This window comes from Trachurus trachurus (genome assembly GCF_905171665.1).
Source record: "Trachurus trachurus genome assembly, chromosome: 15".
NCBI lineage: Eukaryota > Metazoa > Chordata > Actinopteri > Carangiformes > Carangidae > Trachurus > Trachurus trachurus.
Genome location: NC_139906.1, coordinates 7,626,025 through 7,770,203, shown reverse-complemented (window position 1 = coordinate 7,770,203; position 144,179 = coordinate 7,626,025). Strand labels below are relative to the sequence as shown.

The following is a 144,179-nucleotide window of genomic DNA, read 5'->3' as shown; positions in this document are numbered from 1 at the left end:
CACAAAGCAGACTCACTCTGACTGTATATCAGCCAGTAATGCTTGTTTTGTATCTTTCTCTTTTTTCCTTCCGCCAAATAGTGAATACAACAAACTGCAAAATGCCCGACTGCCAGTGTCTCTTCTTTTTCCTCCTACATCCTCCTCTGAAAAGATCCTCATCTGAATTTCTTCCCTGTCAGCGTCTGTGCGATAATCAGGATGTGACCCGGGGTGATGAGAACACGCGTGAGACAGTGTTTCGTGTATCATAGGTTGCCTTCTCCTTGGCACATACTGTATATATCCGACTGTGGTTGGAGAGCAGGGGAAGAGGATCTGCTCTGGCTCCTCTAACCTTGCCTCAACACCTTTCAGCCGAACATGAAAGCAGATCTGCTGCTGTGTCTCTTTGTATTTAGCTTGAGGCAGCAGCCTTTGTGTTTATTCCATGATGTAGCTGTGTTTTTGTACACAAATATAAAAGCTAAAGAACATCTTAAAAAAAAAAAATAAAGGTTTTTGGGGACTTTTAGAAATGGTTTCTGTTCACAGTTTACGACAGACATGAATCAGATGTTTACTTTGTAGTCTCTTTAACAAGAGTTCAAACCTCAAACACATTTGTCCAGAACAAGCTTTGAGGCCACAACATTAATTAGTGTTATCAGTGTCTCAGCAGATGGATGAGCGTCTGACTGATGAGTGGGAAGTAATACACGCTGTTAAAACCCAAACTAACAAGGCCATAATAACCAACCAGACAAAGACAGGGTGCTGCCAAGGGAAGCAGTTGTGCCCAGTCAAGTCAAAAGACAATTTACAACAGAGTGGATTATTACTCTCACAACACGTTTTGGCTACAGTGTCAAAAGGAAATCTAGGACTGTGCTTAGTGTTTCCGATATTGTTACTGAAAAAAGGGGAACTATGCAAGTCTGGTCGCGTTTCCAATGTGTTGCTACTTGCTAACCCTCCCTTCGGCCATGTGCATTTGTTTACAACAAGCCAGTGAGAAATCAATCAATGGAGCGGTACATAACAGAGACGAGAGCTGGGACATCGGGGCGGCGGCGCTGATCTTACAAGGTTGTTTTTCAGTCAAGAGAGGCGGCAGAGAGCCTCCATTCTCCCTGCAACAGGTTGTATGTAATCTATTTAACCACAGCAATTACAGTAAGGTAAAATGTAGCATAGTTAAGCTAAAAATCCTGCATAGTTCCTCTATAACTTCATGTTTCATCTTTGAATGACCAGTTTCAGTGGTGAGAAGAGCAACGAACAAGCCAAAAAGTTGAAAAGTCACTTTGAATGTTACATCTTTCCAAACAAATGCTGGCATCTCAATCCTGCAGGTATTTCTTCATTAGACCATTGAAGGCAAATGTGCTCCTAGGAAACCATGGACAAACTTTGTTGTGTCACCATGTTACAGAGAAATGCGTCCTCTTAACATCACCTCATAACTTAATAGTTGGCTCAGTTGATTCTCATCGCCACAGCAAGATCTAAAACCTTAGAGGAAACCCCTGAGGGCTTGAAGTTGCCCTGCAGAGATGACAGCGTACTTTTTTTTTTTAGCTAAATAGCACTGGAACAACAGCTGACTTCCTGTTTCCTCCATCTCCTCTTCTTTCTATTCTTCAGCTCTACAGCAGTAGTACTACTAGTTTTAAAGACTGCCGTTAGTGTAGCAAAGGATCAGGGGGTCTTGATCCGAGGGCTGTGTGAGAGATAGACTTTGAATACGATAGCTGATTTTTTTTTCAATAACATAACATAATAGCGGCTGCATGGCAGAAGTATTGTTCACCTATGGTATATTTTGCCCTTGCTAGTCACTCAGAGGGGGTATAGTGAAGAATTTATGAATTACTATATCTAGTTAAATAGCTGACCACGGGCCTTTTCCGTGACCTTGCTGCCTTGCAGTGCACCCAAACATCCCTTGTTGAAAAATGAATATCTTCCTCAAGGATATCCTGATGATACCTGTTGATTAAGTTCAGCATTACTGATTCATTCTGATACATTCATGCAGCCTAGGAAGCTCAGCTTGGCCCTGAGCGTTGTAAACATGGTGCTATTCATCCCAATGAAAGCCGCCGCTCACCTACAGTTGTTGCATGTTTGTTATCGAAGTTTCCCCGGAGTCTTTCTTTGGCCTGAAACTGCTGTTCACATGAATGACAAAAATATCAAAATAAAAATCTTGTTGGACTCTTAATGGTGCCTAAAGGTCGCTGCAGATTTAGACAAGACACGAGATCCACGACATGGTTAGTTTAAAAGTTTAACAGCTAGCTTGGCTCCATGAATCTACTTAGCTCATAAAAACTGCATACCTTATTTATTTAAAGCAGAAGTAAGCGATCCGGTCGCTTTGGCTAACTTTTTGTCAGCCGATGGAGTTAGCAGCCCCCGCCCTTGTCATGGATCTATTGGTCCTCGTCCCTACATCACCACATTCACGCGCATCCCTTGGCTGCACACACAGCCCTTCATGCCGTTCTCTCTCCTCATTGGATAAAGGTTGTAGGATACAAGGAAGTATACAAGAAGTTTTCTCCTCGGCTTACAGCAGAGCAGAGTGACTGACAGACCCGTGTTTCGGACCAAACACTCTATGTAAGTGATTGCCGTTGGAAGATATAACTATATAAGACTTATATTAACACAAATATTCCGCTTACTTCTGCTTTAATTTGCAAAAAAAAGAGTTTTACAGTTGCTGGTAGCTTTGACAGAGAGATTAGTGGTTTCCCCTTGCAGCTCACTATAACCTGAAATGACATCCAGCATCCAAGTATCAATAATCTGATCAATCCAACTCTTGGCAAGAAGTCAAATAATAATATTTAAAAGTCAAACTTCAGATTCAAAGGAGCTACAGTATTTGTACATTTTCTACTGTTTCTCTCTTTCTAAGTAAGCAGCTATTCAGTTGTCAAAAGGAAACATTGTGCATTTAGTTTCAAACTTCAAACCTTTAAATTAGGATAATTTGGAGCTGCAGTTTTAAATGTTCACAAGTTCATTAATGCATTTTCCCCCCAACTCTCTGCCAACTTGCCAAATTGTGAAATTATCTCTACAAGTTTAAAAAAAATCCTTAGATCCCCCGTCACAACCGTCTCACTACCTGTTGTGTGATGTGTCTGTTCCTCTGAAAGTCATCCAGTCATCTGAAGCTGCCATGAATGAAGCAAATAAAACCTGAATGTCTGAGCTCTGTGAGGCGGCGAACAGACGTTTACTGGGCGCCAAACATTTCATAGGCTCATACGAATTCTCGCCGCACACGGAGCAAAGGTGCCAATTTTCTGTGACATTTTGGCTTGATGAGTGACGGGGGAATGGCATGTTCCTGAGTTTATGAGATTTATCCAGAAAGGCCAATCTTCTGATCAAAAAAGGCTTTTCTTCCACTTTTACACTGATTATTTGACGCACAAGCCAAAAAAAACTCTCCAACTTCACAACATTAAATCCATTATTGGATTGTGTTGTTAATTTCATTGCTACAATGAAAAGCCAGTTTCCTCTGCAGCAAACATGACAGGACGACAAGACAACGAGAAGAGATGCAGCCACGTGCGCATCCCGACACCTCGAGGGAACGCGACAAATGACAGAGACGACGACAACAGATGAAAGCAGGATAACTAATTAGAGAAGATGGGTGGGGTGGGAGGGTCTGACAGAAACGTCACAGTCAAAGAGGTTTGATGTTTCCTTTTGTTTTGTCATCACACAGCAAGTCTTGATTTCAGTGAAAAACTGAAACTTCTATTTTGAAATAGCTGGGTATGGATTAGTTGATTTTCAGGTTAAAGGGATAGTTCACCCAAAAAAAAAAAAATTAAATAAGTCTATATTTCAAGCTTGTTTTGTAGCGGAAGCTTCTTGAAGCTACTCTTCCCAGTTTGTCCAAATTTGACGAACCGGGAAGAGGAGCTTCCGCTACAAACAAGCTTGAAATATAGACTTATTTATTTTTTTTCGGGACAATTTCGCATTTCGGGGCTTCAATACAAGAAGGACATTACATACAAGCAGCAAGGAGGTATTTGGATGTTTTTTGGTGTGTTTTTTTGTTACGAAGACAGTTGGTATCCATTTGCAACCGTTATATGGACATGCACTGCTATGCCGAGACCCCCTGTAACTCAGAGAAGCCACGGATAATGAGTAGATAATGAGTGAAATTTCAATTTTGGGTGAACTATCCCTTTAACTGTCCACATTGCATTAAATGACAATTGAAATTGAAATGTGAACATTTATGACGTTACTTGTTATATAACCACAGTTTAAATGAGTGAATTTCAATATGGTGCAATATGGTCCTGATTACACATTTAACTGCAGCCAGGACAACAGTGATGTTCAGTCGCCTCGTTTGACATTTCTCATGTTAATTAGTGAATCTGTGTTCAGTGTGAGATTAAAACCTGACCTTCGACTCAGCGCCCGGCAAAGCTGAGTCACTGTCCACCGTCCAACAACCAACAACCCACTCATTAAAGGAGAGACGAGGTAACATGAACAGGAACATAAAACAACACACACACCACTCTGAATATTGCACAGTTGAAGCGCCGTCTGTGACACAACAAAGCAAACAAAGCTCTGCTGTTTTTTTTTTTCTTTTAAAAAAAAATTTAATTAGAAACATTAGTGTGGGCGTTTTTTTGGTCCTGATCTGACTCATCTCACCCTGATCACAGGCTGCTCTGATTCACTTGTTAATAACTATGCTGTTGTATTTACAGTATGTTCCCTGCGGCTACGACCACACTACTATGTTTTCTTTTTAAAATGTCCTCTGCTGCAGAATTTTTAGGTGCTGAAAACTGAGACTTTCGTAAACACGGCCGATCCTGATTGGTTTGAAAACTCTGATGTGTGGGGTTAGTCTGACGATGTGGAAACACAGAAAGTCGCTTCCTGATTGGGTCTTTATCATCATTAATTGGCAGAGGTGAAGGATAACGAGTTAACTAATATATGTGACACTAATTTTGCTTTTATTTTGTTTTTTATTGTGTGCTTTTCATACTTTGCTTTTAACTCTGTAGCACTTTATGATCTTTTTTGATGAAATTGGGCATGCATTAGGAATAAAATTATTATTATTATTATTATTAATACTGACCTTGCTAACATAGTTTCATCCCTAAAACTGCTCCTGGTTTGTCGTATTGTGTGCGATCAATCAACTGCAGATTGATTGCACAGCAGATACTTTGCCTACTGTTTACACTGGCTTGCACATGCTCAGTGCACATGAATGGAAATGTATGCATGTGTTTCCAGTTGTGTTACTCTGGATTGAGATCTGGACTAAGTGTAGCAAGTGTGTGGCGTCTTGTTTAAAGGTGTGTGTGTCCACAAGTGCAGCACAGAAGAACAACAGTGTGTGTTTGTAGAAGAGAGAGAGAGTTGATGTTTTATCTGTGTGTATGTGTGAGCTGTGTGTTTTCTGTAATCAGAATCAGTGTGTGTGTGTGTGTGTGTGTTTACACCCCCTGATGGCAGACAGTAATCCTCTCACTCTATAACCAACAAGCTTGAGGGTTCACTGGTCTCCACCAAGGACGAATGCTAATCAGATATTACAGCAGATTAGCATAAAGGCGTCAAGAAGCTGTTTTTACACCTTTTATTGTCTCCACACAAAAAAAGAAAAGCCGACATCGTGCGTGACACACTGAGAATCTGTGAGCTGAGTCAACAAGTGAAGTTTCAATGACTTTGTCCTCAAACACACACGGCAGCCAGTTTCCGACTGTGACAGTACAATTAAATGCAAATTCAGAATCAGTTCTGTATTAATTAGATCTGTAACGAATCCAATTAAACACATTGAATCGCATTCAACCAGTCAGCGAAGATGAATCTAATTATCCAACACTGAACGCCAGCGTAAACAAACAATAAACCAGCTGGACGGCATCAGAGCTGCGCTGGTGTTTTGGTGTCAAGTAACGTCATGACATAAACAAAATGCACAGCTCTGTATCGCTGGGAGTTTATTCATATTTCAACAATATTCATGAGCTCAACTAAATCTCTCTCTAAAGTGACAAACAGCAGATCTTTGTGGGATTAAAAATAAAGTTTTCTGTCAAAATGTGGTTACTTCTGTCAGTAATTATCAGCAGGAGTTTACGCCTTTCTGCAAAGTTTCATTAATTTTGGAAAGAAAATAAAGCAGGAAACAGGATCCTTTACAGAACAATCTGTTGCATGTGATTCATCTGGGTGATTTTTATTCAAATTTTGTTTGTTTTTTTGCTTTCCCAGCAATTAAAGTTGGGATTCATTAGAAAGTAAAAACCTGTTAATCCAACAACGTCTGGTGCTGAATTACTGCCACATATCTGCAAAGTCTGGTGCTGTGTGTGTATGTGTGAGTGTGTGTGTGTGTGTGTATGATTGTTCACCCTCACAGACGCTTGTTCACATGTCTGCACTCAGCTCTCACCAGGTGATGATTTCAACAGCAGACGTGTTTTCTGCATAATTGTCTGCATGATCACCCTCTCCCTCTCTCTATCTCTTTCTCAATTTCCCTTCTCGTGTGTGTGTCTCCAAGTGTGTGCTCATTTGTAGTGCGAATGTGTTGTGCACTGACTATGACCACATTAACAGACTCTGTGAAATGCACGTGTAGTTTGGTTCCCATAGGGATTTTTGAAACAGCACTTATTGATCATCAGGATGTTCGTTCGTAGAAAGAAACATGATACAGTGAGTATAAAAATGGAGGGGACGTGTACTCTCTCTGCTCGCCTTTTACTAAATCCACGTTTAATTGAGCTCGGGCCAACACAACACACCTCGACAATCTCAGCCAGCAGACTCCGTCGGTCTGAGGAATCACTGAGCAGTCGATCGGCAGCGCTGATCTCGGGGCTGGCCGAGTTTAATCAGGTTGGAAAAATCAATTCGCTCCACGTACGGCATGTTAACGGCGGCCGCGAGGACAGGCAGCGCTGCTAAAGTGAAGCTGTTTTAGATGGGATTAGTCTAGGATAGCTGGTTCTGCTTTACCACACTGCGGCTGCCAAGCAGAGAGCACCTGGCACCCGGTCACAGTCTGAATGTGTATTTTAGGTAAATCTCATTTCGGGTTTTTTTCCCCCTCCTGCAAAAGAGTCGAGAAATGTGATTTGAAATGATTAGTAATGGGAAAAATGTGGGTTAAAGTGAAGTTATAGAAACACAATTTACATGCATCCACACATACACTCTGAGAACTTGATTGGCAGTGTATTCATATGGTTTCTCTCCCATTCATCCCTGCATGTTTGTATTGTATTACTGGATGCATTTTGTTCTCATCATGAGATGAACTGAATCTTCAAACAGCAAGAAAAGCTACTGCATATTAAAACTACTTTTTTGATGCATGGGGACACAAGAGCCAATAAAATCCATACAAATGTGGAACTAATCTGCTCCTTTTGTGAACACACAAAGAAACAGGAAGAGAGGGAGTTTTGGGGGAGCGAGATAGTTATAGTGACATAAAACCTGCGATGCAAACAGTGTAAATTCTCAGATTATTAGACTCATTACACAGTGTGTCTTTGGTTGCTGTCTGCTGCTGATAACACCCAGGAGGGGAGGAGAAAAAAAAATCTGGAGTCTGTTTAAGCAGTCAAACAGAAAGAATCAACATAAAGACCTAGTATCTGCTGGTCGACTCTCTCTCTCCCTCTCTCTGCTGCCTGGCTTGGTTTCAGATGATCACAGGGAATGAGGCGCTGATGATAAATGCAAACACGAGATGAGCACAGTGAAGCAGCAAAGACGGGACGAGTCTAAAGACCAGAACACATTTTCAGACGTCATCTCTATTATTATTATCCTTATCCACAGTGTTACAGTGTTACATCCTCCTGACATATGATGAGCTCAGTCAATATGAAAAACAATATACAGTATGTCCCGACATCAAGAGTCATTTTGCCATTTGTTTTCCTGTCATAACATGTTGGTGCATCAACCTCTGAGCCTGAAAAATGAGCTGCGTCACAACACCTGCAGTTTTTTAAATGACCACTAGAGTCCGGAACAGTGAATCAATCCCCATAGACTCTCATGTTAAAATGTTCAACTTTACAGTGAAAACAAACATGTTTACAGTACAATTCAAGATATGTTTAGGGCTGCAAGTGCAACTAAAGACTATTTTGATAGTTGATCAATCAATTGATTACTGAAACGTCATCAACTAATTGGATTATGAAGCGTACGATTACTCAGTGGCTATTATCTGTATTTAAACAACTCAGAATATCGTCACCCCTCTGTCTATCAAACATGACAGCAGGCTGAAAATCACAGGACATGTCTGTTCTGATGATACAAGTCAGCTGTGAAATGTGTGTTTCTCCTCTATAATACACATTCTACATCTCGGAGGCGACTCTTTCCACATATGGACTTCCTTCTACTTACAAACAGGGCAGAGCTCCGTGGGAAACAGTAGGGGAGACACAGTCCGAGGGGGAACCGGCATCTGACACAACATCGGCGGGAGAAGTGGGTTGGTGGAGCTGTTTGCGCACCAAATGTGTGCTGCTACGTCGTCACATTGGGTTGTGAGTGCACATGATGCACATCTACTACATTGAAAGTTATGGGTTTGTGTGCGCAAAAGATGCTACATCTGAACCAACCCCCATTCAAAACACAGGCGATGGCGTTACCAACTAATTATCAACTACTGAATTTGTTGGCGACTAATTTTGTTATCGATTTTTGATGAGTATGTTGATTAATCATTGCTAGGGGTGTAACGATACACAAAAGTCACGGTTCGGTACGTACCTCGGTTTTGAGGTCTCGGTTCGGTTCATTTTCGGTACAGTAAGAGAACCAAATGCAAAACATAAATTTGCTTGTTGTTTATTAGGAATTTTTCTAAACCAAATTTACATGTTTTAGTCAAATGTAATTATTTTACTCACCTACTAATGTTATGTTATAGGTACATTCTGTCCCTGATACAAATAAACTTATTAAGCTAAACTAAACCATTATATAAAACATGAAAAAAATATAATACTGTTGTAAAGTGCTGCCTAATAAGTTCAACAAATTATTCTCAAATTAACAAAACGTATAAAATAAGCCTTACAATGAATAAAATATTCACAAATAAACAAAACATAAAATATGATTTAAAAAAAAACTTCTCAACACAACTTTTTTTTTTTTTTTTTTTACATGCAAGTGACGGACTGATCACAGGGCAATGTGGGCAAATGCCACAACGGCTGCCTGATGCAACCGCTCGGCCGCAAATAAATAAATGAATGAATAACGCGGCGGCACAGGGCGTAGTGTCAACGTCGCTGCCGCCTGCTCTGGGCGCAGATCCACAGGTGCTGGAGCTCGTGCGCAACACAGACACAGAGAGAGAGAGGGACAGGCAGACAGACAGAGAGGAGATAGGAGCCACAGCCCCCACCTCCACTCCTCCTACAAGCAGGAAGGGTCTTCAAGCCTCTGTTTTCTCGCTAGCGGTAGCATTAGCTGTAGCATTAGCGATAGCCACGACGTAAACGGGCTGCACGTGTAGCTGCAGGCGGACTGTAAACACACACAACTTCTGTACCGAAACGCACTCGTTCTCAGCGCTGTACTGAACCGAACGCCCCGTACCGAATCGGTTCAATACGAATACATGTACCGTTACACCCCTAATCATTGCACCCCCTAGATATGTTATTAGTCTAAAATGGCCAATTTCCTCTTTCATAACAATTGTACGGGGGTAAATCGTTACATATTTGAGGGCATGGCTGCTTTGAGTAACAGGTGGGTAAGCCTGACCTGCCTCACATGCATTATAATACTCCTCCACTTCACATATTTTTGGATTAGCCAAGAGTTGAGGGCGGAGTCAGACACTGCCAAGATGGCGGCAGTGGAGTAGCTCACTCCTCCGTCTTTATTTACAGACTATTCCAAGCATCCACCTGCCAGAGCAGCTTTTCTAATGACTAAAAGGGTGAAGTTGTAGAACCAAACATAGATTATTCAGTCCACACACTCAAGGCGACAACAGGTCTTGTCCTCAAAATCAAAGCAGGGTCTAAATGATATCCATCTGACCCGAGCAGGATTTATTCTTTAATTAAATTTCTGCTCTTATTTTATGAAGACACGAACAAACAATTGCTCCACACGTAACCACACAGAATCCCCTCCGAGTCTCTGGCGGACGCCTCCTCCTCTGCTCCTCTGAGCTTTAAATCCTTTTTTAATAAACTGCACCTTCATCGGTGGGATTTAAACAGAAACATCCTCTGCGTTGAATAACTTCCATTCAGATTGTTCAGGCTTAGTGTAGAGGGCAGAGCTGCTTCATGCCTTTGTGACTTTAAGCCGCTCAGAATAAAGAATTCATAATTACTGCTAAGGGCCCCGTGAAAGGTTTTCAATGACCCAAATCATAATAACCTTTTATAGAGTAAAACTGCTCAGGCTGAGGGCAAGATTATTAGAATTAGATAAAACCTGGCACTTCTGCGAAATGCATGCTGCAATAATGGGCGGCCCTGTTAAATCTGTAATTAGGGAAATTAATGGCAGCTAATGAAGCCACAGTAGTGCTTAAATGCTGAATATATACACACAGCATTTTCAAGCATTTGTGGAGTTTCAACAACAGCAAAGTCCTCCATTAAACTTCCTTGGCTTCAACAGACAGAAAAATCCAGCACAAGTTTTTTTATTTTTTTATTCAAGATTTAATGAAACTCCTCTGAAATTCAGGGGGATATGAATTATTTGAATGTTACGTTGCTATGTTGCAGTGTGAACTAGATAATATTGATTGTACACGCTGTGTTTTCCCGAGAGAGTCTAGTGGGGCGTCGTTTAGATTTAGATTCTGCTCATCGACTAATTTCTCATAAAAAAAACTCTGGTTCCAATTCTCAACTAATTATTTATGCAAAGAAGCCAAAGTTACTAACATCTCATCGCATGTTTTTTGCCTTCAGCATCTGTACCACCACCGACTGCAGCAGGTGAATGTAAAGATCTATATTCTCTGTCTGCACCAGTTCAAAGTTTCCTTGTGCTAGATTTTCTAGTCAAGTTAAGTTTAGTTCTGAGACTTTAAAACAAAGCTTTTATAGATGTCTCCAAAAAAAAACAACTTTGCGGTCACTTTCCTTTGATCAGAGCGACGTGACAGGCTGTCACCGAGCGAACACAAGATGAAATGTCAGCATATTTTGCCGGTAATTTATTTTTTGTTTAAAGTTGACGTGCTTTCACAGCGACTTAATGCAAGTTTTTTTATTTACAGTGACTGTAGCTGACAGCAGAGGATGGTGAGAGTGTGTTCATGCGGTACACAGCAGGCAGAGCGCTGTCATCCCCGTGTTTCTGTAAACAAACCCAGCGCTGCTCCATCCAGGTCGGCCTCCCCCTCTGTAACTTAATGCAACACGCTTACCTCCATTAATTATGAGATGATTTAGCAGGAATCAATTTTGCACTCACAACCTTAAACTGCTGTTGACAGAGCGTCACTATAATGAGGTAAGAGTGGATATTTACTTTGTTATATAGACGTCCTAATTCCCTCCTCAGCCTGAGAGAGAGGGTGACTCTCCTGTGGAAAAGTGTCTGAGCCGAGATACTTTGATCAAGTGGGGGTTTTGAAGCAGGACATCAAATTACTGTACTTCAACTTAATAACTGTGCTGCTTTTAAACACAAATATACACTATTTAGCATATTTGCTAATGGTTTGGACTTGCAGCTGCAGCTCTCTTGCTTCACTGTGCTGTACCGTAACTGTTTTTTATTAAGTGGTAGAACAAGACAAAGTGTAAAGAGTGGTTCTCAAACTTTTCCACCTCATGAAAATCTCACTTTGCGATCACACTTTTATTTTTAACTCTCTAAGAAACAGTCTCCATCCACACTTAAAGGGATAATTCAACATTTTGGCAAATTGGCCCATTGCCATAATCCCTATAGTTTTTGGAGTAGGTTCGTTACCTTTAATTGTCGGTGCAAGCTATTTTTAGAACGGCGGAGCAGAGCCGCGAGCTGCTCAGAGCTACGCTACGGAGGCTAATGGGATTTCTTGGTTTCCCTCATTAAACTCATCAAATACACAATCCAACAACTCCAAAACGCTCTGGTGGACAAGTTGTGACCTGCACATTCACCACACATACTGTACATAGATGTGCAAGGTTGGTGAAAACATGGCACACAAGGAGCAGCAAAGAGAGCTGAAGAAGTAAACCACATAAGACCAAATCCGGGAGCAACAGTGGATATCTCTCGTTATTTCAATGAGAAATATTTAAAGGAGCAATATGTAAGAAATGTATGGCAAGTAATCATAAAATCAACCTAAATGTCACCAGTGACTAAGGAATCAATATGAAATACTGATCTAACTGACAACAATAGTACAGCAAGAATATTCGCATTTAAAATAATTTTTATGTTTTGATTTTTGTGTTTTGATCTGTTTTGCCATCCACCACTCTCTCCCAATCACAAAGTCAGTGGCATTTCAGCATCCAGGTTGCCAATTACCACTGAGCTGCAAGCATTGTGGATTACGTTACCAACATTAAAAGATTTCGCTATGACTCTCTCCCTAGGAGACTGAAAGCAGAGAACAAGTTGAGTGGATCATTTTCTCCTGGACACACTGAGCTTTTTGCGCAATAATCTGTTTTCCCAGTACATGTACAGTACACAGCTTTATCCGGTTCATTTTGCTCTATTAGGTGAGGCGGTGAAACAACGCACTGCAGTATGTTGAATTTGACTGCAAAGTGCTGCAACAGTCTTACATACAGCTCCTTTAAAAAAACATGTCATATTTTTCATTTTTCTATAATAACATTTTGTTTCGCCAAAATTTGCATCCGACTTGTCTGCCCACTTTCAGCCTACAGCTTGGGAATCACTGGTGTTAAATCTCCTGATGTGTTCGTTGTGAAAAACATGGACCCATTTGCTTTCCTTGCCCCCACACTGGACGAGAAGACTAACACCACTCTCTTGTGTTTGGTAAATGTGCAGCCAAAGCATGGGACGTGTATAAAGACTGAAAACTGAGGGAATAGCAATATTATGGTCCAGTAAATTTCAGTCTTTTATTAATTTTATCATGATTCTTACCAATAATTTCTCATGATATTCTAAATGTACAATGTGCATATTTTAACAATGCTTCAGTGAGCTATTAGACAAAAAAAATGTGTGCGTGGGGGGAAAAAAGAAAAAAAGAACAAAAACAGTGGATGTTTTATTTCTGACAAAGAGCCGGGCCAAAGGACGAGCTCTCCTCCCAAACAGATGGCTGCTCTTCACACGCTGCCAGCCAGACACACAGGGCCAAACCGGGGCAGAGCAGAGACAGATCCAGGCCTAAAGTGTCCAGAACCCGGGCTGACACTTGTGAGATTAGGATGTTTATGGGTTTAGCTTTGTTTGTGCTCTGTAAGTGTGTGTATAAGAGTGGACCATATGTGTCGTCCATTTTAAATCCGTGGTGTCTTAAATATAAATTCAGCACCTGGCAACAGAAGAACCGGCCAGGAAACAGTCAGTGAGACGTTTCCCGTGCACGTAATCGAATAGAGTGTGAAATATTGAATATAATGAGGAAAGCATAGCCCAGAACTGAAAAGAGCAGCTCGGCTCTCGGGTTGGTTCGAAGATGCAAATGAGTTAAAAATTTACATGATGCAAATGCAGGAATTTTAACGACGTATCACCCTGACCTGAAGAATAATGTTTATCTTTTCCTCTTGATATTACTTTGCAGCTGGCAGCGCGGTGGCAGCGCACACCTGGCTGCTCATACGCACTCTGTTTGTTATGAATAATCGTTCTAGTGTTTAACTTCCTTTAAATCTGCTTCATACTGTCATGAAACTAAACTGACTTTTGTAATATAGAAGTGTAAGTAACTCATTCACCTCTTCTCAAGTTTATGGCCACGGGGGGTTGGAGCATCTCCCAGAATGTAGTAGCTGTTAGAGTTGCCACTCCAAACCTTTTGGAGCTATTTATTCTCTTTTATTGGAGGCTACGACCCCCCCAGTCCGCCCAGCAACCTCACACCAGACTGACATCAAGTCCCAGTAACACAACAAACAAGCCAAACACAAGTAAAGTAAAATTTAAAGTAACCTGCTGGGATTCGTAACTGTAATATAAATACTGCAGCTCCAGGCAGTGTAAACAGTTATAGACAGGTCAGTTTTGAAGATGTAGTTAACTACCATAATCCGTAAAACTGGGGTGGACAAAATAACTGAAACACCCATAGCACAGTGGAATACACAAAGTATGTCGTCCAAAATGATTTAGTATTAAAGCCCAATCTCATTTCTACTACTTCCGTAGCCCTCTCCCTTCGTTTAGGATTTTATTATACACAGCCCTTCATATAAACATCTTTCAGGACCTCATTACAAATGAAGGGGTATCACAAATTTCCCAGAATACACTGTGAGTTGGCTACACAAGAAACCAAAAGGGTACATTATTTAAAATTGCAGCAATAGTTTTTTATTCGCATCCATAACATAACATTCATCATAGAAAAGTTATAAAACAAACTCACAACTAGCTTGCTGTTTGTTATGTTTGCTAACATTACTTTTACTGATTTGTACGACAGTCCCATATTGGGTATGAATGAACAATAAGATTTGGCCCACGTGTTTAATCATAAACTAAAGTACTGGATGAACAGATTTTTAGCCCTGACGATGGTACCACAATTCATCCTGAGGGTCATACGGACATCTGCTCCAAAATTTAATTGCAATCCATTCAATAGTTACCATGAAGGTTGGTAGAAAATTTCACATCAATCTAATATAATAAATAGTAGTTGAGATATAAAATGGCAATACTGTGGAGTTCATCCCCTGGAAGTGTATTTATTATTGGATACACCAAGCAAACACACAAGATCCTGACTGAACCACCAACCAACTCTCAAATCATATAAGGATTAATATTTTCTGATGTAAAAATATTTCATCATCCTTCTCATCTCCAACTCTTCTTCAATGTTGTGTGTATAGACAGTTATCATGCTTGTAATCTGGGCTTCAAAGTTTTCCTGTTTAAAGAGTGAGAGGCTCAGTGTGAATGTGCCAACAATGCGTGACACTAATTCAACATGTGCGTCCTCAGACACTGAGTCAGACAGTTATTACCTCCAACAGCGGAGGCCTCTTTAACGCTCCACGCCTGCACACTGATAAGGTCCGATTCAGCCGCTCGGCCGCTAATCGTCTGTTCCTGTGACTGTGCAGAGCTGCTGCTGCTGCTGCTGCTGCTGCTTCGTCCAGCCCGACTCTCAGATAGCATCGCTGTTGTTGACACTGCCCTGATACAAGAGGAGACCACTGCTGCTTTTTAATGAGACGAAACAACACTCTCTTCTTCTCCACATATCCTCTTAGCTCCTACAGAAAAGAGCCTGCCGAGACCTTAACCAATCTCCCGCTGCTTGAGATGTGTGTGTGTGTGTGAGTGTGTGTCGGGCAAAGCGAGGGAGTGGGATGTACTGTATGCTGAGAGACAGATGGAAAACAGAGAGAGCAGGACAAAAGACAAGGAGTGACGGAGGCAGCGAGATGCGGAGCATATGGAAAAGCAGGTGGAGAGAAAAAGCCGCTCCGCTCCTCAACCCGTACACCGCTCCTACGCTCCTCTTAACACCTCAACACTTCTCAAATCATTAATTAAACGGCATCAGATGTGCGGGGCGCAGTCAAGGAGCAGGCATCGAAACACGATCAGCCAGCTGCTCCCCCACATCCTGATACGATAATTAGGAAATTGATATTTTCATAGTCATATTTATGATCGTAATTCTGTGAACAGTAGTTACCATTAACAGTTGAGCTGAGCTGCCAGTTGTTACAGGTCTCTGAGGGAGAAGAGAAAGCATGACAGGTGACAACAAGTGTGTGGCAAAGACTTCTTTAAGTTATATATAGTAAAGAAGTGTGAGAAGGAGGGTGAGCTAAAATATGCACATGAAGGGAACGTGTCAAAATCCAACATATATCACATCACTCTGTAACAGTGAGGCTCATTTCAATTAGAACACACAAACCGAAATAGAATAAGAGCTGGGTGATAAGATGTTATTGTTTAATTTAAATGTATGCTTTAGAAAGTTAAACGTGAATTTTAACTTTGCATTACAGAGCCGTAACCTTCCCGATTGTTCCTCCTTATCTGCAAGTGATTAGTTGTCCAGATTTGAACTGAATAACAACTTTTTGATAGTTGCTAATTCATCTGAATCAATGTGAAGCATCTACATGCATTAAGTATAGACGTTTGTAAAGACAGAAATGTACAGGTGTTTAAAGAACGGCATCCAAAGATCCAAAGACGATCATTGTGTGGTGGCGACGTCTGAATTGCGAATGCAGGGGTTTGTGAAAGAGGAGGAGGAGGTGGAGAAAAGTAGAACAGGATAGATTTTAACCTCTCAGCCCACATCCGACTCCATGACAGCATGGGGGCCAAAATAATGTGTTCCCAGAGTGTGTTTTAGTTTAATGAAAACAATCAAACACTGTGAGGAGTGAACTGAAAGCAGGGAAACATGTGGGAAGCTCCACAGTCGCTGACACAGGAGCTGTCCACACTGGAGGTGCTGAAGGAGCTGAAGGAGCTGGAGGAGCTGTTCACCAGCACCACACCACAACCACAAGTTAAAAAGGAGGCAGCAGTTTGTCAGCTCTCCATCTGTCTTTTCATTCTTCTGGTTGCTGATCAACTATGAGTCAGCCTTTAAATCACTGCTTAAAACCCACTTTTAGAGACTTACTTTGCTTTTATGTGATGTCATCCTATGATCTGTTTTATCTCACAGTTTTACTCAGATTCTCTTTGTTTTACTTTACACTTTCTTTGGTTTTAACCCTTTTATCCCATCTTTCACTTATTGCTGCAACTTATTGTATCTCATTTTATTTGTTTTTATCATGTATACCCCCCTTAACTGCATCCTGCACGCTAATTTGAGTCCCCCAGGTCTCAATTTGTTGTTGGGTTCTTGTGTTGCCTGTGTTTCTGTATCGCTTGGGTGGTACACCTCTTATGGTTTAATGGCGGTTTTTGTGACTTGTCTCTTCTACATTGTTTTGTGAAGCACTTTGTAAACTTGTGTTTTTAAATGTGCTATATAAATAAAGTTGTTATTATTATATATATAATGTGCTCCAGTTGGCAACAATGTAAAATTGTATTGTTTTGTTGGCTGACTGACTCAACTGCAGGGAGGAATAAAGAGAGAACATCTCCTTTACTCAACTGGGGAAACTAAATTAAATAAACTTCCATGGCACCCTGTGTCGTAATGCCTTCACTGAAATGTATTAAGCTACTGTAGTTACAGTAGATGCATGAGATCTGAAAAAATCAGTATCAATTTGTCGAGTCGTGTTATTGATACTGAGCAGTGACTGTTACATTTTGCTGAATATTAAATTAAAAACAGATCTAAGATGAATTATAAAGAGGTTTAATGAATCAAAGCCTGTTTTTAATTTCTTTAAAAACCTATTTTTTCCACGATGAAAGCAAATCCATTTTTGCGACTTCCACCACTCATACTCGACACGTACTGTAGCCAAACAGAAGGACGTTGATGTGATAATAAGGCAGGAGTCCCCCTGAAACCGACGCTTTATCTCATTTTATCTTCATTCTATACTCGACCCATGTGAAAGAGCTTTGAATATAGATCTAAAGGATGATGAAAGTTCTGCAACGTGCACTGGGGAACATCCAGTTATTAATTCAGCAGCAAGAAATCAAACCTTAAAGTCAACCAGAGTCAGCTGGAGCTCGGCAGAGGACAGAGGTTTCACTCTCTCACACACACACACACACACTGCTGAAGTGTCTTTGAGTACGATACCAGCAGCTCTTGCAGCTCTGGTGGTGCTGTTCTACTGCTGACCTTGACCTTTGAACTCCCAAGAGGAAAACGAGAAGTACATTACTATGATCAAAGCACTTTTATGCAACTCTTTGCCTTGAACATCTGAACACGTGAGTTCTGCTACACTTGACCTCAGCATCCGACATCCCTCCTGTCGATCACCGAACAGCCATCTGCCCTGAAACAGCAGCAGGCCTGAAGCTGGAGTGACGCACAACTGTAAAAACATCTGGGGCCAGATGTGTGTAGATTCATCATGACTACAACTATTTGCAGGTACGAAACCAGAAACATGCAAATATACAGTAGTCTTTATGGTGTATCTCAATAAATTATATCATGGAAAAGTCCATTTCCGTTCAAAACAAATAGCCCCAAACAAGTATTGAGTGCATATACTGTAGACATACTTTTCAAAAGCCCAATATTTCCATATTAAAAATGCTTTCTTAAAATTGGTCTTTTGTAATATTGAAATTTTATGAGATACTAAATTTTAGGTCTTCATTAAATGTAGCCATAATCATTACAGTTAAAAGAAATTAAATTAATAACAACATGAAATGTTTCATTCTGTGTGTAATGGATCTGTATAATGTATTAGTTTCACATTCTGAATTGAGTTACTGACATGAATAAACTCAGTTCTAACGAGCATGTGGCTCAGTGTGATGTCACCATTTGTATGTGCATACAAATGATTTGCAGTTGCTAAAACAAAACTGCCATGTTATTTGAAGTCTTAATGTAAAGCAGTTGCTCAGTTTTGTTGCTGCAGCTGCTTCACGATTCGCTGCTGTTCAATTACTCCAATTTTTTTTCCCCCCATTGCAGTTTGAAATATTTACATCAGGGACAAGCAAATCGGTGCAGATACAGAGCACAGATGGGAGCAAGTCAGATAAAGTTACACTGAGTGGTTGCAGCATTGTGCCTCATCACACACTGTAAAAAAAACAACCCAGAAACATTCAGAGCAAAAACGTTCGAAAAGTTCAGTGAGAATTTGAGTTTGTTTAACTTTAAAATGCTGTGAGTTTAGATTGTGTCAAACTTTTGAGACCTTATACTTCAAAAATCACTAATATTATAACTTCCAGTGTTTTAGAGAGAGAGAGACATTGTTTGAAGAGTCTGAATTACAAACGTATCTTCATAAAGTCATTGTTTCTTTTTCCACAGAGGGAGACACATGTATAAAAAGGCAAAAAGATGAAAAGAAAGTAATTTTTCAACTCAAAAAAGAGGAATTCCAGGTCAGTTTCAGATTAAATATATGTCAAGATGCAAACAACGTTCCTAAAAAAGTCCATCATTTTCATGATTATTACAGACTGTGATAATTAAACAGCAGTTAGCAGAACTGTGTCTGAATCACAGCTTCATCAGGCTCCCTCAAACTTTTATTTATGACAAAGAACATTAGATGTAGCTTTTACAGTGTAGCTCTATCATACTTGGCCTTTGCTGGTCATATTTCATGATATGAATCTGTTAACTTCCATTTCATAGTCCACTAATGGAGCAGTGCAGATGGCAGCTGCGGATACTGATTGGCTGGATGTGTGTGTGTGTATGTGTGTGTGTGTTTGTAAGTAGCTGATGACAGGTAAACTATCACAATCACAGACTCCTTTGAGTGAACAAAAGGAGCTAAATCTCGATTAGACGGGGCAGCTCCTCCGTCGGCCTGACGAGAACTGTAATTTTTGTTTTTAAAATGTAATCAAAGCTCTGGGATCGGCTTTGATTGTGCAGCTCAAATGACACAGTTTCTGTTTCCACAGTCATAAACAGAATACCAAATGGCAGCGTGAAGCAGCTGCACTCTGAAAGTGAAAAGGCTTTGAAGAACATTTAGAGGCTGTTTTTTTTTTCTGATTGCGAACCAGAGGCAGTCCCAGAAACGTCCTTTAGATGCTTCGCTCCTCTTTGACTGTTATCGTCTGATATGTAAGAGCTCTTAAAGGTTAACTCCAGGAATATTTGAGCTACTGAGATGAATAGCGTTTTTGTGGCGCCCTCTCCATAACCAGTTATAATGGTGTTCTGTTCTACATCACTGCTGCTCATTACCAACATAAACCTGCACTCAAAGCACGCAACCACACCACCTGTGCACCTGCCTATTCATGCGACGATCCAATCGCCGTGTAGCTGCAGATACAGGTCGGGGAGCTTCAGGTAATGTTTACATCAAACACCAGAATGTGGGTGGGGGGAATAAACTGTGATCCAAGTGATTTTGGGGGCATGGTGTGACTGTTGGTGCCAGACGGGCTTATTGTATTTCTGGGAGTGCTGATCTCCCTGGATTTACAGACACAAACAACTTGAGAGTTTTCGCCCTGAATGGTGCCAAAACAAAAGACCAGCGCAGCAGCAGTTCTGCAAAGAGACACAGACAAAACACGTTGTTGTTGGTGAAGGAGGTCAGATGAGGATGGTCAGACCGGTACAAGCTAGTGCGGTTGCATTTATTGAAGCAAAATGAAATGGGTAGCTACTCAAAAAAGAAAAAAAAACTGTTGTGTGGAGTGTGAGTCTGAGTGCGCGAGACCTTCCAAAACGAAGGACGAGGAGAGGGGGGGGAAATCGTTTTTTAAAAACTTGGAGAAGATCCAAGCCTCTCTTTTTAATTTCCCTTATCAGAGCTCGCAAGCGACAAACTGAAATGCAACAAATGACAAATTTTACAAAGGGACAGGAATACATTAGACTGGCTGCTCGCTGCATGGCCCGAGCTGAATGCGGTCCTTTCATCTGCCCGGGCTTTGTCACCCACTTCTTGATTATCATTAAATGGACATGAAGGACCCAATTTGAGGTTTGTTGATGATTTAATACTTTCATGTCGCCGCTGTTTGGAGCCAATTTTCAGTCATTTGTGTTCGTCTCCTCCTAAGTGTTTCAAGTACATGTTGGTTTTTTGGCAGAAATGTTAAGAGATGGAAAAAAAACACAAACTGCAATTAAACTGAAGGACATAATTGAGTGTACACACACACACACACAGGTTTATGAATGCAAACACATACATGCAAGCTCAGACGTATGCCTCTTTACTTTCCTTCTGAGAGTTGTCGACTCGACAGGGGACCTGGCTGGGCACAAACACAAACTTGGACACTTGTCCTGACTTAAAAATCCACCATGGACTGAACCCAAAGCCTCAATCTTCAGAACAGTTTCCTAACAGCCCAGGGCTCTTGGTCAGACACTTATGAGCTGGACTTCTTAGAAAAGTCTCCGAGTGGTGAACTTCTGACTTCAGTGAGTAATAAGGACTCAGCGTACACCCTCAAAACTTCCAAGGACTCCACTAACAACTTACACTGGTTGTCAAAACTTATATGTATACACTGTATGCATACATATCATGTTGGGAGGCACATTATACTAAGTTACAACACATTACACAAGGTTGCAGATTAGAAGTCACCTTGTTAATTGATTTAATTGACCAAAGTAACATAGCTTATTACATTTGATTACTTTTTGATGATGATTTAATACCATACAGTATATGCCCTTTAATTTTTATATAAAGATATATAGGCTACATACATAACACAATTCTGATTTAGTTAGTTGGTGTTATTAGATCTCACACACTGTCAACTATCAGATAAGACTGACTACTTTGAGATGAAAAGATGCATAACAACTAAATTAGTATTTACTACACTGTTATTTATTCCCAATGTTTTCATTGCAGTAAGTGTATATATAATAATTTAGTAATTTATTTACCTAATCAACCTGTTTTTATACCAAAGGTTTTTGCACTCCTCCCATTTTCCATTTTTGTTCTTTTAATTGAAGCAGTTGAAGTCCAGTGGAGTGTCAGTACCTGGTTCCTATGGGCTATAAATCTTTCAGCCCAACACCGTGTATAAAATGTTATTTGGTTTTGTGTGTGTGTGTCTGTGTGTGTGTGTGTTCGGTTGGCTGTGAGTGTGTGGCCATAGCTTTAATCAGTCAAATACACAACCTCCAACATGATTTATATTTCTATACAGAGGTTCTTGAAGGGCATATACTTTTTCTCTATATATACACACACACACACAAAGTTCTATAAAGACATATTGTTTCCAAGGTGGAAGAATAGCAGAGTTTTGTAGGTGAGAGCGAGCTGCTTGTGCTCTGACCTGAATGAAATAGGGAGTCGGTGAAGTGAGGACAGATCACAACCCGGCTCTGAGGTGCTTGACCACGCGTGCTTCTTGAAATATTCACTGAATTTATTTGAAAAAAACCATAATGTTTTTGAATTTATACATGTAATACAAATAAGGTTACATCTGTGAGCAGGTCAGTTATAATGAAGCAACGTGTGCGAGCGAATGGATGTGAAGTATACGAGGTGAGTCACTGCGGGACCTGCAGGACTGATTTATAGATTTGTGAGCACAGCCCATTCAGGTGCACTGAACCTGTGACAAGGTCTCAGCTCCACCCTACGACTTCCTGGAGAAAAGACAGGAAAAGTGCAGCCAACCAGAGGAGACAAGAGCCGGTCTATCCCGAGGCTGGTACACACAGTTCTGACGGTCTAACTCCTGTACGAGTTCTGGCAGCTGCACTTTGGACCAATAGGAGGTTTTTTTTTCATGCTGCATTGAAGAGGGAACTGTGCATTAGGTAGGTTATTAATGCATTAATAAATGAATCTGCAGGAGCAACACACTCAAAGGCTAAAATTGTGATGTGACTTACAGCATGAACAATGTGGGACCTCCAAAATGTCCTCTACACACACACACGCACAGGTAAAAGTAGTCATTAATAGTGCAAAAGCAACAGTGACAGATTAATCCACTTCAAAGAAATTGATTTCAAAGAGCCATTTCTACCTTTCCTATAGTGTAATGTTAACTTTAACATTAATAAATGAGTAAGCAGCTGATTATTAATGATTTATGGTCATTATTTCACAACAACTCGGATTCAGAGTTTATTTGGGAAGTGTCTGGACTCAGCCTGACTTTCTAAGGTTTAATCTGCTGATTCAAACTTCTCTCATATTAGTATTAGTGTCTGTGTTGGTAAATAAGATAATAATACTTCAAAACTTTGCAGGTGAATTGCAAACTGTCTGGGTTTGATTTAAAGATTATTTCCTTTCATTGGCTGATCCACTAGAGAAAAACAATGTTAGTGTTGTGTTCATTCAGTTTGTGGTTTTATTTCATTTATACAGATTTTCTCCAGACAACACTGCACTGACAGGTGCCTATGTGAAGACAGTGTGTCATTATTCATTAGAGGACTTTTTGTAGTTATCTTTATTTATTTTATTTACATTTTCCAGCATTGCAGCCATTTTGAACAATAAAAGTCATTAAACAGTAAAAATGTTTTGGATCTAATATGTCAGGGTATAGGTTGTTTGAACCATACAGTATGAAGAATCATTGCAAAAAACAAAACAAAGTATGTTTATGTACTGTATGCATGAAGAAAATCTGAATTTTTAGCACCATATCTGTATCAGGTCCAAAACTCCAACATCTAAGTTTTGACACTAAAAGCAGGCTCGTAACATTGAATCTAATTAACAAAAAACAATCCATCCTCAGAACGTCGGTGCAGAAGCCACATAAAATGACACTGCAATGTCTCATTCAGCAAAACTAAAGTTTTTTCCCCCCCCTCGCTTCATTTCTGCAGATCTTTTTCCCCTGGAGACAAAAGGAAAAGTTAACTTATCTGATTGATCGTCTCCTTCCTCCAAACAGAAAGAGAGAGACAGAGATAGAGTCAGACGGTTAAAATTAATTTCAGCACCGATGAAAAATTGCCGCCCTGCGTGACGACCTTCAGTGCAACCGTGAGTCAGAAACGCAATGTCAAGTACGGAACTGTCATATATGTGTTTGAGAACAAGAAAAAAACAACACACTTTTGGAGCCACTGATCTAATTAAAGTGAGGCTGAAGGTTTGAACCTCGTGGAGTTTTCTTTCCTGAAGGAAGAAATCAAATCTCATTAATTACAAGTGGCAGCGTTTGGATTCGTTCACACAAAGCTCTGCATGGACTGTTTTCTTCTTGGGTCTGAACAAAGGAAACAAACTGCAGGTGTGAAATTAATCCTTGTGTGTCTGGCCTGTGACTTTCAAGACGTATTATTCTGTCACTAAGTGACGCACGGCAGCTCTGAAAAACTTTGAAAACTTATCTCGCTTGAGGTCAAGATATGCCAGTCTAACAATATAACAGTGAAATCAAACTGTGGTTATATGATCCGACTTCGCCAAACTCCCAGTTAATCCAGTTTTCTGATTCACAAGAGATGTTTCACTTACAACATCTATTTGTCTGGATATGAAAGAGATTCTCAGATGCTGTACAATCTTCTGACCTGGTGCGTTCTTAAAAACATTCATGTTTACATTATGAATGGACCCAGAGCAGTTACATTAAATGCACTTTGTATTTAACATATGCAACCCAAAACTTTCAGGTTGAATCTCAAGAAATAAAAGACATAGTTTTGCAGCAGTTACAGTGTATATGAACAGGTACACACAGATTCTTCTTGCACATCTCACATAGATTTATACATATACTAGATATTAATCCAGATTTACAATTTTTTCAATTCACTTAAAGGGACAACGAGGAGTTTTGGAAAAGCAAAGCGTTTTCACACTACATTTATGAGCCTCCGCGCGCACCGTAAAATTCTTTGACCGGCGCAAGACAGACTCATGTTTTCATTCATCAAGAATTAAAGTCAGAGGTTCAAAGACGATCACATACCGTCGTAGTTCCGACCATAAACGGCGATTCTGCGTCGTTATTCTCATGACTCGCCGCAAAACCTGAAGTAAAAAACGCTGGTTGGCTCGCCCAGCATTTCCGCCACCACTAATAATAACAAAATAACGATAGAGACAAAATGATATATTTATCGAAAATGGGCCCATTAACAAGTGTGGGTAGCGTAGATTCATCCACATTAACGTGAGACTTTTTTATAACCAAATAGAAACTCCTTGTTGTCCCTTTAATAGATTTTAGATTCAAGATGCAACCACACATCCGTCTGTGTAGTGCTCTTTGTTTATGTACCATACGTGCCCTCACCGGCTAAACTTTACGTCCTCTTAACGGGAAGATGAAGCAGTGAAAATATTCTGAATAAAACAGCACATATGGATATTGGCATGTTCACCATGTAATGTGACCCCTGTGTGCAACAGTGGGAGGCTGTACAGTACAGTATGTCTCGCAAGTTTGTCCAGAAATAGAAAGCTCATTAAAACCATTGTAATTCAAATACTAATGCATTCACTTCCACCTGAATTACACTGTGGGTGAAAAAACAATGTAAACGGTGAGAAACATTTGAACTGGTCCATTAAAGCAATTATGTGAGTCTAAAGTGAGTGTTTTGTAATATAATGTATAAGAGCACAGAGAGAGAGAGAGAGAGATGGATGAGTAATGAAGAGAGTTATCAATGTCAGACTTTCTCCTCTCGTCTGTTCAGAGGTTTTTAGGTTTCAAGTGTCTCCTACTTTCACACCTCTCCTTCCCTTTCTCCCTCCCTCCTTTTCTCCTCATCCCTTTGACTCTTCTCTCCTGTGGCAGCTCACTTGCCATCACTGTAATACCTCATTAACCCCGTGAACCTGGAGCCACTGATGCACAAAGAGCTCCATTATACCAGCCTGTACCGTTGTTGGGCTCTCTATTAATTTGTCCCTTCCACACCCCGGCCTGTTTACCACAATAAAAACTGCCAGCGGAGTGGGCACATCAAACCGCCCCGCTGATTAAAGGTGCAAATCTGCAGATGGATCTCGTTTCAGAGGACCGATTCAGAGCCTCATAAGGCAGCAGCTTTTGGAGAATCAAAATGCTGCATTAACAAGGGAGAGTTTGTGGATTTTGTGGACTGGGAGGAAGAAATGTGAGGCGTTAGATTAAGTTTTGTGCAGGGGATTTACATTTTATATAGGACTTTAATGAGAGAAACTGAGCTGTTGCCCCCCTGTCAGCAGGGCTGAGCACAACAGATTGATGATTATCATTACAGAGGTTATTTCTGAGCAAGGCTGGGTATCGCTACTGATTTACTGATTCTGATTCTGATTTGATCTGATATTGATTCATTTAGAGATATTTCAGTTTTAATACCAATATTGCTTGGTTATGAAATAGATTTAAGGACACAGAACTAATGCTGCAAATTGTACAAAGATGGAACTATCCAACCTGGTGCATTATTTAAGCAATATCACACGAGAGGGAGTGCTGTTGTACTGTATATCAGCACGGCTGTGATTCGGTCGTAGGCACGAGGCCGCAGGCCGAGTGCCGCAGATAATCACACCGTGCTGATATACAGTACAACAGCACGACCTCGAATGTGATATTGCTTTTATACAACAGTGCTACGAGCGCATTTTAGAACAGTAATAAACTACAAGAGATTATGATTTGTTTGTTTATTCAATCATTTATTTAGCTCCGCCAACAGAAATAGTTCCGCAACTGGAAGGGAGACAAGGCTGTTGCCAGGCAACACATAAACATTAAACTAGCTTGCTAAGCTACAAGCTTCTCCACCGAGCTGCTTCCAGTGCTGGTTCTGGTTCTGAGCCCGTGTCTGATCAGCACCGGAGCAACAGGACCAGCGTGAAGATACAGAGACGTTATCGATACCGTATTACATTTGTTTATCATCTATGTAATCAATATAAACACAGTTGAAGCTAAGTAGCTGAGCTACGTGGCTAACAACAGCTAATGCTAATATCAAAACACATCACCTTTAAAACGTAGTTGCCCCGCGGCGATTTTTTTTCCAGCCGGGTTTAGTAGAGATTTATCGCCAATTAGACGGACCAGGTCAGGTCCAGGTTTTAATGTTCAGGTCCGTTTATAACTGTAGCAGCTGCAGCAGCAGCAGCAGAGAGATGGGGCAGCTCCTGTATGGGGAGCCTGGCTCTGACTTAGCTCCTGTCCAGCTGAACAGCGGAGTGATTATGTCTGTGAAAAGTCCCAGTGCTGTTATACTGTATATCAGCACTATGGAATGTCTCGTTGTCCAATCAAATTGCTCGGTTGGGACCGGTCGGAACTAACTGTTGTATAATAAATAATATTAATGCTTACACTAAAAATTGACCCGAAGTTGTGTACATTAAAAGATCAATCAAAGGATTTTATGATTCGATATCGGATCTTTCAAATGAACAACGATATGAATCGGAAAATCGATTTTTTAAACCCAACCCTGTTTCTGAGGTATTTGGTGTTTTTGCTGACATGTTTAGTTTCACTGTAAATGATGATTACTTTGCCAGCTTTCATTTTCTTTGATCTTTCGTGAGCTACGTCTTCATTTCAGTGGGTGACCATCTTTTATGACCAATTAGATTAAACCAACCAACAATATAATAACTCAACACGATTTACAGATATCATATAGGCTACAGTATGATATAAGATGAAGCTAAGAACCTCCTCTCTCCTGATTGGCTCACAAACCTGTTGTTACCAGAGCTGCAGAGAGAAGCCTGAGAGACAGGAGATGTAAAACTACACTGCGGTGGTGTTACATGGATCTTCTTATGGATCAACACCTCGACATGAGAAAGTGTAAATTATGGGATATTTAACATTTGAAGCCCGATGGGAAAAAAAAGTGTAGAAATATTCATTGTAAATTGACTTGAGTTGCAAGAATTATTGTTTTTCTTCCCACCACACACACACGAGAGCTAAATATCTCAACGTGGATAAAAAAAAGATTACTCCTGCATTTTAACTTTCAATAAAAATGGGGCATTTTCTTCAGATTGATGCTTTTTTCTTGACTGGTGTTGCCACTGCCAGAGACAGGGAAGATGGGCGTCGTGGAAGCAACCGAGAAAAAGGCGACATCAAAGGGACCGAGGCAGACAGAGAGAAAATCGTTAGCGTGGATATGGATGGAGGGAGGGCGGGAGAGCAGAGGTTATCGCTGCCTCCGTTATAAATCCCCCCCTGTTCCTGATCACGGCTGCAGAGATACGTACATGCTGTCTGGAGAAATCAGCAGAGCAGCCGCACAGAGATCTTTACTGCCTCCATAAATTTAGCGCAGTGCTCACAGAGAAATGGAATAACAGCCAGAGAGGTGTGGTATTTATAGTATACTGCTGTACCTGAGGACGAGGAAGGAAGAAGACAGAAATCCATGGGGTCGAACTCACAGAATGATTACACACAGAATAACCCCACTACAAGGGTCAGAGGTCCGCGCTGCAACTGATTTACTGACAGAGTGTAATGTTGTTAACAGAGATACTGGTCCGACCGAGAGGTATCAATCTTTAAAACTGTTTCGCTGGGGGACGATTCGATTCTGTGTTCGTGTTTGGGGGAAATAATCACATCTGTTTGACGTGTGTTTTATAAAAATGTAGCGCTGACACACCGCAGAGGAGTAAAGACCACTGAGTGTGTGAGGATATAGCTGGAATAGACACATCAAATCTGAGCAGGAAGTGCTGGAGCTGCTGAAGGTGTCCTGGGTTTCACCGGCTGAAGAAGCAGATCTCCTAACTGTTTTAAAATGCAAAGTAAATCAATCACTGTGTCCCAAAAAGCAGCAGATCAATCTCATGTGTATCAATCAGATTTTTTGAGACATTTTGTCTGCACACTCTCTCTGGGTTTTTAAAACGAATCAGGAAAAAGAAAAAAAAAGATATAAAAAACTATAAGTAAGAGCAGTCTTACATGCTTTAACATTTCATTCTGGTCTGAACTCAGAGTGGAGCATTTGAAAAACTAATGCATTAAATTATCAGTTTCCAGAATCTCATGCATAAATATACAAATGTAACTTTGTAACCCTGAATCCTGCTTTTGAGCATAAAATATTAAAAAGACATCACTGTGTTTTTGTAAACTCATCTTGTAGGTTTTTTTTCAGCACGATTATTTTTATACCTCTCTGTTGGCAGCCAGAGCCAGAGGCTTATTGTTTTCATGGGTTTCTGTCTCTGTGTCCCTTTTCTGGTGGACGTGATGTCTCGGTTATACTGTGACAAAACCTCTTCAGTTTTGTCCCAAATATTCTCGAGGATTCAAGGATGAACTAATTTGATTTTTTTGGGGGGGTCAAAGGTTGAAATCATGCTGAGCTCACAAAACCTACTTTGGGCCTTGTGAAGGTGATATTTCTGTAAGTACGTCTTTAAATTTGGTGAAAAAGTCCGTGTGATTAGATTTGGTTGGTCAAAGGTAAAGGATAGAGATGACCTCAAAAAGCTCAAAAAGTTATTTTACCTTGTTCTATTTCTTTTTATTACAAGACTCACTCTTTTGTATTTTCTATTCCTTTAGAGGATCTGGGAACATGGGGTGGTGAGGGAGGGAATGGGGGGATTTCTTATACATTTACTCAATTTGTGTGTGTGTTAAAAGAGGAACTATGCAGGATTTCACAATGCTACATTTTTACCTTAATTAAACAGGTTTAATAAACTTGTAACAGGGAGAATGGAGGCTCTCTGCCTTCCACCTACAGTAGCGTCTCTTGGCTGAAAACCAACCTTTCAAGATCAGAGCCGCCGCACCGGTGTCCCAGCTATTGTCTCTGAGGCACCGCCACACAAACGCGCCCAGTAAACCTGTAACCTCTTGTTTATGACGGATTAAACAACACAAATATACACGTCATAACAATCTATATGATATACAGCATAACGTTATTGATTGATTTCTCTCTGACTTTGTTGTAAACAAATGCACATGCCCAGGAGGAGGGTTAGTAAAACAGTGGAAAAGCGACCTGGACTAGTTCCTCTTTAACTAAAAAAAATGCCAATAAACAGATTTTTCAAAACAAACAAACAGACAAAAAACAAAAACAGGATTTGGCCTTATAGATTCTTCCAGTGAATCTCAGAGCAAACATTGACCTGAACACGAGGATGAACTGACTAGCCTTTGGGTGTCAAAGGTCACTGACCTCAGAAAACGCTCTTTTTCAGTCATTATTTTTAAGACTTCACGAAGCAATTATGATAAATATTGACACAAATATTTCTATTCCATATGACTCTAGATAAACAGTGACCTAACCTGAAACTATAGTCTCATTCAGTCTCACTTGTTTTATGTATTTTATCATATCTGGTTCATCGTCTGTCAGCTCAAACTGTTTTACAGATTCACCCATTCACACACACACATCAGTCTAGCACACACACTCAGACAGACACCTCAGGACACTTCGACCTGAAGTCTGGATGAGCTGGAATCAAACTGCTGACCCTCTGTTTAGTGGACGACCTGCTCCACCGCCCTTCACTTCACTAACATGTTTTTTCCGTTCCTTTAGGCAGGATGACTCGTCCCATTTCAGTGTTGAGCAATAAGGGACATGTAGTTCATACTCATCAAACCGCACAGAGCTGCATGTGTCTCGATCCTCTGAAGGCGGCTTTACCCTCCGACTCTCCTCCCGTTGTCCAACGAGTGGAAGTCGTAGCCCAGAGCAACGTTTTCTTCCAGCTGAGCGACTCCCGTCAGTCACTGCCGGCCGGTCAGCGATGCTTCGAGATCGTTAAGGCTCTGAGGCATCCTGGCGCGAAGACCTGCACCTAATATCACGCTCCACAACCCTGTCAATACCCTGCAGCACCACCAGAGAGAGAGAGAGAGAAAAAAAAAAGGAAAGCGGCGAGCGCTGCCTAAGTGCTCCCAGAACACCAAAGAACACACAATCATTCACCCCCGCTGCCCAGCCGGGTCAAAGCCACCAAGAAGAAAATCAGCTGTCATCTGTCTGGAGGGAAATGTAAAAGGCAGTGAGACACTCCGCCGGGCTGAGAGCCATTTAGCTAGTCATGCAGTCACTTTAGTTAAAGAGTCACGACTGAGTTAACAGTTTTCATGCATCCAGGCCGCAAACAACTGGTTATATCCTTAGTTGTTTACATCTCACAAGCTGCTGTGTCTGGTTCAAGTTCACCGCACAGTTTGAAAACAACTGCAACTAATCCACGGACACACACACTCACTCACTAAGGGACCACAATGGAAATAAGCCGATGGCTTTTTTGTGTTTTCATCCCTATGGCAGCAGCTGTGTTGACGTACTGTATGTTTTTTGTTTTTAAAACATTCTGTATGTTGCCAATAAAGATGTCTATCTATCTATCTATCTATCTATCTATCTATCTATCTATCTATCTATCTATCTATCTATCTATCTATCTATCTATCTATCTATCTATCTATCTATCTATCTATCTATCTATCTATCTATCTATCTATCTATCTATCTATCTATCTATCTATCTATCTATCTATGCTCCTGAGCAGATTCTGAAGGAAATAAAAACAAGAACTTTGGAGAGATTCACTTGAATACTTTTACCAAGGCTAATGAAAGAAAGCTTTCTATAACCATTCAACAATTAAAATAATTAGTTGCAGATCTACTAAATGTACTAATATTGGGAAATGAAAACATTTTCTAAAACATATGCTGTTATATGTTTTGATTGCACTTATCAACATTGAATGTGATAAACAAAACCATCCATTATTGATTCTAATCGGCAGAAAACAAACATGTCTCATATGTTTGTTATATGATATTATTTGTAGATAAGATTTCTGAGAAAAAGTTACAAGTTTACAGAGGAAGGGGTAAAAGCAACAGAATGTTGTTGGAGCCTTTTCAGATTATAATTGGTTTACAGTAATAGAATAAAACTGAACCTGAAATTGAACCTGAATACTTTATTTCCTCCATGGAGCTGATCAAACATTAGCCACAGAGGTAAAATCGCTACTGAGGAAGACAAATAGCATGATGTAGTCAAGACTTTCACACTGTTATTCTGATTAAATGCATCCCTACAAGTTATCTATAGATCGGGTAAACTCAAATAACAATCTATATAAACAGCTGAATCAATCATAATCAGATAAAACACACGGAAAAGGAACGTTTTCAGAAAAGTTTTGATATGTTTTGATGTTTTAAAGGAAGTTGGATGTTATTTAAAGAGAGCTGCACAGTTTGGGAGCTTTGACAGCAAAAGGGCGTAGTGACCACGCTGAGGCTGAGAAACAACCCCGCCGAGCCCCGTTTGTTGACGCGAGAGGCAAACACCAGAAATCTGTGATATTTTTTGAGCGCGGCCAATCCACGTTTGAAAGTCAGAGAGAGATACAGAGATAATAACTTCACTGGTAACAGCCAGAGATGACTTGAATGCGACACAGCCACAGCTCATATCTCCAGGGAACTGGTGTTGGCATGAAATCCATCCACAGCTTCTCTGGTTTCACTGTGTTTTTGATCAACTCCATCCAGTCCACAACACTGCTGCTGTCTGCACTGCTAACCTTAAAGTGTGAAATGCAACTTTTCAAGACAGATTGAGGAGAAAGTGAGCTCCAACTCTTCATTGCATACCAACTCTTGCTATGCAGGCACTGAAATTTCCAAATTGTTGCTCCAGTAATCATGTGCAGCGTTTTTCATTGATGGATTTTTTAAAAAGGCAGGGAGCAAGAGTCACAATCACTCCGTTTCATTGATGTTTCTCAACATTATTCATGTGGAGATTGTATTCGAGGTAATTGTGTGGAGGTTGGCTGTAGTACAAAGAAAACAAACATTTCTCGGGGTCAATAATAGAGGGGAAAAAAAAAAAAAAAACTGGCGTCGATAATGGAAACGAAGCCACTTCTGCGAAATGAGCAGCACAAGGCGAAGCTGCACATAAACCAGAAGTCTTTATGTAGAGCAGCTCTGTTGTTTGTCATATTCTTTAGGGTGCAGGCTGTGCAATTAATTGAAAAAGAAAAAAAAAAAGAAAAAAGTCCTGCTTCCAAACTGCATGAGGGTGCAGTTTTCTGGGAGGGTAATGCTTCAGGCGGCCCAATAAACAAAGCAAGCCTGCGCTGTGCAGAGACCTCTCGTAAACAAGTCAGTCTGCATGTTGCTGGATAATCTTTCATTCATATTCAAGGTGACCAAAGCCTGAACACTAGCATCTCATTTCCTCTTTCTTTTTAGCATTTTAAGAGGTGGAAGAAGTTTGAAAAAAAAAGTGTATCTATCGCCACTAAAAACAAAGAGGGGGGGAAAAAAGTCTTGAATAACAACTTTCATTTTTCACATACTAGCTAATCAAATTACTGAGACGCCCAAAAGTATTTTTTACCACCATTAATTCCCACTGCAGTCTTCTTGTAATGACATATGCGATGTTTCTCGACATAAAACTCAATTTAATGATGCTGTAGGTTTTTTTTGTCTGAGAAATCATATATTTGTGGCTCTAAGAAGCAAAAAAACATCTTGCAGTAGTTTTACATCTCCTTTCTCATACTTCTTTCTTTCTTGAATAGAATAGATTTTGAACAGTTTTGTGTAACTCGTTTCCTTCTGTGCAGATTTGTTTGTGTGTAGGCTGGTGTAGTGTGATAACTCCATACAGTAATGTTGTATTTACTACCGGCTGTGCAACACATTGTCCCTCGGGGATAATACAGGTTCCCCTGAACCTTGAACCCTCTCTCTGGAGCTTGAGCAACAACAACTGTTTTCTGGGTGATAAAATAAAAACACATCACATCTGAAGTGAAGACGGTGGGTCTCAGTTGGCGGGGCTTGAGGAAATGCCTGCTTCGTTATGACGAAGTTATCACAAAGTTACAGTCCTCACAGCTCGTTTTAAAGGGATTGTCGGTGCAAGCTATTTTTAGAGCTGTGGAGCAGAGCCGCGAGCTGCTCAGAGCTACACTACGGAGGCTCATTGGATTTCTTGGTTTCCCTCATCAAACTCATCAAATACACAATCCAACAACTCCAAAACACTCTGGTGGACAAGTTGTGACCTGCACATTCACCACGCTATGAGATAATAACGGAACGTTATGAGACAGAGTTGTTTTAGAGGTAAATTCATGCAAAACAGTTGATGCGCGTTCCTGTCGAGGGCAGTTTTTTCGGCAAGCAGTCTCTGCATTTGCCTCGAAAACAACTCATCGTCTCATAACGTTCTGTTATTATCTCATAGCGTGGTGAATGTGCAGGTCACAACTTGTCCACAAGAGCGTTTTGGAGTTGGATTAGGTAACGAACCTACTGCTATAACTTCAGGGATTATGGCAATGGGCCAATTTGCCAAAATGTTGAACTATCCCTTTAAAGCTGAGTTACTAAAATTCTTTAAGTAATAAGAATAGGACACTCAAAACAGAAGTGCATTTTTTACTCAAATTTTTCATTGTAAATATCTAAGATGTTGTTTCTCTTATCGTCCCTCCACCTGTCAGGTGTGGCACATCAAGATGCAGATTACATAGCATGATTACTGAGGCCAAAACTCCTGCAGCATTCAGAGGAACTTCAGTCATGTACAGGAATCATTTCAGTATTACACTGCAACACAAAAGTGAAAAGTGTTGCACAGCGTGGTTACGACATATAACCGGCATTTTAAAGTGGCCTGACCTGAACAGAACTCATGCTGCGTAATCAGCATCGTGCTGTATGTCTGAGATGTGTCTGAGAGAACATTTAAGAGTAAGTCTTAAACCTCCTATTGCAACAAAAGGTTGAAGACCTTGGGCAAAAACAAAAGGGTTGCACTTCTACTTTTGTTCAGTGTACTTATATGGAGATACCCATGAGCCTTAGCTGTTTTATCATGGAGAAGCAAACAGTCAGAGGGTACGAATCCTAGCTGACTTGACAGGGTTGATGAATTCTTCTAAAACTGACCCAGAATCTGACAGTGGACTCCTTTCTACTTATTAATATTTCACATGAAGCACAGACATTCAATACTCGGTGGAAGTTTCTTATGGAAATACTCCTCGAAGGTCGCAGCAGGTCTCTCACCTTCGGCTTTTCATGAAATAATCAGATATATTCCTCAAAAACAAGTACAACTGCTCATTTGTGGTACGGACGATTAAGCCAGAAGACCTTCGTCTTTGTTTGGAGGAGCTCCAACCGATCCTCTCCCAAAACAATGTGGATGCAGAAATTAATAATAGCTCAAACCCACTTTAAGCCTGTGCTATGGCGAGATTTAGCAAAAGGCATAAAAACTGTGGGTCAGGCTTCTGCACAGGATCAGATCTATAGACTCTAACTCCACAGACTTTGATTTACCTAGAATTACATGACGTGAAAAAATATTCTTTTTTTCAGGAAAATATTCATGCATGTCAATAACCATAAAACAAATATTAAAGTTTTATTCTCATCTTCACAGCTAAATGATGAATGAATGATAAATGATGATGCATGCTGACAGGTTTAACAGACGTTACTGTGCTGGTGTGAGAGAGGCAGGTATTCATAGTATTAATGACAACAGGAAACTCTGGCCTGAAGGAGTGACAGTGACATATTGCTCAGGTGTCTGAGGATCAACAACAGGATGACATTTTCTTACAATGAAGAATGGACTGACTCATGGTGGAGGAGACAGAACAAATTCTCCATATTTAGTTTTCCTCTTTTTCAACAAGTTGAAAACATTCACTCTAATCTCTTTGAAAGAGAAAAGAGTTTTCTTTTTTTGTTTCTTTTTTCTGTCGACCAGTTGGCTGGCCAAAGCTAAAGCCCTACACAGCCTCCAGCAGGTGTTGTGAATATAAAGTAGAGTGGGAGTGCATCAGTCATTGGCCGGTCTCATTTGGTATGCAAAATAAAAATGAGTTATACAAAACGAGGCCTGGCAGGAGGCTGCAGACGGGCTCAATACAGCTGCAGAGCAGAGTGACCAAGTCCAGAGTGGAAAAAAAGGGAAGGAAAAAAACACACAATGTCAAAGTAAAGTCAAGTTGTTTCAGTCAAATGACTTCGTCAGCTGTTCAGCTGTCAACAAGCTAATTGGATGCAAAATGGACAAAGTAAACCAAAGCCAGGTGTTTAAAATAAAAGTTAAATTATTCATAATAGTCAACCCAAAATCTATATTACATATGGACTGAGTCTCAGACTTGTGTGAAAGTCCTTTGACATCACAGCTGGATTTTCTGTGACTTTCCAAAACTTTTTGTTGAAACTTTTTATTGAAAAAATGTTTATGTTAAAAAGTTGCAAGAAAAGAATGTAGATGTGAGATTGTTCAAGGAACACTCTTGTATAAATGTTTTTCATGTACTGTAGACATTAATAGTGTTGAACAGGGCAACAGGGCAACAAGGTGACTTGTCCTACTGTACCCTACTTTCGTCTCATCCAGAAACATTATGCTCCATTCAGAAAGAGCATAAGTAAACTCCCAGGAAGAAATGGTCATCATGTGCAGTTAATGAGTTTAGCTGGTCAGAGATGCAATATATAATCTGATGCTTCTTCTCACAAAGAAATTGCAAATAATCTTTTTTTAAAACAGTAACTTATAATAATAACTTTATTTGGTAACACTTATTTCTATTAGTGTTGCACCGATACCGATACTAGTATCGGTAGGGGGCCCGATACCGCACTAAAATGCTGGCATCGGTATCGACGAGTAAAACAAATGACGCACCGATGCCATTTACTGATATGAACGCTGCGCTTTGTGTCTTCTCTGGCCCGACACTCACTGCTGTGTGATCACACGTGTTCAGTGCATGCCAAGCCAAGTAAGGATGTAAACAATTAAATTAATTGCAGTTAATCAATCCTTTTCAAGGAGTTTTTTGAGAAATGTAAACAAGCAAAGCCGACATAAAGTAGCGGGATCTCTATTTAAATGTGTGCGCACCGCACTGAGCAGCGCACTGAGCACACACAGGGGAGAGAGGAGGTGAGAAGAGACAACAACACTGTTACCTGCTGTATACTGGCCTCAGCCTGTACCATCGCTAACACACAGAGACCAGTGTGTAACGAGTCAAAAAGCCGCCGTCACTGAGCTGCCAAACCGACGCGGGTCCGGTGTGTTTATCAAAGCTTGTTCGCCGTGCGGAACCGTGCTGAGGAACCGGGTCGGTTTGAGCTGCGTTCAGGCTGCAGTGACGGCGGCTTTTTCACTCGTTACACACTGGTCTGTGGCCAGTATACAGCAGGTAACAGTGTTGTCTCTTTTCACCTCCTCTCTCCGTGTGCGGTGCGCACACATTTAAATAGAGATCCCGCTACGTTATGTCGGCGCGGTCGCTACCGGAGCTTAATTAAAAAAAAAAAAAAAAAGCGCTCGTTGCGGTGCAGCTGAGAGCAGCGGAGTTTCCTCTGCTGCAGCTGATCAGCTGACATGTGGTCAAGACAGAGTAGACCTGTCACTGTCACAGGTGTCTCTCATCTCATCTCATTATTATAGGACTTCAACCTCAGCGCTCTGTCTTCAGACTGTCCTGACCTGTCCCTGAACATCACACATGGACAACATGGAGTTGCCTGTGTGATTGGTTACTGAGTTTATTAATGTTTACATCAGGCTGCGTTCAACCAATCAGTTTTGCTACTGTTATTTATGTATATACAGTAATCATTAGTGTAGTGGCAGGAAAGACCATTTCATGTATCAAATCTATTGTGTTGGTCAAGTCAGAGGAAAAATGTTTGGGGTGTGTTTACTGTTCCTAAATGTAAAAATGCGTTACATTGGACCCTCAACATTATTTAAAGGTTAAATAACGTGTTACTTAAACATTTTTATCAGGTAGGCAATAAAAAAGTTCTACTGGATTATAGTATTAGAAGAAAAAAAGCTCTTATATATATTTTTTCCAAACTGTGTGGTATCGGAACGGTATCGGTATCGGCAGATACTGCACAGCCGGGAATCGGAATCGGTATCGGGGGCCAAAAAATGGTATCGGTGCAACACTAATTTCTATGGCACTAATGAAACATTCAAATTACAAAGTAATTTACATGTAACATACAGGACTATTAAGACTAAAAACAAGCAATGTTTGCTGTCACAAATGTTGCAGGGGGCAACGTATTTGTCTACAACAGACAAACTGGGAATCCAAGGATTCTCTTAATATACTGTATGTACAGTAGGCGTACTTAAAGGGATAGTTCAACATTTTGGCAAATTGGCCCATTGCCATAATCCCTATAGTCCTAGGAGTACGTTCGTTACCTTTAATTGTCACGAGCTGCTCAGAGTTACGCTACGGAGGCTCATGGGATTTCTTGGTTTCCCTCATCAAACTCATCAAATACACAATCCAACAACTCCAAAACACTCTGGTGGACAAGTTGTGACCTGCACATTAACCACGTTATGAGATAATAACGGAACGTTACAAGACAGAGTTGTTTTAGAGGTAAATACAGAGACTGCTTGATGAAAAACTGCCCCAGACAGGAACGCGCATCACTGGTTTTGCATGAACACCCACACCAAATACAACAGCCATACAAGCAGCTAACATGAATTATCATTGAACCCACATAAAAAGTACAACAACAACAGAGGCTGATGGAAATGCTGTTAGTGATATAGGTAAGTATTGGACTCATCACAACACTTGGTGAAAGGATTCATCCTCTCTGTATCATGAATGTTAACACTCAATTTGACAGCTGGGTCACTGACATTAACAGACTTCATGTAATAGCACAGCGATAAAGCAAAGAGGCCCATATTTATCAACCCCCTTAGGCAAAGATACAATAGCGAACAACACCACTGAGTTAACTGGCTGGTTTCAGCTCCACATCTCTATTTAGACAGTGAAGCGGTTGATGACACAGAATTATTTGCGAATGCCGAGTAAATGTTGTCCATGTAAATATTCACTGGCAGCACCGAGCGCTAATCTACTGTAGTATTGACAATCTTCTTATCACTTAGACAAAGGGTAAGCAAGAAGAAACCTTTTGGAAGTGTAAACAGTTCATTCAAACGTCGGCACTGACACGAGGAGCGTGCTGTAAGTCCAACAGCTCAGTGTTGTTGGGTCTTTTTTTGTCGTTGCTTCCTCTAAATCTTCCAAACAGATGAACAAAACACACACACTTTCCCCCAAAGCTCCTCTCACAGTTTCCAAAGTGTTTAAAACAAAAACTCTGGTGCCAGTGCGATGCAGGCAGGATTAGCTGGTATCTCTGCCCCCCCTTCCCTCCTCTCCGTCCCTCCACACACAAGGCTCCCTCATTCACATGCCGTCCACATCTCTGCCTCTGAAAAGCCTCTCTACCATCACCACCACGCCGCCGTACGGTATAAGTCATCGTGGCAGATGAAACAAGCACAGTCACGTGAACCGGGAACACACCGGTAATATTAGCTGTGATAATCCTGATAAAGGCTGCGGCACATTCTCTTTTCTTCGCTCACCAGAACGGAGACGCATTTGCCCAGCATTCAAATAAGAGTGTGAAAACCCAATTTAGACGGAGAAATTACTTCTCTCACCTTCACATTGTGTGGTGGGTTTCAAATGACAGACGACTGTGACTGTGTCAGATTTTCACACGCGCACAGATAATATGTTTCCTTGCCCTTTTAAACTGAGTCATCACAGCTGCACACCAAACCAGACAACCAACCCTAAACCTCCAAACAGCCATTTAAACTAGTGGAGAACAGCACATCAACCCATCGGACCCCACAGGTACAGTATAGCTACACAAATCCTGGTTTTTGGATGACACAACTCAAGTTAGGAAAGAGAAAAAAGTTATAGGCCTATTTCTCTGACAGATATTTTCTTATTCCCTTCCAGTTTCAATTCTAATTTGTTTGTTTCTTGGCTTTTAAATTGTATTCTAGTTTAGTTTAGTAGTCTGAATATCTTTTGTGCATTTTAAAAATACTGATCAAATGCATTTTTGGTTTGATTATACTCCCACATGTGATTACACTTAGAGCCAAGAAATATAATTGAATTCATTTGTATTTTTACTTACTTAAATGCCCAAATGTCGCAGAATGACGTCTACAGCTTGACACCAATGGGTCTTTTCCTGGTCTTGTCAATGATATCATAAATTTATGTCGTAATTACAAATGGCAAAATCATCAAAAATGTAAACAAACAAGAGTCTGTCTTCATCACAGAATTGAGGTAATAAAAACATATTTTTGTAAAAGTCAAGCGCCACGGCAGTTCCAAATAAAACAGAAAAATCCATGAGTCAGAGTCCTACAGTAATTGATAAAAAGATGCAATTAAACGAGTCAATAAAAGAAAGTTAATTGGCAAACGTATCTGAATTATTGTTTCAGGCGTTTCTTTGAGCTAAAACTTGCTGATATCACCCACTCACAGCTGCAGATTTGATTTCTCTCTCTGTCAAACACATGATATAAAACTGATGCTATTTGAGGACAGCACCTTGAAATGATGTAAATAACGACAGGCAAACCAAATGGATTGACTTGATCGACAGAGTAAAAGGCAGACTGATCAATAATGAAAAGATAAGACACTTGAATGGAACAGGATTGGTCATAATTGAGTGTGAAGAAGAGACATGAAGAGGAAGGCGGCGCTGCAGGAATCACAGATCAATAAAGAGACATTGTAACACCTCTCCAATACAGACATCCCATCTGTCTTCACAATGATATATTTATAGATCAGACCATAACTACTGAAAGAGATGTCTGCCGTCAAAAGGTTAGCTGAGGCGTGTTGGTGTCAGTTTGCAACACTAAATGCTTTGAATTCTCCTCTCGTATGGCAATAAAGCCTCCTGAATTTATAGTGGAGTTGTGCTAAAAAATATATATATATTTTTAAAAAACGGGGGTGAGACCGACGATTGATCCAGCTTCCTCTGGAGACACTGCTCCTCTGCTGCTGTGAAAGAGATTTCACTCCTAAATTTTAATTTATAACTTTCTGTGGGTGGAGAGTGGATCATGTCAGACTGCAGACTTTCACTGGCGGAGGTTTACGGATATTATTATCCACCATTTAATGAACCATTTTATAAATTAGATGTTAGATCAATTACCAATCAGTTATTTAGGAGATGTCAGTGGTTCATAAGATCATTTATAAAGTATACTGTAAGTAAATGATAAACAAGATAGATTTACTTAAATATTTAGAATAGTGATATAATACTTAAAATTCAATCATTAGATGATCTTATCAATCCAGAGTAGAACATTTATGTTTTGTGTGTGAATTAGTATCAGTGTAGGAAGAATGTTTTATAAATGATGAATTACTAATCCTTAATCCTTAACAGTGTGTAGTTATGATAAATTCTCCTCATCTTTTACATTTATAGCCTTGACAATGTTTTTAAAACCTGTTAAATACACATGAACTTTCTATTTAGATCATGGATGTTAAAACCATCTAGTAAATTCTAGTCAGGTGTAAAGCTCTTATTTAATAGCACTGAGTGATCGAGTTTGTTTCCAATTTATCTAAATTGTTTTGGAAAATCAGAATACTTGGATGTCCAACTTAAAGAGGAACTATGAAGGATTTGTAGTTTAACTATGCTATATATTTTTTTTACCTTAATTAAACAGTTTTGAAGTGACTGTGATAGTTTAATAAATGGCTTAACTTGTTATGAGGGAGAATGGAGGCGCTATGCCTTTGACGTGTGTGTCACTTTCTCTTGGCTGAAAAACAACTTGGCAAGATATCCCAACGCGCCCCGTAACCCATAATCTCTTGTCTTGTATATGACGGATTAAACAACAAAAATATACACGTCGTAATATCGTATATCATATGTAAGGTTATCTACCACTCTATTGATTGTTTTCTCGGCGGCTTTGTTGTAAACAAATGCACATGGCCAGGAGGAGGGTTAGAAAAACAGCGGAAAAGCGACCACACATGGTTTCTTAACTGCACATTGTCTTTGTACTTTAACAGTGTGTCTTAGCAGTGTCTGTGATTCACTGCCACTATAGGCTTTTATTCTTGAAAGAGATTTTAATCGCACTTTTACATGGTTGAATAAAGGAAGTTTAACCGGTTTCTTCTTCAATAGGATGAGATGGAAGTTTTATTTAATTTGTTCTAAACCTGTAAATTAATATATAAGATGAGATAAAGCTTCAGTACATGGGGCTAAATCTTTAATTATATTTGGGGTAGTCATTTTAATTCCTCTGTCCCTCTCTCTGTGGGCTACTTTCAATTGCTTTGCTATGACTAAGCCGGTGTGCGCTGGGGATCTTTTCCTTGACCACCGGACCTGAACTGCTGGATTACATGATGACAAACAGACTGTGAGCAGCAGCTCGGAGCCTAATGGGACCTGAGATGACTCTTTCTCAAACATTGTCGGGGCAGAAGAGTGTAGCCTGCAGTGGGTTTTCTGGAGGATCAAGACCTTTTAATGACTAAAGTACCTTTCACTCGAGCAGTGACAGAAGTGAAAGCCCCTCTCCTCGTGCCTCTCTCGCCCCCCCCCCCCTTCTCTCTCTCCTTCTCTCTCTCTCCTTCTCCCTCCTCTATCCCCTCACTCTGCAGAGTGCAGCCAAACAGAAAGCAGCCTCTTGCCTCTGCTGTCATCGCTGTGGACCAGGCGGATGCTGCTGAGTGCTGCGGACCCAGAAGTGCAAAAAAAAAAAAAAAATTCATCAGGGATCTGGAGAGTGTGAGAGTGTGGAGGAGGAGGTGGTGGTGGCGGCGGCGGTGGGGTGGGAGTAAAGAGGAGAGGAGAGGCACACCGTCTCCCTCCTGCACTTGGCGGGCTTTTTCTGCAGCATCCTTCCACTTCATCATGGATCTCTGGAGTAACAAAGTCCTGGGAATTATTACACAAGTCGCCCTGATAGTTTTCAGCTCGTGCGGGGAAACGAGAGGAGGTGAGTGTGGTCGGATTTTTTTTTTTTTTACTCTGTGTGACAGCGGGGATCTGATGTGGAGTTGTGGAGCCGCTGCTGCTCAGTTTATGTTGATTTGTAAATGTTTAAAAAGAAAGTGGAGCTCATGTGCAGCAGGAACAAGTGTGAAGTTCCTGAGCTCATGCAAAAAATCACTCAGTGTTTAGTTGAGCATGTTGTGAATTAACTAATGCAAATGAGCCTTTTGTTTTCCAAAAGCATCTGGATTGAGGAAACATGCTCAACAACATGTGTTCATTGATTTCTTTTCATACATTTATGCAGAGATTTCCCACACGCTGCACTTTAATGAAGCAGAGGGAGCCGGTGTAGAAGAGCATGTGTGTGGGGAAGCTGAATGAAAAACACTTCTCCCTCCTGAGCCTATTTAAAAGGTTGCCCTCAAGCAAGGCACTCAGAGCCCCACCTGCTCCAATGGAGCTGCACAGGCTGCAGAAGTCAGTGGTTGCAATATAAAGTGTTTGGAGGTGAAGGAGGGGAATCTGTACTGGAGAAGTTTGGAGTAGTTTCATGATTTTATTCTTATTTCATGTTGTATTTTTATTATTTTTTCTCTTTGATGCTGATGGTTGTTGTGCACAGAAAATGTCCAGTGGGTTAAGAAATCAAACTTTGGGCTAAAAAGGTGATTTTTAAAATAATTCATTATCAAAACAACTCCTCCTTTTTCCTCATATTCTTTCGTGGAGGGATGTTTCGTACTTTCAATATTATTTTTCTCTTCATATTTTTCCACTAATTTCCCTGCATAATGAACTTTACCGGGGATTTGAAAGAATGTGGAACATATAATTATGTATAAAAACTGTCATCACTTCAACTGCAATTGAAAATGAAGAAAAAATAGACAAAGACAAAAAAACTAGCCGCCCGAAAAGCTCATACATCATTGATGGCACATTTGGTATCCTGCATCGTACACTGTGTTGATGGAAATGTCAACAGAGGGATCATTTTACATTGGAGCCGTTTGCATGTGCCAAACACTGTCAAAACAGTGGAAATGCTGCTAACACAGCCTCATAAAGTGGCTGTCAGAGGATAAATGTTTATCCAGGATGAGACTGATGCTGTGCTCAATTGAATTTTGGAGTCAACATCTGTGGGCAAATAATATTCATTAAATAGTTGAGAAAATAAAACACCACTAAGTGAGTCGGGGTGAGGAGAGTGGGGGGACAGATAGATGGTAGGTATTACCTCATCAGGCTCATATTCCCCTCGACAGACAACAGCTGCTGGAGAGAGACACACACTGGCATTATGGGCTTTGAAGGGGTAAAATAAGAGAGATAAAGAGATTTCTTTGCCCTGAAGGAAATGGTTAGGACTCAGCAGAGTGCCTTTCACAAGCCATAACCAAAAAGAAAAGAAAACGCCGCTGTCTCTCTCAAATCAATAAGTATTGCTCGAAACCCTTTTTCCTCCTCTTAAGAGAGCAAACATACACTACATCATCCATTTAATAATCTCAGATGCCCAGACCTCTCCCCAGATTTTATTTGACTTTGTGCTAGTGCTGAGCCAGTGCTACAGGCAAGGTCTGACTCCAGCTATTTGTCAGAGTGAACAAAGGAGGTAAAAAAAAAAGAAAGAAAAAAGAAACGTCACAAGAGGGCAGATGTTTCTGTTGCTGCTTCTGCAGCCGGTCGCAGTGACCCCCGCTCGCTCACTGAGATGGCCGTGTGCTTATTTAGGGGAAGTGGTGGGTGGTGTGGTTGGAGGCCAGTGTTTGACAGGATGTTTGAGCCCACTGATTAACTGACAAATCTACCACGGACAGTATTGTTTCTCCAAGAAGAGTCCTCAGGGAAGAAGAAAGAAAGAGCGTTTCAGTTCATGTGGAGTTAGAGCTGCATATGACTCTTTAGACATTAGTCAAATAAAGGTAAATGTCAACAAAAAAAAAAGATGTATGATTATGTAACTTGCATTATATTATGCATGGGTGGCAGCAATGTTTTTGTAAATTACATAAATCCTTTGTGGATTTACACGTATTGAGCACTTTATCAGGAACAGCTGTTTACCTGCTGAAGATACAGGTCAGATGCGTCAGATCAAAAACAAAATGTAGGAAAAAGGGGTGTTCTCTGGTTGAAAGTGTCATGTGTTTGTTGAAACTAAATAAATGGTCTGAGCCTTCGCTGCTGGCTTGATTATGAACAGGGGTATCACACTAGAGATACCTGCATTGGATACTCAACAGACACATCTATATCATGATGGAAAGTCATATAATACTGTTGCTGCAGGTGAGAGCCAGAACTTCCAGCACTTGGCAAAAGCCATTGTGGAGTCATTAGAGAGGATCAACAAACTCTGTCTTTTCTGTGCTGCAGATAAAATATGCAGAACGTTGCATATATTCTACCTTTTAAAGGAGCGCTGATGTCCCTGCAATAGATACTGTACAGATGTGCAGAGTGGTTGAGTCAGCAAGCTGCGGAGCTAATTAAATGTGGATGGTAATGAAGGAACAGTTAGTGCAACTCACAGGTTCATTATCTATTGATACCTTTTCCTGCAGACACTGTATCACCTGCCTCCCATCACATGACTCAACTTAATTACTTATTCATCAATCTAAAAGTGATGAGTTAACCAGTAAATACACTATATTGTATATTTAAATGCGAACACAGCAACAAATAGAGCTAATTTGTGCTGCTCGGTTCACTTTGTGTCATTTTGTCCTGATACACTGAAGCAGTGGCTCAGTCGGCACCTGTGACTGCCTTCAGGTGATTGCGTGTGTGACAGAGATCGGCTGCAGTTTAGCGGTGGGATTTGTCCACGATCGCTGAGCTCACAGAGGGAATGATATGCTGCATAGAAATGCGGTTTAATGAAGTTACGGCTGTGGAGCATCAGAGCAGAGAGAGCTGAGCAGGACTGAGCATGTAAAGCCAGCAGCAGCAGCAGCAGCAGCAGCAGCAGCAGCAGCAGCAGCAGCAGCAGCAGCAGAGCGGAGCAGGTGGAGGGAGGAGATGGTGGCGATATGGTTGATGTCTCATTAGAAGACCGAGGTAGATGCAGCATCACTTATTGAAAGATTGCACTGATTTGCCAACAGCGATTTTGGGAAATCTACGGCAGGTTCAATAAGGGAAAAACCACAAGTTCTGATTTGGTCTTATAGTGGATAAAAAAGTTATTTTTCATCCATTATGTAAATGTCTGCTACACCTATGTAGATGTTCCCACTTATTCTGGCTGATTAAGCCTCAGCTCAGGCTGCAGTTGGACGGGGTCATACTCAAAGTTGCATGAGGTCAGCAAACTGATATATACTTGGTTTAAACAGGGAGTCACAATGATCTCATTTACAATGATAATCAGAATTTTCTTGCACACAAGAGGCTCAGACGAATCTGCATTTTAAAAGGCAAAATTTCAGGGTGAAATCTCAATAATCACCATTAACAGTTTTCAAATTAATTATAATGCATTAATCTCTAATATGCACTGCACTGCATTATGGGATTGTTAGTAAAAAAAAAGTAGTGACATTTTGTTTGCTTGTGGAAATGTCTGAATGTGGCCAATACATCTGGACACATTGTACAACATAGTGAGTGGAGGGTGGTTTTGGAGACGGTGCTGTATGTATTTTTAGTTCTTACCAGACTGTTCTTTTGATACAACCATGAGGGGGCAGTAAAGTCAGACAGGGGCTCTTAATTAATGATTTTTATGATGGGTGTAAAAGTTTCCCTCGTTCTTCTTCCACAGACTTCCTACTTAACATATGCACTCTGTTTGCATTTACTCTACAAAGGCGTACAATTTTGAATGCATAATTGGCCCTCACATACAGTGTGGATCTATTAAGTCCAGTGCACAAGAACTTGTCATATCTCCTCTAATTACCTGCACACTGCAAAAACATCTCTATGCAAATGCAGAAGCATCTACTTGTGAGCCAATGCCACTGTCAAACAACAATCCTCTGCCTCTGGATTTAACGGATTTGTCCGTCTCCCAAGTTTGGTGAAAATCAGTCCAGTACTTTCTGTGCAATCCTGCTGACAAATAAACAGACACAGCGAAAAAACATTACCTCCTTGGAGGAGGTAATAGGCAGGAGCGCTCGTCACGGCTAACATACAGAGAGTGCTTGTGATGAGGTAAAGTGTGGTTCCAGGACGCTGTGTCTGTCTGATAAAAAAAGAAAGGAAAAAAAAACACACACACACACACACACACACAGCTGGAGACACACAGGAGGCGCATGATGTTAAATTGTCTCTCTGTCTCTCCAGTGTGCTTACATAAGACCCCCGAGGGATTGTTATCTCTTCTCTCAGCTGATTTGGAGTCAGTGGAGTGTTTGTTCTAATCACAGCCTAATGACTGATAGTGCTGCCGCTCCCCTAACCTGTGCGGCTGTGCATGTGTCCCTGAGTGTGTGCAGACGCATGTGCTTGTGTGTGTGTGTGCATCTTGAGATAGGAAGCAAGTAGCCACAAGTGAGTGTGATGCGAGGGAATGCCAGGCAGCACGGTGGTGGTGGTTGTTTGTGCGTGCACAAAATGCCTATAAGTGTGGATAATGTGCTCGTGCGCACATGTTCTGTTTAGATAACGAATGACTCACCACTCACCGTCTCACAGTCTTCGAGTAGAGAGGTTCTCGAGTTGAAAACTGAATGTGTCATGAGGTGCTGCGCCTGGAGAGACGAGGCAGAGGAGGTGGGGGTTCTGTCAGTGAGCTGGTTGGAGAAGTGGGCATCGTTGGCTAATAATGACGGCTGGGCTGTCGAATCTGGTGCATTAGGTTATATACAGCAAAGGGGTACAGTACAGTAAATGTAAGACACACTTTTACTATTTTAGTATACGGTTTTAATGGTACAGTAGGGTTGGAGATCCTGGAAAAACAGTACTAGCAGGCCACATTTTGAGTCCAAGCCCCTTTCCTCAGACATCTCTCTGAAGCCTCCAGAGCGCAGGAACACGCAACACTCGTTCAGCACTGGGTTCACATCGAGGTGAAGCTGCAAAACCCTGATGTGAGTGGCGCTGCTTTCCGCGATACTGACGCGTGTCACTGTGCAGCATCGCTAACGTTCTGCCAGCTTTTTCTCATGGCTCAGTCACGTTAAAGAAAACACCTGACATCATAATAAACCATCCAACATCCAGCTTAGAGCTACATCGCCACCAACTGTAACAGACTTCACTGTGGAACATTAATTGTATCGCTGCCGTTGTCTTTTCCGCATTGTAACTCATTGAAGACTCTGATTGTGCATACGATTAGCACACCAAGAGCGGTATGCGTAGAGGAGGGAGGGAGGGACAGAGATGGCAGTTTGATTGACACATCATGATCCAATTAACTTGAACAGATCAAGATGATTGGATGATTGGATTTTAGAGGATTGTCGGTAGCACAGGTGACTGACCTTTTTTCATTTTTGTGAAAAAGTATCAATTAATTGGTTGCAATTGGAGTGTGAATAGGATTTTAAACAATTTTGTAAAAAAAAATGCTCCAGAATAGGCTCTCCAACCCTGCCTTTAAGTGGCATGACCTCTTTGTTAGATCCATACAGCAGCTGAAAGCTGTCCTGTATCAACATGTGGTAATAACAATGAGGGAAAAACCTTTGAGTTTGTGTATTATTCAACTATAATTACAAAAGCACAGTGGCTCCCAAGCTCTCATCACATTATTTGACATCACATTTTATATTATGGTGGAAAAAATTGCATTTAAAAAATGTGAAATTAATAAATAAATGACAATGGTGATGGAAAAAAAATCGACTGTGCTGCTGATTTCAGGGACAATGACAATGTGCTATTTTTCAATGAACTTGATGTCTTGCGAGGAGGAAGATAAACATGTGAATATAATCTAATTAGTCTGGATGAGTCACGCATTTCCCTGCAAAAATCCCACTGTCATTTATGATTCATGAGACAGTGGAGTTTGTGACAGCGGAGATGAGGAAAGTGAGAGGAAGCTGAGGGGGGAAGCCCCTCTCATATTTCTTCTTTAGTGTCATTTATGAAAATGTGTGTTCAGAGACGGAGAGCCATAAATGCGATCCAATGAAGTCAAGGCTACGTTACGGCGGCGGCGGCCATCGGGGTAAACTTGGAGCCATCAGTCAGGAATCTAGATTTATTAACCCAGGGACAAGTAGTTAAGTGATAAAACTGACAGAGGCCTGCAGTCCATCCATCTGAGTTTGTGATGCATTGATATGAGCTCAAGGCCAGTCCCACTGGAGCTCCGGCTCACTACACACACACTCGTTTATCACATGGTCCTGTCATAACCTTAGATGACTTGTAGTCGGTTCAAGAATCTGTCAATCCGCGCTAAGGTCAGAGGACGCCGTCACTCATTGTGGGTCCAGGTTTGGACTGACAGGAGACACAGGAATCACTGCAGACGCACTGAGCACCTCGTGAAGGATCACAGAGAAACCACCGACACCGATGATGAAGATACAGGAGAATCATCATTACTGTGAATACGCTCCTATCTAATGTAATGTAGTCAGAGGAGAGACGGTTGAGATGATGTAGAGGAAAAAGAAGAGGGTGAAGAACAGGAGGAGGAAGATGAAGGAGATGAAAAAGAGGATGAGGTTGATGGAAAGGAGGATGCAGAAGAAGATGTTGAAGAAGATTGTGAAAAAGAGGAAGAGGATGATGAAGAAGAAGAGGAAGAGGAGTGTAGTCATAGGAGCGATGGCTGAGATGATGAGGAGAATGGTGAAGAGGAAAATGAAGAGGCTGAGAACAGGAGGAGGAAGATGAAGGAGATGAAAAAGAGGATGAGGTTGATGGAAAGTAGGATGCAGAAGAAGATGAAGAAGAGGAGGAAGAAGAAGAAGAGGAGGAAAATGACAGAGATGAAGAGGAAGAAGAAGATCAAGAGGTTGAAGAGAAGGAAGAAGAAGAGCATGGACAGTAGAAGAAGGGGGAAAAGAACAGGAAGAGGAAGATAATGGAGTAGGAGATGAAAAAGAGAAGGAGGATGACGAAGAAGATGTTGAAGAGGAGGAAGAAGAAGATGAAGAAAAATGAAGGGGAAAACAAAGAGGGTGAAGAACAGGAGAAGGAAGATGGAGGAGATGAAAAAGAGGATGAGGTTGATGGAAAGGAGGATGTAGAAGAATATGAAGAAGGGGAGGAAGAAGAAGAGTATGAGATGAAAAAGAGGATGAGGTTGATGAAGAAGAAAATGAAGAGGAAGAGGAGTGTAGTCAGAGGAGAGATGGTTGTGATGATGAGGAGAAGGGTAAAGAACAGGAGGAGGAGGAAGATGACGGAGATGAAGAGGAAGAAGAAGATCAAGAGGTTGACGTGAAGGAAGGAGAAGAGGATCAACAGGAAGAAGAAGAGGGAAAAGAACAGGAAGAGGAAGATAATGGAGTAGGAGATGAAAAAGAGAAGGAGGATGAAGAAGATGAAGATATTGAAGAGGAGGAAGAAGATGTAGGGGAAGAGAAAATGCTTGAAAAGGAGAAAAAACAGGATGAAGAAGAGGAAGAAGAAGGTGAAGAAGAGGGCGATGAAGAAGCAAGTGTAACAGATGAAAAGAATAAGAAGATAATTGTGATTCTGAACATGATAATGATGATGAAGATGTTACGACTGAAGATGTAGTACAGGATGGATATGATGAAGATAAAGGTGGAGAAGAGGATGATGACTAAAAACAAAATGATGAAGAAAGTGATGAGAAAGAAAGAGCAAACACAGAGGAGGACGATGATGATCAATGTGGTGAAGAAAAAAAACGTAGGTAATGATGATGAGGATAAGAACATGTGGAAGAATAAGATTATGATAATGTTAATGATCATGATGATGATGATGACGATTAGGAAAAAAAAGGAGAAAGATGAGGACGATGATGAAGCTGAAGAGGAGGAAATAAACTGTGATGAAGAGAAGGACTCTCCATACCTCTCATGCTACAGCTGTTTCTGACTGATGGACGTTTTCCCTCTGTGCTCGATGCTGTTTACATTTATCCTGCAACACATTGTGCCACAGTGAATGACTTGTTATTCATTGCCACTGTCTTGGGTGTAATACATTAACTTAATGTAGCTCTAATGGAGGCTGCTGACTGTTGAATACTGTTCCTAACATTCATTTCAAGAGGAGCCGAGTCGAGCCGAGATGGTGCTTTCACAATTCAGCTAATACGATATTCTGTATTTGCAGGAATCTACTTCTGAGGCTTATACTGGGCATAATTTAACAAAACACCTACATACCCGAGCTGCCTCCACATTTCTTTAGACTGTAAATGACCAGCTGCTCTCTCTCTCTCTCCAGGCAGCCACAAGGGGTAATTAGATCAAATGTATTGTCTAGGTAAATGTGAGTGGATAAGAAATGTCACTGCTGTTAAATATGGTAGCTGACACTGAAACACCGCAGGCAGGACAAAGCTTGGTCCATGCCAAAACTTTAAGATGCAACAGAGATAAGGCATCTGACGAGCAATTTAACGACTCAGTTAATGAGGTGGAAGAGTGGAGCACACCTGCAGTTCCTCCAGTGCCAAACCATTTGTAAAACTTTTTCCCACTTCACCTGAATTTTATGGTACTTTGGATCAGAGTCGTTTTACAAAACTGCAGCCCTGCAGCTGGCGGCGACTCGCTGACCAGACTTTTCAAGGACTTTCCAGGCCCAGTTCCCTCCAATCCAATGACCCAGAGCGGCATAGTTAGACACACATTAAGGTTATTACTGTTACAACACAAAGACTTTTTTTACAATGAGAACTAGCAGCCTCACAGAGGCTCAGAGGCAACAATTAAAAGCGGAGACTGTGACCTCAACAGAGAGAGAGGATAATGTGGTATCTATCTACTCAAAAGACAATTCTAAAAAAGCATCAAAAATCAATTTCTACTTTTGTACTGAATGTATAATTAATGACTGTTTTCAAATTCACACACATATATAAAAAGAGCCGTCGCAGTGACAAAACCACAGGTCAGAGGTGAGAAAACCCTTCCCTAATGAGGCCCCACATTGTAAATATATTGATAATATTGAGTCTAGTTATTGACTGTTGATGGCAGTAAATCTCTAAATACTGCACTATGTAACAATGAAGGATCTTTAAAGTCTGTAGTCTCATGCATACCAGGTGAATGTCACAGCTGTTAACAAGTTAACGATCTCCCCCAATACTGAGAAAAACATCAATTTGTCACATCACAAATGAGAGAAAAATCATTAACACATTGACGATAACCAGAACCAGAACCAGATGTTCCATCTTCTGGGTCGTGTTTTGCAGTAGTAGAAAAACTAATGCAGATCACGTTAAATGTGATAAAGATGATTTTTCAGCAACATCTGCTCAGCTTTATGACTATGTCAATAAAAAATATCACTGCCACCATCATTACACGTTAATTTCTTGTTGCTCCGTGGAAGGAAACATTGTGAAATATGCACAAGCAAAGCTCTGCATATTTATTGAAGTGTTGTGCTGAGCTCAAACACACTAAAACACAGACTGCAGCTAGAATCGTACAACATAACTTGTACGGTAGTGAGAATATTTGGCAGTTTCTTAAAGTGGTGTCCTGATTCCTAATTAATTTCATCATAAACTAGGTGGTCAGTAGTATATTTTTACATGCTGATTCTAAAAAAAAAGAGAAAATAAACATCCAGCTATAATTCACATAAATGTATTGCAAGCACCTAAGGTAAGGGGGTGTAAGATTTCACACTATTTAATCTAAGTTTTGAAGATCAGTGAAGCAGACATAGCCGACTCAGGGTGTGAACTTGAGATTGCAGGTTGAAGCATTGGAGTCTGTCCTTCACACACAGACACACACACACACACGCACGCACACACACAGCTTCAGTCACCACTTCCGAAATGTGTTCGTGTGAAACTTCTGCAAAACTTTCCAACAGGTGATTGTGTTTCAACAACTCATCGGGGCAGAAGCCGTAACGCAATGAACTGTGAGTGCAGAAGTGCCGTTGGCAGTGAAGTGGTCACGTGTCACTGACCTGCACGGGCACTCCCTCACACACACATACACACACATACCGTCTGTCTTCGATGTTTATGTATAATTTAGGCTACTGCAGTGCCAGTTAAAGTTAAATGAGCACACGTGATGGGTTGTTGTAAAAAAAATCTGTGTTGTACAAAGAACCAGCTGGCCTCAGGACGGCAACAGCACGGGTAAAGAGATGCAGTCATCATCACTGTGAAGAGCAAGTGTTCTTCTGCTGTTGCAGTGAATCTGAAATAATTAGGCCCCTCTTGTTGAACCCACTATCTCACTCTTTCTCACCAAGGGGCTGGACAATGTTTTCTGCTGTGATTGGACTTAATGGGGAGAGCCTGAGGAGTTTCTTGGCTGAAATGACAAAACGTAAAATGAGTATGAAATGAGCATTAGTCACCTGCTGTGACATAAAATCACATTCTTGTTAATCTCACTAACCAGTAGCTATACCAGCAGTTTTTGGAGACGTTATACCAATAAATGCACTGGATGCACAGTTATAAAAATGATTTAATGTCTTTCAGATAATGCATTGCTCTTCCAGTCGTTTTGTTCCTTTTTATTCCAACACTAGTTTGCTGGAAAAGTTTTCAAATAGCTTGTTCAAGGGCACAATATCTGCTGTACTTTTCCTGCCAGGCTGGTGATTAAAGTCTGTGACTTTCTCTTCACCAGCCAGATTCTCTAACCTTTCCAGCATTGCAGCCATGGGGGTTTCAGTTTTCTGCCTGTGTAGATGGGATGAAAGTTAAACCTGGCAATTTCAGAGTAGAAGAGATTTCCAAAAGAGAGCCTCGCGATTTGGTGATCAAAATGGTAGAATAATCTATGCAATATAGGGGAAATGAGGGGGGAAAAAAGCTGGAATGAAGCTCGAGTTTCTGAAGTTGCCGTGGATCTGAAGTAAACTGCAGGAAGTTTAAATGTTATCACTCCTCTAAAAGAGAAGAGGGGGAGGGTAGAGGCACGCTGCCAGATGCTTAAACTTAAATCTATAAAAGGTGGTTGTGCTTCTCAAGGTGCTACTTATGTTTTTGAATGCCCTTGTCCTAAATTAAATGTGGGTGAGCCAGTGAGCACACATTGAGTAGGACATGCATCAGTGAACACAAGCACACTTGATGCCTTCCCTTGTTGCTTACAATTTTCCTGCATGGAGTGCTGACACGTTTGCGAGCGTTAAGATTCTCCACCATACAGATCAGGTCAGAGCCTCCCAGCAGGGGAGGACACTACAGAGAGTTCCCGCACAGACCAGAAGCTCTGTGGATTTTAAATCTGTGTACCACACCATCAGGAACTTGAGCTGGACTTTTTTCCTTTTTGGTTTTATTTTCTCTGTGTGTTTTGCTGCTTGTAATCAGCGAGTTTACAAACACACCTATATTGGTACGTTGGAATTTGCTCTAAGGGCAGTTTATTTATTTTCTGTTTACGATACAGTATGTGTGTTCAGTTATGCACTGTATATTTTATGCAAATGGTATATTGAGTTACTGACTGGCATTGTCTGAAAAGCCAAGCTACAGAAATCCTTAATTCACAACTAGAACTACTGTTCTGCCTTGTGGTTGCACACCTCAGTGACCTCCACCAGATCAAGCTACAGGAAATACGGCCATGTCAACCTTTACTTTTGACCGTTCATCACTAAACTTTAATCACTTAATCCTTGAGTCCAAGTGAGCATTTGCACCAAATTCCCTTAAGGTGTTACCAAGGTATCTCCTTCATAATATTGAGATGGTTGGGCAGACAACCTGATAACATAAAAACGCCTGTGGCTACAGCTGTTGCCAACAGCAACACACAACTTGGCATGGGCATTTCGAGTGATTTTCTAACCGAGTAACCTAACCTGGTCTTACTCGAGTAACCAAAACTTTAATTAAAAATATAATGACGCAGAGGGGAAACCTTTTTTTTTTTCAGTCATTAGCAGTGCTTATTTAATAGTCCAGACTACATTTTGGCGACTACGCTCCTCTCTGCCTCGCATCGTCTCAGGAAATAACTTGGAAGGTTTCAGAATGTTTGTATTTTCTAGCAGACTTGATGATACCTATCGTCTCCCTCCCTACGGCTTTCCCCAAGGGAACCACCACGGATTCTTGTAAAAGGTTTGAAAGTCCGCGGCTCGATCCAAAAATGCTTAGTTTTACACAGCAGAAAACCATGTTGTTTTATCCCAAACTGTTTAACACTACGAAAAACCTGAACCATGGCATGATTATGTACCGGTAGTTTGATCCGACGCTAGACTGTGCTCTAACGTGCCATTTTTTAAATCCTAGGTAATAATTCGTAACCGATTACCGTGCACATGCCGACACACAACCCACAAAAATATCAACATGTGCAGGTACATTTAAGACTGGCAGATTACAGGCTGGAAACATTGTTTTTCAGCATTCATGTAGTAATCCTCACAGCTCGGCAGCTGTTAGACAAACAGTCCTTGCCAGAGAGGCATGCTGGGAGGAAGGCAGGCAGCTCAGAGCGAAAACAGCCAGACCTGTCTGATGAAATACAGTCTGATAAATGGCACCAGGTCAATTTAGAGGCCCCATTAACGTCAGGCAACATACGTCTAAAATATCCTCCGTCAAAGTGCTGGTGCAGAGAACATTTCGGTTTCTATTTTCTCTTCATCACTTAAATAATTATCACCGACAACCTGAGCTGAACGAGCCACCAGTCTGGTATAGCCTTCTGCTTCAAAACCAATGTGAGGAAATGAAATTCAACATAACACACTGCAGCACAAGATGTACAAGACTCTCCTGGGTCCACAAAGGTCTTGAGGAGTGGGAGGCATGGTTCACAGATTAATTATTTCAGTTACTGTACCCGTGACTGCTTTCATGGTCTTAATTATAGATCCTTAGATCCCTGTATTATTATTACTGCATGCAACATCAGGAAGTTCTTCACCCCTGAGTATGAGGGTTTTGTTCAAAATGTCACTCTGGATGACGTCATCCAAATACCAAAAATATAAGGTAAATGTACAGGACATACACTATTGATGCTGCTCCTTCACTCTTACTCTCACCCTCCTCTTATTAAATCTGACTTAAATGATGCATTGGCAGCAGGAAACAAGCCACAGTTCATTGCTGTATATATACACGTACTGTATAGATCTAGTCACCTTGGCAGAGCAAATGTACACTGAGCAGCTCTTGTTCAAAATGTGGACTGAGGTTGTGCTAGTTTGAAACAACCTTTTATGGTTGAGGTGTGATGATTATGCTCATGGCTGTCCATGACTCTTAAGGAACTGTGAACCTGTAAATTGTCTCATTGTTGTTGTTTATTGAAGTGGAGGAAGATGCTCATCAGCTTGATTTAACTGTAAACTCTGAGGGGACTGCTATTTCAGTGAGATTATGAAGCAGATGATACGGATGGAGAGATATGGGAAGGGAATGAGAAGATAAACAAGAGTGTACTGTTGGAGCTCACTCCTCTGGATGAGTAATGTTTAAAACACATGTCATGCATGTTCCAAATACTGAGAGTCCTCAGAGCATTTTTCTGTCCTTAATGCTTTCCAACCTGCAGAGCTTTGAATGTGAAAGCTGACAAGGTGGGGAAGACTAATGATTCACAATATCTGTGTTTAGGCCAAGGGCTGTTGGCCTAACACTCCATTAGCAACCATAACACTCAGTCCTCTGCGCGCCTCTGAAATGCTTCTGCAGCATGTTAAGAGTGTGTTAAAACTGGCAGGCTGAATGCGAAAATGTTAAGAGTGCTTAAAAATATCTCAGAGAAAAAGCTAAATGGAGCCAACAATTCAAACCAAGGGCAGTTGACTATCCACTGCATAATGTTTGCGTTTCCACACATGATTATGCACAGCTCGGAGTCGGGTAGTATGTGTGTAATTTCCTAGATAGTTGCTCACGTTGCGCATCTCAGCAGCTACAGTAACATAAGTTCATTACAGGAGCATGTTGCAGCACTACTTTCAACATAACTCGCCTCTTTCTGTCAGCCACTGCACCAGAATAAGGTCATGGTTTTACGGGAGATTATCTTTTCATAAAAAGATCATTTCTCATGTGCACAGTGAAAGAGAACAGGTTCTCTTATTGCAAAATCATGTTTACTGCTTTTATCATTCCTGTGGTACTTAGTGTAACAAACAGAATCCTAACCCCATTTTTGGCTGGTCAAGTAGTTGAGTGCGTCAAACTTTGCGTTCCTTCACCACAAACATCTTTTTTTTTTTTATTGTACTACTTTCTAGTCCACAGTGCCCTTGTACTGCAGCTGCACGGTCACAAGAAATTGTGACCGTGTATCCACACAGAGCCTCACACACTCTGATGACTAAAATTCATGTCACTCTGACCCTAGTGGACACTGGCTCAGAGGGATGTCTAAAGTTGACCCAATGTGTTGTTAATGTGCACGTACAGCTGTAAGAGGAAGAGGGTGAACTTGGGAAACATAAATCAATTTCAAAAGGGAGAAAGAAAACTTGCACAGCCCTGGTGACACAAAATAGACTGGGTTAACAGACTGGCCCTGATTTCACATGGTTTGGGGGCAGAACTAAATTTTTCTTTCATAAAAATATTGGCAGTTGCATTATAAAAATCCACAGCACACTGGTCAAGAACAACTGGTATAACAGCAAGATAATCACTACTCCAAAGCCCATTAATAAAAGCCTCAGTATATCAACAATAGCAACAAATTTCATGTGAGCAGCACCAACTGCTGTGTGAGTAAACGCCACTCTGGTGAGCACCAAACAATATAATAGTATGAAATTATTTCAAACATAAGAAAACCACCCTCGTTTGGGATTTCCCACAGTTCAAGTAGATTTGCAGTCAGTCCAAAATGTGTCAGAGTCAACTGTGTTTGTGCAGATCAGATAGAGCACTGATCTGTCAGAGTCTGATGAGTCAGGGTCAACTGTGTGTATGATGTGTGTTCAAGTCGGTGCCAATCCAAAAGACTGGCACAACCCTACCCCAAGGTAGATAGTTCATCCATCTGTTTCACTGGCCATGTACGTTCAGCTTGCTGGAAATGGAGCTGGAAGTCTGATCATCTGCTGGACTTGTTGGATCCTCTTCACCTGCCCTGCATTTACAAACAGGCTGTTATTGTCTGTTTTTCTTTTCATTATATTATATTCTCATATTATTGAAGTTATGCTGTACAACATCAATTTGAGTGAGGATAAAATTCCAAAATATAATATGTTACTCTCTAGTTCAACTTCCAAAGTTATTTTGTTCTAACAAAAATAAGGTTAATGTTTGACACATACTGTACACACATACAAATATCCCATAAAATAATTCTATATTAGAAAATATTCGGGTGAACAACAAAAAATCCTATTTACGTTAGCTACGTAACGTTAGCCTGTTAAATATTAAACCTACGCACCCTAACGTTATCTCAGTAAAACCAAACTTACATGATGTTTCCATAAAATTTCAACAACTGAGTGAGCAATCGTTTTGCTATTCTGAGCTAAAATAGTTACTCTCTTTCAGTAACATGGCAAATATTACGATAAAACTTACATTTTAGCAGCGGCAACTGAAAGAAACCAGAAAGAAACCAGGTCGCTTCGTTGCTACAGTCTATGGTTGCTACGCGTTTGTTGCTACACGTACGTTGCTATGCTAACACAAAACTACGTAGCAAAGAGCTGAGAAGAAGCAAGCTCGTGAACTTAACAGGTCAAGTGTAACTACTTCCGGTGGTCTCACGTCTCTCTGCACTATTTTTTATTTTATTTTACGGTTTATTCAGTAAAACTCGAGGTCTGAGCCGGTTGAGTTGATGTAGTATCCAGCCAAGCTCTGTGGACCACGGAGCAACCAACCGCTCGCAAAAAGCAGTGTTAAATACAGTAAGTGACAGATGAAACAAAAGCTAACGTTAGCTTAACCGTTAAGTCAAGACACGGAAATATAAATTGAGTAGTTTATAACTTTATTCCTTTTTTTCTTACCAGTTTAGATTAGTTTTTAAGTTGTGTTACGGTAACTGTCTCGCTGGGGGTTGATGTTACAGATGTTGCAGAGTATGAAGTTTCCTTTGGTGAAGGTGTAAACCTTTACAGTATGTGGCTAAAATAATGTAAACAAATCTGTTCTTTGACTTACCATGCTTTGACTTCCTCCACCAAATTTTCCTGCCAACCCTCTGCTTCCCTATACTAAAAATGAAGACCTGTTAGGTTTTTAATAATGTTACGTTATTGGCTTATGACTACAAATGAAAATCCTCATTGACAAATTTTCTCTTTAGTATCCTCAGTTGTTTCCCTGAATAGTGTGTTTTGTTTGAAGATAAAGTGCTCAGATGTTGACCTACTGAAGGCTTGCAGACCAGGATATTAAAATTTTAACAAGGACTCAGAATTAAAGCAGGGTACTCAAGCTGTTAGGCTACTAATTTCAGTTTTCATAAGCTTTATATGTTGTTTTATTTTGTCATTACAGCAAATTTAGATGTATTTGGCTACTGGCCAATCTTACTGTATGCTTTGCTTGTCATTGCATAATGCCTCTGACTATTTATCTTTTTCATAGCATCAAGCACTTGGACTTTGATTTTCCAAGTATAAACAAATGTTAAACATATCACTTTCTAATTGAAACATTGCTATTTCAGGTTTTCAAAGCATCTGTGAACAACTTTTTAACCCATAATGATAGTCCATCCATAGCTATTACTGTAACACTGATTTATTACTCATAGCATTGTGCAAAGAAAACACAACAGTGAACAAAAGCCAGATAAAAGCCAAGTCTCATGAAAGACAGACAAAGTCAGACTTTCTGGGTAAGTTCCCCTCGATGGGCAGAAATGGGATCAAAGCAGTGAGGCCAAGTTTGATTAAATCTCAACTAAACAAGATAAAGACAGCATCGGATCTTTCATTTATATAATCTCACCAAGATATGCCTCAGCTCTCAGTTAAGCATCTGTTATCAATGGCGAGATTCAGCTGAAGACTCGACTGGCTTGTTCAAGTTGGCACTGTAGTGGATTACAAGAATAATTCAACTCATTTGATAAATCAAACATGAAAATGCTCACAAATGTATATATGTTTTTGAAGACTACACATATCTGGTTTGTATTTTGGATATGTGCAGTTGTGTCAGTAAATCAGTTCAAAAGAGGGCAAAGATACAGTACGGATATACTGCAAAAATCACTAACCATCCGTGTGTAAGAGGTATGAAAAGCCTCCTCTGATGTCACTGATCCACTCCACCAGTGGCCAGGTTGTCTCATTAATGTGCTTCCTCTCCTCCGGCAGTTAGGACACAATGCATTAACTCTGCAGCAGTTTCTCATTATAGTTGAAAAAGCTGTTTACACAAGGCTAATATAAGGCCTGATAATGGAGGATTAGGCTCCAGGAATCTCAGACATTCTCATTTTCAGAGCTGAAATTGAAGAGGGCCATTCTCATTGTGAGGCAACTCGTTGTGCAGCGAAGGAGCACAGTTTTCAGCAGCAGCGTCTCATTTTCTGCAAATTATGTCCTGATTTTTAATCAGCTGTTCCTCCTTGTCTGCGGTTTACAGAGGCGTGTCACAGTCCGCTGGTGTCGAATCTGCTGCCATCATCGTTCAGGAGCTCCTCACAGCTGTCCAGCAGCCACGGGCCAGGTTTTGCCAAGCTGAACCGGAGAGAAGGTGAGTAACAGTAACTACAGCAAACTGTTATCGTGTTATATCTATAGTTTTTAGTCCATAAATCCGTGTGGTGAGGTACTATAAAACACAACACATTTACAACACCAGCACATTTATTATGGCAGGGGGATACACCCCTCAAATTGTTTGTTTATTGGCAAATCTTTTTAATACCGGATCACATTTTACACAATATTGGTGATTTTACTTATCAAAATTTAAGAAAAGAAATGTTATACAGCATTTGCTTAGGCATATTGAACTATATAACAATGCTTTCCATACAAACTTCTAATTAAATGGTTAGCCAATGCTCCTCACTGCAGATACTTCACTAGTGCAGTTGTGAGTTATGCTCATGAATTACTCAGAGACACTGCAATGATAGCTGACCTTGAACCAGGTTGCTCCACATCTTAACAGCAGGATGCCAACACGCCATACGATGTTTGACGACATACTGATGTTCAGATTTTCCGCTTTAAGGTAAATTAAGAATCGGCTTCACTGATCACCCAGGGAATAGATGTTACTATTCATAAGAAACACATGACTCCTCGTTCTTACATGTCAGCGAGGCCACAGTGGGATCTTTCAACTATTCCATGTCTACCTCAGCAATACTCCCCAGTATTCACATATAAAATTTAGCAGTTTAACATCAATAAATTATTGCCGCATCCTTGTCTTCCTTTCTTCTCGTTCTTTCTTTTCTTTTATCTCCTGTGTTTTCACCGGTTGTGCAGAGAGAGGAGAGCACACTGCCTATTTGCCTCCTTTTTGTGCCGTTTTTAAGGTGAATATATTAGACGAGAGCATCACATACTCGGCAAAAGGTTTGTGTTTGTCACAGAAATAACTGACAAGTAAGTTGACAAGTTGTGAAAAAAACACAAACTTATGTGCTGATACACAGAGGTGTGAGAAATAACACTCTTTTTTGTGCACTCTGGCATGAAGAGTTGGCTGCTTTCCACTAATGCCAGAGACACGTATCGGATGGAAGCGCTGTGATATCTTTGTCTTCGACGCGACAGAGGATCTGAATGATTTTCACCACCTGGGAGACTGCAGGAAGCACAGCCAGCAGGATGCTGTTTCCTTGGTGTGTTTGATGGCAAAAGCTGTGAGCAAACACACCCGCTGTGTTCCCTCGCTTCAGTCAACCTGCTCTGTCTGTTTACCGATCTGAGTTTGATCTGTGTAAAGGAGTATCAGATGCTTCTAAAGAAAGATCAGATGCATCTGAATGGCAAAGGATGAGTTGTTGTTTTTTTTCCCCCGTACAGTTCAAAAATAGAGAAGCAAAGAGAGGAAGTAATGAAACAAGATGGAAATTGAAGATGTGCTTCTGATTTTGTGCATGTTTTATCTGGCACACGCACAAAGAAAAGATGATGGTAACACCGTAGGTACTCTGTCAGCATCACTCAGAAGTTAAAGGTGTGTTGTTGTATGGATTTATGCATAGTATACGCACACAAACATGCAGCTGATACAAATGCAAAGTTAAACATGCATGGGGTGTGATAGAAAGCCAGTGCAACAACCTGCTTATGAGATGTAACGTTTGAGCTAAGATTGTTCTCTGAAACAAAACCTCAGTCTCCTCCGTTTCAAATTGGTGAGGCTTTAGCTCATTACTGAGCCTCATCAATGATTTCTTGTTAACAATACCACCTCACAGGTTACAATGCCTTATTAATTCTCTGCCTTAGAACTGAATTGGACCGATCAGTAAATCGAATTCAGTTTTCAAAGCAACAGCACACACACTTTAAAAGGAATCCACAATATAACAAAATGCTTAATTGCTGTAAAAAATGCAAAAAAAAAGTGCTCTGACTGCTGAATCCCAGCTGTTCTTTGTAGAAATCAGACCGCTGCTCATTTACTCCTCCTCCAGCTGCTGCTAATACTCCTCATCCTCTACAGTCAATCTCTGAGGAATTGCTTCATTCAGAGTTAATTTACAAGCAAAATGAGCAGAGACTCGCACAGCTCAACGCAACGCACTGCTTCGTTCAAGGGAAACACCAAGCTTCCTCTCAGCACTCTGCAGTCTCGTTGAACTATTAGCCTGCACATTAACCTGTGACATTGACAATTGATGGAGTGCAAATTTCCCCAGATTCCTCAACTGATAGTCTGGAGTGGACTGTCCTTGATCAATTATTGATTCCTCATTGAAAGCTTAAAAGATGCATGCTTCTTTTTTACTCTTTTAAAACTGAATTAAAGCAGTGTATGTGCTTTGTACAGCATGACTCAAGTTACTTATTTGAATCAGAAATGTAAGCCCTCATGTGTAGGATGAAATGTCTGACTATGATATAGATCACAGCCATATTTTTTCCAGAAAAAGGCATTGCAATCAGACTAATTTGGCAAATGCTGTAATCATATATAAACTGTGATTAGAGCGCTTTGTCAAAAAAAAAAAAAAAAAAAAGAAATCCCTTTTTTATTGCAATTGCTGCCTCTGCTCCAGCACTGCCAGCAGTAAATAAATGGCCCACAAAATGAGAAAAGACTTTTCAGGAAAACATGTAGAGAATTCAGTGAGACTAAATATGCATTGAAAATCATTGGTTGTAGCTGAGAGAGCTCAACACTGTCCTGCAACTTCAGAGCACACATGCAAATAAAGAAAACATCTTCATCTGGTTAGATGTCTCACATAGAGCCAGCATATTATCTTAATAATCTTCTTCAGAACAATGTGAATCCATTTCCAAAATCACTGCATTACATATTATCCTTGTGTTACAAATAATAATGGCGGTAAAAAAAAAAATCCTTGTGAAAGTGCTGTTGGATTTTCACTGCAGCGTGGTTGTCATTCTGAATTCTCCTTCACATCTTCCCTTGACCTCTTGACATTTTCCATCGAGGTCAAGGAGACGTTGTTTTGAAGGGAGATTATTTTGACTCCTTGACCTCTGCCTTGGTTGTTCAATGCTTTTGTGACCTGTGAAGTTATTGGAGTCACCTCCTCACAAGTGTTTCTGGAAAATGAGCTGAAATGAAAAGTTTTTTTCCCCTTGTTGTTTGTGTATTCTTTAAAAAAAAGAAAAGAAGAAGACAGAGTATTGAACAACAACCACATCAATTTTTTGTGTCCCCACACTCATCTCAGCAGCTTGCGGTACATTTCTGTATTTGCTGATGTCAAATTGATGAGTGTCTCTTTCTTAATTTGCACATGTTTTGTCTATTAGCATGTATGCCCTTGAGTTGCATTGCACTGATTTATCTCAGCCGCCGTTCAACAAGCTACTGTATGTACCAAGTCAAAGAAATAATCAAGTATTCACAAAAACTGTCAGACTCATTATTGTGCATATTGTTTTCTACTGCCTGTTGACAATTTACTAGATGAAGACTATTTAATTCTGGCCCGACAGAGACTTTAAGTTACAACTTTGAGGTTCAGACTCTCAGTTGTGTAATCAGACATCTGCCTTAGGGTAAACAACATCATCTAATGACTATGAGTCTCTATCTCTAGATCCTTGCTTGTGAAGTAAGTAAAAAATTTTCCCCATGACATTGAAGGTCTGATTCTTGCACTCGGCCTTTTGGCAAAAAAGTGAAACTTCTTGCTCAGACTCTGAGAAGATACAAAGGCTTATGCAACCACCAGGTTATTTCTCTTTATGTTATGCCGAAGGCTCTTGCACAACCTCGAACACTGCTGATACCAATTGTAGAAGCTGACAGAGGGCCCAGATTCAAGAATAATTTCTAAAAGAAGCTTTTGTCATAGACATTGGTATTTTCCTTCTTCTAATCTATGGCTGTCACCAAACAAGAAATTACAATGATAAAAGGATGAGACGGATCAGGGGGTGAAATTATTGAATATGTCTGGAAAGTCACCCAAAAGTGATTAAAATCATCATAACATCTTAACTTTTATGGCCTGTCAAGACTTATTGGTCTAATAGTACATTTATCTTTGTTATGATGGTTCCCATAGTTCTTCTCCAGGCATTTTATTAGTTGAGACAAAGTTTTAGCGTCAACTTATTGTTTCCCTGGACCCAGACTCTCCGCTCCATCAATGGCAGCCATAGTGGAAGTGAAGGCAAATGGTGTTCATGGAGATAAGATTCAGCATTTCTCTATGGGTTAGATGTTAATGGTGAGGCATTTAAATAACAATTGGTAAGGACAGCAGCTCAGAAGATTGTGCAGGGAAGACCGGGGACTAGTTTGAGATGCCCTGTGGCGGTTTCTTGCAAACAATTAAAAATTCTGTTCTGAATTGTGTTTGTGAACCATAACTTGACTTGTATCCTCAAGGTCAAACAAATATGTTGTGCATTTCTTTTTCAATAGACTGTTTATTTTATTTTATTTATTTATATTCACTCCACCATTATTCACGACCATTTTTCCCCCACTCAGAGTCCTCTACTTGCTTTTAGTGGTGCCCTGCTAAGTTTGCTGGCATCATCAAGTGTCAATCAGCAAAACAGAGTGAAAACAAGGGCAGGATGTGAGTCACGTTGCCCACATGCTAATGCCCATGCATGTCCATGATAGATACAAACGAGGACCCACCTACTAAAACATTCTGCTACTAGTGGACAAAAAACGCTCACGATACCGATACGGTTGGGTGCCTAAACTGTGGGAAATTAGAGAAGTTAATGGAATTAATAAAATTTAGAGACAGAGAAGGTAAAATAAGAGCCATAAATGTTCCTATCACCGTCACGAAATTACTTAGGGTCACGAACATCCTCACAAAGGTAGAAGCCGTAATGTAATCATATAGGAAGGTGTTCTTGCAGCGAAATGTCACTTTGATATGACTCAGCACTTTGACATGCACATAAATACACACACACACACACGGAGCTTTCGGTGTTTTAATTATTCAACACATCTTCATTTTATGGTCCTGTGCTCCGGTACTCAGATTATATGAAGGTCTGCTATGAGCTGGCCACTTTTAATATTGTATAAGGCTGGCACTGTCCGCCATAAATGCCTCAGCTGCAGTTTATATTATGTGCAGAACAGTCCTTAAGCTACAGATTAAACCCTTTTGACGGTTCCAAATTGAACATCAAAGAAAGACGTTGATAAAGCCTTTGTGCTCAGGGCTTTTAAACTATGGAAAAGTTTGTGTCTGATGAAAGACATTAGATAGTAAGATTTGTCTTCTTTTAAAAAGCAGTTGAAAAACTATGGATTTGCATGTCTGAAAACTTTTTTTTTCATCCTTGTTAATGCGGTGATAGTATTTTAAAGGATTCAGCAGATCATATGTTTTAATTAATTTTTTTTATTCCCCTTTGATTTTCTTGCACGCTTAACTTTCCTGAGAAAAGTGCTCTACAATTATTATCAGTGTTTGTTCATTCCAATCCAGTTTTTTTTTTATTCAAAGCCCAAATATGATTTTTTTTTTAATGTTATGTTGAGAAATAAAAGTCAGCACTTTGTTGTTTGTGGGTTCAAAGGTGTTTCTGTCTCCCTGCACCAGGTGCTGGAGGTTGGTCCCCTCTGAGTTCAGACAAGTACCAGTGGCTAGAAGTCGACCTGGGTGGGCGGACGCAAATCACCGCCATTGCCACGCAAGGTCGCTATGGCAGCTCCGATTGGCTGACGGCCTACCTGCTGATGTTCAGCGACACAGGACACAACTGGAAACAGTATCGACAGGAGGACAATATAGGGGTGAGTGTGTCGTGTAAGATAAAACTGGCAGCTGTGTTGTAGATGTAACAAACATCAGTGCTATTGATTCATTAGCGTTAGTTGGACGGCGTTTTTTTTGGCTGCTGTTCTGTCAGATGCAGCCAGCAGAGACAATTGGACTTGTGTTTTGACTCGTCGTAGAAGAAACAGCTCAATTTAATAACGTTAGCCCACTGATATCTGCGTGTGCCAGGGAGTTGTGAAAGCATGTGTGACACTGTGGGCACAGCACGACACAACAGAAGTAGAATTGACAAGAAAAAAATCATCACTCTGTAAATTTCCTTGGTTTTATTTTATTTATTCAAATCCACCAAATCTAAAGGAATTAGCATCTCTTTTACACATACGATTCTTCTTACATGTTATTTTTTTCCTGTGGGAACCCTCTCACCCATTGTGTTAACTGCATTATATTTTGACGGTAGGAAGAGACAGTCGAAGCAGCATTACCTCCCAGCCCCTGACACATGCGGAAAATTCTCCCCATTACAGTGGCACTGTGACAAACAGCTTCAGTTTAAAGTTGATGAGACGTAAGACTCTCACAGCGAGGGTAAAAGTAATGTCAGGCTAAGACTTCTTCTGAGAAAGAACAGAAAGGGGCTTTTCACAGCTTAAAAGCTTGTTGATTTCACACTCAGCATAAATCGGGATAAATCCGCCGCATGCCTCAAAAGTCCCTGTGAAGCTCCACATATTAGCCAGCCTAGTTTATTATGGCTTTCGGGGAACAGAGTTGACTGCTGAGCTGCTTCGTCGGTCACAACTCCTCCAGGACCGCTCTTTCCTGTAAGCTCAGGGGCCAGAGTTAGTGAGGCTGAGTAATGCTCTCGTCCGCTAATTTTCTCCTCCTCTCTCATCTCCTCTCCTCTCCTCTTTCTCTCTTCATGTCCGCTACAAAGGATGTGAAAAGGGCAAATGTTGTTGGAAGTATATCCTCTTCTCACCAGGGGATATAGCATCCTTAAGTGTCAATGGGGAGGTAAAGGGATTGGAAGGACATCACAGGTTTCCCTAGGACAGGAGAAGGTGCAGATTCTGATAATGAGCATCATCCTGAAAAGCAGATATGGGTTCAATGAGAACAGCTGGAAACTGGAGGTAGAAAGTAGGTGTGAAATTTGAGATTATACATATTGGATATATTTACCCTCACTGATCCCTGTTTTATTTTTCCTCCTCATACAAATGAGGTAGAAGATGCCACACGTGTCTATGCACCAGCACCCATTTTTAGCAGCACCTGAATCAGAATTAGATGACACTTGTTTGCGTAAGTTGCAGGAAGTGTCAAAACACTTCCGCACAGTGAAATCAAGGAGATAATTTATAGTCCTAATAATTAGCAATGTGATGTTTTCCAAACTTAAACTGTGATAGTTGCTTTAAGTGGAGGACGCACACCAGATTTCACTTTCCTGTATTTTTTTGTCCATTTCAAACCACTTCTCTTTTGTGGAGCAGTTCACACTCTTGCAGAGGAGGCTAATGAAAGCGATTGGTTGCAACAGAGCTAATAAGCTACAGGAGCTTCTTCCCTTTACCTCAGAGATCAGCAGTGCTGCACAATCTCATATCAAAGTTCATGAAAGTTGAAGCCCATGTGGATTTGCCTCTTCAAGCTGATCTATATGATTCAAATGGACTTAGCAGTTTTGCTTTTTCTAAAATCCTAATGAGGTTAAACAAACCTGATATTTCTTGTATCTTTGGGGCACTATACTGTAAGAAAGTGTACTGTCATATTGTATCTGACTCTCTACTCTTTTTCTCAGACTTTCTCCCAAACCTGCAACTGCTGTCTTATGTTCCTTCTCCCTCTCTCTCTCTGTAATTAAAGTTTCTCTGTGGAGGATTTAATACCTCTCCGACTGAGGTCGTATTTCAAAAGCCATGTGTCTCAACTTTATGAGAAACTGTTTTTTTTTTGTATCCTCCTCTGAAGGAAATGGACATTTTGTTCGAGGTTAGGACAAGCTCGGCTGTTCCAAGTTGTCAGAACATTTTAGAAATAAGGATACAAAACATGTGCATTGTTGATAACTTCCAGGCTCATTTATCATCACAGTACCAAACTGAAAAGCTTATCTTTACCCACCACAGTGGAGAGGTCAGAGGTCAGGGAGGGCTACAGCACAGCAGGCTGGAGCAAATGAGTGAGTCAGTCAACATCCTCCATCTTAAGAGAGACATCGGTCTCAGTGCCGTCCTTCAGGCACTTTCCTTCCTACCAGTGCAGAAAGTCTGCACTTTAATTGTTGGATGAGTTTATTTGCATCTAAATTAAAAACAAGATAATGAGCCACCACATAGATTAAAGTTTTAGAGCAAAGAAAGGGAAAGAAAATGTAGAAGTGGAGTTCATTCAGGGGAAAAGATTAGTTACAGAGACTGAAAATCAAACAAAAATGTTGTTTTATTATGTTTAGTTTAGATTATTTTACTTCTTTGTAACTGTGAAAAGAAGTAGAATTGCCTAAAACCACCAGGGACTCAAAGAGAAAGGGTATCTGGTTTATATAGAAAGATCCAAAGAAAGGCTTTAGATCAAATCCATAGTAAAGGTAAAAGAAAAAATATCCAGAAAGAGTGTGAGCTTAATAAATGTTGTTCTCCACAGACCAGGTGTTTACCTAAAGGTTTAATATATATAAAACTACACCTAGCGCTTCACAAATCTAATTTTCTACCTGATTGAGAAAGCATTCACTGGGAGCATGGCCCTATCTCCACCATATTCCCTTCATTAAGAGGAAAGCCAAACGCATCACTTCCCACAGAGACCTTGGGGATTGCGGTTCAACTTCAGTGAACAGATGAAAGAACATGTTCGCGTATTTAGTCATAAGCTCGACTACAATGAAGATCCAGAGGGAGAAATTTCACCGTTATCTTCGCGGTGCTGCCTCACAAGCTAATGATGGACAGATGCATGGATAGAAAGCCAGAAAAAGGAGGTGACTCTGCTGCTGCTAATGTGTTTTCCTTCAGGCTTTCCCAGGTAACACCAACGCAGACAGTGTGGTGCAGCACAAGCTCCAGCATCCGGTGATCGCTCGCTACGTCCGCCTCCTCCCCCTGGACTGGAATCCCAACGGTCGGATCGGACTCAGGCTGGAGACCTATGGATGTCCTTACAGTCAGTTCTGCCTTTGTTTTCTTTTTTAATCCCCCACTCACAGGCATAAACCAAACTATATTGGATACTTAGAAAAATACAGATTAGTTAGCATTTTAGCAAAACTGGAATTAGCCCAGTGTTTTGTTTTGTTTTTTCCCATCCCAGTGGGTGTTTTGGATTATCTTCTATGAGCTTGTGTCTGTTTTCATTTCATTCCTGTTGATTTGTTGTTCATCCCACAACAATGCTATTTTTCCACAGTTTTATGACTATGTCAAACAGTTTAGATGCTTTCAGGATTACATAATTAGTCAAGCACCACTGGTGATACATGATGGCATTTCCATAATTGGAGTTGGCATTCGCATTGCTTTATTTTAATAAATCAATTTGTCATCTCTCATCCATCCATATCATTTGGCATTTTTATCAGTCACCGAGGCTGACACAAACAGGAGGCGGGTGACGTGCAGCATCACTGGATTACCCAAAGACTCCTCGTTTCTGGTGTTTATCTTTTCGAGCCTTCTGGTCAGGGGAAGTGTTAACAGTGAGGTGTGGGTGCTTGGTCAACAACAATATAAGAACATACTAGAATTTCATTGTTTATTCACAAAATGTTCCTCCATCATCTCTTTTTTTGCATCCTCTGTCAACATCGAAGCTGTTTTGCAGTTGTTTTGTTTTATAATTTAAACTTGAGGCACGACACACTGCACAGGTAAAACAATGAAATTCAATTAGCATGAAAATATCTCACATTTAGAATAGAAAAACAAGTTATGACACTCAATGCATGAAACATAATGATGAAAACACATTGTTTTTATAACCTTTGTGCAAGAACCAATTATCTTTGAAAGTGCTATTTGCACAAATACTGTATGTGTGTCAACAATTTAGTAACAGCTCAGGGAAATGGGATTGAATTCATCTCTTAGGATGTTGGTGATACTTCTAAAAGGTGATGAAAAAGTGAAAAAAAAAACTTCTTTGACTTTAACTTTTGAATGATTAAAATTTGGGGGATTTTTGCTGTTTCCTGCATCGCTGTCGGCGCTTCAGGTCCAAAAGCCCTGAATATAATAATTGTTGCATCTTAGCTGACATTTCTAATTTGATGCTTCAATAGCGACACTGTAGGCAGCAGATTTGTGGTGTCAGCACAGCAACACTCACCACCAAGATGGGCGACAGTAGTGTATCTTTTTTTTTTCTTTTTTTTTTAGACTGATATGAAAGATGCTCTGATGGTCTGTAATCTGCTTCTCATGTCCAGACATTTAGCTCAAAGACCAGCATCGCTATCAACTGTCAACTGTCTGCATTTTAGTTCATGTGCACTCACTCACTCACTTCATATTCTTCTTGGAAAAACCTAATTTCGTTCTCAGCTCTGGACAGAAATTAAATTAAGTCCAAACTTCAATATAACACAACCCCACATATGTTCAATCTTTTTTTTTTTTTTTTAAACCAGAATAACAAAGTAGATGAGAATGCAGACAGATAAAGGAAATGCAAAATGCAAAAACTCATTCAGTCCATTAGATTGCACAGTTTCGGAAAACTTTTTTAATCCATTCTCAAGATGTTTATGGAGAGTTGTTATAAATGTATCCACCAAGTGAATCCATCACAGCACCAAGTAATATGCACAAAAATATACAAGTTGAAAAAGTTTTCTTTTATTAATCAGTCCAACTCTTTAACGTCTCTGTGTCGTAGCGGCTTTCTGTCATTTATTCAAAGGAGAGGCATCTTTGTTTGTTTATTATGAGGTGAAGATGTAGAGAAATTATTTATGATGAAATCAGAGTTGGACCTCACTCCGTCGTCTCTGAATAATACACTGACAGCTCCTCTGGAGGGAGATGGAAGAAATATTTGAGAAAATAACTGCAGATCTTCAAGGACATGAAAGAGTCTTAACTCCTGTGAACATGCATGACTGTTCACCTCCTGTTCAGAGCTTCAGCATTTATCCACATGGAGCTGTTGTGTTGATTAACGTTCTTGTCCAAGTTGCATCTATGAAGCAACATTTTCAGCACCGGAGCAAGCAGAGTGATGTTTATTATTCAAAAACTGAATCTTGACAGATATTTGATTTTAAGTTGTGTTCTCCTTGTTGCTTTTTTTTCCTTTTATATCAGTCATCAAAACATTTCCCACAGTCCCTGCTCAAATCTGTGTGTATGCACATTTGTCATCACACTCTTAAAAATATGAAATTGAATTTTATTTTTCTGTCAGTCTTTGATATTTCTCTGTCAGGAGATTCATTCGTTTGCACCAGAAGTAAACTCTTCATTTAATTGAAAAGTCTACAAGCAGGACATTCTGACTATGTATAATATCTATTGTTTAAAGTTTACACTGTGTGGTTCTGTTGTTTTGTATTCAGACTCTGACGTGGTGAGCTTCGACGGTCACAGCAGCCTCCTCTACAGGCTGAGAACCAGGCCGAGGCAGCCGACCAGGGAAAGCATCTCCCTCAAGTTCAAAACCCTGAGGAATTGTGGGACGCTGCTTCATGCAGAGGGACAGAGCGAGCACAGCCTCACCCTGGAGCTAGAGAAAGGAAAGCTGCTCCTCGTCCTCCGCAAAGGTAAAGTGCTGAAATCATCGCACATGCAATGTCATAAGCACTCAAAGTCATACTGATGCTGCGTTACATTATTAAACAGATGCCTTTTTTTTTTTTTTTTAATTAAACGAGCCAAGTGGACTTTTCTTTTATTCATTTAGAAATGTGTTATTTATGTACAAATGTGTGCTTTGTAGAAAATGTTCAGTGATTATAACGTCAGCCATATCACACATTACTCTTTAGTTTCTGCTGAGAGGCAGGGAAACATGTGACCATTCACTGATTGTGATAACATAACATTTCTTTGTTGTGATTGGTCTGGTGGTTGTGAGTCTGACATGAAGTCTCAATAAACTATGAGGTGGTTGTTTTTACTGCTCTCACAGCAGTTTAGTGGCAGAGGGCTAAGTAGCTTGGTGTTTGCTGACCACAAGTTTCTGCTCTTATGCTGATGCCATCTACAGTACTTATGCTACAGTATGTGCTGTATTTGCAGGGAATTAAAGGGGCATTCCTCTGCTTTTATACAGTGCACATCACATTCAGGTGACTCGTCAGCACTCCTCAACCTTTTTTGAAATCAGTTGTATAATATCCTCTCTTGACCTCTGAGTGGGCTTTCAGACGTTTGACAAAAGACCCCTGATGGGTTATTTGCCCTCAGGGTCATCTCGGTCTGCACTCTGCATTACATGCAGGAGGTGTGGGTGGAGGAGGATTGCATGTATTCAGTGGCATCATGGGAAGTCTTTGGTGTTTGCGCCATTCAATGGACTTGAGTTCATAATATCTGCTGACTGCTCTTTCATCTAGTTCTCCATCTCCATGGAAGTTAATACTCATCACTTGTTCTTTTTTTTTTGCATGACTTCATCCTCTTTCAGACGTTGTGTTTTTTTTCTCCTGCTGCTGATTAATGTAGTGGAATAATTAATATTCAGAGAATAATTAGATAACCACTCCAGCTCAAAGGCTTTGTTGTCATGTGTCACAGAACAGCAGTCACGACATCAATGGTCACTTCCTAGTTCACACAGTATATAACTGGATGCCCCAGTCCTCAGCATAAATTTAAAATATAATCTTTATATATTCTGTTGGCTGAGTGAATTTTATTTGGCCCGTGCTCTATTTCTTTCCGTTTTTCCCCCTCGACTTAATTTGCAGCTGTATAGTCACCGTTCTCGCTGCCTTTCTGGCCTCTGCTCTCACATTCTTCTTCCTCCTCTCTGATTTTATGGCTCTGTATTTGTAGTTTATCACCATCCTTTGAATGTGTCTTTCCAATTCTTCTTGCCTTTCGTCTTATATTTTGTCTTTTTCAAACAGAGTTATTTATTCATATACTCCTTATTTGTTGAATTGCATTCCCCTATAGTTTATAGTGGTTATTCCTCAGTAAACAACAAAAGCAAAGCCAGTAAGTGAACTTAAATAGGTTTAGTTCAATTTAAAACATATAGCCTAGCCTAGTTGTTCTTATTCCTTTCTCCTCCTTTCATCTTCCACCCTCCATACCTCATTTCTCCCTTTTCACCCTTTTTAAAACCCATTTTCCTCCTCTCTTCTAATCTTTATTCTTTGTTATTCTCTCCTCCCTCCATCTCCTTTCCAATGCTCACTTAATTTTCTTTTTATTAATATTAACCTCGTACCATATTGATTTTCTGGTTTCCTTTCCATCTAATAACAACAATCTGGGTTATTTACCTCCCACCGCATTGTTTCTCTCTTCATTTTGTTCTTCCTTGTCGTCCTTCTCTTCTAATTATATGAAAACCATCATTATTATCATTGCTGTCATTATCTCTGTGTATCTTCAATACATTACAAAGGACCATGCCACAAGACATCAGAACATATATTTGTGTTTCTGTGAGCAGGAATTAATAATGCATATCGTGTGGCACACAAATCTGTCTGTTATTTGTACGAGCTGTATGTTCAGTGTTTCATCCAGCTCTTTTCTTGTTTTGTAAATGTCAGATCGGATTTCATATATACCAACAAATTCCACTGCCGGGCTGTGTGGACATAAAATAGGTCTCAACTTGAACAAAACACGTACAGTTGATGATCGACAGTGATTCCCGTGCATGATGCAAAAGCAAAGGCAATGGCAAAGACATATACATTTAGAAGCATATTAAGTTTCTATTGAAATAAACCAATTAGTACCAAAGTTGGACCTTTAGGAATTTAGACTTAAATGTGATGCAAATCAGTCGGATGATCATAACACAACAGCATTTAATCACATGTTGGTAAGAGTTTGTGTGTATGTGTAGGTTCATATACTGTAATTCAAAATGGGAAAATGCATTTCTAAGCTGTTTTTTGTGTCTTCCCTTTGAAAACTGACACATGAAAGAAGAAAAAGTGCTGACTTTTTAACCATTATGCATGTTGACATTAAATCGGTGGAGGCTATTTATAAACTTTGCACGACTTTTGCAAACACTGCAGAGCGTCACCATGTTACGTGTCATTAAAACCTCACAGCGGCGGCCGGGAACCACCTCTGTCACAACAGGGTTGCACTAATTATCTCACGTGTGCAGTGTTTTTAGTCAAATAACTTTAGAAGGAGATGTAGTTTATTTGATCTCCTTCCTAAAGTAGCTGCTTAAAATTGTAGGCTACACTATGTACTTGCCGGCAACAGAGAGACAGTGTGTTTTTAAAAGTTTTGCTCAAACAGGGTTTCAGTGTGTTCAACTTTGTGTTCAACTCATACACCTGCTTGCACCACCCTACAGATTCTCATAAGACATTACTTAGATTTGATTTCTTGCATCAAAAGACTGTAAACAGTCTGGCATATTTGGGAGTGACACTAGTCTGTGGTTTGGAAAATGACTGACAAGCACCACTTTCCGAGAAAGAACAGGACGTGTCTGGTTTTACTTCTTTGTCTCCACCCAACCTCATTCTGATCATCAAGTCAGTCATCAGTTACCGCAATACCTCTGTGCACAAGTAGGTTTGGAGCCTGAACCAAACCAAACTGTGACTTAACCCGGTTTGACCCATTCATCCTATCTTCTATCCGATCTTTTTCTTCTTCGAGTAGCTAACTGTTTAAATTAGGACACCAACACTGTTTCCATTACCAGAGAGAAATCTGTAAACATTGTTAAGTTCAGTTAAGATGTGATGTCCTTGCAGGTTTTTTTTTATTTATTATTTTCAAATTATTTTCTTCTCACAGGTCAGTTGTTCTCAGTCAAACAGAGACACAAAAGTTTTGCCCTAGCAAAATATGTTCAACTTTGGATCTCACCACCCTACAGATTCTCATAAAATATTACTTAGATTTGATTTCTTGCATCAAAAGACAATGTAAACTTGTCTCTAGTGTGGAAATGTTAAAGAGCAACCAATGTTTAGAGTTGCACTTCGTTCTGTGGTTTGACAAACCTCGACAAGGCCCACTTCCCGTGAATGAACCGATCAGACACGGGATGTGGTTGTCTGGTCTACAAAAAAAATAAGAAAACAGAGCTCAGCCGCCCGTGCAAAACATAATATCTGTTTCAGCAGTGAAACTCACTGACGATAAGGGAAGTACAATATCTCTCACTTCCTCTTGTACTCCACCCATGCAGTCAACCGCAGTTCAAAATGCGTCAGTTACTCAATACTGTACGTCTTTGCATGTGTCAAAACTTTGCCTCCAATTTTGTTTACTAGAAACATGGCCAGACCAATCAGGTTTGGAGCCCCAACCAAACCAAAGTATCACTGAGAAAAGCTGAAACAGAAACTGTAAATAAAAGTTTAAAAAGAAAATCTAAATAATAAGTTACCAAGGTAGAAAAGTCAAATGGGACATGAGCCCCGGTCTGGATGAAAGCCCTGTGTTTGACCCGTTCATCCTCAGAAAGTAGACCTTGTCAGTCTTTATAAAATCCTCTGACTAAAAGTGTTTCTGGCGTTCTGCCAAGAAAACCCTGAAGGCTAACTTCTCTCACTGCTGTTTTCTCACAGCCTGAAACTGGTTCCTTCACACAGTGATGGATTTGGGGTACGGAGGTGCCGAGTTCAGCTCCTCTGCTTCATCCGTCACATCGTGCACATATGAATAAACATCAGTCTGTCCTACATTTGTCCAAGATGCCAAAGAACTTATAACTGATCACTGTTAAGAGCAGGAATATATTTGCATCAAGCTCCCAATGAGGAGTCTGTGTTTGCAGCCGTAACCGACCAAACAATAAAAATCACTGCAGGTAAAGAGATGAAAGCATTATACTGTATAACTTTATTTTCAATGTGCATACTTAATTAAATAATTTGGGTTTTATGTCTCTCCCTTCTTACTCACACACAGAGGAGTTACCTGCAGTGTTGTGTTGCTCCAGTGCATTTCTCTGTGGCACTAAAGTTGCAGTGTTTTTTTTTTTTGCTAATCCCAGGCCGGTCTGCAGAAAGTTAAACTTTTAAAACAAAGGTAATTAACTGATTTGCACCTTTACTTGCATTAGATTCCAATTTGTGTGCACGAGCCTGGCACCGCCGGCATAACAACCCTTTATGAGGGTTTTGTTCCCCTGTGTACACTAAGCAGCTTCAGCAGCACTTAACAGAAGACACTTAGTTCCACCATGTTTGCCAGGAGCTGTCCAAACTGTTTGAATGAATGCACCAGCTTATTAAAATGCATGCACTTGCTCCAAATGCATCCCAATTCCCTGTGACTATACATTCATCTAAACATCAGGTGATAGTTCTTCAGCAGCTAACTGGTTCATAATTAATTTTTGTTTTGTTTTTTTAATATTGTGTTAAAGTAAATAGACCATAGATCAATACTCACTAATCTTGTACCTTCTGGTTGAGCGTTTTCAAGGTGAATTATGAGGGAGGTGTCATAAAGGAAGACAGAATCAAACGAAGGGATTTTTTCCCCCCAGTATAAGATAAAAAAAAATGAAAAAAATAAAAAGCAGTCCGGATATAAATTATGTATAATGACACACAGGTGAAGTCCTTGCTCTGCAGTTTGCTGAAGTACAGAGTTGCCTTGCTGACACTCATGCATATGTTACAGCTTAAACTCAATTTAAAAGCTAATCTCAAATGGGAAATTTCTCTGCACAAGGCAAAGAAATGGCCTGTACACTGTTTACACACATATATGCCTGCAACGTGAATCAAAAAGAAGAAACAGAGAAAACAGACAGGTACTGTAAATGAACTCTTGGGGTGTCGAGGTCATGTGTTTTCATTTCTGAGCAGGTTTACAGCACGCAGAGTAAATTTGAAAGCTGGACCTCTGGAGTGTGTCCATGAGGTTAACTCATGACCTGAAGGAGAGGGCTCAGGTTTATCCCCGAGGAGCTGACAGGCGCTGCCTCTGAAGCTCACAGTTTCATGTAGAAGCTGCTGAAATAGAGAAGATTGATTTGTGGTTGTATTAAAACTGCATGGGCTGGAGGCTCGGCTCCTGCTGGAGCCTCCATCATATAGTAACTTGACTGTAAGACACAGCATCAGAACAGCAGAAATGTGTCAAAAGTACAGTTCTGCTCTGCTCTGGTTTATTTTAATCGTGGTTGGTTTTTCTTAAAGTTGGCAGTGGCACAGTGTTGCACTGTTGCCTCGCAGCGAGAAGGCTGTGGGTTTTGTAGCTTTCTGTGTGGAGTTTGCATGTTCTCGCCATGCTTGTCTGGACTACTCGGGGTTCAGCATGAATGGTTGTTTGTGTCTATATGTCAGCCCTGCTCTGCAATAGACTAGAGATCTTTCGAGGCCGGGGTGGGTAGCCTTTCACCCGGTGTCAGCTGGGATTGACTGCTGTACCCCCATCCAACCCTTTAAGGATTAGCAGTAGTATATCTCACAGAACTGAGATTTTTCTTATTTTCAGCACTGTTGCAGGTGGAAAAAATATTCAAATTAATCCTGTCGTGTAGTTGTCGCTGTTGTGTGTACTGTGGCTGAGAAAACAGACGCCTGTTGGACGCAGGCGATGACTCATTCTGGATACAGTCTGTCAGCTCAGTTGTCACGGTGAACGGCGGGCTGTGTTCAATACCACAGTATCGACCTGCCCTGTTACTCCGCTCTATCCATAGTGATTTATAGAAGGTCTCTCAGTTATGTAGAGTCTGACAGGCTTGTAAATCAACAAGCTTAGCCTTCATCCGAGAAGCGACGCACTCTCGCGTCAGGCAGAGCCAGTGGTGTTTGATGTTGCAGCCCGTCAGCTGACTCGCCGCGGGAGCAATCGAGGTGATGACTCACAATGTCAAACTGATTAGCAACGTAACCTGTGAGGCTCAAATGGTCCCGCGTTGAGCCGCTTGTCAAACACCTCACATCAAACTTTAAAGGAGAACTATGCAAGTCTGGTTGCTAACCCTCCCCTCGGCCATGTGCATTTGTTTACAACAAAGCTGTTGAGAAATTAATGAATAGAGTGGTACATAACGATGTTACATATCATATACAGTACATGTTGCAATGGGTATATTTGTGTCGTCTTATCCGTCTTCAGGGCGTGTTTGTGTCGCGGTGCCTCCATTCTCCCTGGAACAAGTTGCATGTAATTTATTAAACCATCACAATTACTCCAAGGCTGTTTAATTAACTTAAACATGTAGCAGAGTTGAGCTATAAATCCTGCATAGTTCCTCTTTAATATAGTTGTGCAGTTGTAATGGTGAATGTGTTTAGAGATCGCTGATTGGTGCTGAAGTTTTTGGTATTTGCTCATTGTGTTGATGGACTTTGTGGACAATCACAGCTATAACGATGAAAAGGAAAAGGAAGTTACGAAATGCAGTTTTGTAGCAGAATAAAGAGTTTAAATGTACCTCATAATTGCCCCGTCAAAAGGCTTACCAAAGGAAAAAAACTTAATCTAAATCCTATTACCTCAAATGTCTTTCATTTGGTTTTTCGAACATCTTCAAATATACAAGATTTCAGAAATGTCCTCCCTGAGCATTCATCGAGAGCAGGTTACGCATTACACCTGTGTTGACTGATTGTGCGCTCCGTCTCAGTCATTTAAACTGAACAGAATAAAATGAAAATGCTGACACAATTACAGCAGTCTGTCATCTGATAAGACCTGTCAATGTCTTCCGACAAAATTAGATTTAGAGTCGCGGCGAAGAGCTGTAATTCAGAAGCAGACAGAAGATGATTAGGTGATATTGCCGTGGGGAGCTGTCTGGAATGATCTAACACACGACGAGCCCACACTGTAAAAAGTAAAAAAAAAAAAAAGGATGTGAGAAACTTTCAGCAGCTCCTCAGGTCATAAAACGGGAGAAGTTCACAGAGTTCCTCCAAGAAAGCTCAATGAATCCCGGGGATACTTGCAGAGAGAAGGATGACCTTTGTGAACCGTTGGTGATTCGGGAGACCACCGAGGGAAACAACCCAAAAGTTTTGTGAAGCACTGAAGACACAGAGGGCACTCGCAGAACAAACCTTATTAACCTTGTGGATAATGGATCTTCAACACTAAAAAACGCTAACGGGAGTTTAAACAAAAAAAACCTAAAGCTCTAGAGTTTTGACTTTGTGTCGGTCTGTCGGCTGTGAAGTAATCTGAAACTTATTACAACCTCCTTGTTTTTATAACCTTGTCCTTCTTAAATATTTAAAGGTGCCCGGTTATGAACTGAAGTTATGTTTACATTCAGGGTTGTTCTTATACCAGAAACACTTTGTGTGTATCCTGGAGGTCCAACAAGTAAATAAAACATTTGAAAAGTTGATTTTTTTTTTTTTTTTTTTTACACATTGAAACCTCAGGTGTTTACTAATGTCCAGTGGTTTTTCCTCGCTGCCTTTGTTGCACAGAAACGACTGCTGCAGATCAGAGGGATGGTTAGTTTCAAACCATGGTCACGTCTGTGCATTGCGTCACATTGACAGAGAACCTTCAATAACTTTGAGTATAAAAGAAATTAATGCAACATCAGGCATCTTCCTGTTGGCTTAACTCCACTCGGTGCATGTTCACAGCAAAATCTGTGTTACTTACTTGGATTTCATGCTGTCTTGTACGGTATTATTCATATCAAAATGGATAGGAAAGTTATCTTTTTGGTAAGGCTGTATAAAATAGGAATGGCAAGACAAAACTAATACTGGTCCTCTGTCACACTGCAGTTAGTCAGCATCCTGTCAAAGTTAATCAAAGTCAAACACATCAGCAAGGAAATTCACTTTTCACTCCACTGAAATAAATTGATTCAATCCAAGTTTTTTTTTTAACTGATTTCCTATTTCTTATTTCCTCTCTGGTTTATCTATTTGATTCTGGGCAAAGGCTTCAGTCCCAGATTGTGCTTCCGTTGTTTAAATATTGATGAAGTAAAAAAGGTTGTTAGGAGCTGATGTTGTGGCAAAACACTAGTCTGCTGGTGAACATTTTCGTCTGTCTCGGTACAGGTGCTTTGTCATTTTAATAAAGATTTTCATGCTATTTTGTTTCATTCAAATAATAATAGCTGCTGTGAATTAGCTGCTGATACTGTGTGTAAATGATGACTGAATACACTCAACCTTAATTTCTGTGTTCCCCTCACTCATTCTCTCTGTGTAAACATCAGTCTGCTGATCAATGATGATTGAGTACAGTCCACTCTTTCCTCTTGTCTTCTTCCCTCTCTCTTCTCTCTCTTTCTCTCTGCCATGCCAAGTATCCGTCTGATAGATCAATGGTGATTGATGACTGAACACATTCAACTCGAACTCTGTCTATCCCTCTTTCTCTTCCACTCATTCTCTCTTTTCCCACGTAGACAACGTTGCCTCCTTTCGAACGATACCTAATTCATATTCAATGACCGACCGCATTTAGCTCTGTCTTCGCCTCTTTGTCTCGGCAACAACTCCGCCGCTCCGCCAAGACTTAAGGGAGTGCAGAACACCGGCAGTATTTCCTCTGTTGTTTTCTCTGCCTGTCTACATCTTTCTCTCCTCCTTTTAGTGTTAATTACGTGTTATCATCTCCTGTCGTCTGGCTCTTTCTCAGTTGTCAATGTAGATTTGCTCTGAGAAGTCATCCTTAACAGAAAACTGGGACTATAACTGCTACAGCGGTTAATTTCCTTCAATCCAAACTAAAGACAAATCGGAGCAGAATCTTATTCGAGATCAACTTTTCCCTTCAGTCTCTCCTCTTTCTGCTCTTTATCTACTATCGCCACATCTTCATCTCTGTTGTCTTCCTTGCCACGTTGCAGACAGGAGCTCTTCACCTGAGAGCCGGCACGTCCTATCTCTGGGCAGCTTGTTAGACGACCAACACTGGCACCAGGTCGCCGTGGAGCATCACAGCAGCCACCTGAACCTCACTGTGGACAAAAGCACGCTGTGGGTGCAGATTCCACCACGATTCACCCACTGGGACCACGAGCAGGTGTGTTGATGTGTGAGTGGAGGTGACAGAAAACACATATTTTATTATTTTCTTTTACAAATCGTTGTGTGTTTTTTGTCTGTGCGTTTTGTGTTTTCCCCCCGTAAAGATGAGTGTGGGAGCAGACCAAAGCCGCGGCTCTCTGTGGTCAATCGGGTCAAACAGAAATTTCCACGGCTGTTTGGAAAACCTTGTTTACAACGGACTGAACCTGGTAAACCTCGCCAAACAGAGAGACCAGCGGGTCTCTGTGAAGGTAACCTGGCTCACAGTCTGCTGCTGAAAAGCTGCTGTGTGTGTTCATGTTTGTATGTCACCACATTTGCACCATGGTGACCCTGAACATAATGTCTTTCGATGGCTGTGTCCACTGGGGCATCTATTAAAGAGCTGGTAAATGGAGTAAGTAACATGGGGCCCTGAAATGAGACTCATCTCGTTTATATTTTAGCTTGAATCCATTGGCGACAACAACTGTAGAGTAGATTTTATTCCAGCAAATATGTAAAAGAACATACCAACCACTATAACACTGCACTATGACCATGACCATGGACGAGTACTCAGATGTTTTACATAAGTAAAAGTAGGAATACTGCAGTAAAACCATTCAAGTTGAGTGATGCAGGAATATGTACTGTAAGCATCATTTTAATGTTGCAGCTGGTAAAGAGAGGGTTTAGTTTAATTACCTTCTGTTGATCTATAAAAACTCATTGGAATTTATTAGTTGATTCATTCTGTGGTAATAATCTTAATGCCTAACTAATAACTAAAGTCGTAAAATAAAAGTAGCAACAGTAAGAAGTGTAATATTTAAATTACAGTGGGGTAGCGATAGCAACGTATGCTTGAGTAAATTTCACCCACTGTCTGTGAAAAATATTCATTCCCTGCTGACAGACAGTGGGTCAACAAGTCCAAATGACGGTGCAAGATATTGTAGACTTAACATTGCAGGTAACTATACTTGTGTTTGAAGCTGCAGTAACAGATAACACTAGACATTAATGGAATTTATTCAACCACTTGTAAAACTGACGGATAGATGGACAGTGACTTCAACACAGCGTACTTAGTTTCACTTTGATAAACACAATAATACACTCTGAAGCCTCCTGTCACAAGATGAGTAGTGTCAGGACTTGCCTGCATTGTGTTCTTTGTCTCCTCCTTTTGTTATTTTTGTCACCTAACTGTGTGTGACAGCTTACATACCAGATATTTATTGAATACACATTTTCTTTTGCTGTTGCCGAGCTGCATCGTAAACGAGGGGAAATGTCTCCTCAATAAAATCCCCTTCACTGTAAATGCTCTTAATGAGAAGGCATGTGTCTCTGTCGGTGTGCTTGCTTGCGTGCATGCGATGGTGTGCGCGTGGACTCGGCTGAACCCCAGCGGCACTCTCCTCTTCAGTCTGCTTTACTGTTTATCACTTTAACTACCCCGCAAAGAGCTTTTAGATATGATCATGTGTCTGTGTGTGTTGCATACTCCACTGAAAATAGAAACCCAGTATTCCCAGTTGGGCACCTGGGATGTAACATATCACCGCCCTAAGCAATGGACTGACTGCAGTTACCACTTAAGGCCAACTGTTCCCAGTCTGTCTTATTCCTCAGTCGCTCCTCCTTCACTTTTTTCTGTGCCTGTACTTCCTCTATGACCTTACGTAGCTGTTGGGTGACATTGGTGCATTCAGTTTGAGCTGCTGCTGCTTATTCTAAGCCTGGCTATTATCATTATGGTAATGCTCTCATGCTCTTTAAGGAGACTTGCTGATGAGATCTCTGTGCATGAGGGCACCGCCACACAGCCTTGGAAATTAATTTATATTCATACGTTATCGTGTTTTCCCTCTTTGGCTATAATAATTTCTTTCTCTCCCATATCTTTTTCCCCCCTCTCTCCTCTTCTTCTCCATCTATCTCAGGGCAATGTGACCTTTTCCTGCGCTGAACCCGTTTTTGTCGCCGTGACGTTCACCAGCCCCCAGAGCTTCCTCTGGTTGCCGAGGGTGACCGAACCATCATTAACGGACATGTCAGTGGGGCTTCAGTTTCGGACCTGGAACAAGGCGGGGTTGCTGCTGACCTTTGATCTCCCGAGCCAAGGGGGTGCGGTCTGGCTGTACCTGAGCAAAGCTACGCTCCATCTTCAGATCCACAAAGCCGGCAGGGCGCCGCTGGAGCTCGCCGCAGGTCGGTCTGACCACTCACCTCCAACATAGACTGTTATTTACCCACCCCAGCTCTTCTGCTGTAACATTACTGCTCAAATGATGACAGGGCGAAACAGAGTTGCACCGATTTCAAGAGACGAAAATGCTGAAATAAAATCACTTGTTGTTGGCATCAAAATTTCTACAGTAAATACAAACAAAAAAAAGCCAGCAACAACACTCAGAGTAACTTCGTGTAACTTTAATTACTCACAGGTACAGGCAACTACTGTAAACACACAGACCGGTTTCGACGGCTGTCTTCTTCAGTGTGTGTCTGTTAGACTGCTGAGTGCCCAGCATCACATCCTCAGCTGTCTGGCATCAGGACAAGCAACAGGCAGAATCCAAATAGAGATACTGTACATCACATAGAATAAGAAATACAATACACATTGCACAGAGAACAAACTTACAACAAAGTGCCTGAGACTATAAATATTTTCTAAGAACATCCACAAAACATCAGTACAGAGTCAGACTACTACTTGGCTACAGGTTGTAGCTAAGTAGCAGTAGCCAAGTACTGAGTTTCTCTACAGCCGAGCACCTCTTGACTTTTTTCTTTCTTCTTTTATCAGTGTTGCATGTTCTTCCTTCTTTTTGAATTAAAATTTCTAAAACCTAGAACAATCTGGTGGCAATCGACTTCAGCCATTAGAGTTGGATGTTGACAGTCCCCGCCAGCTCCAGAAAAGTCTCTGTTTTGTTACTAAGCCTGACCTTTGGGTAACACTTTATAATAAGCACACAACTGAATTCATCATTTATAACACATGAATACTCATTAGTATGTACTGTAGTTCATTAACACAGTTAAACATGTTTTACTCATCATTGATAAGCACTAACTGTATTTGTATCCATGATGTTATAAAGTGTTACTGACTTTTGACCTCGGCAATCAAAGAAGATTTGTCCCTCCAGAGATCAATAAGTTATTACTTGTCTTAAAATCTCACTATCAGCCTTAACATCGTACACGTCGTCTGAACATATGGTATCCTGTTTCTGTTTACAAGCAACATACTGAAATATTGAATTAAAATCAAGATAAAGACGTGTGTGTGTGTGTGTGTGTCTTCAGGTTCAGGTCTGAATGACGGCCAGTGGCACTCTGTGGTGCTGATCTCCAGACGAGGACGTCTGACCATCGCAGTGGACGGAGACGAAGGAGCCACTGCTCACGCCAGTCCCTCGTTTCTCATTACCACAAGTCAACTCTTCTACGGCGGTAAGAGACGGACGAACGTATAAACACATACACATGAGCTGAGGTCTCTGTTCTTGAGACTTTCTGATCATATATTATAATAAATGAAATAATAACAAGAAACTTGGGTTGTGCAAATTCAGTTTTTCAGGTTAAACATCATGGTTTTCCTTTTGCGTTTGCGTTTTTTCCTCTGTTCAGGTTGTCCTGCTGAAGGCAGCGGCCAGGAGTGTGTGAACCCTTTCAAAGCTTTCCAGGGCTGCATGCGTCTGCTGATCGTAGACAACCAACAGGTGGATTTGATCAAGGTGCAGGAGAGACTGATCGGAAACTACAGTCACCTGCAGGTCGACATGTGTGGCATCATCGACAGGTGAGCACGGTTTTGTTTTTGGTGATACTTATAAAGCACGGACTGACTTACAGTAGGCACACGTTACCAGAAAAGAGGATTTGATCATGTTCAGATGTTTGTTTTTGTTGACTCTTTCTTTGTAAATCCTGTTAATCTCTTTTATAAGGATTATTTGACAGACGTGGATTGGATATAGAGCGAATTTTGGCAAACAGTCTCTCAGAGTGTCTCTCAAAATGTTTCCTCACTGAAAAAAGCCTGTGTATTTTTCATTGTCATTTAGCGTCATAGCTTCTTTTCACTGGACCTCAATGTGTTTTCACCTTCTCTGGCTCTTTATTTGTGACAGGCAGTGAACTTGTGAGGGGCTATTGTGGAGAGGACACACCATTCAGGAGACATGCACCTTGCACACACACACACACACACACCATTTAGAGTTATTGTTCAGCAGAGACCAGTGTGAAATGAGCAGAGAGGGAAAACCTTTTTTCTTTCTGCCAAGTTGTCACCTTGTTCCCTGCTCTTTTATTTGCTCGGCCCTGACTGCCACTGTGTCTCTCAGTGTGTGGGTTTGCAAAAAAAAAAAAAAAAGTGGGATATTATGTCTAAAAGTTATTGTTAGTGGACTGAGAAAATTGCCATGATTGAATAAGATTTCTAATTTTCCTGGTTTGCGCCCCCGTGACTGTTCAGATTGTTGTTGTCTCAATGATTCTTTCTTTTTTTTCTTTTTTTTGAGCGACTGTGCCCAATCAATTCAAGTGAATTGAAAGTGTTGTTTGCACTGCGATGTGCGAAGCAGGATTTATTGTTTTGTATCTTCTGAACTATAGTCATGATCTCTAAATGTCTTATTGCTACATAGCTATTGTTAGAATTAGCAGCTCAGTCCAAAAGGAACTCATCCTTCCGCATCAAACTTAGTTTCTTTACACACCAAGAGGTGGAAAACAACACCAGTGTTAACCCATGTGTATACCACCTCTTTTTTTTTTTCCCCCTCACATCTTGTCACTTTCCGATCACGACTCACTGCAGCCTCCAGTCACGGTCGCGCTGCTCAGAGGGCGTATTGTAACCTCTTGTCTTGTAAACGCAGCAATGGCTGAAGCTCTTGTCAAGGCACATTATTCACCAAAGCTTTTGTCTCAGTAACCCACTGCTGGCATCATGTTCAGCAGCAGAGAAAAACCTACGAATAGATGGATGTTTTTTTTATTTTTTTGTTATCTGTATCGTGTTGAAGCATATCAATATGTGTGGGTGTGTAAAATCCATTACAACCACTGGACAGAATCAATATTCTGGACATTTCCTTCCCATCGAAACCATGGCCTCTAATATGTCTCTTTTCTCACTCTGTAATGCAGAAAATGTCAAGTCAAGCGCCAGTGTGTCAGTTCAGTGTTGTGTGTGTGTGAGCAATAACACATTGCTCCCAAAACATGACATTAGACCTTTTTCCAAATCATTAGAGCCCATATGGTAAATGGCATACATATTATCCACACAGCAGCTTTTGTTTCAATAAAATGTCAAGTTGAAAAATTGATTTACACCTCTCCAACCCTTTACCTTCAACCCACAGTACACGCTCCTGAATTATGTGCTGCTTGACTGATCATACATATGCAGAATTTATCAGTGCAACAAGGTAGCAGAGGTCTGCCAGAATACATAATGCATATATTTAAAAAGCACAAAGCAGTGGAGTAAATACAAATTACTGCACCTGCCTCCATCCAAACTTACTTTTCATTAAAAAAAAAGAAGGCAGGAATTGTGGTGCTAAAAAAAACAAACTTCACCATCTGACAAGCATGCTGAGTAAGGCCGTTTTCCAGCAGTGAATTTCCCACCAACTAAAAGATTAAACATACATGCTGCACTCCCTCTCTCTTACTCTCTCAGTCTCTCTGCAGTCACTGACCTCATTTCCCCTTCCTAATATGTTTACCCAGTCGCTGCTGAGCTCCATTCATCCCAACCTTCATCCGCTTTGTTGCTGCCTTCCTTCTTCCTCTGCTGCTTCGATCCCTCTCTCAACCTCAATTCCCCTTCCTGGATTTCTCCCTCCCTGCAGTTTTTTTTCTCCATCATTTTGTCTCTTTCCTTTCACTCTCCTTTTTTTCTTACCCTCCTCTTCCTCCTCCTCCTCCTCCTCCTCCTCCTCTCTTTCTTGTTTTGCTTGCCACCTCCAGCTTCGTTCTGAGACATGGCTGACATTCAGAAGAAAAAAAAAATCTCAGTTAGGTGCAGCAGAGACGGCTTATACTGTATATTATTTTTGAATACCACAATTTATAGTTGGATATAAAAAACAACTGGATTATTTTCTAATTAGTATCCTTACAACCGTCTATGAAAGAATAAAAACAACTTGAGCATTGACTTCAAGAGCTTTGTTCCGTCGCTTCAGATGACAGGAACATTTCCCAGTTGAAGTGAGCGCCCTCACTTCAACAGGAAATAATTTGGAAATATGTTTCTGAACGTTTCACTCACACGTGGTTGAATATATGCACTCGAGGGGATTCGGTGCCGTGCTCCCAACGCACCATGACAGCTGTCGTAGAGAGAGAGGGAGGGGAGAGAAAAAGGAAGAGCGTTTTCTTCTATTTACACCTCCTGCCAAGATTTTTCCAGTCAATATACAATATTAATGCTGTCAATTGTTGCTAAAGATTCAGAAATGTGAGTATGTGAGTGTGCGTAGTTGGTGCTATAATCAAAGAACTTTATCATTGTTTTATTGTTATCAACAAAAAAAAACCCAGCGGTGATAAACAAAGTCTTATCTGGCTTAATTCATGACTTTGTGCCATGTTGTTGCCACAGCCTCCCAATGGGTGATATATAGTTTCATTAAGGTGAGGTAGGCTGTAAACAGGTGTAATAAAAAGCAAGGTGTTTACTGTAGGAGAAGGCAGAGGGTGATTTTAAGGACATTTACTGGGTTAAAGCCGCAGCTAAGGCAGAAAACCTTATTTTTTACTTTTACTTTAACCTTAACGTAATTGTTTCACCTCCATACATTTAAATCTAAGGGCTGCCATGAAGCTCTGTTTTTAATCTTTGCTGTATTATTGTAAGTTGTGGTCTCTCTCTGCTGTTAGAGTCTGTGTTCCCTTCACAATCGCAGATTTTTCTCAGTAACTTGATCTTTGAATAACGTTCATGTTGCAGTAGCCGCACCAATATGTTACTGTAATATCTCCAGGGGATGAACACAACGTACAGTTAAAAGACGGCTGTCCTTCCTGTCCCCGTCTCTCAGGTGTGCCCCGAACCACTGTGAACATGGAGGCAGCTGCACTCAGTCGTGGAGCACCTTTCACTGCAACTGCTCCAGCACCAGCTACAGCGGAGCAACCTGTCACAGCTGTAAGAGCCTGATACTTTGGCAATTATTGTTCCTCAGAGGTCAGAAACACAATATGGATTCTGTGTGTGTGTGTGTGTGTGTATGTGAGTGTGTCTCTGAGTGTATGTTTGCACTCGTGTTCACCTGTTTCCTGTAATGAGACAACCTGCTGCTTTTAATGTCAGGTCCCTGCAGACGCCGTTGAAGCAGAAGGTCAGGCTGAGATCAAACACCTTTGCTGCAATCATCATTGTGTGGGCGCTGAGGAGTCTCAGTCCAGAGGAAAACCAATCAACACAAAGAGAGGGATTTAGAGGAGGAGGAGTAGGAACAAGGGAGGAAGATGAAAAGAGCTTAAAACAACAAAGAGCATGCCTGTTTTCATTAGTTTCACAATTTCAGCGAGGGCATTTTGGACATATATATGTTCCTATTTCACATTTTTCACCATCTGCTTCCTTTGGGTTTATATGTGCAGTAAAGTATTTTGTATTTAGACCCAGTAAAGTGCTCCTTCTGCGACCCTGTGCCCAAACTATAAATTACAGACAAGATGTTTGCACCATTTACTACAGTATTCAGACGTGTCAAAGCTGAAATTAATCAAAATTTAATCAAAAACGGAGCAAGAAAGATCAATAAGTCGCTCAGTGGTTCCCACAATAAGCAATAAGCAATGAGCGCAGAGGGAGCTGCTGACTTATATGAATTTGATTATTACACACTTTTGTGGTCTAGAGTGATGTGTTCCAAACCATTTAACTTATTTTCCAATTACAATTCATCAGATAAGCATCAGTCTCAGAAATATTTAGCAGCCATGTGAGAGAGGTCCTGACTGCAAATCTCAGCACTTCAGAGGAGCTTGGATGTTTTACCGAGTTGGCTCTAAAAACAGAACCTCGGCTTTAATTACTTTTAGCAAGACTCCTGGAGAAAGTCAAAGACCTCCTTTAGAGGAAGAGTATAGTCATAGTCGACATTTTGAGCAAATATAATTATTCGCTTTCTTGCCATAAGTTAGCTGAGCCGCATCAATATGAAGCCAAACCCGACAGCTTACGTAGTTCAGCATTAAAGATGAGACACAGGCTTGAAACAGATGGCTCGGCCCAAAACTAACAGCGTCCACCTAACAGCACCTTTAATTAACACGCTATGTCTCGTTGGTTTAATTGGTAGAAACACCAAACTGTGAAAAATCACACCGCGGTTTCACAGGGATAAAGTGTCAAACTCCGCTCTGTGGAGCAGCGACTTCCTGCAGTGTTGTTATCACAATGAAGTGTGTATTCATCTGATTTGTCCTGCATACCTGCACAAGAGCTACACTGTCGAGATGATAAGATGTGTGTGTTTGATAGCTGCTTAAAAAAACATGTATACACAGACTAAACTACAGATTTCCTTTCATGGATCCCAAAAAATATTTAGTTTTGTGTTTGGAGTAATAACTGTGGAACATATTGTGGCTTTATTGTGAGAAGAAGCTTTGGGGAAAAAAAAGTTCTCATTTCTACTTGTGAACAAAATACTGAAGTTCCAAAACCGTTTTCAACAAACAGCAATTTGCAGTCGCGGTTAACCTGCAGAAAAGAGCCGAGTGTGATCACATTTTGAAAGAGAAACAAAATGACAATGAGCAGCGCAGGAGCTTTAGGCTTTTTCTTTGTCCATTGTCTTTTAATCCCTTCTTTAACAAAAAGAGAGTGAAGACTTAAAACCTGCGTGGATGGATCCATACGACAATAAACTGCTCACAAAAACATCTGAAGGAAAAAAAAAAGTGAAGATAACCTAAATGGCTGCGTTATTGATAGTAATAATGATGATGATGATGATGTTTGTCCCTCTCTCCTCAGCAATATACGAGCAGTCCTGTGAGGCATACAAACACAAAGGGAACACATCGGGCTATTATTACATTGATGTGGATGGCAGCGGACCCATCAGACCACAGCTAATATACTGCAACATGACAGGTAGCTGACACACACATCAAAACATACACACATCAAAACACACCACGCAGACACCCTCATGTCCATAGTGTCTTTTATCTCACCTGTCTCTGCCTGTCAGTCCCCCCCCCCCTGAGCTGAGTGACGCGTCTTCAAACTGAATTTCCTACACACACACACACACACACAGATTGAAATGGATAAATTAAGAATACACTCTTTGTCTTTCTTCTCTCTCTCGACACCAGAGGACAAGACGTGGGTGGTGATTCAGCACAACAACACTGAGCTGACCAGAGTTCGACCGTCGATGGGGAAGAGTCAGCACTCGGTTCACTTTGAATACGCATCTGAAGAAAAGCAGCTGGCGGCTATCATCGGCCAATCAGAGCACTGCGAACAGGAGCTGACCTACCGCTGCAGGAAGTCACGTCTTTTCCACGCACCAGGTGGGGTGTTCTCTGACAACACGTACAGTAGAAGCACAATTAACCCATAATTCAGCATTTTCCATTTAAGGAGGAACTATGCAGGATTTTCACCTTAGATGTGTTCAGAAAAGAAAATTGAATTTGAGCCCACTATGTGTCTTAAAATTAGTGTAAATTCACTTGCCTATCAGACGATGTAGCCCAAACTTTGTGCAAAATTCGCAAAATTATGAAAGTGGGGTCGTTTTTTTTCCGCATTGGATAATGCAGGCGTGCGAAGTATGCGTGACTTTGCTCACGATTCATCAGCCAATGATATCAGGATCTGTCATCCGTCAATCAAATGTCTGAGAAAAACCAGGAAGCTTTGACAGCGAGTAGTGGTTTTGAGTTTTGAGAGATCTAGTGTGCAGCTGCAAGAGAGTGAAACACTGTGTCCCGCCCGGTCCCGCCCCAAACATTGAATATCCCGCCTGCTCGATAACGCCCAATCAAATTTGTTTTCCTTAATTGTGTAAACTCGTGGTACAGTAGGAGGCGGGACAAATAGGACTAATGGCCATTTATGAACACCTTTACATTCACACATTCACCATTACAACTGCACAACTAAATTAAAGAGGAACTATGCAGGATCTTTAGCGCAACTCTGCCACATGTTTATCTTAATTAAACAGCTTCGGAGTAATTGTGATGGTTAAATAAATGACTTGTGACTTGTTATGGGGAGAATGGAGGCTCTCTGCCTTCCACCTAGTGTCTCTTGGCCGAAAACCAACCTTGGAACCTTGGTTGGCGACACAAACGTGCCCCAGAACCTGTAATCTCATCCTTATGACAGATGAGACTACACAAATATACACATCGCAATGCATATATGATAAATAAGATCATCCACAGCTCCATGGATTGATTTCTCGCTGGCTTCGTTGCAAACAAATGCACATGGCTGAGAGAAGGGTCAGCAAAACAGTGGAAAAGCAACTGGACCTGCATAGTTCATAGTTCAAAAAAGTTCAGAGACAAAATCTGTGTGTGTCTTTCAGACGGCTCTCCACTCAGCTGGTGGGTGGGAGGTCCAGGTGACGGACAGGTGCAAACCTACTGGGGCGGGGCCTCACCAGGCAGCCAGCAGTGTGCCTGTGGACAAGAGGAGAACTGTGTGGACCTCAAACACCACTGCAACTGTGACGCTGACCACAGTGGATGGTAAAGTACTGGTTATTTACAGGACAACATGATTTGACTCTGAACACTATTAGTTTACTAAATCAAATGTCCTTGTGGGTAAAGATCGTCTTTATAATGCTCGGTATTCTCATTATACATCTAAAATACCACTTCTCTGATGTGACTTCATGATGTTTGATGCATTTCCTTTGTTTCGCTGTTGCCACTCCACCAATCCAGGGCTAACGACACCGGCCTGTTGACCCACAAGGAGAACCTCCCTGTCCGATCTCTGGTGCTGGGTGACGTCCAGAGGCCTGGCTCAGAGAGCGCCTACAAGGTTGGACCCCTGCGTTGCCATGGAGACAGTAAGTCCAGTCCAGAGCCACCAATGTCACCCTGTGCACATGTTTTTTCAATTGAAGGTTTGTTACATTATCATGGGTACATACAACTCTGGCCAAGTGTCAGCAGCGTTTGAATGATGGATTGCAATTTTCTGCAAGCTCATTTCTCCTGCTGCTCTAATTTTCTGCTGTTAAAACCACATTAAGGATGTTTTTTTATTTTTTTATTTTGCAGAAAATGTCTGGAACGCTGCGTTTTTTGACAAGGAGACGTCGTACCTCCACTTTCCCACATTCCAGGGAGAGCTGAGCGCAGACATTTCCTTCCTCTTTAAAACCACATCATCCTCCGGCGTCTTCCTGGAAAACCTGGGCATCAAAGACTTCATTCGGATCGAACTGAGCTGTAAGTAAAGCCTCTCGGATCTGCCGTCTAATCCGGGTTGCACTTAAAACGTACCGCCTGAGCACGAAGGATCATCCTGGTAGCTAAAGTTTCACGTGGACCAAACTCAGCTGGGGGGTGATGGGACCTGGATGGAGCTCCACCTCAAGGGCCTCCAGTCCAGTCCATACCCTAAAAAAAAATATATATATATATATATATATATAACTCTCCTGCAACCCCACCATTTATTTTTCCTCCTCTGGGAAATCACTGCAGTGTCATTGTTCCAGTCCGATGCAGTACATTTCCTTTATAACCACCAGAGTTTATAGTTCTCTGTATCATTATATTGTACCGGTGTTGAAATATCATCGTACTGAAACACTCCATTGTCGTTCACATAGTGTAGTGTGGGTTGTTGTAGCTGTCTCTCAGCTCTTGATTAAGTGTTGTATGATTTTATGTGACTTATTAAAATTAATCTACCATCGTAGCTTGTCTCGATAGAAACAGAAGTACAGGTAACTCTTTATGACAGACTATATAATATATCCACGGAAGAAACTAGGTTTAACGCTGCAGCCAGACATCTGATCTTTTCCTCCGAACCAGTGGCACCATATATATATTTTTTGTTGTTAGTAATATATCGCACCAAGCTGTAGCTTTGGACTGAAAGAACAAAATGAAGACAGTAACTCCATTACTTCAGTCACAGTGCTGTGCACAGTAATACGTTTCCCTCTTCCAAGTCTTTCCTGCATGTACGTCTGTGTAAGACCCTTGTCAAAAACCGAGTGAAACACACACATGACAGAGAAGTAAATTCTCTTCGTATGGAGAGAAATTATCCTCAAGACTTATAATCCACAAGTAATTAAATGTCTCTTAGGATTTGTCTCAATTCAGTGGGCACAAATGTATTTTCAATCTACTAACTTTGCTACACATTCAACAGTCTGCATTGTATTCCCCCAAAAAATCTTTTCTAACATTTTATGCACAGTAAAGTTTTCAAATTGTGGCTCATGAAACGTACGTTTTCACCACCACCGCTGCAGCTGATTCTCTTCATCACGCTCCCAAAATCGCCATTTTCATGTCTTAAGGAATGTTGTTTTAGTGTGAACCACGGAACTGCAGATGGAAATTAGCTTCAGAGCTAAATCTGGCATGTTTACATATTGTATGTTCATGAATATGCAGAGTCCCGTTACAAATAAACAAATCAATGAAATGAAAATCTGAAACATTGTTCTGCCTTCCCTGTGTAATCTGGCTCTGCACCCAATCTACTTGAACACCAAGTAGATGTCATCCAAGGACCATTGTCTGGTGTTGCTGTCCCTGTACACAAAGCTACCTCTCTCCTGTATAGGTGGTTGCTAAGGTGACAGATGCCCCACACTTGCCCCCTCGATCTACAGTATATCGGAAAGCATCAATCACACTCTTCAGTCTGAGCTTGAAGCCGTTCCCTCAGGCTGGAGACTTAGAGCTCCTCAGATTCAGCAGAAACAAAACGAAAAACTGCTTCTTCCCATGTGCAATGAAGATAATTATGATGTGTTGTGTGGTTTATCGTATTTGTATTGTTACACTTGTGTGTAGTTTATTATTATCTGTTTGCCTTGTTGAATAGCTGTACTTAAAACTCAGACCGAGGTTTCCCACTGTGCTTTAACTTTAGCGTTCATTCATTTCCATATCGCCAGCAGAAACGTAGCCGTTAGAATAAAGGGTGAGGTTCCTGCAGGAAGCCGACAGTAATGAGGTTAACAAAGCATGTAAACACACGGACGGCAGCTGTGATCTTGATGTGAAAACCACCTTAAGTAGAGATTAGTTTGTAGCTGGTTGTTGTCACCACTACAGCAGTTTAGATGTCCAGCAGTAATTGCATCTGGTTGCTGGGACAACTGCAGAGTGACAGCGGCTATGTCAGGAGTTTGCATCACATTACTTTATCCTGAAAATAGTTTTTTTTTTTTTTTTCTTTTCAAAGTGTCAGTGAAGCTCACGTGTCAACCGGCTGTGCACTCCTTCAGCAGAATCACTTCATCTTCCTCCACCAACAGATGGTGAAACTCTTACAGGGAATAAGAGCTGCTCCAGAGTGGTCTTTGGTCAGAGGCTAAGAAATAAAAAAAAACACGATAAGAGAGAGAGTTTGTGAACATAAAGGACGCTTTGTAGTCTGAATATTAATGAGAAAACCTCACAGGTTCAACAGGAGCCCAGCAGGGCAATGTGCACAGATCTCTGTCATGCAAATAAGGCGACATCATTAGTGATATTATTAAAGTACATATTTCCCTCTGTTCTCTCCTTTCTATGTTTCTTTTTTGGAAATTAAATGCTGAGGAGTTTGCTTCACAAATGCAGATTAAACCAGCTTGTGATCTGGAGGAGGAGGATGAGAACAGCAGCTACAACAATTCAATCATATACTACTGTGTGTGAATTGCTGCAGGAGCTTGTGTGCATACTACATTATATTTATGCCTTGAGTGCACCTGTGTGTGAGCGCTGCTGGCCAACACCTGGCATGCACAGGTGGAAGCAGGCTGCAGGGAGAAAGAGAAGACAAGATGAATGGGTGTGGAGAAGGGAGGATGTTGTTGTTGGCTACTTTACAGTACGTCTTGATTTTGTTTTTCCCTTTTTTCCCCCCCGATGCAGCTTCCACCGAGGTCCTCTTCTCCTTCGACGTGGGTAACGGCCCGTTGGAGGTAGCCGTCAAAGCCGACTTCCCACTGAATGACAACAGGTGGCATCACATTCGAGCCGAGCGCAACGTTAAAGAGGCGTCGCTTCGCCTCAATGAGCTCCCCGCCGCCACGCGGGAGGCTCCTGCTGACGGACACATCCACCTGCAGCTCAACAGCCAGTTATTCATAGGTGAGTGGGTGTGTGTGTGTGCGTGCGTGTGTGATTGAAATGCAAAGCTTTGCCTTTTTAAGACAAAAACTGTACAATATTCAGACAAAGTCTTTGTTCTTTTACAGTCATTATTTTTCTCCAGCAGCTCTGGACACATTTCCTTTCACTTCCCCCTTGTCACAATACTCTCTTCCTCTTTCTTTCTTTTATGTACTGTCCCTCTCTCTTTCACACACTCACACACACACACATAATCATCATTTATTGACCCCAGGGAGGTGAGTTTTACATCTTTGTCTCTCCTGCTCCTCTAGTGAACGCATACAGTATAGTCAAAAAATCCACCTTCCCCACTATAGGGCGTCTTCCCATCCTGCAGAATTAGCTACATGCAAATAATGGCTGAGTAAAAAAAACAAGATAACCAGCTACTTTTATTGTAAAAAAAAGCCACATGAGTTTTCATTTGAGATATCAGTGAATTTGTTAGATCTGTTAGTGAGCTGGTAAAGTTTTAAAATGGAGCTAGACCTTCAGTCAAATGCATTCACATTGATTTTCTTTAGTGTGCATGAAAATCCATACGTTTTACATTTCAAAACTTTGACAGTGAAATGATGAGAAACTGTGGTATTCAACATACTTTTTGTACATTTGTTTAATCATTATTATTGCTTCACAGTCAACATGAGCATTAACAGCTTTACCTTCCAGTCTAGAGGAAACATTTTAGAGCTCAGCATCAAAATTCATTTCTTTACACATCCAGAGTTGTCTCCAGCATGTGGACACTCAATGCCAGTGTTAGGTTTTGTTTCCCTTGTACTGAAATTAGCAAAAAAAGAGCACAATATTAAGACAAGACCATTGGTTTTACTGACATTATTTCAATCCAGCAGCTCTAGAAATCCCCACTAACTTCCACAACCCCCTCTGAGTCATTTGCTCTCACTTTCTTTCTTTTATTCACTTTGTTCACACACCCACAATCAAATTCAAAACAATGTTTGTAGAGTACATTTTCACTGACCCTAGGGAAACTGGTGATTATACATCTTTGTCTCCTGTGCTCTTCCTGAAATAAGCCGATAGTCATAGTATCCACACATTCCCTCTATAGGGCTGCTTCCCATCCTGGTTCACAGTGTACAGGGACCATACTGCTGTGCTGTCTCTGGTAATTGAAACGGACAGATTTAAGCCACTTCAATCAGCTTATATCCTTGTTACACACTTTAAAGAATCAGATAAAATCTCCACAAATTGCTGGAAATGTCCTCATGACGATGATTTGTACTGGTCAGTTTCCTTGCAGTCACCTTGGTACAGTGTTTGAATCCAGTCCATTTCTTAAGGTAGTTTGTCCCTGACAGCTCCTGATGAAACTCTGGGCCCTGATATGAGCCTCATCATCACCTCGCAGTCCTGGAAAGCTGTTTATCTCATCATAACAGTCTAGAGGTTGCCAGTTTGGCATGCTGAGACAATTATAATGTTGCGGAGCCTGAACTCCGAGGACAGTTGGAGGTTGTAATGCAAGAAGTCAGAAAACAATAACTTCTTGAGTTTAAATTCTGCCGGTGAAGGGAAAGCAGGAAAAAAAAAATGTTTTCCTGTCATAGGCACAGTCAGCCAGCAGGACGAGCAGACTGTCAGAGAGACTGACAGCTCGCCAACTTCCCAGATATCAACAATCAGCATGGCGCTCAGCTGGCAGACAGACAGCTCCTAAAAACTCCTTGAATTTTTTCGCCTGCCAGTTTGTGTTTCGCTGCATTTCATCACCTCATCACTGGTAAAAAAAATAAATAAATAAAAAATAAAATTCGGTATGAGCATGGTGACGAAGCATTGTTTGTGGAGGTTCAAACGTTGCTCAGCTGTTAATAATGAAATCAGAGATCAGTCAGTGTCACCGTCCAGTTTGATCACAGACATCGCGTGATTTCCCTTTCATTCATTTCTGTGTCGTATGAGCAGAGCAGACTCCAGCTGTTACAGAGGACATTGTCGTTGACATGTAGTGAGGCTAATAGTCAAGCTGCATCACCATCACCAAAGATTCTCATTGTGATGAATTAAATACACATTATAATGACAGTTTGAATGGAAAATGCAGTAAAGATCCATTAAGGAATATGTGACTGCCATGGTCTTATAATGACATGCTTTAACCCACAACATTACCAACGGTTTCATTATAGTTATATTGTCCAGAGATCAAAACGTTTCAAGCTCTTTTTCACCCGCTTATCTGTGAAATTCTGTGAGAGAGAACATAAAAGTGGCTAAAATGACTTTAAATTGTCAAAATTGTGGTACTGAATAGGCTAACGGTGCATAAAATGTCAATTATTGCCACTTGAATTTTCCAAAATTAAACCTTTTTGTGTCAGCCAGATCCTTTGCCCTCAAAACTGAAGTAAGGTCTGATGCAAAGAGAGAGCACAGTATGAGTGCTGCCAGTTGATGATGTTTAGTAGCTTATATGAATCAATGTGTTTACTGAAAGAAAATGAATCTGCAACAATCTATATGAGGATTTACTGCTTTTCCATGTTTTATGTCACTGTGACTTTAATATCTTTTATTATGGAACTGTTGGCCAAGCAATTTTAACATGTCACCTTGTGCATTTTAATAGCTTGAAGGGATAGTTTGTCATTGCCATAATCCCTATAGTTTTAGGACTAGGTTCGTTACCTTAATTTGTTGGTGCAAGCTATTTTTAGAACGGCAGAGCAGAGCCGCGAGCTGCTCAGAGCTACACTACGGAGGCTAATGGGATTTCTTGGTTACGGCAATGGGCCAATTTGCCAAAATGTTGAACTATCCCTTTAAGGATGAATTCAGGATAGATTATACTGAGAAAAATGAAAGAACAGAACAAACTCTGAAGTTGTACCTCTGTGTGTGCCTCCAGGAGGCACGGCCTCCAGGCAGAAGGGCTTTCGGGGCTGCATCCGCTCCCTGCAGCTGAATGGCGTCACTCTGGACCTGGAGGAGAGAGCCAAGATCACCCCCGGCGTTCAGGCCGGGTGTCCAGGCCACTGCAGCAGCTACGGCTCCCTCTGCCAGAACCAGGGACTCTGTGTGGAGAAAACCAGCAGCTTTTCCTGTAACTGCGGCCCATCTGCTTACACTGGAGCCTTCTGTGACAGAGGTAACGCAGCAGGCTCCGTCACCTTAATCTGCCTTTTTTCGGTTGCCTGGGGGCTATCGTGAAACTACAGGCGCACTGCAAGTTTCCGAGTGTTTAATAATTAGCCTCTCGGTCAAACAACGCAAACCTGAGCAAGAATGTTGACAGAGCCATTCAGCAACAGTGACTGATGCTCCTAAGACGCTGTTACACTGCAGCACCTGAAAGTGGTCTATAAATAAAACACACACACACACTTTGAGAGACCATACATACTGAAAGGAGGTCACAAATAAAGTAGAGTCCAGGTGCACACTGTGCTGCTCTGTACTAAACACAGCAAATCCTTATTGTACACAGTCGCCGATCATCTTTATCCTGTCAGAGGCTTCTGTCCTGAGGCTTCTTATACAATCTGTGGTTGGGTGATAAATTTGACTCTCCAAATATTTGCTGTCTGTTCTCCTACACCAAAGGAGGACACTAATGTTAACACGCTGCAATTAAAAGCTATGACCGTCTGCTGCGGTGCACCGTTTTGGTCCTTTTGAAAAGAAGATATAATTGTGTAAAGCCTCTGCACAAAGACCGATTTGGGCGTTCCTGTTTAAAAAAAAGTTCTGCATGGCGCAAATGTGTTTTCTTATAGACCACACAGTCTTGTTTTTTTCAGTCGTCACGTGAGTCATGGTGTTGGCACAGTCATGCAGCCTCATGTGTGCTCAATAATTAACAACCCCTGCTGTATTGTGTGTTGGAGCCCCACAGTTATATCTGCAGTTGAAGTCACAACTCCGGTCACGACTGTGTCAGAATTAGCAGCCAGATTTTTGTATTTTTCCTTTCACCTGTCAGCTGTTTTTTTTTTTCTTTCTTTTTTTCTATGGCTGCCTATTCACCATTTTACTAATTAGGTGTTGTCAGTGCTGCATGAATCTCCTTCAGTTCCACTGTGAGATATGAGCTGTTAGTTAGACGCACTGTGATGTCATACTTAATGCAAACCTACATGCAAATTCTCTGTGAAAGCACAGGATAAAACCTTAAAAAGGCCTCGTTTATCAAGCGAAATTATTTTCTTTTTTAACATTGTATTCTTGCAGAGGTTTCAGCCAGTTTAAAATCAGGAACCTCCATCAGCTACATCTTCAAGGAGCAGGAGGTGAACGAGCCGAACAGGAGCAACAGTGCTGCAGCTGCGTCCTCCTCCCTTCACTCTGACGTGACCCTGAGAGCAGAAAACATCTCGCTGAGCTTCAGGACCAGCCAGAGTCCAGCTCTCCTCCTCTACGTTGGCTCCTCCCACAGAGAGTACCTGGCTCTGCTGCTCAACAAGCACGGTGAGCGCTTACATGAACCATATGAAACTTCAAACCTCTTTTACCTGCCTGCTTAAACCCTACACACAGGCATCTGAGCGTGTAAATATACATTTACTCATTTAGGAAGTATTCTCAGATCACTAATATGTCCAATAAATAGTAGCTGAACTACAGATTTTCAACATGAAAAAGTGCAATCTCCAAATCGCAGGGGCATTACTTTATTTAATAAAAATAAATCATTTCTTTCGGTGAAAATACAATTTTTAAATGATCATGGTTCATGTCAAAGTCTGCCAAAAATAATGATTTGCAGCTACTTTTTTTGAAACTAAACTGTTGGAAATTGCAACAATTAAAAAGCTATTCCAACAAACTCACAATTTATGGGTTGTGTTGAAGTAGAAATGTCTAATAAGCGATCTGCAGATCTTAATGTGACCACAATGTGAAGTGTTTAATAAACAGTTTGGCTTAAAGTCATTTAGTCCTGCCTTGATCTTGAGCTCTCAGTTAAAAGACGATAGTGGAGCCTACGTTGGACATTATAGTCTGTATAGCATCAACTTGTTCGGCTGCCACATTACAATAGAACCGGTGTTATCTGAATGACTATAAACAAATCCACCTTTACAGAGTCACTGGATGTAACTCTTGTTTTTGAAACTGAAAGGCTTTAGTTGGGAAACAGAGGCGTGTGTGAAGCTGATGGTGTTAACAACTGTTTGAAAGGTGAAAATTTCCGCCATCAAACTTTTCACCACCTACAAACTCGCTGACAATCACTGCAGCCGCCCGACTCTTTCAGCTTTGTAGTCACCTCCTGTGACTTGTTAATTGTGGTCACTGTGAGACTGCCTCTCACTTCCCCCATGTCTCCTCTCTTCTAATAAATGTGGTAAAACAAAAAAAGGTAAGCATTAAGTGTTAGAAATAATTATCAGGGCTTGAGAAAAATATGAATAATGCATGGCCTAAGAACTTTCTTTCTCCTCTCACTCCTTCTGTGTCTCCTGAATACATATAATTCAGATTACTCGGTGGCCTACACACACTCAGTTATTCAAGATATGCTCATCAACTTCTACAAATCATCATCTACTAAAGAAAATATATATCCAGGAAAGTCCAACAACAACTTCACATGGAGAACCATGAAAATCCCCAAAATGAACATGGCTCTGTGAGGCAGCAGCAGCAGCAACAGTTGGCCATATTTTTCTGAATATTGAATTTAATGCACTTTATTATTCAGCTGCAGTTGCTTTGGAGCATCCAGGCCTCTCTTGATACATATTAATACTTACTGAAATAAATTTCAATTAATGAAGATGATGGGTACGAGGACAGATAGAGAATATCTGCAGAGAGTTTCAACGGGTCTGTTTCTGATACATGTAATTCAGTGTTTTTTTTATTAGCATTTACAATAAAACTGAAATGTTTATTTTAGATGTGCAGAATAGTGAAAAGTTTCGACAACATGTCGGCCATTTTGGACGACACAAGACTGACCTGTAAACAAGCAAATGAATAAGCCTGCTGCAGGTTTTCTGGATAACAAATACTGTCATGTTCACATTTCCCCCACCGAGTTGTTTTCATAATCAAGGGCTCATTAGGCTTACATGAACTGAAGTAACTTGTGGTGGAAAATGATAAATTGTCATTAGTAAAAACTCATTTGTCAAGCATGGATTTTGTTTATTTTCCTAGATTAATCACTGTGGAGACGATAATATGATTTTAATACAATAAATATGCGAACACTGCAACAAACAACCAGGACTAAGCACTTTGATATTCTAAAAAAAAAAAGAAAAGAATACTTTCCCGGCGACTCATTGCCACTTTAATACACGTCTGTTTGCCAAACAGCATCATTTGTCCCTGATGCAGTTCTCTTGATTGATCTGTTTTTTGTTTGTTTTTTCGTGCGCTCAGACAAGTTGGAGGTACGATACAAACTGGACAGCGGCAAAGATGCAGAAATCCTGAGGAGCAAAGTGAGAAACCTCTCCAATGGACAGCTACACGCTGTTTCTATCAGCAGAATAGCAGATGCTGTCTCTGTGCAGGTAATACACACACACACACACACATACACATAAACGATTGCACTACTCTCCTGTATTTAAAGCACAAGTCGGGCCCGTGCTCTCAGCAGCCACTTTGTGAGTCGACTTCAATAACCAGCAGGAGAAGCAACAGGGAGACGACAGGGACGAGCTGCAGGAATCGCAGATAATAAAGTGGGAGCTGCAGTCAAAACTCTCCATGTTTTTTTTTCCCTCATTTGTTCAGAACAGCACTCCCTCTGCCGGCTCAGTTGGGTTTCCCGTAAGTTTAAGTGTAACCTTGGGGCAACTGTTTTCAAAGTCATGATGTTTGTTCAAACATAAGTTTTACCCACACTGATGAAACATAGCTGTTGCTCTGACTCACTTTCCAAGGAACAAAGTCATAACTCAATTCATCACTCCATCCATGACTTGACAAAACAAAACAACACAAACATTACAGCACCGGTGACTAAACATTCAAACATTCAACCAATCCTGATTCTGTCGTGGTTGTGCAATCTCCAGGATTTCTGTTATCTTAGTCTACTGAATTTCTGTCTTGTGTACTTCTGGAGCCTATTTGTCATACCATGAGTAACACCCTCACTCATGCAGAATGTGTTCTCCAGAAGAAGTGGTCATATAAAACATAACACAACTCATTATGAAATTTAAACAATTAGAATTTCTCTCTTTAATTTGTACAACGGCATTTTACGCTTACAATCTATTGTATTTTAAATCATAATCCTCCTTCATTTTTGTTCTCAAATTGCACATAAAAAATAAATAAGAATCTGTCTGCCTTCAAAATAAAATACATAATAGATAAAAGTCAACCGGTCTTTGTCCTGTCAAACTCTTGTAACGTTCATAACATGTCACGTTCAGCTCCCCTGAACCCTCTCCCCTAAGTCCGCAGCAACAGTAACTGGATGTTTGACTCCTTTATCAATGTTTGGCGTAGCCTTGGCAGCATGTGTATCCACATGAGTTGTGGCACGCAAGTACAGTACCATCTTAGCAGGCTTATGAAATGACTGGCAATATTTACTTATCACTTTGGAATAAATGAATAAATGTTTCCACCAGTAACGTGCTTGGGAATCACTGGTCTATTGCATCCTTTTCCTTTTACATTGTATTTGTAATAATAAGGTCCTTTGCCGTGTTAGCTACTAATATTTTTAGTTGGGTGAAGTTTATATTCCTTCTACTGGTGATTTTTTTTTTTTTTCATTTCAGATTGATCAGAACACCAAAGAGGACTTCAACCTGACATCCGATGTAGAATTCAATGGCATCAGGTCGCTGGTTCTCGGCAGAGTGCACGGTGAGTGACGGCTACAAAAACCCAGAGGAGAGGCCTTTAAAGCTGCAGAGATTTTCTACGAGGCGCTGGAAACTTTACCTCATGACGCTGGAGGAGGGTATTAATGGTATTAATGTCATGTAGGATGGAGCAGGTAGAAAACAGAGACTGAAATACTCTCTCAGCACATTACATTATTAAAGTCACCACAGTTCAGACACAAACACTCTTAATAACATGCTAAAATGATCGTTCAACACATCCCTGATTCATTATAAGAAATTACACATAAACATAGGTATGCCATTAAATGAGACACCTGGAAATAGAAAGACCAGCTGCTCAGCAACAGGTCTGATTATACATCGACTGCATCGGTGGGATGTAAACATACCCTACAATGATAATCATCATGATGCAAACAACAGGACTGGAATTAAAGCCTGCAACGGTGGTTGAGCACCATTAGCACTGTCAGACCTCTTGACAAAGCAGCTTAATAACACACAGTTAGAGATTTATGAAGCTACTTTATCAATATTAAAGACACAGCCTCCAGCAGGTGTTACTGGGCCTCACCTGCACCAGACTTTTAGGGCTCTGCACGGACGCATTCAGCTCCACATTAAGCTCACTGTTCATTATATAAAAGCATATTGTATACTGTTGTGTTGTGTTTACCACACAATCTAATGTGTCAATAATTCCCTGCTGCTGATGCTGCCAACACGAAGGTTTCCTCTCTGTTGTTCGTGCACAACAACTCTCCGAACAGAGCACGCTATACCTCGTGGGAGGTTGTGGTTGCCTCCATGGCATTCAATATTATCTGCTCTGGGCAGCTGTGGCAGTGCAGTACACAATGCTATAGTGCTTTCAATAGGGCGTGTCACAGTATTGAACAATGAAGTTTGGTCAAATATGGACAGAAACAAGGCTCAGACTGTTCGAAGGATAAAAAAGCAAGAAACAAATCAGATAGTGATGATTTAGCAATTGCATGAACTGAACTTCAGCTGAAACCTGGGAGTTTCTCAGCCTTAAAAAAAACAGCATACCAGAACACATCTGCTCTGCTCTGTCTTCTGTCTCTGTGGTGCAACTGTTAAACAGATCAGACGTGTAACAGAGACACGTCAGCGCTGTAACTTGCTTTGTCATGACCCAGTTATGTTCTTCTTGAGTCCTCGGAGACGGACAAAGAAATAGGTTGTTAATAAGATGAGAGGCTGTGGGACTTCCTGACCCAAGTGCAGCAAAACCACTATAAAAAGTCACACACTTCCTCGTCAGCAGGTTTTGATTTACCCACAAAATCAGACCCAGTTAGACAGAGTTTCATGGGAAACGTTATAACCAGGGAAAGTGACCATCCAAATGATTTTTATACCTACTTCTTATAGTCTTCTTCTTATATCTTAAGGGATAGTTCAACATTTTAGCAATTTGGCCCATTGCAATAATCCCTATAGTTTTAGGAGTAGGTTTGTTACCTTTATTTGTGCAAATGATTTGTATTCCTACTTCTTAAGGGGATAGTTCAACATTTTGGCAAATTGGCCCCATGCCTAATCCCATTAGTTTTAGGAGTAGGTTCGTTACCTTTAATTGTCAGTGCAAGCTGTTTTTAGAACGGCGGAGCAGAGGCGCGAGCTGCTCAGAGCTACGCTACAGAGGCTCATGTGATTTCTTGGTTTCCCTCATCAAACTCATCAAATACACAATCCAACAACTCCAAAACGCTCTGGTGGACAAGTTGTGACCTGCACATTCACCACGCTATGAGATAATAACAGAACGTTATGAGACGGAGTTGTTTTAGAGGTAAATTCATGCAAAACCACTGGTGCGCGTTCCCGTCGGGGGCAGTTTTTCCAGCAAGCAGTCTCTGCATTTGCCTCGAAAACAACTCTGTCTCGTAATGTTCTGTTATTATCTCATAGCGTGGTGAATGTACAGGTCACAACTTGTCCACCAGAGCGTTTTGGTGTTGTTGGATTGTGTATTTGATGAGTTTGATGAGGGAAACCAAGAAATCACATGAGCCTCTGTAGCGTAGCTCTGAGCAGCTCACGGCTCTGCTCCACCGTTCTAAAAATAGCTTGCACCGACAATTAAAGGTAACAAACCTACTCCTAAAACTATAGGGATTATGGCGATGGGCCAATTTGCCAAAATGTTGAATTATCCCTTTAACAACACCTCTCTCCTCTGTTCTCTCCAGACTCTGGCGAGCTGGATCCGGACCTGGCTCGGCTCGCCTCTCTGGGCTTCACAGGCTGCCTGTCCTCGGTCCTCTTTAACTCCATCAGCCCTCTGAAAGCAGCTCTGCTCCACCCGGACACCAGCCCCGTCGTCATCACCGGCCCCCTGGTCCAGTCCGTGTGCGGCTCCACTTCAGCCAATCCCTCTGCACCAGAAACCACACATCACCAATCAGGTCAGAGGGGAAAGTTTGTCTTTTACATTTTAAGCCGAGCATACCAGCTTCCTCTTTCTCTGCACAATACATCGTCTCGTTGTAGAGGGGATAAAACATTTCTCTTAACATTCATAGTTTATACTGTGCGACCTTCTGTCAGTATCGTTGCTACAAAGTCTCATAACCACTCTGCCTCTCAAATGTCAGTCAGCTGCTGCTGCTGCTGGGAAACTCTCACCCACAGGCTTAAACACTCAGTTAACTCTTTAGAAAAATCTGCACAATAGCTTCGTTGTTATTGTAGTTTATATTTGCATATACACACACACACACACAAATAAAAACAGTACAGACATCGCACACTCGGCTTGTTTGGAGAATTTGAAAAATAAAGTTGGATTTTCTGATTTAAGAAAGTGAAGAACAAACCCTTATAATGTTTCTTTACTCAGGTCCACATTGCAGGGGTAAGGCTGCTATTAGAGCAGCCATTTTCTCAGGAGAGGCTAAAATGAATAACTATTATTGAGGGTTATCGTACACAGTGATGTCCAGCTCTCTGCTCTGTGATCGAACCTCTGGGCTCATCACGATGTAACAACTCTGGGTTAACGGCCACTAGATGAAGCAATTGACCGTGTCTTTTCCCTTTTGTGGTCAGTCATGCAGATAATAGTGAACTGCACTATTGTTTCCAATATGCCTTATCTGCTCTGACTGATGGCACGACTCTATATGATGATTCCTGCTTCCCTCCACATTTCCTGCACCGAGCGTCTCTCTCTGCAGTTCTTCCATTTCTATTTGTCATGTCACTGATGACCTCCCCGCTCGGCTCTTTCTTTCTTTTATTCTCTTCTGTTTGACTTCATTTCTTCTATTTGTTTCGCATCACTCTTTTTATTCCCCCGTGTACATGTGTCTTCTTATCTCTCTTGCCTATTTTCCCTCTCTCTCTCTTTCCCTCCCTCTCTCGGTGCTGCAGGCCAAGCTGGATCCGTGGGAACGGGTCAGCCTTTGGTCAACGCCATCAGGAGTGACTCAGCTCTAATTGGAGGTACTGTAACAGCAACATGTCTCGCCGTCACCGCACCATTATCGTCAATCATGGGACAGAAATCGTCCATAAAGCAAACAACTGGCGATGCGATGTTCAAGATTTTATGACGCTGGAAGACTCTGATTTATTTTATTGCTCTCACACCTCTGCAGAGGACATGACACTGAATTACAGGCTGAGTGAAATGAAAGCCTGAGACTACATCACTTTGTCTGGGCACTCAAAGTAAAACATCAACTAATTAGAATTAAAATGACTTTATACTCCACGTATAATGAGTGCCCATCTTTTTATTGGCCAATATTGGTGCAGAGAACTTCTAATAGCTGAAATTGCCCCGGGAGCCTGAAGGAAATGAGTTGCTAATGATGGAGCAAAAGCAATCAAAAGATTTCTCGTGCCTGTTTGGCTTCTTATCAGTTGTTTTTGTTTTAAGCAGGAGTTTTATTTCATACTGTTTTGTCTCTAATTCAGTTTTTTTTCCAGTTCTACTCCATCCCATTATAAAAACAAGGCTTATTAGAAAGTCAGAGATTTGTCATCTGCTACCTGGAGCCTAAAATATCCAGACAGTTGAAATTAAAACGCATCGAAATAGGATTTTTTTTTTTTTCAAAGTAATATGACTCTTCTTTTGTGGGCTATGAGTGATCATTTCTGCACTTAAATTTCTCTGGAAAACAAAAAAACACAAAGGCTGATGATGTTGGGGCTTAAACCAAACAAACGATTTACGTAAAGGCTTTTATTTTGAAAAACACCATCCTTTACTTCCGTTTCTAAACAACAACACAATTAACTAATCAGTGTTATGTTTGCGCCCTGCAGCCGAATATCTCCAACTGAAACTTTTTTCTTTTTCTTTTTTTTTTTAACTTGAAGCTAAATTAAACGTACAGAGTCGTTCTGCTGCAGTCGATATAAGAGTATCCATTTACCAGCAATTACAGACTTTGATTAGTTTTGTAAAGAAGAAGGTGGAAAAAGCTTGAAAAGTGTCCAGATGTGTGAAGCTGATATTTACCTTAATACACAGACTCAGGGCTGTAATTACTGTCAAGCCCACCTCCACTGAATATTGATTTGGACAAGTAAACACTTATGCAATCAATTGTATTGGTTTTTTTTATATATTTACTGAGTGTTGTAGTGTTTTTTGTGCAGAAAGACTCTTTTATCTGTTGGTCAGTGTAAAAAATAAAAGTAGGAAAGCAATACAAGTGTCAAAAGAGAGGTTGGTACTTTTTCACTGATCCATTGTATTTAAAGGGAAAGTTCACTCAAGATTCAAATTGCAATCTTTATCTACTCACCCTCATGTCGACTAAGGGCTGGGAGAAGTTTCAGAGTCCTCCGTGGCTTCTCTGAGTTACAGGGGGTCTCGGCGTAGCAGTGCATGTCAATATAACGGTTGCAAATGGATACCACTTTTCTTCGTAACAAAAAGACACACCAAAAAACATCCAAATACCTGTTTGTAGCGGAAGCTCCTCTTCCTGGTCCGTCAAATTTGGACGAACCGGGAACCGGGAAGAGGAGCTTTGAGAAGCTTCCGCTACAAAACAAGCTTGAAATATAGACTTATTAAAAAAATTTCGGGACAATTTCGCATTTCGGGGCTTCAATACAAGACGGACATTATACGAGCAGCATGGAGGTATTTGGATGTTTTTTGGTGTGTCTTTTTGTTACGAAGACAGTTGGTATCCATTTGCAACCGTTATATGGACATGCACTGCTACGCCGAGACCCCCTGTAACTCAGAGAAGCCACGGAGGACTCTGAAACTTTCAATTTTGGGTGAACTATCCCTTTAAAGTGGACTTCCCCTCACGTACTGTAGATCTAAACCTCTGCTGTTTCTCTGCTCCCCAGGTGTGATAGCCGTGGTGATCTTTGTGACTGTGTCTGCGTTAGCCGTAACGGGCCGGTTCCTCTACAGGAGGACAGGGATGTGTCGCAGCCGGGAAATAAAAACAGTGAAACCCGCAGACAGCCCCGAGCTGCCGTTCAGCAGCCAGAGCAGCTCCCACAACGGTCCCAGCGAGAGTCAGAAGGAATATTTTATTTAGGCGGGCGGCGGTTTGACCCACTGCCGACCCCCGAGGTGTCGGAGCTGAGGAGACGGAGATGGAGACAGAGAGACAGCGATGCCTTGTCGAGACTCAGTGCTTTACACCAAAAAAAAAAAAGAAAAAAGAAAAACTGAGCCCGAGCAGCAGCAAGAGCTCAACAAGGCGGGAAGATACGAACAGAAGACTCAGACACACTCGTTGTTTCTTCTTTTGGCTTTTTTTTTTTTGGTTCTGTTTTTGTTCCTGTGGTTGTATTTTTGTAAAGACTGTACATAGATGCACAAAATCAAAGTGTTTAATTTATAACGCGTGGATCCTGTCAGTAGAATAATTGTAAATACCCGACGATGTAAATCTAAAAAATTATGACTTTATATCAACCAATGGGTCAATTTTCTGTTCTGTTGAGACATCCCAGCCTGTTAAGTGAGCAATGTATTTTTCATGGAGTTGGTGTGAAAGTTAAAAGACACAGATAATGAATGTTTGCCCTTACTTTATGAGTTTTTGTTCATTTGTTGTTTGTTTTTGTTCCTTTTTTAAAAGCTTTGCGCCAATTGAATGAATTGCAGGAATGTTTCTAGATGTCTATTCACACTGAACATTTCTCATTTGAGATTTTTGTATCTTTATTTATTTTCCTTTGTATGTTTGGTTTGGTTTCTGGTTTGGTAATGAGACAGATGCAGTTACTGTGGTCGGCAAAGTATTATTTCCAAACTTTTTGTTTCCACCATTGACATTTTAATGTGACTGAAAGACCAGAGAAGTAAAGCAAGCAAGTCAGAAGTTGCAAAGATTGAGAAAGAATCAACAATTCAACAAACTAGTGCTATAATGGATCAGCTTCTGTCGGAGCAGCTTCACACAGTGTGGACTGTTCACTGAACAGCGTTGAGAGGAGTCAGTTCTGTTTCTCCTCTGACACATTGATCTATACAATCCTTGAGTTTTACTGTAATGTCAACAGGTTTGAGCGATCTGCTGTTAGAGTTTAATTTGTACAGATATTTTAGTAACAAACACACTTCTGTTCAGTGAAAATAAAATGATTGATCTTTTTTTTTTCGTCTCGAGTGGTTTTATCTTTCCTTTCAGCTGAATTATTGTTATTGAATCATGCATTTTTATTCTGTTTTCTCTTCCATTATACATAATGTTTCATCTCTCACTCCGACAGCCTCCGGTCTGTGTGGAGCGGAGGTGAACACCGTTTAACTCATGGCAGAAGCAACATCATTTGATGTTTAGAAACCTAATGGCTGACTCGACTATTTATCTGTAACGTGAAGCCGAAATGACAAATTTAATCACCGTGTGTTTACATCAGTGAACATTTGGCACTTTAAAAGTTGCTGGTGGACGGTTCTTTTCTTCGCCGGGTGGCATTTCTGATGGATATTAATATGCATCTGTCTGCCGACGGGAGATAACTTCTCCGTCTGCTGCTTTGTGATGCATTCAGGTGCTGGAGATGTCAAGCTAATTCCTGTCACAGGGCCCACCTAGCCTCTCTCCGAGCTGCAGCGATAACACACAGACACAGCTTTGATACGTGATGGCCCATCAACCCTTCCTTCTCTCTCTCTCTCACACACACACACACACACACACGCATGCACAGGACTGTGACGATCCAGATGACAGCAGCTGGCTGGTTGTCAGCAGGTATTATTTACAAAAGGGGGATGCATCCGTGCATCTAATAACACCTCATTAGGGAGAACGACAAGAGGACTTGGTTGTAAAGACACACGCTGCGGCTCCAGGAGAGGAAAACAATTCGGATCATAAGTCAAGATCATCCTCACTTCTCTTATCTGAAGCGGAGACAGTTTTATGAAATATAATGTTCCCCCCAACAAATCCTGGATTATGTGACGGCGCGCCATCATAAATAATGTTATTAAAGTTAGATTATAATGGGAAAAGTGACACCAAAAATGTGGAAGCCATTTGTTCTGAGAAATTGTTCTTGTTCTTGTTATGAGGCAATGAGACGGACGTGAACAGACTCTCTGAGGTGCAGGGGTGAAAAGGAGCACAGACGTAGCAATGTTAACTAATGTTTACGTTTAATTAGAGCCAACAAATGCAGGCAACGCAGACAGTGGAGTAGTGGTTAGCAAAGTCACCTCACAGAGAGGAGAAAAGGTTTTAAAGACTTTTTGGCCCAGGTCGGTCTCAGGACATGGGACGATAGTCAAGAACCCTGCTGCAGGACTGAAGATTTAAAGTTCAATTTACTCCGAGGTCACAACAGAGTGGCACCTGAACTACCCACAGAGGGACAGCGAGGCTCGTTGGCTGTGACCTTTCTGCAAAAACAAAATGTAGACATTAATGCACAAACATATTCTGGTTAAATAAATGTTTTTAAAAGGGCATTTAGAAGACCACATTAAAGTTAGTAGACATGCACATCACAAAGCCTGAGAACAAACCGTGAATGGACCCATGTTGTTCTTTTTAACTATTTTATTTTCAATTTTTATGGTTATTATTATTATTTTAAGGTAAGGCCTGAAGATAAATCTCACATTTAGTTAAAAGCCAGTGTAGACATTGAACTTCAGCAATAAACACACAAGCTTTGCATCTGATAAATGTGATGAAAGGTGAAGATGTTGCACTGCAAATTATACTGTTCTTGCAAAGATTTAAAAGTTATGGTGGTGAGAGGTTGGTGGGTTGTTGACTGAATGGTGGAGCTGAAATCTAAGGAGTAAAAAAGAAAGAAAGAGGAGCTTTTGTGATATTTGGATCCCTTACAAACACTCGACTATGTGGTGTGAGCAATTAACAAGCGTCCTGGTATCTGATTAAAGATTTAAGATCCGATTAGAGTCACATGAACGACGGCAGCACAGACCTCTGGCTCTGTCTCACCTGAGCATCCATCATAATCACACAGGCAAATGCATCCAGAATATGAATGTGATATTTATTGATGTTAAAAGACTTTTCTTGCGCTGTCGGTGTCACAGTCAAGATTCTGCCGCCCCGCCAGGTGTCAGCCGGCCGGTGCTGTTAAAAAGCCCGGCTGACAGCATGCGGACCGCCTCTGTTTTTCACAGTGACAGGACAGTCGTCGTCAGGGGTCAGCGGCGTAGCTACGGGCCACAGGTTGGACGGCTGCAGCCAAACTCCCGCTGAGTCAAATTTAGCTCATGACAACTTTTTTTTTCTTGTTTTGTGTGGCTGCTGTGCTGATGTTGACGGGAAAAAGACACAGTGGTAGTGAGGCTCGCCACACGACACCAGAATCACAGGAACACTTGGTCCTTTTTGCAGTTTTTATAGCTGTCATTGCTGCAGACTTGTTTTTTTTTTTCTTTTTCCTGCAACTTTATACCGAGTGAGAGAGCCACGCTGTGATCGTTAACCTCCTACACCAAGCCACTGAGCACAGCATGACTGTCAGCTCTGGCTCCAACCTCTGTTTTCTCCGTCGTCTTGCATCGATGGGGGCATGAAGGTGGTGGTGGGAAAAATCACATGCACGGGTTATTCTGACACCTAAACCTCATATTACTGTAAATAGAGGAATCAATGTACGAAGACGTGTGCACGGGCCGAGCCCCAGGCCATGTGTTCCTCACCGCTCTCTGGGGGGATGGGTCCGGTGTAAAAGCCCACTCATGCGGGCCTTGCCAGGCCACACGGTTCTCAACCCTCTTGGGGGAGGATGGGGCTGGTGGTGCGAAGGCCGGTGTGAAAGCCTATGTGCTCAGTCCGAACCCAGTCTACATCATCCTCATGGGGCCAACCCGATCCCCGCTGCTCTAGGACGGTGATCACCAATCTTATCTTCTACACCAGGGGTTCCCAAACTTTTCCTCTTAGCTTTTCCTTAGCTTCTGGTCGGGGACCCCCTTTGCAAACCCACTGCGTTTTGAAACAGTTAATGGTCATGATGTCATGAATGATAATTTGTCTGGCAGGCAATTGGAAAGATGAGCGTGGCAAATAAGGTTTCAATATGTTACTGTATATTATCATGAATGAGATTTTATAATAATGCCCAAAATACAATAATTCGATTTTATTTTGTTATTTGCATTTGTTCTCATCTTCCCTCCAATTTTCCCTACGAACCCCTGGCGGCCCCCTGGCCCCCACTTTGAAAACCACTGTTCTAGACTGATAAACAGCTGTTAAAGCAGAAGTAAGCTATCCGGTCGTTTTGGCTAACTTCCTGTCAGCCGATGGAGTTAGCAGTCCCCGCCCTCGTCCCTACGTCACAACATGCACGCGCATCGTCCTCAGTCTATGCAACTGCCCCCTTGGCTGCACACACAGAGAGGACCGCCCCTTTATGCCATTCTCTCTCCTCATTGGATAAAGGTTGTAGGATACAAGGAAAGTTTTCTCCTCGGCTTACAGCAGAGCAGAGTGACTGACAGACCCGTGTTTCAGACCAAACACTCTATATAGTAAGTGATTGCTGTCGGAAGATATAACTATTTAAGACTCATATTAACACAAACATTCCGCTTACTTCTGCTTTAATGGCAGCCTCAGCTACATAACAAAACTTACAAAAAGCCCATAGCTCCTTTTACAAGGGAAATTTCATTCAGTACATCCATTAAAGGAAAAATCTGACAATGGAATTTCAGCCTATTGAGTTATTAAAATCCAAATGACATAGATCCACCTGTTAACAGATAATGTAGCCTACCTTTATATGAAATCTTAATATTGCAAATGTATGGTTTAATTTAGAATAATATCAAACAACCACCTGCACAAGCAGCTGTTACTAAAAAAAAGTTTATATCTGAACATCTGCATTTTCTAAACAGATGCATTTGCTTGTTTTCTCACCTAAAGTCAAGGCAGACTGAGATGCAACTGCAGCTCCTGCATTTAGACACGGTTTGTTGGGATTCTGCTTTTCCTCAAACCATAATGCTTTTAAAATGACTCATTCTGATTGAGGGTTAATTCAAGTGGCCCCTTTGAGAGAACTGCGGTTTAAATGGTCCCAGACTGCCACGGGCCTGCTGGGAATATTTAGGAGGTTAATGCAGTTTCACTGACGATACTTGATGCTCGGTCGCCTTAAATTGAGATAATACTGAGCCTGTCTGATGAAGAATGAACACACCCAGAGGATGTTGGGGCTAATCTGCAATGCCATAATAACAATTCTAGAGGACAACCATTAATCACAGACTCTCTGAAGATGACACTGAGTCCATCTCTGTGCTGTTTTCATCTAGCCTCCCATTGAGGCCACATTAAAATAATATTTTTCCACAGCAATTTTTCATATTATTTGTCTTTTCTCACTGCAGTAAATTTATTTTATAAATGTTACTTTATTCATTTTTCTAAACGACTACATTTTCATTTGTGCCACAGGCCCAATGCTTCGAGGTAACTCTACGTGATTTGAGTTTTCAACTGAATCTCACTCAATAAAAACTAACCTCTAAGTTCACAGGTGTTTTGAATGAAATGATTATAACATCCAGGATGTTTGTGGTGTTTATCAGCTTCTTTAGTGTCAAAAACCAGGATGGTTGTTTACTCTGTTTCCCCATTCTCTCTCCTCATCTGCCCACTGAACCAAGGCCACACTGTGTCCGGCTTTCTGGGGGACTATAGGGGCCCAGCATACCTCTTCTTTTTGCTATACAGTATCTCTCGCATTTGTAACATACTAGTCATGACTGGGACTTCCCAATCCACAGTCAATGCCATTCCACTGATCTATCCAGCTGGATGTTATCGAGCCCTCCGCCGTTGTCTCCTTCAGAGATGGGACTCCCCATCCATCCACCAGCTTGGCCGTTGTCTCTCCAGGCAGCTCTTTAACATGCAGAGCCAGAGTCATGTTGCAAGAAGAGACACGACCCAGACCAAACCCAAAGGAAGCCAGACATCGGCCTATAAGCTGCCAGTCGGCCGAGCCCAATAATAAACTCTTCTTCCTCTGTTGACCCAGGGAACATGCTAGCCATTGGGCCGTAGAGCGCTGACTGGGATTAAAACCCCAATGTCCAAAGTCAGTGGCATCACCTACTACTTTCCTATCCAGCTGCTTGCCTTCAGCCGTTGGGCTGTGTCTTTGTTTGCATGTCTATTGTTTTATATTTTTCCAAGGCCAGTATGTGTGGGAAGAGATCAGTTCTTGCACTGTTTAAAAATAAGAGAAAAATCTATGTTAAAACCTTGAATGCAAAGATCAAACATAACAGGAAATGTGCCTTTTTCCTCCATGTTTGATAATTTACACACCAGCATCAGAATGACATCTAAGAACAGTCGTATATTTCCTTACATTATTGAACTGCGAAAGTGTATTTAAAGATGCAAAATCACTTTTGAGAGATGCAGCGGGATCTGAAGACATGTTCATGTCAAGTCCTGACCCGAGTAATGAAACACTCTGCAGGAGGACAATGTACTGTATGAACCCAGCAAGACGTAATGAATTAAAGATGGAGTTAAGTTTAAAAAAAAAAAGTGTATAATGCATTCGCAAATGGATCTATATGAGCTGAGATGAGTTTCCTACATTTATTTCTTTAGACAGCTCCCAGCAGCTAGTTTGATAACTGCGGTTTGGTTTCCCTACCGAGCAGATTTCACTGTAGTAATAACTGTCTCTGCTGGTTATTGTGTATTAACACACGTTACACTTGATTTCTTTTTTTAAACATGTTGGCCTGCTGTGTTTCTACGAACCAAGTGATGTAACACACAGAAGTTGAATATTATACCTGACTGAAACAAACAAATAACAAACCCTAGTAGATGGAAACTGAGAGTTTAACTTTTTTTTATTTCTGTAATAACCAGACATTCATCCGGTTTTTAACAGCAGCCAAATTATCCAGAGGTTTCCTCCACTCCTTAACAAACAGACCAGAGGATTAAGACTGGTAAATTTATAAAACAATTTAACTAAAAGAAGAAAAAAAAACTAATTGATTCAGCAGTAAAGGTCTCCAGTGGTTGGAAACTGAGCTTTATAATGTTTGTCTTTTCTATGTTAATGAAAAAGAAGAAAGGAAAATTAGATGATTTTAAGTGAAAATAGCTAAAGAAACAAGAAAAAAGAAAAGTTAATTAGTTGCCTCTGGCTGATGACCACAATGCTGACCAGTCTGCATAAGGAAGAGGGCGTCATGGAGCATTACCATAATTAAAATAGCTGGAAACATTTTACAACATTTAGTCTACGGGGGCTCAACAGCATCTTATATAACAAAATATATAACATAGGTGTGTCATTTTAATGTGGAAAAGTTGTGAATTGAAGTACCACACTATTCTTGCAAACTGAAAATGATGCACTTGAAACATTTTGGTATTTTAGCAACTCCCACATGAATAATTCTCTCCTCTTCACATGTGACAAACCAAATGTTTGTGAATTACCTCTCCTCTTTCACATAGTTTCATAAGAACACCACGCTGTTTTCATTACTCCTAGTTTATACAGTAGCTGCACCTACAGTAGAGCCATTAAAAACAGATAGAGGGGGGTGGGGGGTCTACATGGAAGCCACTCGAACACCTACATCACAATCACCACCCACATGATGCTTTTCACTGCGAATAATCAGTTTAGCAGCGCGTTCACAGCAAATCACAGCTCTCTATCCATATTTATAGCCATCTACGAACGAGCCGGACGCCGAGCTAAAGGTCCTCTGCTCTCCTGTGTAATTATTCAGTCTCAGTTGCTGTAATACATCAGTAATGCTGTTTTTGGCTCAAGGTCAGAGCAGAGTGTCCAGAGAGCAGAGGCAGTGATGGATTGCTGTTTTCCAGAGCCTTGAACCCTGCAGGACAGTGACAGATTTCAGAAAATCAAGAGAAAGAACATTTTCTCTGAGTCTTTATTGACGTCTGAGGTCTGAGGGGGGAAAATAGCCCCAGAGTTTCCCTGTGTGTGATGCTCCGATGTGGACACTTAACCATCATGTAGGATAAGTGGAAGGTGTCCGTCTGAGGAGCGGCAATTTATACAATTTCAGCGCCTTTAAAAGGAAAACTTTACCCTACAGTAAGTGCGTCAGTCAAACACCCTCATCTTCCTCCTCCTCCTCCTCCTCCTCCTCTGCTTTAACAGAAAGGTTGACACGTGTGACAGCTAATGCTAACCCTTTAGCCTCTGCACGTAGCTTGAAACCAGGTGCTCACATTGATGAACCATGACAAGCAAATTATTTACCTCTCACAGTAGGTCCATTATTTTGGTCTCATTGATCTCACACCTACAGATGTTTTTAGTAAGCAGATGTTCTTGGTGCAGAGCTGTGAAAAAGAAATCTACTTCAAACTTTGATAATGTTATTATGATGACAGTTTTATGTGTGTGTGTGATTTAAGTTGTTTTGGCATTTTCTGGCCTCCCAGTGGCCAAAATGATCAATGCAGCTTCAAAATATGCTTTTTCCATCATTTGGTTCCCAATGAAATACATTCAATTTCACTTTCTTTTTAAAGGTCCCTTATAATATACAGGTAGGTTTCTGTCTTCTTTGACAATAAAGCAGGCCTAGGTTCATTATTAATAGGCTACTGTGAAAGTGTCATAGTAGACAGACAATACAGCCAAGCCTGTATTTAAAAACTGAGCCTTAAAATGAGCTGTCAGGACTTCTGTAACTTTGTGATGTCACAAAAAAGCAGTCGCCACCCTCAGCCATGCACCAAGACCCACCTGGACCCATGACATCCAAACTTGCTAGGTGCTTTACCTGAAGTCTGCTGTATCTGCATTAGATCACCAAGAAAACTTGTTTCCAATTGGCCGATTGTGTATTCAATACAGTAAATGAAGGTGGGGGGGAAAGTTTAGCAGGAGATGTTACAGTATGTGCTGCTGGTAAACTAACTTGCATCATCATTACCGGCAAGTTCAACTTTGATTGAACAAATGAAAGCTGTGCACACCTACACAGAGTCTCCAGTGGTTCTGATTAAAGAGGGTGAAACAGTGGCGGAGCCGAGGTAGAAGAAGCTCAATGAACCGGTGAGATCAAAGCGCCACCACATGATGTCAGCCAGTTCCTCAGAGTCCAGAGAAGACGGCGGTAAGATTTACTAACTGTGTTCTGCAGCGCTCAGCATGAGATGGGAGTCTTTATTAGCCTTGTGCCATCTGTTTGTGTCTTATCCAGTTATATCAACAACTCTGCGTGGGGTTGTTTTACTACATTTGTGAGATCTGAAAACCAGCATCCAAATTATACTTATGGGGTCCGACAGCTTTTTGATGACCAAAAATAAAAAATGTTGAGCCTTTAAATGACTTCTTGAGTGTTTAGACTTTTGAGTTGAGGTTTATGGAGGGTTAGGGTTTATGTGATGGGTCCACACAGACGTATACTAAAACAAGGATGTGTGTGTCCGTTTATTTTATTTTTATTCTTCTTTACTTCAATTTCTCTTTACAGCTCAGAGCTCCGCAGGGGTTTCCATAACATCACGACAGCTTGATGTGAACATAAAAGTGGTGCAGATCAGAGGGAGACGACTGGTGGGCTTCCACTGAGGGCGCTTTTATCAGCTAACAGGTTACTGTTAAAAAAAAAAAAGCTAAAGAAAACGGGATTCAGACATACGACACAGGAAACTCACACTCAGCAAAGATTTTATAACACTGCTGGGGGAAAAAACGTACCTGTGTCTTTGAAAAGGAAGTTCATTGTCTGAGCTCAAATGCCTCCTACTGTAAGTCTCTGGATCCTCTTTAAGACGTTACTCAATGTGATTGGAGTAAGTTTCAAGTGTCATGGCAAAACATCTACAATTTGATGTCTAAAATTAAATTTTCATTTTTGTTATGGGTTATTTAGTGCAAATCAATGAGGGAAAACATTCATTTTAAGTATGAGGCTGCAACTTCAAGGGATACATTTTGGCAAATTGGCTCATTGCCATAATCTCTATAGTCATACCAGTAGGTTTGTTACCTTTAATTGTTGGTGCAAGCTATTTTTAGAACGGCGGAGCAGAGCCGTGAGCTGTCCAGAGCTACGCTACGGAGGCTCATGGGATTTCTTGGTTTCCCTCATCAAACTCATCAAATACACAATCCAACAACTCCAAAACGCTCTGGTGGACAAGTTGTGAGCTGCACATTCACCACGCTATGAGATAATAACAGAACGTTACCAGACAGAGTGGTTTTAGAGGTAAATTCTGTTATTATCTCATAGCGTGGTGAATGTGCAGGTCACAACTTGTCCACCAGAGCGTTTTGAAGTTGTTGGATTGTGTATTTGATGAGTTTCATGAGGGAAACCAAGAAATCCCATTAGCCTCCGTAGCGTAGCTCTGAGCAGCTCTGCTCCGCCGTTCTATAGTCCGACTATAGTGATTATGGCAATGGGCCAATTTTCCAAAATGTTGAACTATCCCTTTAACAAACTAATTACAGGCATCATAATTCCTACTGCGGTCACACTAACATCCAAATTAGTGGAAATCAATTCCTGCCCAGCTAAAAGATGGCAGCTGCAGACACATCCACCATCACAGCTACAGAGACAAGTGAGATTTTTCATTCTGGTTAAAAAAAAACAAAAAAACAAAAGAGACTTTCAGACATTTGAAATGAGAAGCAAGAGTTTTATTTTGCTTTCAGAAATCAGTTTTGAGTCATGTTTGTTAATCAGTGTGTCCGGACACAGGGGGATAAAGGATGGAGGAGCAATCACCTCCGTTCACAGAACATCAGCACATTTTCAGATATCTCCTGTTTTTTTTTTCTTTCTTTGGCTGCAACGACCAAAAAGAAAATCACATAAAGCCATTTTCACACTGAACAGTTATTACTTCCTCCAAGGAGGTTATGTTTTTGGTCCAAAAGCTTCAATTGTTCTATTTGTTTCTTCTTCTTTTTTTTTTTGGTAGGGCATCTCTAAATTCATTTTGTTTGAAAATGTGTCTGCTGCAGATGAGGAGTCAGGTTACCAGGGTTGCCTCAGGACATATTTGAGCTACTTTACAAGCACCACTGCATTTACTTGTTTGAAAGTTTTTTTTAAAAATACTAATACATGACAGACGAGATGATGAGTACATGTGAGTGACTTTCAAAGTTAGACATTTTCAAGAAGTGCTGTCATTTCCTTTTTGACTCTTTCTGGGCAGATAGATGGGCTCTGAGGGGAAACTGCTGCTGAAGCTGAGTCATCTCTCCAAACTCCCAAACAAACTCAGGAGTGGAGCACACACACACACAGAGCCGGATGTCAACGTCAGCGTCGGTGTCTGACCGGCCCAGAGAGAAATACCTAACCTGACGACCACTGGATGAACTGGCATTAAAGGAGATCAATACTATCTGATCAAAAGTTAAGCCTGTCCAATACTGTCCACAGATGGTAAACAGTAAATGTTAAAGCAGAAGTAAGCGATCCGGTCGTTTTGGCTAATGCTGCGTTCCAGGCAGGCTTTTGAAACCGTAAATTACAGCTTCAAGTCACAACTTACGATTTTGTAGCGTTCCAGGCAACCCACTCGTGTTTTTCCGACCTGTTTTACCTGTGAAAGTCACTATAACGGCCACTCGTAACTTCCGACCCGTGAACTCGTACCAGATTGAACTGGTATGACTTCACAGGTCGGAAAAACACGAGTTACGAGTTTCCTTGAACGCACCATAACAGTCCTCGTCCCTACGTCACCACATTCACGGCGTCCCTTGGCTGCACACACAGCCCTGCATGCCGTTCTCTCTCCTCATTGGATAAAAACTGTAGGATACGATAAATGTTTTCTCCTCGGCTCAGAGCAGAGCAGAGTGACTGACAGACCCGTGTTTCGGTCCAAACACTCTATGTAAGTGATTGCTGTCGGAAGAATTATTTAAGACTTATATTAACACAAATATATCACTTACTTCTGCTTTAACATGCTAATAGTCTAATACTGTAATGTGGCTGTGGTGGCATATTAGTATTAAGTTGAAGTGCTGAATAATTAACCAAGATGTTGATGTATAACTACTTTAAAGATGAACTAAGCAGGATTTCTCCCATGGCTATGCTACATTTTTACCTTCATTAAAAAGCTCCAGAGTAATTGTGATCATTAACAACATGACTTGTGACTTGTTACGAGTGACAATGGAGGATCTCTGTCTTCCACCTGGCGTCTCACGGCTGAAAACCAACCTTGCAACATCAGTGTAGTACTGTACCTTCATGACAGTTAAGACTACACAAACACACGCGCCGTAACATCGTATATGTTATGTAACGTTATCCACCGCTCCATTTATTGATTTTTCGCCGGCTTCGTTGTAAACAGATACACATGGGCGAGAGGAGCGTAACAAAATGTGGATGAATCTACGTTACCCACTTGTTAATGGGTCCATTTTCGATAAATATACCGTTTTGTCTTTATAGTTATTTTGATATTATTATTTAGTGGTCGACTCGCCCAGCATTTCCTAGTTTCGGTTTCCTGGACGCTAGTTGGCATCGTTTATGGTCTGAACTACGACGGTATCTGATCGTCTTCTAACCCCCGACTTTCGTTCTTGATGAATGAAAACATTCTTGGCAAATGTTTTCGCTTTCGTCCGTCTCGCGCCGGTCCAAGAATTTCACCATGCACAGAGTCTCATGGGAAATGTAGTGTGAAAACACTTCACTTTCTGAAACTCCTCGTAGTCCCTTTAATCCTGTATCCCTGCGGTCACTGTTTATTTAATGCTTTAAAAAGTTATTATCTGAATATCTTTTACATCAAAATTTTCTCTTCCCTGAAATCAATTTCAAACATTGAATCACTCACTGACAGCCATTTCAGGACAGGTTTAACAAAACCTCATCATCCTCCCAAATATAGCCTACAACAAAATGTTGAACTACTACAGTACCTTTATAATTTCTTTCCAGCTTTGAAAGAGTACAAATATGCAAAATATAACTTTCAATGCAAATTCCAGTGTCACCTAAGTTAGTAATTCCCCACATAACATCCACTTTGTCTGTGACTTTCACATTTACTCAGCTTCCGTTAGTAGAAACCAAATCACGTCATGTCATTAAAATGCCATAAACAATGTGACAAAAGTATCTGTGGTGATTTGAGGTCAGTTTCCTTTGTGGATAATTTTACTTTAAATAAAGTGAACCACAGGAAACAAATGGACATAGCAGAGGAATTAAGTAAATGGGTTAAACCTTACACTCAGTTTTTTCATTTAGTTTCTGTGGCTTGTTTGTTGATATTGTATTTAAAAAACAACAACCTGTGGTTAAACAAGTTTATCTGTGGTTTTGTGCTCAGTGTGTAGGTGGAGCAATGTGCTGCAGCGCCTCTACATGCACTTGTCGGTGTGATGTGATACTAACACACCAGCAGCTGCTCAGCCATCAGTGGGTGAAGTGTTGAGGTGTGTTTGACTCTGTGAATCTCACTCAGCATTCAGTCCGTCGCAGCGTCCTGCTCCCAAGGGGCTACAGACCGAGAGCTTCCCACTTTGTCAAATCCACGGACGCCGCCTGCATGCCGTGGCGCGGTCCCAGAGGCTCATGGGTAATCTTCCATCCATTGACTCCATGTAAACAGAAGTGTCATGATCTGACTTTTGATTTGTCGGCCTCGGCAGCAGCCGGCACCTCGAACTTTGTTCCTCTGCTGTCTCCGTCACAGCTCAGACACACTGCAGCCACTTTTCATTTAACTTTCCTCTTGTGTTAGGGTCGTGACTCGCAGTGACCCGTTCTTAGGTCTTTAATACATAAAAGTACCACATTTGTTTATTGCATCAAGGCTTTTTGACTGACAGGAACCTCTATTTAAACAAAATAAAATAAAACAAAATGCTCTGGTTAAAATTGTGACATTTGTGTTGTTAGGGTCAATTTTGACCTGGTTATAACAATTAGAGTTGAAAACTGAAATCATAATGTAACCAAGAGATGAGAAACAGATGGGTTGATAAATAATTGTTTTTAGTGTGTTTTACAGCTGATTTACAGTAAGACTCGGGTCAAAACTAACTCTAACACAACAAGAGATGGCAGCAGAGGAGGTTAAATTGAAGCTGACAAAAAGTGTGCAGGGGCCCATACCAAAAAATATTAAAAATTATATTTCCATGGATAAGGAAGACTAACAATGTAACTAAGAGAAATAAAAAATAAACTGGATGGGAAAAAAAGTTTTTACAGCTGATTTAAAACTGACTCAAAACTGACCCTCACCCTAACACAAGAGATGGTAGCAGAAAGCTGACACAAGACAAAGGTTAAAGGTTGCAAATCAATGATGACTCCTGATTCTGAATTATTTTATTTTATTTAATCTTTATTTATCCAGGAAGGATCCATTGAGATTCAACAATCTCTTTTCCAAGGATGTCCTGGTCAGAAGGAGCAACATTACAAAACAATCAATCATACATTTACATACATAGCAAAAGCAAGGTAGCAAAAAAGACAATGATAGTAAATACAATAAAAGAGACCCTAAAAGTGCAACACAATTTGAAAGCTAAGAGTCACAGGTGCAACTGGTGACTAATAGTTCAGAGAGAGATTTTTTAAAGCCGGAAAGAGGGATGAGAGATCCCATCCTCATCCTGACTTGCAGGTCATTCCAAGCCCAAGGCCCAAAGTAGGAGAGGGTCCTCATCCCTAACTCCGTCCTCATTAAGGGAACCTTAAATCGCAACCAACTATTAGATCTAAGATCATGTGTGATTTGAACAGCGGTAAACTTTGAGCAGAGGTATGAAGGAAGTTTGCCTAAAATAGCTTTATATATTAGAATAATATACCAGTGCTGTAACCTCCGAGTGTGAAGGGAAGAAAAACCAGCAAGTGTGTAAAGAGTGCAATGGCGAGTCCTGAAAGCTGAACCTGTTATGAACCTCAAAGAATTTACATTATTGTTGCTGATGTGCACATCTGAAACCACATGACAAAGCTGAGATGATTAAACAGAGATAGTTAAGCAAGGAGGCGTCACACTTACAGTATTTTTCCACATTAAATCAGTCAGACTACCTGCTACAAAACTTTCCATGAGACATTTTGTCATCAATCTTCTTTATACACAAGTCAAGTATAAATATGACTAAGTGTCTACAGTTTGTGGTGAGACCGTTGTTTCAGTCAGTATCTCCTGAGGATTAATATGAAGTGAAATCGAGAAGAGAAAAAAAAGTGGTGCACACGGCTCCAATTAAAAGCCCTCGGAGGCTGGGACAGTAAAAAAAAAAACACAACAGCATATGTTTCAATAACAGCCACTCTTTTTGTTCTGTGCCAAACAATCTTTGTCAAATATAAAAAATGTATTCACAATTAGTGGGAGGATCAAATCAGCGCTTTCCCATTTTCCCGAGCATGTCTGCACCAGCTGCTGAAGCAATGACTGTGTCGCTTTGCTGCTCCGACTACAAATGAATCTGAGCAGCCTGACGAGTAGCAGGCGAGCATTTCAGAGCAGAGCGCCGCCGTCCAAACAGAGCGCCACAATTAGCAACAAATTAAAGCAGATACGAGCGGAAATGAGCGTAGTTATCTCTCCGAGTCAATTGCAATTATGTTGAAACACACCCGCAGAAAATATAACCGAAGCGTCAACACAGATCTGTTCGACAAGTTCCAGTGAATGCCAATTAGTTGTTTCAGTTTTTTTTATTTCTAATGTGCAGAGAGAGTTGAGTTTTACAGTATAGGCTACAGTGAGACAGAGGGTTCAATCCCCTGAAGGCCGCTGCTAGCCTGTGTGGCTCACTTCTGCCTCTCAGAACCGATCAGCAGATCAATAGATTTGGCAGCTGAGGCCGTCAGTCAGAGGCCGGCGGTGTTTGAACTGACTGCAGTGCTTCCTCGCATCTTTTCATCCTCCTCACACATCCCTCTGATCAAACACATCACAGATCCCTGATGGGAAACACAGGTTGAGAGTCATACATTCAGAAACATATGATACAAGCATGTGTGAGAGTTTTCCTAGGATATAATACTGTTTCCCTCAGATTAGATGACGTAGATCTTGTTTCATCTCATCTGAAACAACAGAAGAACAGTTTACCTCCTCTGAAAATGAATTTAAGGACCTTCTAACTCTTGTTTCTGAGAATTAACTCACTTTGAAACCACCTGCACTGATGTGCTGCTTTTAGGGGTTAGGGTTTCCTTCTTTGACAAACACAGCTTGTGTCCAATAGTATTTTAGAAGAAAAAAAAAGAGCAGACCTGAAAGTAACGAGTACTTTTCAGCCTTCCTAGAAATTAAAAAAAGTAAAAAATATTTGTCTTGGAAGTGTATTCAAGTAAGAGTAATAAGTACCAAAGAAATCTAATACTCAAGTAAAGTACAAATCCTCTGGATATGTATTTAAGTAGGCCTACAGTACTCAAGTAAATTTACTCTGTTACTGTCCACCACTGCGTGGAAGAGGTGTCGATCTGCACTGATGCTCAGCTGCTAAGACAAACCGATGCAAATTGCTCGCTGCTAATTGCTCCGATCCCCTTTTTCATTAACTTTAATCACCGTTGTAAACTGCACCAGTGAGGAAAATCAACTAAGAGCAGGTGCATATCTGTCAATCTCTCCCGTGAGCGTGGTTGAACTGACAGCATCAGTCCAGTGACCCATTATATCGGTGCTTTAAAGTACAGTTGTGATCAATAGCTCAGGAGAGAGGGGTAAGAAATCTCCCACATGACATACAACAAGCGCTGGATAGTCATCCGCATTTTCACACACCTATATCAAAAGGATTAAATATTCACACACTGATTTGCACCAGATGGAAACACATGACCACACATCTGTATCCTGTCAGCCGGGATGGATCATTTCTACCTTGGTGACTCTGATTCTCAAGGTTTAGATGTCCACACTCTTGCTCTCGCCACCACAATCACATTTTAATCCAAATTTCTGTATGATCAGCATAAACAAACAAAAACTGACAGGAACCAGGTCCAGAAGTTGACGTCTCCTTAATCGTCTCCCACTTCAATAAGGTTTTAAGATCCTCTGCTGTTTAGGACCCAACATTTTGATTGTGTCTTCTGTAGCCTCTTGGACATAAGCATTGGACTACACAGTTGCAGAGAGGATAGAAGCAAAAGGACCATTAAATTGGCACCATTGGGTTATGTGTCTGGATTTAAAGGATAATTACCATTTCTTACAATCTGGACCTTATTTCTTATTTCTAGCATAAAATACGATCATTTTACTCACCCGGATAACTTTGGTGTCATTACAAGTCGTTCTGACGAAATTAGATCCAACCGAGAGCCGCGTATATCCGTATAATGCAAGAACACGAGACATGCAACACAGCCTCTAAATAACACATTATCCGCCGCGAAACTCGTTCATTTCACCAATATTTTGTTATGATACGCTAGTGCTGTTCCCCTCCGAGCCCGTGGTGGCTTGTTATCAACATCCAGCGTCTGTAGGTTCCTCGGACCTGGATGATGTCATCTCTGACCGCTGCCCTGCGCGGCTTGTTGCTACCGCTAATGCTACGGTTCGTTTCTGCGTGTTTCTGACTTGTCAGAACAAAATGAGCTTCCACAGGCTTCCTCTCTGCAGCCTGGACTTACTAAAGTTGTGCTAAAAATGGACCCGAATGCAGAAGCGGAATGATTATTATCAGAATGAGCCGGGCAGCGGTCAGAGATGACATCGTTCGGGTCAGAGGTTAGTAGGTTAACCTACAGACCACGGATGTTGATAACATGCCACCACGGGCTCGGAGGGGAATAGCACTAGTGTATCATAACAAAATATTGGTGAAATGAACGAGTTTCGCGGCGGATAATCAGGGTATCTGCAGGTTTCAGCAAGTCAAATTTAAGACTTTTTAAGACCTTTTTAATGCCACCTTGAATGAAATTTAAGACCGAAAAAAAAGAAGAAAAAAAAAAAAAGCAGATTGAGTACTGACTGAGGTTCCTATCATTGTAAGGCAACCAGGCAAGAATGGCTGGAGTGAATGAAACTTAAACTGAACTCAGTGGACAGCAAAAACAAATCTCATTTTAAATCTAGGGGTCTGGACCTGCCATTCAAGGACCCGTTTCTTCTGCTATGGGGGATGGGGGGGGGGGGGGGGGGGGGGGGGGGGGGGGGGGGGGGGGCATGTCCGTGCAGCGGTGCACCGCGGGCATGCACGGGAAAAAAAAAGTAAACCACAACAAAAACACGTGTAGCCGTCCCCCCCCCCTCATTTTTCCCACTGACGGAAATCCGTCGTGGCGACGGAGAACTTTAATCCATGAATTTAAGACCATCGAGTACTGTATTTAAGACCATATTAGAAATTTCTGATAAATTTAATACTTTTTAAGGCCTTAATTTTAGATACATGAATTTAAGACTTTTTAAGGATCCGCGGATACCCTGATAATGTGTTATTTAAAGGCTGCATTACGCGCCCCGTGTTCTCGCATTATACGGATATACGCGGCTCTCCGCTGGATCTAATTTCGTCGGAACGACTCATAATGACACCAAAGTTATCTGGGTGAGAAGCTAAATGATGGTATTTTATGCTAGAAATAAGGTCCAGATTGTAAAAAAAAATGTTAATTATCCTTTAATGCTGATGCAAATCAATTTACAGAGCAGAAATGTAATATAAGAAGCCAGATGTGTGTCTTCATAAGCTGAGTTTGTAACGTTCCTGTGTATGAGTTGTAAGTGTTAGTTGTCAGTGATCAATCAGGATCCCTGGAGGACTATTAGACCAGGTCCTGAACACCACTCCCATCACTGTGAGGTCGCTGAGGTCAGGGTCGTCCGTCCACCAGAGTGAATCCATCAACAGCAGTGGAAGAGCATGTTTCCTTTATAATATAACAATCTAACTTTCCACTTTTTGACCTTCTCTCTCTGTGTGTGAAATGCTTGGCACTGTGAACAGGATCGTGTTGTGTTGATGCACGGCCTCTCTTTGGAGAGGAGGAGAGAGTTGTTTCTGCTGCCAGGAGAAGACGAACGAACGCCGGTTGGTGTCACGAGGTTCAGACCAAACGACAGCCTTCGTCCTTACCGCCTCCATCAGCGTGTCTTGATTGTAGCCTGAGCTGTGTGTTTTTTTTCTTTCTTCCATCCGTCTCAGTGTGAAACCCCCTTTTACATCAACCTTTTCATGTCCTGCTACGATTTAAATTACAGTCATATCTCTGCCTCGCGTTTGAATGTTCACCTGTGGCCAGCAGCCAGAATGTGTCACACTGTCATTCAGTCTAAAAATATCGAACACTCCTCTGCATGTACTGTATGGAGCCACGGGATGCAAAGCCACAATACACATTTCCCACACACTTACTTGGAAGCAACTGTACCTGTCTTTTTCAATGCATGCACATCTTATTTCCTCTGATTGTTTGTAGCAGCGTTAATAAACTAAACGCACACAGGCATGAGAGGCTATAAATGAAAATAAATCAGTGTAATTGATGGGGATAAATTGATGCCTTGCTCGTCTTTCTTTGCAACCAATTGTGATTTTCCATCTGTTTCTGTCTCACCTCTCATAAAGACGTCGGCAAGTTAAAACAGCAGCATCCCATTAAAGCCATTAATCAGCTGAGAGCTTTTCCTCCACTGGGGATATTAGTGCGTGAACAGCTTATTAGTTTGGATTAATGTTGTGTTAGGGAGGCTCTGCGGAAACACAATGTTTCCTCTTCGGTGAAGCTCGTCTGTAACCCACCGTGAAGACGGATACAGAGCTGTTTGTGTCGACTGATGTACACACCAAGCAACGCTCATTTACATTTACAGAGGTAACTTAATTTGAAGGTTTATGTAGAAACATGCATAAATACAGCCTTGATTCCAGCGTATTTTCTTTTATGTTACTTATAAAAACTTGTTAGATAAAATAATCCATATGCTAAACTGAATATAACCTACACTGTCTCTACAAGTCTGTCTCCTTGAAATTATGTTTATGCAGCAGAAAATGCACAGGAAATATGATTGTCACCATATTTTCTATAAACGTAATCAGGATAAACACCAGTTTTTATATTGTGCAAGTTGCAAATGCATTGATTGCTGAAAAATACGCTGTCTAACAGGCCTGAATCCACTTATAGGGACTAAACCATTGTCAAACTTCAAGTATTACAAGTTCTGGATCAAAGTTTGCACAGCTAATTTGCATTAATTTGGATTTCACAGTCAGAAATATGAATCGGTTGTTCTCACTGTTGTTTTTAGTAACAAGACAGAGAAATGCAGCCATCTTTTGTTTATAAACCTTTTAAAATTTGATTAAAGTTCAAAGAGTTTGACAAATATGTATTCTGAATAGAGAAATATGTGCATGAAGTTTAATCTAGAAGAGTTACTAATCTCTAATTTGGCAGCTCCTTTTTTTCAGAGGCAAGTTGTGCTTTGGTTTAATACATAAAAATGAACAGTGACTTCCGGAACAAATGTATTTATTTACATTTAATCACAATGTAAGCACAAGGTCTCTCTCTAAGCTCAGACACCTCCTGCTGAATCAGCTGCTGTTGCATCTTGATCCATCCAGACAACAAAACGCACACACTGCTGTTGTAATAAGTTATAATTACAGTGATTTCACATCCTGTTGACATTTGTTAGCTGCTCACAAAACAGGGAAATGAGAAGTGTGATAGCTACTACAGAAGAAAAAGAAGAAGGAGAAGAAATGTTTGATATTCTGACCTGAAGTCTTTTAGCCTTCAGAGGAAACACTAAAGAGGAACTCCGGTTGAGACGTCGCTGAAAAGCTGAATATATTCCTGGCAGCTTTGAGCGAGCGTTGGCGTCTCCCCCCCCCCCCTTTTTTTTTTATCATGATTTCACAAGAAAGAGCTGTGATGGGAAGGAAGAGAGACAGACAGTAAAGGTGAACGGAGAGAAGTTTGTTTGTTCTTTCTTCCCTTTGTTTCCCCTGACAACTCTGACCTCTCCCTCCCTCTCTCTCTCTCGCTGTCTGTCCGCTTCTTCTTTTCTGTTGTGGGTTCACCACAGAGATGTTTACTGGTGCTGCTGATTCAACTTGGTGATTCTCTTTAAATCACCTGACTCACAGGTGAGGTTGTTCATGCAGTACATTGGTACATTGGCATGGGATGTTTTCATCTCCATGGTGACAATTAACAAAGGTCAGATGAATCATTATTTCGTATTTCTTAAGGAATGTGTTTGTGCGTGCATGCGTGCGTTTATCTGTGGGAACAGATGACATTGTTTTATAAAAGTGAGCAATGATGTGACGTTCAGCACCAGATAAACTGTGAAATTTGTTTCAGCTGCATGTGCAAAACTACACACCACCTCCAAGGTTCACCTGACCAGGGGCTTTTATGAGGGTAAATCAGTCAGTCAAACCCACTTCCTGTGCTTCACACACATGCACAGTGCACTTGTAGTTCCTCAAAAGGTCGATGCGTTCCTGTAAATGCACAATTTACATGAAATGGGACACAAACACACGCACATCTGCAAAAACACTTGTGTCAGCTTGTTGTGAGTTCAGCCTTTCTGATGTGTTGGCTCACTTCACTGCAGCATCAGTGTGGGTTCAAGTGTCCTTTAAACAGAGTGACTCTATGTTAATACAGTATGTCCCTAAGATTAAAGTCAATATGACATGAACCAAGTGTCGAATGGGACCCGGCACTGATGCACATGAGGAAAACAAACAGTTTACAGTAAAAACCATCAAATAGATGTTCAGCTTATAGACACGGGATGGCGCTGTTGAACTTGAGGCCGTGCACTGTGTGGGTTGTGGTAAATCAGTTGTGTTTCTGAAGAAGTAACAGAATCTCAGCTTGACGACGATGGAGAATCAGCAGGACTGATATTATCTCTCTTTTTTTTTTTTTTTTTTTTTTTAAGATGATTGCCGGTAAACGTTCAGCCAGCCTTCATTTACCATCATCATGACAGAAGCATGAAAAGGATGGGTCACTGGGAAACTTTTTTTTTTTTTTTTTTTTTTTGCTGAAGTTCCACCGTGAAGACAGATAGAGTGGGGTTTGTGGCGGTTGCAGCTGTTTGAGATGTGGTTTACTGATAGTAACACAGGAAGGTGTCTTTCAATATGTAGAAACATGCATATGCTAAACTAAATATAAGAAGCACACAAGCCTGTCTCTCTGAAATCATGTTTATGCAACAGCAAATGTCTAGGAAATATAACCATGACCACATATTATAAAGTATGAAATCAGTATATATGTACGTTTTCGGCAACACTTTATAATATGTACACACTATTAAGCGTTAGTCAAGCATTAAAGCGTTAGTTAAGCATTAAGTACTTCATTCATCATTTATAACACATGAATACTCATTAGTATGTATGTAAACACAGATAAAAATGTTTTACTCATTAGTGCTTAGTGGTAGTGGTAGTGGTAGTGGTAATGCTTACATTGATAAGCACTACCTATTTATAAACTGCATACTAATGAGTATTAATGCGTTATAAATTAAGAATTCACTGTTTAGATTAGATTAGATTAGATTAGATTATACTTTATTTCATCCCCAAGGGGAAATTCGTTCGTGACAGCAGCATTTATTAATGCTTAAAGCAGAAGTAAGCAATATTTTTGTGTTAATATAAGTCTTAAATAGTTATATCTTCCGACAGCAATCACTTACATAGAGTGTTTGGACCGAAACACGGGTCTGTCAGTCACTCTGCTCTGCTCTGAGCCGAGGAGAAAACTTTTCTCGTATCCTACAAGTTTTATCCAATGAAGAGAGAGAACGGCATGAAGGGCTGTGTGTGCAGCCAAGGGATGCGCATGAATGTGGCGATGTAGGGACGAGGACCAATAGATCCATGACGAGGGCGGGGGCTGCTAACTCCATCGGCTGACAAGACGTTATGGTGCGTTCAAGGCAGCCCGTAACTCGTGTTTTTCCGACCTGTGAAGTCGTACCAGATCGAACTGGTACGAGTTCACGGGTCGGAAGTTACGAGTGGCCGTTATAGTGACTTTCACAGGTAAAACAGGTCGGAAAAAAACACGAGTGGGTTGCCTGGAACGCTACAAAGTCGTAAGTCGTGACTTGAAGCTGTAATTTACGGTTTCAAAAGCCTGCCTGGAACGCAGCATTAGCCAAAACGACCGGATCACTCACTTCTGCTTTAATCAGTATGTAAGTTTTTGGTAACACTTTACACACTATTAAGCATTAGTTAAATACTGCATTCATCATTTATAACACATGAATACTCATTAGTACTGTATGTAGTTTGTAAACACAGTTAAAAATGTTTTACTCATCATTGATAAGCACTAACTATTTATAAACTACATACTAACAAGTATTAATGCTTTATAAATTAAGAATTCACTGTTTATTAATGCTTAACTAATGCTTAATAGTGTGTACTCATTATAAAGTGTTACCAAGTTTTCATTTGATGCAACTTGCAAATGCATTGATACTGAGCATCTTGGTAAATGATTTGCACAAAATAAACACAGTTTTCCTGAAACTATATCCAGTCTTGCAGGACAGTATCCACTTGTAGTGACTAAACCAAATTCAAATTCAAATTCAGGATCAAAGTTTGTACAACTAATGTGCATTTATATGGATTTCATAGTCACAGATATTAATTATTTGCCAGACATGAGTTTATTTAAAAAATGTATTGATCTAACCCTCCAGTAGCTCATTATGACCCGGGTTATAGTGTCATTTTACTGAGTCCTTTCAGCCGAGCCTGACCTCTGACCTCTTTCTTGCCACATTATTATTATCACACACCATAATAACACACCTTATCACCACCCATAAGTCCAGAGCTATCAAAATAATACGGCGGCCTCATTGTCCGAGCTGATGTGATTTATTCGCAGACACTTCAGAGTGACCTCCAGGCCTCCTTATCTCACAGCGATGAGCGTCGTCTATCTTCCCCTGAAGCGTCTCAGCTGCTCTGCCTGTCAGTCAAACAGAAACCAACTCACACACACACACACACACACAAACACACACATGGGGAAGAAAGAAAAAGAGTTATTGATGCAGGTGAACCACTCCACCACCCTCGCTCAGCTCTTTGTAGCTGAAATGTTCCCACTGAGCAGAGACATAGATCGGCTTTTAATCACCAGCTCCTCTCTCAATAAGACGAGTGGGAACTCTTGATGAGACCATTCAGACAGAGACATTAGAGGACGGTGTTGTTTCCTTTGTTTCTGCCTGTGTTGGGGGTTTTGTTCAATTAAAACACTCGTGGCAGTGAATCTCATCCCGTCAGCCAAATGCAAATACACACACACACACACACACACAAACACACGTTCTGTCTCATTAAGAAACAATAAAGCACATTTCGGATGCAAATGGATGCAGATAAAGCAAACAAACTGTTTCACAAGGGCCGTCGTTGTTATTATTATTTGGTTTCATCTTTATTTAGAGAGCTGGCAGAAAGTATTTGTTATGCTAATATGTTCACAAATATGAAAATGTAGTGGGTAAATATTAAAGTACTTCAACAGGAGGCCAGAAAAGAGCATTTTAAAAACACCAATAAAGGTAGGAGTTTTTTTTTTACTATAGGTATAAAAACATAAGCGGTATCTCATGGGAGCCTGCCACTGCTTTACTATCGGCCACTAATTGGTTTTGCAGCCTGAGGTGAAGTGATGGCGGATAATCGCAGCAGTCTGCAGGAGATTGACGGGCAGCAGGGAGGAGGAGGAGAGGTGTGAGGTGTTGCACTTCACTGTGACAGCATGAGTGTCAATCAGAAGACATTTATCAGTGTTTCAAACTTTTACATTTGTGCAAAATTGTTTGTGCACGGGAAACTCCACTGTGTCCCGGTTTGTCCCCGGTACTTCCCCCTTGGTACCTCTGTGTGTGTGTGTGTGCCTCTGTACTTCTGCCTCTGTTGTCTTATTCATTTATTTTATTACTCAGTGGGAAGTTTAGACCTGTTTGTCACTTTCATTTTAATAAAAAACAAATCTAGTCATTTCCCTGTCGTCGTATCTTATATTTAATTCAAGCTGAACATCAGTCAGCAGCAGTGACGTCACACTTGGCAGTCACAAACCCAGTTTTGCAGCAACTTCTTCATTCCTTGCTGACTATTTTAAATTTGCAAATGAGGACATGATTTGAAAATTCCAGTTATAAAAACACATTCAACTGTCAATTGTGTGGTATTGGGAAAGGATTTCTTTCAGGAAATTTTGCAGAAATTGCAAAAGAGTTAGCATGTTGATGGGAAATCTGACATATGACATGTGACTTCCCTCTCCATTTCATTTCTCCATGCATTTCTCAAAACAATTACTGTAGTAACCTGCAAAAGCCTGTCACTTGCTCACAATGGATCATTCATCCCTCAAAAATATACTGTAATTATTTATCATAATGAAACTGTCAGTGTCAAAATGAGAAGTCCTAACCCTAACCCTAACCCTAACCCATGTTTTCATTATGACAGTTCACTCTTATAAAGCTTAAAGTCTTACATGTTTTTTTTCCATTGCGAAGAAGCAGTGGTCAAAAGGTCACATGTTCAAAACTCTTACGTAATACAGCCAGCATTTCCATCAGGCATCTCAGCTAAACAGTTACTGTAATGCAACAAAGTCAGATCTTAGTGACACTATCTGAAAATGCTCATATAAATAAAAGAAAAATACACCACAGTCATCAATTTACAACAAACATACAGTAAGAAACACCCTTTGGGTAGAACTGTGCACAACTTTAAACAATATTGCAGTACATAATCATCAGCATCAATTGTAACAATTGAAACGGATTCAATATTCCCAAAGATATTGTTATCCTTTGTATCTCTCTCAACCTCATGTCATTGTTTGCAGTCACCATTGCACAAATGGCTTCCTCTTTCACCTCTGTGAGGTTGTCTTGTGGTGCAGAGTAAAATCACAGTAATGTACAGTAAACATGAGATATACTGCATTAACCCATATTACTGTAATGTATAGTGCTTCTCACTTGCTGCAAAATGCTGCAGTAAGTACCATACTGTAAATATAGCAAGTCTTTATATACAGTAAATGCAGTATGTACTGTAGTAGTAGTAGTAGTAGTAGTAAGCTGTGAGTCTAAATGTAAAATGTAAAAAGTTCTTGTAGCCTACCGCTGTAAGCTACGTAACTACCAGTGAAAGGCATCACAGTGAAAACATGCGAGTCGATGAACGATGACGATTAGATGACCCATTCCTAAGGAATGTGTGTGGTGTGTGTGTGTCACTGTTTACATGGAACCGTTTTTGTTTCTCTATGTCAGCTGTTACAGTAATAACATTACATAAAAAACAAACTTAAGGACCGGAGTAGAGAGTTTGTGACCACATGAACTCTCTCCACATTAGTTTCACGTCTTGTTTTGACGCTATGTATTTTACAAGAACAAAGCAATTTTATTTTGAGCTTTTGACCGTCTTGTGTGCTGTTGTGTGCTTTTCTTGTGTGGACCCCGGGAGGAGTAACTGCTGCTGATCTGGTAGCTAACAGGAATCCAAATAAACTATTAAACTATTACTGTAAATATAAAGTAGGAAAACCATGCAGTAATAGCCTATGATCTGTGTGTTACACAGAAGCAGAACAACTGTGAAGCTGTGCTGACATCTTGTGGTGGTTATAATCTGTTTTCTTACAGTAAACCAAAAATGTATAGTTTTACTTTTGATTCATTCATTCATTGATATGATACTTCTAAAACCCAGTCATCTCTCACACACACATACAGAGAAAAAAACAGAGAGTGCATTTATTATAATTGCAGGATTGCAGAGAAAAAGAGAGTGACAGTTATATTGCATCTACTCTCTACTCTCAGAGAGCAGAGTGGGGAGGGTGGTGTCTTTATAGTAAATGAGGCTTTTAGAGAAATATTGAGGTTGGAGGATCTCTCTCTATCTACACCCATCTACCCCTCCTTCTTCTTATTATTTCTCTACAGTTACCACAAAGTGCCACCACCAACATCTTACAGTCTCCCAATACAAACAATAAGGTTCACGTGGAGTCACCAAAGCACAGCATGGAGAAATGTAGAAATGTAGAAATGTAGAAAGAAAGAAAGAAAGAAAGAAAGAAAGAAAGAAAGAAGATTACAGTAATTCGCCTTGAGTCCTAAGAAAGGAAGTCATAAACAAAGAGAGGAAATCGTCAGTCAGAGTCAAAAATACAGTAACAAAAAGCGACAACTCCTGAAGCACCCATGCAAAAACTGTGTGCATGGTGTGAAAGATGACTTCCCCAATTACTTACTAGATAGATAGATAGATCGATAGATAGATCGATAGATAGATAGATAGATAGATAGATAGATAGATAGATAGATAGATAGATAGATAGATAGATAGATAGATAGATAGATAGATAGATAGATAGATAGATAGATAGATAGATAGAGATTAGAATAGATAGAGATTAGAGAGAGAGATAAAGTTGCCACACACATGACACACATATTACTCAGTTGCTTGTGACGGGATTCCCTGTGTGACAGGAGCGGAAGCAGAGTAGCTAAACTGATTCAGCAGCAGACTGTTTACATCCCCTATGCTGTGAAATGACCTGGAATGACCTTTAGTTTTACCTGCTTCATGTTTCCTCGTCGTCCAGACGGCATCGTCACTTCCACACAAACAGCACAGACATATTCTGATATGATGTGATTGATGATGAATTACTGGAAATCAATCTCTTCTGGTAAATCAGGTCCTACGTAACACACAGCGGCTGGGCGGCACGAGGGGAAGGCGCGGCCTGATCAAGATATCCAGCATGGTTATCAAAACAGTCTCTGAGTACCTTAACAACTGGGCTTTGTTGTGTTGTGTTCTTTGCAATCGGTATTTTATTGTGTTTTGTATTGTGAGTGTCGGGATTACAGATTTAGAATTAGCCCGAGGGTTAAAGCAGATATCAGCTTCACGGCCGTTTCGGCTAATGCTGCGTTCAAGGCAGGCTTTTGAAACCGTAAGTTACAGCTTCAAGTCACAACTACGACTTGGTAGCGTTCCAGGTAACCCGTAGCTCGTGTTTTTACCATCCTGTTGTCTGTGAAAGTTCCCTATAACGGCCACTCGTAACTTCCGACCCGTGAACTCGTACCAGATCGAACTGGTATGACTTCACAGGAAGGAAAAACACAAAGTACGAGTTTCTTTGAACGCACCATGAGTTAGCAGCCCCCGCCCTTGTCAGGCATCAATTGGTCCTCGTGCTACGTCACCACATTCACGCGCATCCCTTGGCTGCACACACAGCCCTTCATGCCGTTCTCTCTCCTCATTGGATAACACTTGTATCCCACAAGGAAAATTTTCTCCTCGGGTTACAGCAGAGCAGAGTGACGGAGAGACTCGTGTTTAGGCTGAAATACTTCATGTAAGTGATTGCTGACGGAAAATAGGACTATTTAGGACTTATATTAACAAAAACATTCCACTGATATCTGCTTTAAATCTGGTACAACCATCTTTCATTGTTTTTTTTCAGTTGACTAATGGTATTGTACACTGTCCTGTTTCAATAAACAAAACTAAACTAAACTAAACGTGGCAGCAGTAAACAAAAAGCTGCTGATGCTACTGATAATGTGTGAACTTTGTGTGAACTAGTCTATAACCCTGACACATTGGTGAGTCATAGTGGTGCGTTTTGTTTGTGTTTTTTTTTTTTGGCTCAGTATGAATATTGTATTTCATATACATATAGCTGCAACCTCCTGTTAATTCCTATTACTTGTTTTGTGACTTTCACATGTTTTTCTATATGGCTTTATGTTATGTATTTTGCGTATGTGCAGAATTCCCCTCGACCTGAGGCACAATTTTCCCACAGGAAACAAATAAAGAAACCTTCGACCTTTGACCTTTGGTGTTACAAGCTCTTCTCATGCTTGTCATGTTCACATAATCATACAAAAACATGCATCCATACATGGTCTTATACACAACCTGTTTTTGATCTCATCTGACAAGGCGTCGACACACTGAGAGATGGGGAATTCTCAATTCATCATAACATTGTGAAACCTCAAAGGAAGCTGTGGTGACAACAGTGAAGTAGGGGAGTGTGGGTGAACATGGGATGGAACAACAGGCTCCAGAAATGAACCCCTGTGTGAATACCTAGAAAATAAATAAATACAAACTGATGGGAACAACGGTTAGAGAACTGCTCTGTGTGTGTGTGAAGGGTGTGGTTGCAGGTGGCACAAAAACATGCACAATTAGGAACAGAACACACATTTTTGTCCCACACACTCTTCACACTGTCTTTGAAGTCTTGGACAATGATTCATCACAGCCTCTGGAAATGATTGAGGCCGGTGGATGAATTACAATGTTTTGACAAATATCAAGTGTGTTGCCATGGATGCTTGTGCCCTTTGTCTTTCCTACACACCATGATCATTCATACGCATTCACACGAGGCAAGGTGGGTAAGGTGTCTTGCCCAAGGACACTACGACAGAGACTGGGAGAGAGCGGGATTCCAACTCTACTGGCTCTACTGCCTGAGCCACTGCGACAATTGTTTCAACTTCCTGTATAGTGCTGTTTATTAAATAATTATATTTATAAATTCATGATACTACATTTATGTATGTGACACTATAATCTAATTTAATATATTATGATGTAATATATAATGTCTACAGAAGCGTTTTACAGTGACACCTGAGGTTTACGTAATGGAATATGCAGTGAGTGCTGGTGATTTATTATGACTAGTCACATTTCATATTTCTCCCTCATTTGTGTTTTACTTTTACACTGTCACTGTTTTTTAGTTTCAGTTTCCTGTTTCAGGAACTCAGTTATTTAAATTCATACAACGGTGACGGCGAGCTAAACCTTGAGTTTTACATGTTTCGTATGTTTACATTGACTGATTTTTATGATCTGATTAAAACACGCCGGCATCTAATCACCAATCAACCTTGATATAACATGATAATAAAGTCACACAGCTGCTGAAACAACGCGAGAGAGAAAGTCAAATGCTGAAATGTAGAGGCAGATTTAAAGCAACAGCAGAGGAACTAATCTTAGATAGATAGATAGATAGATAGATAGATAGATAGATAGATAGATAGATAGATAGATAGATAGATAGATAGATAGATAGATAGATAGATACATAGATACATAGATACATAGATAGATGTAATTTAAATAAAAATACAATAACCTAAGTGCAAATAACTAGGGAATAAAAGTAAGAGAAAGAGAATTAATGGCAACCAACGCGTATCACACACATGACACACCTTACATACTTTTCACTGTTACTCTGTTGCTCATGATGGGATTCACTGTTTTGGTGCACCAAATCAGCAGCAGACAGTTTACATACAGCAGACTGCTTTCTGTGAAATGACCTTTAGTTTGAGCTGCTTCATGTTTCCTTGGCATCGTCACTACCACACAAACATCACAGACTTATTCTGATGGTGTGATAATGAATTCCTGTAAATCAAACTCTTCCTGTAAATCACGTGGTCCTGATGCACAGTGGCTGGGCGGCACCAGGGTAAAACGTGGTCTCTATACGAGACGATATCCAGCATATTTATCAAAACAGTCTCTGATAGATTACCTTAACAACTGCGCAAGAATAAACTTGGCAGCAGTAGCCTAAATAAACAGCTGCTCTGAGCTACTGATAATTGTGTGACACATTAACCAAGCATGTGAGTCATAGTAGTATAGTACTGCATGATGGTGCAGTTTTTTTGTTTGTTTATTTTTTATGGTTCAGTATGAATATTGCACTTTAAAGAGGAACTATGCTCGTCTGGTCGCTTTTCCTCTGTTCTGCTAATCATGTCGTTAACCATCACAATTATTCCAGGCCTTTTTAGTTAAGTTAAAAATGTAGCATAGCCACGGGAATAATTCTGTTTAGCTCCTCTTTAAATAGCCTACAACCTCCTGTTAACTCTGGGGAACTCCCTTCCCCAGCCCATCAGAGACTCTCCATCACTTCCCTATGGAAGCCGAGAACGGCCACGTCCATAATATTTTTTTTATTATCGTTATCTCGTGATAACGACTTATTATTTCATTATCTCGAGATAACAAAGTCAGTTTTCTCGTGATAACGAATTAATTTATTTCGTTATCTCGAGATAACGACTTATTATTTCGTTATCTCGAGATAACAAAGACCGTGATAACGAAATAATCATAGAATGTGTCGTTGACATGGTTGTCTAGCAACATGTTTCCCCGGTGCAATCGCTTCTGCTTACAGGGTTAATATAATACATCCATGGTAGCAGCTGGTTAGCCGCTGTATGTTCGTAGCAGGAGGCTACTAAAGCGAGTCTGTTGGAAACACTACACATCTACAGATCTAACCTAACAGAAGAGATGTTTTTTGTGGGATAATTGCCCAAAACCATGTGTAGAACTCAAATCAGTGAGCTGATTAATGTGATCACATCATCCTGATTTCAGCTTCAAGAGCTGCCACTAACGTTAGTCTGCTCTAAGGAGCTGTCAACAATGAAGTACCGGTAAGTTAGTTTGTTTACTGAGCTGGGTTTATTTAAGGAGCTAAAGGTTAGCATAAACACATGAGAGTTGACTGCGTTATGGCAGCTTCAGCTAAGGTAATGTTAGCTAGTTGCTGCTCAGATAAAGCTCATGAACACCATATGAACACTGCTGTCTTGCCAAATTAACATTAGCCTACATGTCAGTGGTCGCAGGCAACAGGTGTCTGATGGTTCGAGATAAGGTTGTGATTTCTGACAGCAGCAGCCAGTAACGTTAGCTAACGTTAGCTTAGCTGAAACAGGACAGATGGGACCACCGGCCGGTAGCCCCTTAAATAAACCCAGCACAGTGACGTAACGTTCAGTGTAACTTACTGGTAAGTTATTGTTGACAGCTGGTGTGTGGACAATAATCACACCAGTGAGTAGGCTAGAGTAGAAAAGTTAACTGCCCCATGCTCGAGCTGAACAGTAGCCTCCTGCTGCTATGCAACCATGTCAACACATTTTACCATAAATTAATTAGTGATCACGAGAAAACGTTCTTTGTTATCTCGAGATAACGAAATAATAAGTCGTTATCACGAGAAAACGGTAATAAAAAAAATGTATACGGACCTGGCTGTTCTCGGCTTCCGTACTTCCCCTCTTCAAATCCCGACTGAAGACTTTCCTTTTCACCCAAGCATTTAACCTCTCCTACCCTTAAGGTTTTTTTTTTTTTTTTTTTTTTTTTTTTGTGCCATAGCTATGTATGTATTTTACTGTATCTGTAAAGCGTCTTTGGGTCACTGTAAAAGCACTATACAAAATAAATGAATTATTATTATTATTATTATTAGCCTACATGTTTTCATTGTGACCTTCTACATGTTTTTCTATATGGTCTTATGTCTTTTGCGTATGTGCAGAATTCCCCTCGATCTGAGACACACTTTTCTCACAGGAGACAAATAAAGAAACCTTCGACCTTTGACCTTTGGTGTTACAAGCTCTTCTCATGCTTGTCATGTTCACATAATCATACAAAAACATGCATATCCATACATGGTCTTATACACAACCTGTTTTTGATCTCATCTGACAAGGCGTCGACACACTGAGAGATGGGGAATTCTCAATTCATCATAACATTGTGAAACATCATAGGAAGCACTGTGGTGATGACAGTAATGTAGGTACAAGGTGAAGGAGTGTGGATGAACATGGGATCGAGCAACATCCTGCAGAAATGAGCGCTAGTTGTGCAGTCAGACGTGTGAATACCTAGAAAATAAGTAGGAATACAAACTGATGGGAGCAACAGTTAGAGAACTGCTCTGTGTGTATGAAGGGGGATTTTCTGCTGTCCAGGGTGTGGTTGCAGGTGGCACAAAAACATGCACAATTAGGCAAGAACACATATTTTTGTCCTACACACTCTTCACACTGTTTGTGAAGTCTTGGACAATGATTCAGCAATTTCATCACAGCCTCTGGGAATGATTGAGGCCGGTGGATGAATTACAATGTTTTGACAAATATCAAGTGTGTTGCCATGGATGCTTGTACCCTTTGTCTTTCCTGCACAGTCTAAATTTGTCTTCTTACTTTCTGTTTTGTGCCACTTAGCAGTTGAAACACCACAGTGTCTCATGCCTTCCTGGCTGCGGGTAGGTTAAATGATTAGATATAGACTGTTTATATTGAAGCTGTGGGGACAATAACTGCTGTGAAAACTCCTCAGAGTTGAAGATCAATGTCTCGGAGGGTATGTTGATAATTTGACTGTGAGAAATTAGCAGGATATCATATTAAATGATTGAAATTCCTATTCAGAGCCCCTGTTCAGCTGGAGTTAAGTCACAGAGTGAGTTCACGGAGCACATGCAGGATTTTGGAGACTTTTGTCATGAAAAAGGTATAAACATTTACTGCGTATATTACTGTGCAGTCACACCGTCTTACACTTCCTGTTTAGCTCGGTTCAAGCTCATGTGAGGTCAAGTTTTCTTTGGAAATGACTCATCTAACTACGCTGCAGTTTTGTGTTTCCTACTCTACTGAACTACATTCACTTTCATTTTAAAATAACAAAAAAAATCCAGCTTTGCAAAAAAAAATCCAGCTCCATAAAAGCTCTTCACCCTTCCTCAGTTCAGTTCTTACCACTTGCTCAGTTCATGTGTAACTTTATCCTATCCTTTATCTTTATCCGATAAAAAATGTCTTCTGGGATGTTGCAGATGTTCTATGAACCTGATGAGCACATTTAAACATGTGTGCACACATGCATGTGTCTGCTCTTGTCTTTGTTGCTCAATGTGTTCACATACCAGAACAACAGTGGTACTGGTTGTTCTCAGTAGAAATCCCCCATTTGTCACCTTGCAAACCAGTAAGGTTTGCTCGATTGCTACTGTTGGTTCAAAGGAAATTGGACGTTTTCACCAGAGTTTCATGTTTTTTTTTGTTTTGTTTTTTATTGCAAAGCGAAAGGAAGAAGTGGAATATTACAGGGTGAGATCAGATCACTGTGTGTAAAATAAATCACTTGAAGTCAGTCTTGAAGCAAACTTTTACAGATACTCACTCTCACAGGTTGTTACATGTGGTCTTCTCTGTGGAGTGAAGAGAGCAGGATCATTGATCAGTTATAGCAAATTAAAAGTATTTTGAGTTGTGTTTCATCAGCTCTAAAGCTCGGTGTGTGAGTGTTCACTATTGGTACTGTGAGATACTTCTGGTATACTATTCCTTTTTACCATTATCTCTTTTGTTACAGTAGTTGTTTGGAAGCAGTAGGGGTGTAACTATTTCTCTTGATTCCCCTTTTTCTCCTGTTTTTGTTAGTTAGTGAGTTAGGCATGAGCATTGTAGTTTTATTTGTTATTTATTTTTTCCTCCCAGGGCAAGTTAGTGACTGGTTGAGAAGACAGTTCCTTTTGTTTCTTATTTTGGCCTTGGTTCACCCCGAAGAGATGCTTCATTTTGTTTTCTGTTTTATTCTGTTTTGACTGTGTCCACCTCATTGTACAATACTCTTTCTTGAGTAAAAGCTGTGTATAATAAATTACAGCTTTTCTCTCGTTCTCTGCATCATTTATGTTGTGCCCCTGTTCCCCTAGCCCGGGGCGTAACAACAGTCAGTCACCACTGAAAGAAGTTGTGCGCTCGCACAAAGTTATTAATTTCACTTTCACTGGGATGTTACAGATGTTCTGTGAACCTGATGAGCACATTTAAACATAATGTGCACACATTCATGTGTCTGCTCTTGTCGTGTTGCACAATGTGTTCACATACCAGAACAACAGTGGTACTGTTTGTTTTGAGAAGAAATCCCCCATTTGTCACCTTGCAAACCAGTAAGGTTTGCTCGATTGCTACTGTTGGTTCAAAGGAAATCGGACGTTTTCACCAGAGATTCATGTTTTTTTTTTGTTTTTTTTATTGCAAAGCGAAAGGAAGAAGTGGAATATTACAGGGTGAGAAATAAAAATGTAACATGATTACTCATGAGGCAGATGTAAAACAAACAAACAAACAAACAAATACAGTTAAGATCAAAATTATTAGCCCCCATGCAACTTTTTAACATTTCCCTAAAATAATGCCCAATGTTAGCAATATTCATAAAATTTTATTTAGTAAATCATTCAT

The 144,179-nt window shown here is 40.8% G+C and overlaps 1 protein-coding gene across 1 annotated transcript; it reads left to right on the top strand.

Annotated features, from left to right (window-relative positions):
• Positions 1-42,625: 42,625 nt before the first annotated feature.
• Positions 42,626-109,025, top strand: LOC310998190 (contactin-associated protein-like 4; the record flags this gene model as incomplete). Its single annotated transcript, XM_083988126.1, has 24 exons — positions 42,626-42,710; positions 60,363-60,473; positions 65,974-66,167; positions 69,183-69,330; positions 71,720-71,923; positions 81,118-81,293; positions 81,403-81,549; positions 83,230-83,497; positions 84,605-84,751; positions 84,932-85,103; positions 88,366-88,472; positions 90,315-90,434; positions 90,662-90,862; positions 91,891-92,053; positions 92,255-92,382; positions 92,597-92,767; positions 95,432-95,650; positions 98,556-98,795; positions 99,878-100,114; positions 102,041-102,174; positions 103,405-103,492; positions 105,696-105,911; positions 106,879-106,950; positions 108,829-109,025. 24 exons carry the CDS (start codon positions 42,626-42,628, stop codon positions 109,023-109,025), a joined length of 3,945 nt encoding a protein of 1,314 aa, XP_083844252.1.
• Positions 109,026-144,179: the final 35,154 nt, after the last annotated feature.